The 132,126-nt window shown below is 38.3% G+C and overlaps 1 protein-coding gene across 1 annotated transcript; it reads left to right on the top strand.

Annotated features, from left to right (window-relative positions):
- Positions 1-18,309: 18,309 nt before the first annotated feature.
- ndfip2 (Nedd4 family interacting protein 2) lies at positions 18,310-99,817 on the top strand. The gene is made up of 8 exons (XM_028799576.2): positions 18,310-18,575; positions 63,305-63,461; positions 77,406-77,539; positions 80,616-80,709; positions 90,216-90,340; positions 94,054-94,120; positions 94,819-94,924; positions 98,902-99,817. Exons 1-7 carry the CDS (start codon positions 18,543-18,545, stop codon positions 94,920-94,922), a joined length of 714 nt encoding a protein of 237 aa, XP_028655409.1. The 5' UTR covers positions 18,310-18,542; the 3' UTR covers positions 94,923-94,924; positions 98,902-99,817.
- The last annotated feature ends 32,309 nt before the right edge of the window (positions 99,818-132,126 follow it).

Here is a 132,126-nt window from a genome sequence, read left to right as displayed (position 1 = left end):
AAACAGGTGTAAAGATATTGACAATAAGCTACGCAAACCCAGGAAGACATGGAATCGTTTAAATCAAGTATCATTACATCTTCCTTTCTTAAAGAGAAGTAAGGCAGTACTTATAAGCTTACATATTTATATATAGACATACATATATATATACATATATATCTGAAGCCGTGCAAGCACACTCTTGAGTATGCAACGTATAGTTGTACAGAAGAAAAGCAATCTTGCCTCAAATGAATGGCAACGTTTTGTAGGTCTATGAACTTAATTTAAACTTTAGGTTTACACGGTGCTTTCTTTCCGAAGTACCTGCACTCATGAATATGTCTGTATGTGTCAGTCGGTCAAATCCACGCGCTTCGCACCGGCGAAGTACCGCTTTTAAATTTTTATTAAGAAGAAAATAAAAAGTTTTTAAATTGAGGGAAAATATACTAATAACAGTTTGTTAAGGATCTGTTTTTTTGTGAAGCTGCCTTTACTCGAGTGATCACTTCGACCTGACTTGGTGGCCAAGTATAAGCGTTACCTCGTAGGTAACCACCCATACAATCAGATTGTGAATCAGACTACGAATGCCGTGAATGAAAATTACACACTCACTGCAGTTGCTTACGGTAATCGAACCTCGGACGTCAGCGCTAGAGGGGCTTAGCAGTGGTGAAGTATTGCTTTTAAATTTTAATTAAGAACAAAAGAAAACCTCAGAGCTTCGATTCCCGAAAGGGAGTGAAGTGAGTGTCCGGTTACCTACCAGGTAACGCTTATGGTTGGACAGCAAGTGACGTAACATCAGCCACGGTGCCTTCAGTTGTGAGAAGCAGATCATAGAATGATTGAAAATAGTTTTGCATTTACCTTTTTAGTAAAAGGCGAGCTTTTAAGCCTGAGAAATCACCCCGTAAATGCACACGTTTAATTGCACATGTGTTAATATGTATGGTTACACAGTATTAAAAGACAGTGAAGAACGTGATTTACCTTTGTTCCCGTGTTTGATAAAAGGCGAGCTTTTAAGCCTGAGAAATCACCCCGTAAATGCACACGTTTAATTGCACGTGTTAATATGTATGCTTACACAGTATTAAAAGACACTCAAAAATTAACGTCATTTACCATCAGCCACGGTGCCTTCAGTTGTGAGAAGCAGATCATAGAATGATTGAAAATAGTTTTGCATTTACCTTTTTAGTAAAAGGCAAGCTTGTAAGCCTGAGAAATCACCCCGTAAATGCACACGTTTAATTGCACATGTGTAAATATGTATGGTTACACAGTATTAAAAGACAGTGAACAACGTCAGTTACCTTTGTTCCCGCGTTTGATAAAAGGCGAGCTTTTAAGCCTGAGAAATCACCCCGTAAATGCACACATTTAATTGCACATGTGTTAATATGTATGCTTACACAGTATTAAAAGACGTCATTTACCTTCGTTCCCACGTTTGACTCGTGCTGTAAATGTCTTCTTTGTTTTTAGTTCACGTGATTACGTAGGAGGCGTGATGACGCGATGCGTGACTCCGCCTCCTCCATTAGAGTATATGGACAAAAAATATGTTCCAGTTATGACCATTACGCGTAGAATTTCGAAATGAAACCTGCCTAACTTTTGTAAGTAAGCTGTAAGGAATGAGCCTGCCAAATTTCAGCCTTCCACCTACACGGGAAGTTCGAGAATTAGTGATGAGTCAGTCAGTCAGTCAGTCAGTCAGTCAGTGAGTCAGTGAGGGCTTTGCCTTTTATTAATATGTATAGATATATACGCATATATTATATATATATATATATGTGTATATATATATATAAATGTAATGAATTATTATTTATTATTATTATATAATATGTGTATATATATATATATATATATATATATATATATATATATATATATATATATATATATATATAAAATACATATATATATACATATATATATATAATATATGTGTATATGTATGTATATATATATATGACAGCAACACTCATAACAATGACAACACAATTACATTGACAATCATGTTACGTTATTTTTAAAATGTTTCCTTTACTTTTTCATAACCTTTTTAACACACTACTTCTCCGCTGCGAAGCGCGGGTATTTTGCTAGTATATATATATATAGTAATGGATGGCCTGGGCCCATGCCTGGCCGGGACGCTCCTTCACCACATCTGCCAGGGGGACAAGGGTGGGATGCCCAGTATCTCCCCCTGGACGCTAGATGGCAGCCTCCCTGGGTTGCAGCGGTGCCTCAGACTCCCCCAGGGCTTCATGGGGGTTGGACTTCTGTGCAGCTCTGTGGGGTTCCGTAGGTGCCGCCAGGGGGTGCTGCAACAGGAGCTGCTGGCCCCTTTTGGGCACTGGTTTCGCCTTACCTGGAAGTGCAGCCGGATGTCGGCAATCAACCACCTGGAACACTTCCGGGTACCCAATAAAAGGGAGCCAGCGACCACCACTCAGCGGCCAGAATCGGGAGGTGGAGGACGAAGCTTACTGAGGAGGAGTGGTGGTGAGAGAAGAAGGTGCTTGGTGACTGTAATTTGTTTTGGGACTGTGTTGTGGCTGGAGGGATTACGGGGAAGATGTGCCCTCCAGCTGAAGAATAATAAACAGTTTATTTCATTTTACCCGTGCCTCCGTGTCAATCTGTGTCGGGTTGGGCGCAATATAGCGCCTTTCTTACAATATATATTAACATTTTGCCATCTGGTAATAAACAAAGTGTTCAAGGTGACCCCTCAAACGTTTCACATTGATTTTGTTTAATATTTTTCACAAGTCTTTAGTTGTTTAAATGCTGGACATCATCACATCTGAGGCATGCTGAATGTCGATGAAATTGTTCCAGAGCTGCTCTCTGCCGTGCAGAACACTGACATTGCATGAAACAATTTTGTATGTGCAAAATGCATGAAAATTTGTGTAAATGATCAGGGAAACACAAAAGCAGTACTGAACACAAAACATTGAAATCAATGGTCTAGATAACTGTAATTTCTTGTCCATAAAACAAGAATAAAATTGATTGGCATGCAAAATACCAAAAGCCATGAAGTCTCTAGCAGTTATCAAAATATGAAAAAAGACATCCACATCTGAAACATACAAAAACAGATCAAAAATCTCAAAACTCTCATATTTCAGGCAAATACGAAAAGCTTTTACAAAGGGTGTAAGATACAGTGCTACAACCCCTGCTAAAAGGATTACGCTTCTTTTATTTATAAGCTCCCCCATCATTCTGTAACTGCCATGTAACAGGGATTACTGAACAACAAAATAAGATGAGCCAGCTCACAGGAAAGTATCACTTCAGATGAGGTGCAAGATGTAGCCTTCAGAATATGTCTTCATATATATAACAGAATATGTTTTCTTTACCACATCCTTGTGGCTAATAATTTGGTTCCTATTTTATCATATTGGATAATGCCACTGTGTTCCCCAAACACCCATTTCACAAATTAAATTTTGCAAGTAAACCATTGCTTCTGGACACCTCATACTCTGTAAGTCATAGTATCTTCATAGAGGTGGACAGTAGAAGACTGCCTCTAAAGGGTATCAGCACTACACTAGACCTGAAGATATATGAAATTTGTCCTTTTTTATTATGTGTTGTCCCATATATTCTGCTTTCTTCAAAAACATTCTCCAACATAGAAATGTAAGGTTCTCATGCTCATCTACTGCTTTCAATTATACCTACCAATTACTTTAGCTATACTGTATGTAGCCTTTGAGGATAAAAGGGACACTTAACATCTACTTTATGGAAAAGACAAAAATTACAAGAGTAAATGCACTTAAATACAGGGAGTTTTGCTGTGAAATTATTTATATAAATTGTAGGGGCTGTCTGTCTTTCACAAAAACACCAGTGCACCCTGGCCTTTGGTCTCAATCGATACCTTTTGCTGTAACTCACCAAACCAAAATACTGCATGATCGGGGCATGACAGGACAGAAATTGGGTTTTTTGTCCCTCTCATGACTGGCTCAGATGTAGCAGCACACCTGTGCGTGCACAGCCTGTGTGACCTGTAGGTGGCATCAGCGAGCCCCCATGCCCTCCAATATACCAACACCAACACAAAACGTGAATGCAAAGGATGCTTTTATTATAACAACAATTAGAACACATGACGTAATAATCACAGGACATAATTCTTCCTTTTCTACCTTCCCTTTACTCTCTTTCCCCCTCTCTCTCTCCTCCTGACAATCGTTGTCCACTGCCTCCCAACTCTGACCCCCACTCCCCCACAGGAACTTTGCCTCTTTTATGCCGGACCCAGGAGTACCTTCTATTGCCATGAAACTACCAGGTCAGGCGGAAGTTTTCAGAAGCAAGGACAATATGTCCCTGCAGCTCCCCCTGGCAGCATGGATGTAACCACACAGGGCAGCGCTACCGGACTACAACTCCCAGCTTCCCTGTATGCCTCCACATAGCTACCATCATCCATGAGGACTGCCACCTATTGTGTCAGGGAGGAAAACAGTGTGTAATTCTCTCTCTGTTCTTCCAACAAACTGGCCTCCCAGCTGGGTAATGGTCCATGAACTATCTTTGGCCAGAATGCCAGCCCATGCTTGATGTCTTTTACACATGACAATATATGCATGGCAGAGCGCCTCACTGACACAAAACATACCGCTGTGCTACCTGCCACATAGCTGACATGTACAGACTCCCAATCACACCCATGGTCTGACACAAACGCAACCCATATATTAAAGATGAGACTAATGGCCACTGTGTTTTAATGCTTTGACTAAATATATGCCCCTCTGCACCACTGATACGTAAAGCCAACGGAGCACAACATGAAATGCTTTGAAAAGTCAACTACGACCAAGCAATCAAGCCGCTGATCTGACATGAAACCAACACTGGCAACAGAACGGTATTACATTCATCTTAGTGGAGTGATTGGAAGTGCTATGCTTCATAAGAGAATGCATTCACACCACATACCAGAGAGGAAATGTAGTAACATTTATTGATGTGCCAGAAATTCCATCAAAACTCAATTCACATGAAAATTTAGAATTTGGCTTTACAAAAAGAATCAGTAGACTATGAAAAGGAATTTAATATATGTAAACTCCCTCTTAGCTCTCCCCAGATATTCATCTCATTAGCAACTTCGTGGTAATGCTGACACAGGTATTACAATTCTCATCAAAAACTGTGCCAGGCGACCACAAAGTTTAAATAGCAGCATTGTCAAAAGCAGGATGTCATCAAAGGTAACTGCTTCTTTTCTTTTTTTTTTGTCTTCAATTACTTTGGATTAACAGCTAATTTTAAATTGGCTTATGCAGTGTTGCCAAATCTTTATGGAGCTGATCCTTTCTATCTAACAAGGGAGAGAAGGACGTTAAGAAACTCCCATATAATTTTCAATGAGTTTCACTATTGCAAAATTGCACACAAAATGTAATGTGTTCGAAAGGAAAAACAGTTGTTTTGCTTAGCACTATTATGATGTTCTATTTGGCATAATCCACAAAGCGCAATTTGGTCTGGCGTGATACATTTGAGTTTTATTGTGTACACCACATTTGACAACATAGTTGAAATAAACCGATTGTACTACATTTTATTGTTATCAATGCAAATACTTGCATTTTTGAAAAAGCCAACACATTCTGTTGTATACCTGCATATCACTACAATATCAATAAACAACGAACATTATGTGGTTTTTGAAGTACAATAAATATAAAGAAACTAAAATACACACACACACATTAGGCAAAGCACCTAAGCCACAATAACACAGAATAAATCACTATTTTTTCTATAGCTAATGGAGATGCAGTTTTTTAGAATGTGATAGAAAGAGAACAACATAGTTTTTTTCAGTGAGTAAAAGTATTTATTAGCTTTGACTGTTTTTTATTGGTAGACATGTATTCAAACCCACTATGTGATGAGGCAGTGCTAATTTTATACTTTAATGCTAATGCAGAGTCAATATTTTTAGAAGTTTTTAGCTTTCAATGAATCAATTTTAAAATGCTTTTAAAACATTACCAATACTGCTATTGGAGATGTCCTGTAATATACAGTTCTGCTACAATCTTTTTCACCCCCCTTCTGTAGATGCTTTCCACTGTCCATCCTCACATGAGTGTGACCCTAAACCATAACAAAATGACCACCTGTCACTCATGAAAAACATGACCATAACAGACCATATGATGACAAGACACTGCTGTGCATGCCAGACAAAGATGTATGCCTGAATATACTGTACTCTGAAAGTCTTTCAACATTTTCCATTCTTTTATATGAAGACCAGAGATTCAACAGCTCCTCATCCTTGACATCCATGACAGCCTCCATTCATAACCCTTGGCATATGGTGCCTACATGTTTACAATTCATAATCATTATGTTGGTGGACTTCATCTCTTTCAATTCTGTTTTATTTGGGACTGCAGGTCAGCATGTTCACTAGTAATCAATTACTAGAACAATGGTGACGACAACAGGCCATTCAGCCCCACAAAAACGTCAATCCTATTCATCTAGATTCTCCAAAATAGTATAAAGTTGAGAGCCCTACTGTCTACTGCACTGCTTGGTAATATATTCCATTTGTCTATTGTTCTTTATTTGAAGAAAAAACGTCTAATGTGTGTGAAATGTGCCCTTGGCAAGCTTCGAAACATGTACTTATGTTCTTGATTAACTCATTTTAAAGTAACAGCTAGGAACCACTGTACTATTTCCCATTATACTTTAAACACTTCAGATGTTCTTAATATTCTTTTATTTGAAGATTTGCTTAAATAGTTTATTGTAACAATTAAGGTATTCTGGAGCCTCATGTATAAACGGTGCGTGCGCACAGATATGTTGCGTACGAACGTTTCCACGCTCAAATCGCGATGTATAAAACCTAAACTTGGCATAAAACCACGTACATTTCCACGGTACCTCATACCCTGGCGTACGCAAGTTCTCCGTTCGGTTTTGCAGACTGGCGGCACCCAGCGTCAAAGCAGTGCTACTGTTCCTGTGTGGTTACCCTTTGTTTTTCAGATCCACATCCCTGACGCAGCTTTATAAATACACTGAAATTAACCGCATATTGTTTATTAGTGTAATGCATCTGATTGTAATTAACCAGTAACAATATAATGGTCCACCGAATGGTCAAACAATTCCAAATACCATAGCTGCTTTAGCATTGTTACTCTCACTGCACCTTCTTTTTCTTCTTTCCGCTGCTCCCGTTAGGGGTTGCCACAGCGGATCATCTCTTTCCATATTACTCTCACTGCACCACTCGGAGAAGCTGATCGGAAAGAGGATTATCGGTATACAGCATCAAGTACACTCTGCCTCAGCCATGCTTCCTATTTGAACTGCTTCTCGCACAGCAAATGCTTCAAAACCTTTCCTGTACAGACCTCACGGTTCAGAAAGAGTTTCACACCAAGAGTTCTAAACGCAATCAATCTGTCCATCAACTGCTCCTTGTAGAACTGTTTGTACTTATAAGTACAATCACCTCACTGTAAACTTGCACTACAGTTATAATAGTGCACAACCAGAGCCACTTTATAAGCGCATATTTACATATGATGACGATATCATTTTAAAGATGAAATGCAGCAAAATATGTTTATTATACAGATAAAACTTTAACTTCATTTAAATAATCTATATTGTTAATAATTAAAGGACACGGTGGCGCTACGCTAGCAAGGATCTGGCACTCCGTTCACGGATTGTTCCTGCCTCGCACTGTGTGCTTCACTGGGACTGGCATGAAGGATAGAATAATTAAACATGTAGTACGAAGATATTTCAGTGTTCCTTAAAAGTTTTAAAGAATCGGTGTTCTAAGCTTACAGATGGCTTAACGTCTATTACAGAGCTGATTGTGTGGCAATTGGGGTATTTGGAGAAAGAAAGGTAAGGACAGGAATTGGGGGTTAGTACGTTTGAGAGACAACAAATTCATCGAAGGTCGCGCACAATCACTGTGCCACTGTGTTCCCATGTTTAATAACATGCTTTAACTCCTATCATCATAAAAATTATATCAAGTATACATTTCAGTATTTTAATTATTCAGAGAGCTGTAATATTACGAATGTAATGGATTCTGTGTCCTGTCCGAGGAAGACGAAACCCGGAAGCATGTAGTGATTCACACACGTAGAGCACATAGAAGATCAAATACAAAACAAAGCATTTAATGTGCTACTTAAGTTACGATGGGATTTGAGAAACTAGTAAATTAAACGATTTTAAGATGAAGTTTATGATGTTCTACTTTAATGACAAAATAAACTACGTGATTAAAGTGGAAATTTCGAGATTGAAGTTGACATTTCGTGCTTTTTTCCCACTGTGTGCCTATTTTTTTTTCTCTGTACCCTAATGAGCTTTCATATGACACTCAGACGGTGGGCTACGACTCGCCTTTTCACGGCGACTTTGATATGTGACAACTTCTTTTTTATTTCGGGCACTGTGCGACTTTGTGAACTCGAGCTTTCGAGTTTCTCCGACACGCTGTCACTCGATTGACTTCCTTTTGTTGTTTATACCACTGTTTAAACCAACAAATAGTACGTTTTTCTTTGATTCCACTTGATATTCGCTGAAATTCTATTCAGTGAATACCAATTGCCTTTTCCCATTGCCTTTTCACAGAAGGCTGAGCTTAAGGGCTATTTATATTGATTTGCATATTCAAAGAGGCGTAATTCTGGGAGGAGTTGGGGCGGGACAGCAGGCGCGTGCACGAGCGTTACTTTTCACGCTGATCGGGATTTATGTAGCGGAAGAACGTGGAAGTTTGCGTACGCATAGATTCCTGCATCTGGATTTTTCTGTGTGTATGCACAGTCTCGCTTTTTTGCTTTTGCCATGTTATAGTGTGAGTTCTATGCACGGCATTATACATGAGGCCCCAGGTGATTAAAATGATCCTAGGAATGTAACTACACCAAACAGCAATTAATATTAAAGAGAAAGTTAACCTTTTTTGGTACAGTATATGAGCTTGTCATTATATTAAAAGGTATATGAATAGCCCAGACTGTTTTTATATGTTTTGCTTGTACAAAAAGGCATACATACGATATCCCCAACTCCTCACGGAATAAATCATGCATCATGTTATTATTTTTCCAAATTATATATTTGGCACAGCAAAATCAGTCATATTTTCTGTTGTTAACATTTTAAATTATAGGAAGTAAGTAAATAGTAAAAGCTTGAAAACTGTGATCCTGATGAGTTACACTCTGGAGAGATCGATCTACCTGTTTTCTTGAAGACAAAAAGCTAATTGTTAAAAAAAGATATGTTAGACATTTTCTGGCAAAAACTGGGTCTTTGTATTTACTCATTCACATTTATTTATTTTTAATGATTGGCACTAAATCCATAGTAAGTTTATTCACCTCAAATGAAGGATTTTACAACTCATTTTTTAATCAGAGCCTAAATTCTGATAATAATTGGACTCTAATATTACCCTGGCATCTTCTCTGTTTATTTAGAATAAACCAGAGGCATGAAACTTAGCAAAGCTTTATGTACTAATGACAAGCTGGTCCACATGGGTGTATTTACTGTATTAGTTCTTTATTGTTTGGCTGTTTCAGGTGCAATTGACAATGAACATGTTGTAGTTTAACTTCATATTCAATAAGACACACAACTTAGCTTCTAACAGGACTAAATTATATCAAGCACTCATAGTTTTTTTTTCTTCTTTTCTTCAGGAATCTGAAAGCAATGACATCAATTCAATATAGTTGGAAAAGGCAGACTGAAGGTAGAAGGGCAATAATACTTTTCATGTACATGGTCCCAGACATTTTTGGAATAGAATGATCATATAATTTTTAGGGTTACTATCTTGCAACTCAAGGGAGACCAGACATTGAATTTCTAAAGTTTTGACATTTTCCCCATGTCTATGTGAAATCTATCATATTAGTCATTATTCCTTGCACAAAACATGCATATTAGTTTGTCCTGGTGCAGACATAAAGATAAAATTCTCCGAGTCAGACAGGGTTTCGTCCAGAATTAAATTCTGCCTTGCACCTGATGCTGTGGGGATTGACTGTGATGAACTGATGGACATACAAATGGGCTATACTTGTGTTTCTTATTTAATACTAAAGAGGTGTGATGAAGTCTTTGATGTGGATTCACACTTTTTATGTCAGTTCTGTGCCACCTTTCTTTCTTGGAACCTTTGGGCAGATACCACAAAAAACATACAGGGATTTGACTGCTCATTATTGGGCAGCCAATATGGATGTAAGTACCTCCTCTCCTATATACTGTATATAATATATATTTTAATATTCAGAAAGGCCTTATTTGCACAGTTTTATATATGATACCCAAATGGACTGTTACATTGTTTGATTAAGCCTAGACTGCAGCTCTTTATTGAATTACTGTGCTCCAAGGATTTGTTTTTTTATTCCAAATAAAGTACTGAATCAGTTTAATAAATCTAAATAATCAATTCTGCTTTCTTTGAGATTGTTTGTACTGAACTAAGTGGTGTGACAACAGAGCAGATAGTGCTGCTGCCTCATAGTATCCTAGGTTTTAACCCTGTCTGTTGTTATTCTCTGCATGGAGTATACACATTCTCCAAATATTTGTGTGTCTTTTCTACTCCCACAACCCCAAAGATATCAAGATTCAGTAAACTGCTGACACATACAAAGCGATAACCCTTTGGGATACCATTCTACTGCAAGACATTCCCCTGCATGAACATTGTCACTTTCACCTATGCCAGTGTGTGACAGAATATGGGAAGAAAACACAAGTGCTACACTGCAGATATCCAGTGCCTGGAATCAAGCTAGGGTCCACACATTGTGAATCATCACTCTGCCACTTTGTTGCTCATGTCATTTTTCAGTCATATGCAATATTAAATAATCATAAGTGTGTTCTTTTATGAAGTACTAAACCCAGTTACTCCAGGTAAATGTCAAATGCCAGCAGTCACCTTGTATTATCGTAGGGAAGATAAAACCCAACCTTGGAATTGCTGCCAAGTATTTCATAGAGTTCACACACATGAGATAAATGTACAGTTGTAACTTTAACACACACCTCTTTGGGATGTGTATGTCCAAGTTAGATTATGAGACTAAATTGTCCCCATTCTAGTGAGTATGGTTGTGTATGAACATGAGCCCTGTGATGGACAGGCCTACCTGAGTTCCCTCTAATGTAAATTAAACAACGGGTTACAAAATGGGTGTAAGCATTGATGAATGTATAGATAGATGGAATTTGGTAAACTACACTGGAAAACTTCTACAGAAAAATGTCAGGGTATCAGTTTGTGTGCTGAAGACTGATAAAAAACATAATACAAACTTTACACATTGTAGTACCTTTATAGCAGAATGACTGATGGATATGAAACTTAACATTTTACAATGGACACATCAAAGTCTTGACTTTTAAACCAATGATTTGTTGTGGTAAGACATGAAGCAAGCACTTTGTGTAATACAGGGCTGAAGTAAATATGGGAATACTTCTTAGATAAACAGGATTGTTCAACAGGCCCAGCAAACATTTGGCTGAAGTCATTACTGCTTAAGGAGATTCCACAAGTTACCAAAGGTTCACACACTTTTTACATCAGTGAAAGTTTGATCACTGAGCTTAAAAGACATAAATGTGCAATGTTCTTGTTGTAATACTGAATTACTGTCTTTTTTTCTGTCATATGCCTTGATTGGTATTTTCCAAGAACTTTATCTTATACCTAAATGGAATGTTCATTGGTCCTCATGGTGTAGTATTTCTTTGGAACTGCTCGGACTACGAAAGCTTACAGATACAGGTGTACATATGATGAAAGCACATATTAAACATCAACTGTATACAGATAGATTCCAGTCAAGTAATCTGTGCAATTTGGAAAATCAGTTTGGCTATTTAAGAGATAATTTAAGTGTGCCAGAGCAAAGGTGTGACTACAAATACTTGTGCCATTAAATCGCTTTATTATTTTCAATTAATTTACAATGTCTGTTTTTTCACTTTGACATTACAGAGTACTGTGTGTTGATGTGGCAAAAATATCACTTAAATACATCATAGTTCCATGTAGGAACACAACAAAAAAGTAGAATAAGTCTAAGTGGGAGCATATTTTTTAAACCAGAGTAATTCAGATGGGCGTACAGACTTCTCTGTCAGTGCAAGTGAGAAAAAACGCTGAGTCAGTTTTCCAGCAACTATTAGTTTAGGAATAAATTAACACTATCATTTCTGCTGCACTGCGGTGGGTTGGCACCCTGCCCAGGATTGATTCCTGCCTTGTGCCCTGTGTTGGCTGGGATTGGCTCCAGCAGACCCCCGCGACCCTGTGTTCGGATTCAGCTGGTTGGAAAATGGATGGATGGATGGATGGATTTCTGCTGCAGACCACAGAACTAATTTGTTACACGAAACATACCAGTTGTTGTGTGGTTTTATGTGCCTTTTGCAGAGAAAGCATGAACAGAAATTCAGACCCATTTTTAACAACGATATCTAAAAGAGATTTCTGTGAGGATTGCTCTACATAAAAGTTGAACTGGAGTTTGCGCTATTCAGCCATCACAGTTTTTTTTTTATTATTATTAAATGCAAGATGCTTTTAAGGCAACAATTATAAAACTTCTGATGTTCATGTGACAGCTCCAATCATTCATTTCTTGAAATTGCATATTATAATACAGGGACTGAAGCCTTTCCTGGCATCCTCGGCAAACCGTTGATATAGCACTGGTGTGATACAAAGCAAATTTACTTACGCAGAAGTGGCCAAAAAATGTTGCCAGTGACACAAATGTGTTTTGAAAAATATGTGGCTTCAGTTTTTGTGGTGGCAATTCATATTGTTTTTATGTTATTGCACAGAATGATCAAAGGTTTATTAATTCATTGCAAAGAGCTTTATTAGCATAAAAAGTTAACTTTATCACACAAATAAAACATTTTAATTTATTTTGGCCCTGGCACAAAATGATTTGCTAAAAGTGTTGAGCAAGCACCAGGACCATCTCCTTCTGAGGAGTCAGCTACAGAATCATGTTGCTACCAGTGCAGAGCTTGATCAGTATTGGCAGCAGGTGGGTGAGAGTGCATCTGCAGAGGTGAAGATCTTTGGACAACGGCCTTGTATCAAGAAAGGCAGCAAAGAAGCCACATCTTTCCAAGAAAAATATTAAGGACAGAATGAAATTCAGCAGGAAGCACAAGGATTGGACAGCAGAAGACTGGTGCCAAGTTCACCTGACTGTTGGGGACATCTGGAAAATCGATTGTCCAGAGAAGGAAAAGGTGAATGCTACCATGAGTACTGTGTCATACCAACAGTGAAGCATCCTGAGACAATCCATGTGTGGTGTTGCTTCTCATCCAACGGAGTGGGCCCACTCACAATTCTGCCCAAGAACACTGCCATAAATAAATAATGGTATCAAAACATCCTCTATGAGCAACTTCTCCCAACAATCCACACAGAATTTGGTGATGATCTGTGTATCTTCCAGCAAAATGGAGCACCATGTCACAAGGCAAAAGTGATAACGAAGTGGCTCAGAGATCACGACATTGAAAGTTTGGACGTGTGGTCAGGAAACTCCCCAGATTGTAATCCCATTGAGAACCTGTGGTCAGTTCCCAAAAAGACAGTGGATGTGCAGAAGCCCACAACTTATGATCAATTCCAAGCACTAAAAAGGAAAGAATGGATCACCATAAGTCAGGATTTGGCCCAGAAGCTGATATCCAGCATGCCAGAGTGAAATGCAGACGTTATGAAAAAGGATGGTCAACACGGTAAATATTGACTCTTTGACATAGTAAATTCATCATTAGATATGGGGATTTCCCAGACTGTCGTAAGACTGTTGTTGTTAAACCTCTGCTCAAGAAAAATGATTTTGACTCCTCTGCTTTTGAAAATTTTAGACCTATTTCTAACCTGCCTTTCTTAAGTAAAATCTTAGAAAAGGCAGTCATTATGCAGCTAAATGATCACCTGAATAAACATTCTGTTCTTGACAAGTTTCAGTCAGGTTTTAGAACAAATCACAGAACAGAAACTGTGCTAGTTAAAGTAGTAAATAACTTGTGGGTAAATGCGGACAGAGGCCATTTATTTCTTCTCATCCTCTTAGATCTGAGTGCCACATTTGGTACCATTGATCACAATATTCTTAGAAATCGCCTTAGTCAATGGGTAGGACTCTCTGGCAGTGTCTTAAATTGGTTTGAGTCTTACTTGGCAGGTACAATATTCATTGTTAGTTGTGGTAATTATACTTCAAAGATACATGATATTCTATATGGTGTTCCACAAGAATCTATCCTGGGTCTGCTGCTCTTTTCGATCTACATGCTTCCATTAGGTCAGATTATCTCAAGGCATAATGTGAGCTACCACAGCTATGCTGATGACACACAATTGTGTTTATCAATAGCACCTGTTGACCCCGACTCTCTTGGTTCACTGACATAATGTCTTACTTGTGTTCCTGAATGGATGAGTAGTAATTTTCTCAAACTAAATAAGGAGAAAAGAGAAATCTTAGTGATTCACAAAAATGGATATAATGAGGGTATTAGAAATAAACTTGATCCATTAGGATTAAAAGTCAAGACAGAGGTAAAGAATTTATGGGTAATTATTGACTCTGACCTAAATTTTAAATCACATATTAATCAGATTACTAGGATAGCATTTTTTCACTTAAGAAATATAGCAAAAATTAGATCCCTTAAACTAAGATGCTGAAAAATTAGTTCATGCTTTTGTTTTCAGTTGGCTAGATTATTGTAAAGCACTCCTCTCAGGACTACCCAAAAAAGACATCAATCGATTGCAACTAGTGCAGAATGCAACTGCTAGAATCTTAACTAGGAAAAGAAAATCTGAGCACATCTCTCCAGTTTTGATATAACTATATTGGTTACCCATGCTATTTAGAACTGACTTTAAAATACTGCTTATGGTTTACAAAGCCTTAAATAATCTTGCTCCATCCTATATTTCAGAATGCCTCTCACCTTACACTCCAAATCATAACCTTAGATCTTCAAATGAGTGTCTGCTTATAATTCCAACAGCTGAACTTAAAAGAAGTGGTGAGGCAGCCTTCTTCTGTTATGCACCTAATATCTGGAATAGTTTATCGATAGGCTAATACGGTGGAGCACTTTAAAAAACTGCTAAAAACTCATTATTTCAATATGGCTTTCTTATAACTTAATTTTATCTTAACCCTGATATTCTGTATATGCATTTAATTATCATTGTTTTCATGGCTCCGAAATCTGTACTAACCCCTACTTTCTCTGCTGTTTTTTTTCCCAGTTTTCTGTGGTGGCAAATTGCGCCACCACCACCCGATCAAAGCACTGTGCTGTCCCTACTTTGATGGCTTGAAGGCCAGAGGTCCACATGACCATCATCATGTAATTCTTCCATGTGGAGCCTGAAAATCATGAGGACTGATTGAGATCATTTATGTGGCCTGGAACCCCTACTGATTTTGGTTTTTTTTTCTCCAGCCATCCAGAGTTTTTTTTTTTGTTGTTGTTTTTTCTGTCCTCTCTGGCCATCGGACCTTACTTTTATTCTATGTTAATTAGTACTGTTTAATTTTATTTTTATATGTTTTCTTTTTTTCTTTCTTCATTCTGTAAAGCACTTTGAGATACATAATGTGTATGAAAACGTGCTATATAAATAAATGTTGTTGTTGTTGTTTACATAAATTTAATGTATTTGCCAACAAAAGCCTTTGAAACTTATGAAACTTTATAATTGTTCTTCAGTATACCATAGAAATATGTAAAAAATGAACAATAATCTGAAAATGCTGAAGTAGCAAAGTTTGCAAAACACAGCTTTTGTGTCACTGCCAAAACTTTTGACCACTACTGTACAATATACAATTAGACCTCACTGTCGATCTACCCCTTGCATCATCTGGATGTGGTAGGAAGAATGCATGAGGAAAACTCATGGAGAAAATGTAAAAACAGCTCAGAATATAAACACTGAACTGTGAGGCAGCAGCATTAAACATTGTACCACCATATTGTCACACACACTTTTTGTCAGATTCTATGCAAAGACAGAAACATGTATGTTCTGAAAACAATGCCAAAAAAGGTTATGTCATTATTTCTTTCTTTTTTAATTCGTGAATTTCAAGTGACTGGCTATAGCTGCCAGTGGCTCTTACAGTGGATTGCTTCTTACCGTAACTACAATCCTAGCAAATGCCCAGTACACGATTTAATTGCATGCATTAAGGCATGTTTATGTTTGTCCATGCCAGCTGTTTGTCGCTGAGCTCACCTTAGAGCTTGATTCCCTTCCCTTCTCTGTTTGAATTGGAAGACAGTAAATTAGTGATGTGTCGTTCGCGAACCAGCCGGCTCTAAGAGCGGATGCTTTGAAGCGAACGAGAGGAGCCGATGCCCGTCGAGCAGAGCCGAAGCTTCAGTCGCTCCTGCTCAGCTCTGCTGAAAATCCATTCGGCAGGGGCGGGACTTTACTTATATGGGCACACAGAACATTGGCTCATAATGCCAGCTCGTTCACGAACAACACATCGGACTAGGATCGTACCATTATGTGAAAGAAGAAAGGGGGGCAGACGCTCCGAAGACAGCGAGTGTTGGTACAGGCCAGGTACACAGAGCGACTGCGACAGACAAGGAGCCAGATTTAAATGCAAGCGCATCGTGAAGAAAAAAAGAAGAGTGAAGAAATGAGTGAAAGCCGAAAAAGAAGCAGCATCTGGCTGCATTTCAGTGATATTGGAGACTGCAAAGCTAAGTGCAGAATTTGAAAATATCCGTTAGAGCAGGGTCAACAACAAACCTGGACAGACATATAAGAACCACCCACCCATCCGTGCAACTGGAGGACAACGTGCCCTCTCTCCTGCCATCCACTGAGCCTGGAAAAGAGCGAAGTACTTCTGCTGCAGCATCCACTGTCTTACCGAAAACTGCAGGTATAACACGATCTTCAGTTCAAACCAAAATAAGCACATTTATTCCAAAACAAATGACGCCAAACAAATAAGTGTCGATGAGGAGCTGGCCAAAATGATAGCTGGCGACTTTTAACCATTTTCCATTGTGGAGGACAGAGGATTTACAACTTTTGTACAGGCCTTAAACCCCATGTATGTTCTCCCTAGCAGAAAAACTTTGTCCCAAACAATTATTCCAAAACTATATATCTGAGGATGGAGTACAACACTGTGCTTTCAGAAACCACTGCTCTGGAAAAAGGTAGCATTTAATGACAACAGAGCTGTGGATGAGGCATGTCAAAGAATAAGTGCAGCAGCAGCAAGATGCAACCCCAGTAGCCTGTCTGCTCCTCCATCAGAGGGCCAAGAGGAAGAAATTGGAGCAGGGCCGTGTTCACAGGAACCACAAGCTTCTGCTGTGTGGAGGCTCTTTGACGAAAGAGCAATAGGAGACACTGCAATGAGAAATCCCACAGCTGATGCTATGCTGGAGTTGAGGTCCTATCTTGAGGAGCCCCTCATCCAAAGAGCTGAAGACCCACTGAGCTGGTGGGAGGCCAAGGCTGCAGTCTACCCACGCCTGGTTAAGGTAATGGTAGGAAGACTTTGCATTGTCGCTTCATCGGTCCCCTCAGAAAGAGTCTTCTCAAAAACAGGACAAATAATCACAGAGAGGAGAAATCGCATCAGCCCATCTAAGCTGAGGCATCTGGCATTTCTGAATGGCAACCTGGCCTAAAAACTTTTATTCAAAGAGTCCTAGTGTTGTGTTGTTGTTGAGTTTGACCTTTATTTAATTTGTTTGCTGTGTTTTTGTGTTAAGTTGTTCATTTAAAGATTTTATTAAAATTTTAAACAATAGTAACTGTGTATTTATTGTAATGAAAAAATGCATAAAAATATGTAATGTCTGAAAACAATGAATAAGAAATTGCTTAGGCTATACACAAACCATTCATAATTGCTTAATTAGGCTAAAATATAAGCATCCAAGTGATACTAAACGAAGAGCCATTCGGGAGCCGTAAGAGTCGGCTCTTTAAAGGGAGCCGATCCAAAAGAGCCGGAGTTCCCATCACTACAGTAAATCCAACAGCGTCCACTACTTGTGAACGTTTACGTTTACGTATGTCTGCCCCTGAACGCTTCACAAGCCGAAAGAGAATGGGGTGAAGCCTTCTTTCCGACACGCCCCCGCGCACATACGTCACAAAGCACCTCCGCCTTTTTTTTCCTTTTGGTCTACCGACTTCTATTTGTAAACGATTCGGCTTCCCTCTCTCTGAGGAATGGTAGCTAGAAGAGTTTTCCTAATGAAAGCTAGAATACGAGGGGTAGACAGAGTCCTGAATAAACGTGAATAATTTTTGAGAGGGCGTTAAAGAGCGGAGGTGGTGGAGAAACTGCATCGTCTTGTGTCGTTGCTGCTTTTTTGTTTGAGCGAGAGTCTCTGTCAAGATGGAACATCAGGCAGTCAGTAGATATCAGACGGTAAGAAATCTGGCGCTTTACTAGTGTTCTATTTTGCCTGGTTTAATTCGGTCATTTCTTGCTTCAGGGAAGTACGTGAAAACCAACTCGAGAGATGAACGTATGTATTTATGTAATTTTAAAAGCGTCTCGACTTGTTATGCTAAACACTAGGGGCACAACTATTATTTGGAGAAACATTTACGATTTTAGTTTGGACACATTTTAACGTGCAACGAATCTTATTTATTTGTCATTTCGTAAAGACGACTGGTAACATCCTGTCAAGGAAGTGGCCATAAGTCTTTTTCCTCATTTGTTGGCCTTCTTCGTTTGTCTTGTTTCTTTAACGTTCTTGATCGTTTTTGTGGGTGATATTTCGCCTTTGGCAGGACGCATTTCCTTTCGATTTGGGACTGTATGTTTAAAAAAAAGCTTTGCTTCCGTTACCACGAACTCCTAATGCTACATTGTTTCATTGTCACGTGGGCGCGCGGGGCTGGCTTTCTTTATGGACTGTCACCTCAGTGACAAGTTTTGCTGACGTTTATTACGTGACCCGAAATGATAAAGTTCACTCTTCGGCGTCTTTATTATTTGCTCTCCGTTAATGCCGATACCCATTTGTAATTTTCGAACTGATCAAGCTAGTGCAACAAACGAACTAACGGAAATATTTAAAGATTCATTCCAATGGGTATTTTTTCGCCTTAAGGTAACACAGAGGGCTAGTCCAGGCACACTAGCAGTGGGTGTTAGTCCCGGAAGGTTCTACCAGCTTCTCTTTTTTAATTATGTGGTTTGTTAGAACATTCTGCCTTGTATGTCAAATATGACATTGTAGTTTTGTTGTGTGTTTTTGAGGATGTCATCCAATTGTTTTATGAAAGAGAGCTGATTTTTACTTTTCTGCCTAAGTAAGTATATTTTCTGTCCACATATTTTGAAAACACACAAATGACTGTATGGAGTACCAGTATAGCTAACACCCTTTTGTCTTACTTCTTGTTTGCATCTAATTTTCAATTGGTAGTTGACTGACACTGGTGGTTTTCAAGTGAACATTTTAGTGGGACCACAGAGACCTGGGAGAGACTGTCAGAAGGGGTTGAACCATCCCAAGAAGCCCTGCAGAGGGTAAATGGTTGAGTAAGAGAGAGATGATCAAGCACCTAAAGAGCACAATCTTTCAGGATTTAGTGCTCAGGTCAAATCCATTGGCAAGGATATGTGGACACTGGCAAACCCCAGGTGGGATCCTGGCATGGATTGGAAAGTGAGTGTGGTTCGTGTTGCCTCAGACCCCAAATGAGCTGTGTAAGTTGGAGTCCGTGGCAAGAATGTATGAGTAGTAAAAAAAAGATCTTTGGAGCTGTGTCAAAAGAGCTGTGGAAGATTGGAACAGCAGTGGTGTTAAAATTGGCAAAGAAAGGAGATGGCCTCCAGTAGTCCTCCTGTGAGCAAGCAAAGTAGAGATGCAGTGTTTCAAAATGTGTTAAGGTGCCAGCAAGTGCTGGAAAAATGGCAATCAAAAAACTAAAAAAATATGAAGATCTATCAAACATATTGTCACAAGATTCAGTTATCAAAGGACAGTATTCAAAGGTTTCTCAATATACGATAACAACAAAAGCAGAGACGAAGATGTATAATTATACATTTCCTTGTTTTGTTCATTGGGCACAGTGTTACATTTTATTGTATATACTTGGAAACAGGACAGCAGCACCAGGAATAGAATGAAATTCATGTAATCCAAAATAAAAATTTTCTAGATAATAAATTGCATTGGGCATATTGTGGAAAATTTGAGAAACTTCAATTATGATACGAAGTTGACCTTGCTGCAAGCATTTTAACAATACTTTAAATTATTAAGATGAGTTTACTATTTATTTAATTTTTGCAAAACTTTTCCATCTGCAGGGAGATTGGAGAGCAATGCTTCACCTGACCTTAATGCAAAGATGCCATTGGTGGCTGATTAGGAAAATTGTTCAGTTAATAATTGTGGTTTTTAGCAGTTTAAGTGTTAAAGAGGAAAGGTAGAGTTCTTTATAATAATAAGTGGTTGGATTAAACATTAAGCCTATAAAAGTGTGTTCTGTAATGACTCCTTTTATAGAGTAATGGCTAATGTAGGGAGATGACTATCTTCTCCAATGAAGTCCACACAATGTAAAGTCTAAGAGGCCTTTTTGTCACTGGCAATCCAGCCATTTTCTAATCCATTTTCTAGTTGAGGGTTGTGGAAGACCTGTGGCTATCATGGCAGCAATAGTCAAAAGGCAGAATAATAACTCCACGCACACTGACAAACTCACACTTACTGGGCTAGTTTAGTGTTGCCATTTAATGTAACCTTTGAAAAGAGTGAGAAATTCCTACACAGATATAGGAAGAATTTGCAAGCTGCACACATGGGCTGGCTGAATTAGGATTCATACCAAGGAGTCTGTTGTTAGCCTCCTTCCTGTTGTCATCAATCCTAATACTGGTTCTGTCATGGTCTGCAGATTGAATCCGTTTGTGTTCTATAAATCACTGTTTGTTGCAGAGGTAAAAATTATTCATATTTTTAATAGGTAGATATACACTTCAGGTGTGGGCACCATTTTAATATAAATCCTGTTTTGGATGATAGTATCCTGGTCCTTTAAGCTGTGCACTGCAGGTTTGCCGATTATACTGTGCACATACATTATGGAAAATGGATTGAAAGAAAGTTATATAACATACTCAAAGTCGCTAAAGCTATTTCAGGGTCATGGAGGGGAACAGAGCCACTGGCAGCATCAAGCATGAGCCAGGAACTACTGATTGGTGCTGCAGGTATTTCAGTCTTCCTGCATTGTTTTGCAATACTAATGGAGTTCTTTAATGTTAAAACATAATCAGACTGTTCCATTAAATTTTTTCATTGCTTTGTTTTTCCTAAAGATTCCTGGATTAACTTGTGAAAAATTACAATTCACAGTTGCTGTTGCTCAGTCTTGGCATCTTTGGTTACTACTGGTGTGAGTACAATCACCAAGGTGTTGTTTAATATACAAGTGAAAATGAAAAAAATTGACTAATTACATTAATAATGTCACTTGGAGGCAATGCATGTACGTATGCTTATTTCTTCATTTCATCACAAGGAAGATATGGAGGAAATTGATCGATGATTTTGCTACTGTTAAAGTAATTTGTTTTATATCTAAAAATAATTGTATTTATGAATGTCATGTTGCATAACATTTGTCTAGTAACTTACAACATAAGCTGTGGATGGGTTTTAGGAACAAAGTATTCAAATAGTCATTTGTAAATAAGTACTCAGAAAGAAAAAAGTAGGCGGTGGTTTGCAGCGACTGAATACTGCAGTCATTCCATTTGTGTATCTCAGTGAGAGCTGTTCTGTGTGATAGGTGTTATGTAATATTTTAGGCTAAACACTTTTTTTTTATTTCATTTTTGCATTTCACAAGACACATTCAGAGCTTGTACTCTGGTGGTTTATTGCGTCATATAGTAAGTTCTGGTTGGCCTTAACCAGTTTTTATGTGCCCTGTGGGTTTTCACTTGATTTTGCCTTTCCTTTGGGAGAAGTGGACAAAGATACTATTAAAAGCATTTTGTCCCAAATTTGTATTTGAAAAGACTGTGCAGTCTACATGTTCATACAAATTATGGATCTGGTACATGTGAAACAGGATTGAAGTAGCATCCATCCACTTTGTGGGCCCATATTCTTTGCATAAATTCAGTTGTTCTTTAAAGATTGCCTAAGTTCTGGATGGGTTTGAATACATGCATAGTTTCATTTACAGCTTAAATTGTACTAAACGCATAATTGATTTGTGCAAGTACTAGTAGGATGTAAATATTTGTTTGTGTGTTTAAGTTGTAAATAGCTGTACAGTATTACAAAACAAAGAATATGGAGAGTTGCCTCTTTTTACCACATTAAGTCCAAATCTACTGGCTTATTAATAAGCCAGGGACTTGCTATCACTAAACTGCCTTAAGTTTTACTAAAATGTTAGCCAGCAAATATCAGTCAGAACCTCAAGCATTGATGTGTCAAAACTGCTAGCCACTTACAGTCATGGCCGAAATTATTGGCACCCCTGGAATTTTCCCAGAAAATGCACCATTTCTCCCAGAAAATTGTTGCAATTACAAATGTTTTGGTATACACGTTTATTTCCTTTATGTGCATTGGAACAACACAACAAAACAGAAAAAAAGCCAAATCTGACATCATTTCACACCAAACTCAAAAACCGGGCTGGATAAAATTATTGGCACCCTCAACTTAATATTTGGTTACATGCCCTTTGGAAAAAATAACTGAAATCAAGCGCTTCCTATAATCATCAACAAGCTTGGTACACCGCTCAACTGGAATTTCCGACCACTCTTCTTTTGCAAACTGCTCAAGGTCTCTCAGATTTGAAAGGCGCCTACTCCCAACAGCAATTTTGAGATCTCTCCATAAGTGTTCAATCGGATTTAGATCCGGACTCATTGCTGGCCACTTCAGAACTCTCCAGCGCTTTGTCTTCAACCATTTCTGGGTGCTTTTAGAGGTATGTTTGGGGTCATTGTCCTGCTAGAACACCCATGACCTCTGACGCAGACCCAGCTTTCTGACACTGGACCCTACATTGCGCCCCAATATCTTTTGGTAGTCTTCAGATTTCATGATGCCTTGCACACAGTCAAGGCATCCAGTGCCAGAGGCAGCTAAATATCCCCAAAACATCTTAGAACCTCCACTATGTTTGACTGTAGGTACTGTGTTCTTTTCTTCGTAGGCTTCATTCTGTTTTCTGTAAACAGTAGAATGATGAGCTTTACCAAAAAGCTCTACCTTGGTCTCATCTGTCCACAAGATGTTCACCCAGAAGGATTTTGGCTTCCTCAAGTACATTTTGGCATACTCCAGTCTGGCTTTTTATGTTTCTGTGTCAGCAGTGGGGTCCTCCTTGCTCTCCTGCCATAGTGTTTCATTTAGTTCAGATGTCGACGGATAGTTCGAGCTGAGACTGTTGCACCCTAAGTCTGCAGAACAGCTTGAATATGTTTTGAAGTTGATTGGGGTTGTTTATCCACCATTCGGACTATCCTTCGTTGCAGTCTTATCAATTTTTCTCTTCCGTCCACAGCCAGGGAGATTAGTTAAAATGCTATGTGTTGTGAACTTCTTGATTATGTTGCGCACAGTGGACAAAGGAACATGAAGATCTCTGGAGATGGACTTGTAGCCTTGAGATTGTTGATATTTTTCCACGATTTTTGTTCTCCGGTCCTCAGACAATTCTCTGCTCTTCTTTCTGTTCTCCATGCTTAGTGTGGCACACTCACACACAACAGAAAGGTTGAGTCAACTGTTCTCCATTTTAACTGGCTTCAGGTGTGATTGCTATATTGCCAGCACCTGTTTCTTGCCACAGGTGAGTTCAAACGAGCATCATATGCTTGAAATAAAACGATTTACCCACAATTTTGAAAAGGTGCCAATAATTTTGTCCGGCCCATTTTTGGAGTTCTGTGTGACATGATGTCAGATTTGGCTTTTTTTTTTTGTTTTTTCGTGTTGTTCCAATGCACATAAAGGAAATAAACGTGTATACCAAAACATTTGTAATTGCAACAATTTTCTGGGAGAAATGGTGCATTTTCTGGGAAAATTCCAGGGGTGCTGATAGTTAGCAGGGAACTGTGTGTCCACATACTGTAAGCATTTTTGTTTGAGATGTAGACTACCACCTCTTTCACCCAAGATTGAAAATGGTTAAATGTTCCACATGCTAATTTTTCTTCTTTGAAACTCTTGTGGGAATCCCAGAAATGACAAGTTGGGATATTCAGATACTACTTTGCACTTCAATTAAATAAATATGTTTTCTCCAAGTAGCATTTTAGTGTATAGTGTTTTGTTTGTGATCATCCACATTTTACAGCTAATTCTACATTCATGCTGTTGATGCTGAATTTAACCTCAGGATAGAGTTGTGCAAATAGATGACAATATTGCCTATAGCCATGTTAGAACATTAGAATACTTTTGGCCATTCAGCCCAACAAACTTGCCAATTGTATTTACCTAGTTTCTCCAAAATGACAATGAGTTAATATTTACAGGTGGTAATTTATTGCATGTGTCTATGGCTTCCTCTGTGCCCAAAACTTGACTGTAACAAATTTATAATCATGGAACCAGTGCAAGAAAGCACAGGATGAAAATAAATCATGTCCCCAACTGCCAGCTTCAATGTGTTTTTGAGGACAGCCAATGGTGGGGGAGAAGAATAAGGAAATTGTTAAAAACTGGTAGTCGAGTGACTTCTTTTTAGGCAGGTCAGTCTAGAGACCTGTAGTCATCGCCAGTCCGCAGCCTAGATGACCCAGGTAATTGCCCAGGGCCTTGAGGATCATTTTGGCTCACACTGGCTACATTTAAAGTTTTTTGGTTTTTTTTTTTTCCTTTCATATGTCACTGAATTATGTTTAGGCCATAAGGTGCAACAGTTGGGAGGAACTTTAAAAGTGGTTATATTTAGGTGGGAGTTGTTTGATTGGTTCACTCTTCTAGATCAATACTTTTGTAGGTATCTTATCTGTTCATTATGGGTTGGTGGGTGGGTGTCAACATCTATGATGCAGCTGATTGACAGCTAGTGGCACCTGTTTATGTTTCTGAGAGAAAACGCTATGATAAAATATTAAGTGCACAAACTTGGACGGCAGAGCCAGATTAATATCTATCGACGGTTTGCTAAATATTAACATATTTTATTATGTAATCCACACAAGGGATTTCTCAACTCCACAGAATACTCCATGAGAAAAGCAGCATCTCACTTTACACAGAAGGGAACTTACTTGAAAATTATTTACTAAATAATCAATTGGAAATCTCTACAAGGGGGACATCTTGTTGCATGTGAGAAACAAAACAAGGCTAGGAATGCTAATACTTGTATCTCATTAAAATACAGTCGTATGAAAAAGTTTGTGAACCCCTCTCAGCCTGTGTAATAATTTACTCTACTTTCAACAAAAAAGTTAACAGTGGTATGTCTTTCATTTCCTAGGAACATCTGAGTACTGGGGTGTTTTCTGAACAAAGATTTTTAGTGAAGCAGTATTTAGTTGTATGAAATTAAATCAAATGTGAAAAACTGGCTGTGCAAAAATTTGGGTCCCCTTGTAATTTTGCTGATTTGAATGCATGTAACTGCTCAATACTGATTACTTGCAGCACCAAATTGGTTGGATTAGCTCGTTAAGCCTTGAACTTCATAGACAGGTGTGTCCAATCATGAGAAAAGGTATTTAAGGTGGTCAATTGCATGTTGTGCTTCCCTTTGACTCTCCTCTGAAGAGTGACAGCATGGGATCCTCAAAGCAACTCTCAAAAGATCTGAAAACAAAGATTGTTCAGTGTTGTGGTTTAGGGGAAGGCTACATAAAGCTATCTCAGAGGTTTAAACTGTCAGTTTCAACTGTAAGGAATGTAATCAGGAAATGGAAGGACACAGGCACAGTTGCTGTTAAACCCAGGTCTGGCAGGCCAAGAAAAATACAGGAGCGGCATATGTGCAGGATTGTGAGAATGGTTACAGACAACCCACAGATCACCTCCAAAGACCTGCAAGAACATCTTGCTGCGGATGGTGTATCTGTACTTCGTTCTACAATTCAGCACAATTTGCACAAAGAACATCTGTATGGCAGGGTGATGAGAAAGAAGCCCTTTCTGTACTCACACCACAAACAGTCGCTTGTTGTATGCAAATGCTCATTTAGACAAGCCAGATTCATTTTGCAAACAGCACTTTGCATGGTGGAAGAAGAACACCGCATTCCAAGAAAAACACCTGCTACATACTGTCAAATTTGGTGGAGGTTCCATCATGCTGTGTGGCTAGTTCAGGGACTGGGACCCTTGTTAAAGTCGAGGGTCGGATGAATTCAACCCAATCTATATATATAATTCACAAAGTCGACGCCAGAAGGGGAAGACACCCATGAAAGCACGCACACCAAAACAAGACACCCATTAAAGCACGCAGGAAGAGGCGTGGATTCACTAAGCCGCCGACAAGTAGGAAAGAGCCTCGCCCACCAACTCTATGACCATTGGATACGACGACAACTCACAGAGCCACGGCCACTAACTGGGACGCGACACCTCGAAAAAAATGGCGTCATTTATTTTCATCTGTTGTACGCTACACATCGACCTCTGAGCCACCTTGAGTTGGGGGCAGCAAGTCTTTGATAGGCTGGAACAAAATGATGAAAGTACGGGCGCATTTTTTTACACAAGCTGTGTGTGTGTGTGTGTGGGTGGGTGTTAGTTAATTTGTTACTCGAAGGATTTCAAGATTTAATATGCACAGGCGGTAACACTGCAAATTCAGCCCAAACGAACCAAAAATCTTACACAGTCTCCTTACTGTAAAGCAGCAACACTACCAAAACAATGCACCAGGCTCGATTTTACTTTCACTTCTGTTTGGACAACTGTGTCGTTCAGAAAGTGTTCACCCATCAATACATAATTATGCGACATATGATACGCCGTGAGTTGGCAAGAGCCACGAGTGTTCAGCGGTGTTTCCCAAACTCGGTCCTGCTGAACCCCTGTGGCTGCAGTGTTTTGTTCCAACCAGATTCCTAATCATTAATGCTGGTGAAACTCATCTGGGATAAGTCGGTTTTTCAAACGCAGTCGTGTAGCAGATTAGCTGGATGTAATAATCGGAGATGAATGTGCACCTCTGCGCTGAGTGAAAACACAATGTATATTGCTGCAACAAAATGATGAAAGAACGGGCGCATTTTTTTTCACACAAGCTGAGTGGGTGGGTGTTAGTTAGTTAATTAGTTACTCAAAGGAATTCAAGATTTAATATGCACAAGCGGTAACACTGCAAAAACAGCCCAAACCAGGAAAGACAGCTGGCAAAAAGTCACCAACAAACTAAACGCGTGTGCATTGTACTTACTGAAAGCAGCGTTACGGATTTTGCAAATGTTCATTTTTTTTCCCTCTGCTTTAAAAACATTGAAAAAGTGGCGTATGCTACGCCGCGGGTTGGTTTGCGGCGTGTAAAACAGTTTGTTTGTCGCGGATTTGCTCTCCACACAGGGAAGAACCAGGAAGCGAACCCACAATCTTCCACTGTCTCCTTACTGCAAAGCAGCCTTACTACTACAGCGCCACAAGCCAGTTAAAGAAGTTATATTTATATTTTTTACACATCACACACTAGAAGCTGCTGACAAACCCTTCTCTTCGTTATCAGTCTGTAGCTGCGAAAAAATAAAAGCAATACGAGTTTTAACAGACGTCATTCAAGTGTATCATAACTTTCTGTAACGTTAATGAAAATGGCCAGGAGGTGTCACTAGAGAAGTGAGTGTTAAATGCTTCGAAGCTTCGATATGATTTCCGACACAATTGCTTCAAACGTGTTGATGCTTCGCGAGGCTTCACCAACCCCCCCCCACCCCCCTCATCACTACTCACAGGTTACTGAACGAGAAATCAGCAAACTAGCATGACGGATGGGGCGTAATGGGCGTCCTTCCCCTCTCCTCCGGATTTTTCAAATGTTAATTTTTTCCCTGTGCTTAAAAATCATTAAAAACCCAGCCTGATTATGCGGCGTATGGTATGCCGTGGGTTGGCTAGTATCAATAAATTCTTCAGGATAATGTTCAAGCATCAGTCACAAAGTTGAAGTTATGCAGGGGTTGGATATTCTAATGACCCAAAACACAGTTCAAAATCTACAAAGGCATTCATGCAGAAGGAGAAGTACAATTTTCTGGAATGGCCGTCACAGTCCCCTGACTTAAATATGTATGGGATGATTTGAAGCAGGCTGTCCATGCTTGGCAGCCATCAAATTTAACTGAACTGGAGAGATTATGTATGGAAGAATGGTTAAAAATACCTCCATCCAGAATCCAGACACTCATCAAAGGCTGTAGGAGGCGTCTAGAGGCTGTTATATTTGCAAAAGGAGGCTCAACTAAGTATTGATATGATATCTCTGTTGGGGTGCCCAAATTTATGCACCTGTCTAATTTTGTTATGATGCATATTGCATATTTTCTGTTAATCCAATAAACAACGTCACTGCTGAACTACTACTGTTTCCATAAGGCATGTCATATATTAAAAGGAAGTTGCTACTTTGAAAGCTCAGCCAATGATAAACAAAAATCCAAAGAATTAAGAGGGGTTCCCAAACTTTTTCATATGACTGTAATAATAATGATAATAAAAGATTGTTCCCCTATTGTCATATATGTGAAATCTGTTACATTTTCCCTAGCAGCAGGCTTTTTGTGTTCATTGAATCTAATCATAGTTTGGTTCAAGAAAAAGGCATTTACTTATGAAACAAAAAATAGAATACTTAGAGAGTGGCACCAGCACCCACACAAGCTACCTTGGCACAGAAATTCAAAATTAACTTATTAATTCTATAAGTGAGAAGGTAATTGAGCATATAGTGAGTGACATCAAGCAGTTCAAATTTGCTTCATTATTCTGGATTGCATACCTGATGCTAGTCACGAGGAGCAAACGGCACTAATAAGAACTGTCACACTAGGGGAAATACCCAGGATTAAAGAGCACTTCAAGGGATTCCTTCAAGCTACAGAGACAGCAGGAGAAATTTTGTCTTCTCTCCTGTAAACTTTACAATACATGTTTGCATTGTACTAGTCAGGAACCCCACAGCAAAACCTTGCCTATGGCCCCAAAATGATTAGGACTTGCCCTACTTGTAGTTATAATAAACGTAAGAAGCTGACTGTTGTACCTTGGTGTGGAAGAAAAAAAGAAAAGTAAGGCTTGTAGGACATATAGGGAAGAACAGTAAGGGCTGCAAAAAATGGAGAAAATTAAAAGAAAATGTATGAAGACTGCAGAATTCAAGGAAAGGTCCTTGTAAGTGATATGAAAGGCCATGCGCAGGCCTCGGGGAGGAAGAACAAGGGCTGCAAATGTAAAAATAAATTACAAAAAAAGTACAGAAAAGTCTGCACAGAAAGAAGTTTTCTTATTTTTCTTTTTTTTTCATTGACAATAAATATATACTGTATAGGTTAGAATTTCTAAGAAAGATGAAGTTGTGTTTTCAGTTTGTAAGAGGCAGACAACCTTCTCATGTATTTTTTTTTTTTTTTTTTGCTCCTCAAGGTTGAGAATAGAATGAAAGTGATTACTATGAAGAAATATTTAAATAAATCATAAATCGTCCTTAAGCTTAAAGTTTTATTTTTTTGCCATTTCACTCAGCCCTGGGATGGGGTCAAAAATCTGTTGCAGAGTTAAGTTAGGATTTTGATTCCATGATTTTCAAAACACTGAGGAAAAACTGATTTCATTATGGTGTGTGTGTGTGTGTGAAAAATCAACATTTATTTTCATGTCTTTAAATTACAGTTTTCGTTGGAAAAATGTGCACTTAATGTGTTGTTGTAGAGCTCTAGGATGACTACATCCTAGCAAAGATAGAACATTTCAGAGCAAGCGATTTTTGAGATATCCACCCTGAATTCAGGGAATAATATAAAAAGATAATTTCTGAAAATATTGACCTATCTTTTTCAAACAAGTTGCATTGTGTTTGTCTTGTTACAGGCTTCAGGTATATTGTTTTTTTTTTTTGTCCAGTACTTATGTCTAAATCCTTCAAAAACCTTTTGACCCCTTTCTAACGATAACTACCATAGAAATTGTTTAATGGAATGGGAATTTTTGCAGTTCACAGTTCTTCATGGGATAGGGCCTATTGAATTCTAAAGTTTTTTCATGAGAAGCTTTTGAGATGCATTATTTGTTTAACTTGTGACCAAAAAGGGGTGTTACAGAATCCCAAACCCAGGTTCAATAATGTTTTATTTAAAGAAAACGTCTTCCACAATTTTGTTTTCCTCAAAATCCATATAATTGTAATTTTTCCTCCACCCCTCCCAGGCAAGCATGTTCCACCTACTCCCAACTCTAACTCCATGGGCTGTGTGGACCTCTTCCTTTTCAGCCTAACTTTGGGGTACTTCTGGTGCCTATTCACCACCTTTCAGAAGTACTTCCATCAGGTTGAACCACCCTAAGATAGGGGCCTCCCCTCCCAATATCTCCCCCAGGTGGCACCTGTAGAACCCAACAGGGTAACCCTGTGCAACCACAACTCTCATGTTGCCCAGCAGATATCCTGAGATGGACTGGAGAGAAGGGATTTTGCCCCCCAAGGTACAAAGAAGTTGAAACTGGCACTGAAGAAAGACTCCCAAGGCCCTTCACTAATCCATGCCTTCCAGTTGGAAAATGGTATGTTAACCTTCCCTTTTGGGATGCCCCCACAGGATAAGAGATTTCCAACTATCCCTACTGGGATTCCAGTCCTGCAGGATCTTCTGTCACACTGACTGATACCATTCATTATGTCAGTCTCTTCTCCAGGTAAAGGAACATGGTCCACCTTTATCTGAAGCCCGTCCATCTATGACATTGCTCCTGTTCCAAACCAAGCCTAGTCCTGTTTGTGTTTCAGAGGTTGGTAAATATCAGTTATCCTATTCAGGAAGGAAACAGAGTTATTATAGACATTTGCTTCCCTTGTTTCTTCACATTGTGCAAACAGAAGGCTAGTAACAGGATGCAGTTCCCATAATTTTGCCTATAATCTCAGGGGACAGTGTCTTCACTGAAGTCCAATCTGCTGGGGCTGGAAACACATTTTACAATACAATACAGTTTATTTTTGTATAGCCCAAAATCACACAGGAAGTGCCACAATGGGCTTTAACAGGCCCTGCCTCTTGACAGCCCCCCAGCCTTGACTCTCTAAGAAGACAAGGAAAAACTCCCAAAAAAACCAAGTAGGGAAAAATGGAAGAAACCTTGGGAAAGGCAGTTCAAAGAGAGACCCCTTTCCAGGTAGGTTGGGCATGCAGTGGGTGTCAAAAGAAGGGGGTCAATACAATACAATACACAGAACAGAACAAATCCTCAATAAAAAATAAAATTTTTTTAGAAGTACGGAGCAGAATTTAACAGTAGATGATATCACATAATAAGATTTGGATAATTTTAGACTCCTGGAGACCTCATCCATCAAGCTGCCTCCCTCATTTGGCCATTCCATGGCTGAAACAGTGTTGGGCCAGCCAATCCGATGAAAGGACCCCTCTTTCTCAAGATTCCTGCGATCCTCCATCAGGGATGACTTTACCTTAGGCAGGCAAAACAACTTGGCAGGTGGGCCGTGGCACCAAGTGCCACATTTGAGTACCAAGAGGAGAAACAGAAGACGTGAGGGTTAGTATCCAATTCTAACTATCATGTTACTTATGTTTTAGTGCTAATGACTAACAACAGAGATGCAGTATGGACAGTTAATCAGCAGCTCTAGTCAGGATATGCTAAACTGAAATAGTGAGTCTTCAGCCGGGATTTAAAAGCTGAGACTGAAGGGGCATCTCTTATAGTAGCAGGTAGACCATTCCACAGTTTAGGGGCCCTGTAACTAAAAGCTCGACCTCCCATTGTTATTTTATTAATCCTTGGAACCATAAGCAGACCAGCATCTTGAGATGTTAATGTGCGCTCTGGTTTGTAAGTCATGATAAGTTCAGACAAGTAAGCCAGACCTCGGCCATTTAATGCTTTATATGTTAAAAGAAGGATTTTGAAATCTGCCCTAAACTTAACCGGGAGCCAGTGTAAGGATGTAAGAACTGGAGTTATGTGTTCGTATTTTCTTGTTCTTGTAATAATTCTTGCAGCCGCATTTTGTATAAACTGGAGGCTGTATAAAGAACAGTTTGAAATCTTTTCCTCCTTTCCTTTTAAAACACAGGAAATTTCAGTCCTGTCTCATTGGTTTGCATGTTTCCTTCTCATCCCTTCAATCCTCCATCCCCTTCTTGGTTCCCATTGGTTAATGAAGCCAAGGGTGGTGGAGTCCTCTGGATACATGACTCCCTTTGTTTGTGGGTATTTGTCACAACCAGCTTCTTTTAATATGAAGCTTTTTTAACCCATCTCCCCGTTACTTGGAATCATCAATGAATTAAAGTGGTTTCCTTTACTATCTGTACTGCCTTTACAAAATAGCAAAGGTAAGCCAAGCCAGTGGCTAAAAGACTTGGGAGATGATATTGCTTCACTTGTGGGAGCTAGTGCTATTTGGATCCCTGCTTCAGTGCAACAACCCTTTTCATTCTGCACTACAATTTCTGTCCACATTCTAACTTTTGTAATTTGAGTTGTCATTTCACCAGCTTTGGGTGCAGACATAGTTAACCTCTCGGTTTGTACCATTGTTGGAACTACTCAGGTACATCAGGAACCCCTTTGCACTGCACAGGATTTGCTTAATTGTATAGTTAAATCCCTTTTTGGAAGGATTTCTGTTCACATTCTTAGCTGGCAGACAGTTATCCCTTTCAACAGTACTTTGGTGGTTGCTTGCAGTATTTGCACAGCACTCTTCAGGGTATTCAACGTCTGTAGAAGTGAACAAAACCTTTTCACTCTCACTGCTATTGATTTTGTGGTAACGTCACTTAGGCTGGTTGACTTGCTGGTTTGGACAATTCCTTAGGATGGTAATCTGTCGGAATCCCTTTTACATACATCACAAATGGGTTCCTGACTTACTGCGGTTCCCCTCGGAATTGGCTCACATCTGTGCATGCTCAGTCGTGAAATAAAGGGCATCCTGAAAGTTTGAGTCTGGATGGCACTTTACATGACCAGTCTGGCTTGACGGCATCAATTTAGTTCCAAATTACTTGTCTTGTCTTGTATCTTGTCCTCTATCACTAGTTTGGAGTTCTATGAAGCAGTCACTCATGGAATGCCTTCAGAGATAGTTTTTTCCAGTGTATGACTCTGGGAGAATCTGATCTGGGTCATTGTCCTAAATATGTAACTCCCAGGTTTTACTATGGGTGGTCACGTGTCTGTACTCTGCCAATGGTATTTTAGACTTTTGGTTACCCATCTGGCTCCTCTATATATCATCTCCATCTTTCCAGGGGATATGGATATAGAGAAAACATTCAGTACTTTCTCTGGTAATAACAGGGCAACAAATGGCTCATTGTCCCGTTTGATGTACCTAGTGACAGCACATATCTCTGTGTCAGACCCGTCACTATACAATCACACAGTGTCCGTGGTCGTCCTTTTCTTTACCTACTAAACAGCACTCCACTTGCCTCTGTGGGCAATCTTTGTTCATCTCCGCAGTCTGTCTTCATCAGTAGAGTCCAGGCAAGTTTGGTGGGAAGCAATAAATACAGGCACCCTGCTCCTTAAGGGTTTTCCATCTTTTTAACAGGTTTTTCACATCACACAGATGTAACAGTCACACAAAAATTGTATCAAGTCAGGCTTGTGTCTGGGTCATAGTCACTACTATACTTTTGATGTATAGGTACCTGCTAAGCAGGTGACTAGGAAATACATCTGACTACACCAGTTGTGGCCACTAGGGGATGTCACAGAACCCCATATCTCATGCACAGTTACTCAGACTGTTTCCAGACAGATGGTTTTTATTTAAAGAAAATATCTCCTACAGTTTGTTTTCCTAAAATACAATACAGTCTGAAGATATACATGTGCAGTACACACGCAGGAAGGCACATGCAACAGCATCCATGCACATAGCTGACTGCTTATTTATTTAATGTACTTGATAGAATATTATTGTACAGTATATTGTATTGTAAAAGCTTCTGTTTAGTGATTTCCTACTCTATCACTAAAACATAATTTACATGGAAGTAATGCATGGACCTTTTTTTTTTTTTTTTTGTAATACGGACACCAAAACTTATACATTGTACTCCACGTGAGACCTCATTAATGCATTTTATAGCTTAAGAATAATGCCCCTTGATTTGCACTCCAGACTACATGCTATATAATCTGACATCCCTTCTGCAATAATGAGTCCACTATGATTCCTAGATACTTCTCAAATTTCAAACCTCACATTGTGTATTTAAATGAAAAATTTCATAAGCTGCAGTTTCTTTCAGACTTCTTTTATTTCCTTTGGTATTATTATAGTATCTTTCTATCTATCTGCCTGCCTCTCTGTCTGTCTAATATCTTACATTTGCTTACATTAAATTTCATCTATGAAAAATCAGCCCAATCTTGTATGCGGTCCTGGTCCATCTGTAAAAGTGTAACTGATTCTGCATTATGTGCACTTCCACCTAGTTTGGGATCATCTGCAGCCTTAACCAGCTTGTTGTTTTTGTTAAGTCTTTTTCTATTAATAACAGCCATGGCCCCAGCACTGATCCTTGAGGGATACCATTTTTAACATTACCTAATTCTGGAAAAGTTCCTGTCATCATAATCCTATGGTGTATTAATGAAATACGCCTTCTCTGTATGAACCCATGCTGAATATATGCTGCTACATCTGTTCTTAAAATGTGCTGGGTTTTTTTCCTTAATTGCTCCCATTTATTTACCTGTGGTGCACATTAAGTTTACTGTCCTGTAGTTACTGTACAGTTATCAGCTCAGTCACCGTTTTTATACAATAGGATAATATTTGCTAGCTTCCAGTCTTTAGGAATGTCCTTAGTGTGCAGCGATTTTCAAAAAATAAACATCAAGGTTTATATAAGAACTCAATATAAGCAGCACTTCTCCCTCTACGATCTCTAAATCCTCAAGTACCTCCAGAGTTGGTCATTCTTGGGTCCTGCTCAATTTGAATGTTTCACATGTATTTTCTCCATGAAAAATGAGATTAAATGTTTTTTACTATCACTACAAACCAAATGGGGTAAGTAACATTTAAAAAAAAGATCCATCCATCCATCCATTGTCTCCCGCTTATCCAAGGTCGGGTCGCGGGGGCAGCAGCTTGAGCAGAGATGCCCAGACTTCCCTCTCCCCGGCCACTTCTTCTAGCTCTTCCGGGATAATCCCAAGGCGTTCCCAGGCCAGTCGAGAGACATAGTCCCTCCAATGTGTCCTGGGTCTTCCCCGGGGCCTCCTCCCGGTTAGACGTGCCCGGAACACCTCACCAGGGAGGCGTCCAGGAGGCATCCTGATCAGATGCCCGAGCCACCTCATCTGACTCCTCTCGATGCGGAGGAGCAGCGGCTCTACTCTGAGCCCCTCTCGGATGACTGAGCTTCTCACCCTATCTTTAAGGGAAAGCCCAGACACCCTGCGGAGGAAACTCATTTCAGCCGCTTGTATTTGCGATCTCGTTCTTTCGGTCACTACCCATAGCTCATGACCATAGGTGAGGGTAGGAACATAGATCGACTGGTAAATTGAGAGCTTCGCCTTGCGGCTCAGCTCCTTTTTCACCACGACAGACTGATGCAGCGCCCGCATTACTGCGGATGCCGCACCGATCCGCCTGTCGATCTCACGCTCCATTCTTCCCTCACTCGTGAACAAGACCCCAAGATACTTGAACTCCTCCACTTGGGGCAGGATCTCGCTACCAACCCTGAGAGGGCACTCCACCCTTTTCCGGCTGAGGACCATGGTCTCGGATTTAGAGGTGCTGATTCTCATCCCAGCCGCTTCACACTCGGCTGCGAACCGATCCAGAGAGAGCTGAAGATCACGGCCTGATGAAGCAAACAGGATAACATCATCTGCAAAAAGCAGTGACCCAATACTGAGCCCACCAAACCGGACCCCCTCAACGCCCTGGCTGCGCCTAGAAATTCTGTCCATAAAAGTTATGAACAGAATCAGTGACAAAGGGCAGCCCTGGCGGAGTCCAACTCTCACTGGAAAAGATCCTTTTTATATTTAGTTTTCCTTTAAAAGGACATCTGTAGATGTGCTCAATTCAATCGGAGAACGAATGTGAAGCCTGCATTCTTTTTTAGGGGCTTTTTAGGATACTGTATTTGAAATCAATCTTCATTAAAAAATGATTCATCACACCATTAATTTAGTCCTCTGGAAGATGTCTCCTCTTACAACTTTTGTGACTCTACAAGTTGAACGATTATAAATCAAATTTGATTTGTCACATAACTGTACTGTCAGCGCATGCACAAATGTATTTTTGAACTAACTCTGTAATAGGATAAAAGTGTCAATAACAAGAGCTGGTGTCCATGTGTGTTTTTATTTTTTTATTTTTTTCAATAATAATAATAGGCATGATTCCAGACATGACTTGTACTGTTTTTTCACTTCCATTTGAAGACAGCATTCATCCTATTGACATGTGACACAATTGGAAATGTCCATGTAGCACCAAATTTTGAAGTCACATTTGAATGATATATTTATGCTTTGAAGATAATTAAGTTTCAGTTGCTTGTTCTAATGATTTCACTGTCCTTTTTGAGAATATACCTCAAAAAATTTTATTACAAGTTGGCACATCTGTTTGAGTAGGTATGGGGTTATTAAGTGTAGGTGTAATCTGAAATATTTACAAGTTGTTTTATGCAAAATAAAAATTAAAAAGCTTGTCATATATAGGAGACCATAACTAGAAAGAAAGTAGTATACTGTCTTCATATGGTAATTTATATAAAAGTTTATACTAGGAGACTTTGTAATCAACAAGACTGATGTCAAATGATATAAATCTGTAAAGGTATCCCTTATTTTTTGAATATATGAACATTGTTTGTTCTGAGAGTAGTGTTTCTTATTTTATGTTCAAAGTCCTGTAAAGATCTGGAATGTTAAGTTTGAGGCTTGGATTGCTAATTTCAAATGCAACAGCCATGCTTAGTTATTTGGTTAGATCAAGTCTTTTTATTATAAAATATGAGAATGTGATCGAGGACAAAATAATAGATTAATTTGAGAAACTTTGAGAGCTGTCTGTGAACAAATGTGAGCTCATTAAACAGAATTTAGGTCATCACTCCTCTTAATTGTGACCTATATTATTTACTCTGTGGCCTAGCTGAAGGACCAAAGCAGAAAAACACAGTAAACAAATCCGAAGTGTGTCAGAGCTTGCTTTGGTTGAGCAACAAATACTAACATCTGTTTGCATGTCTGCAGTTGCACTGTCTAAAAGTTATACATTAGTGAACCACAAATGATGTATACTGTTTTCGTCCTCAGCACAAACAGCTGAAGAGAAGTGTTAGCCAATGAGTCTGATTGTAGCCTTACAAGGCAAATAAAAACAGGACACTTTTTAGTTTAAATGGTCCAGTTTTGCAATAGTTTCAACCTATCAAAATTAAAAAGATGTGAATGTTGGATTTAGTGTACAAAAGAATATTTTATATTTTCATGTACATTATGTCTTGTAAATTGTATTTTTCATGTAATACTGGACAATATATCTATTGCCGGTCCGTACAGAACAAGGGAGAGGTGGGCAGGTTTGGAGGATGAATAGGGTGGTGACTATATTTCCTGTGTAAGTTTGATGTCAGTATGCAAAATTTTCTCCCATGTGTTTAAAAAAGAGGAATACAGAATTATCGGACAGTGACCATCTTCAATAATGTGACCTTTTTTGTAGTGGGTAATGTTGGGACACCTCCCCAAAAGACATGGGGCATAGGTGACAGATTACACTTCATGATTGTGCATAGGATATGTTTTATGTGTTTTTAGTTTTCATTGCGTAGCTATTCAGTTTGTACAAAGCTTTTTTGTTTTGCCACAGAGAGACTTGAAGTTGCATCATGAATAATGATATTAAGATGCTTTCCAAAGTCCAAGCTACAAGGATGGAGAAAGTGCTGCCTTCTGTATAGGGCTGCACGATAACAGAAAAAATGATTATCACGATTATTTTGCTCAAAATTTTTATCACGATTAATAATGCCGATTATTCCTTTGGTAAATGAAGTCTGTGACCAAAACAGTGTAGCCTCGGCTAGTTATTCACAGATGCTGCCCTAATCATATTAGCTGCGTTGTCCGTTGTGATGCACACAAGTCTTTCTTCCACCAAGCCCCAAGCGGACATCGCTTCTTTGAGGCCCACTGCAATAAACTCCGCTGTATGGTCTTGTGGGAAAAACGAAGTTTGCAAAAGCTTGCTTTTCATCTCAAACTCGCTGTCAATAAAATGAACTGTCAAGCTCAAATACGGTTCCGCAGTTCTGCTTGACCATAAGTCGATCGTGGCAGCAAAATATTCAAGGCTGAGCCTGAGAATTTCTCTTTCTATTTCTTTTCGGCATTTCGCATACAGCGAGGGCAGCGCAACATTGGAAAAATGGTTGCGTGAGGGAATGCTATATCTTTTATCAAGTGTTGCGATCATTTTGTTAAACCCCTCACTGCTCACGGTGGTTATTGGACACATATCCTTGGCTATATGGTACGTGATCGCCTCTGTTATTCCCCGGTGTCTTTGCGAGCTAGGCAGATATGGTATTGCGTTGAACAATGTCCCTGATATTGTTGTCTGTGTTGTGGATGGCTGGTAATTTTTTGTTGTTGCTGTTTGTGCCTTCAGTCGTTGAAATTCTTGATAGTGTACTTTGTGGTGGCTTTTAAGGTGGTTGATGAGGTTTGTTGTGTTACCTTGGGACGTTTGGACGGAACAGGAGAAAAGTTTGCACAAGACTCGTACCTGATTAACATCACATTCCACGAAATCGAAATAGTTCCAGACAACTGGGTATGACCCCTTTTTAGGAACTAACGATCGCACTTCTGCACGTTGCTCCGCCATCATATGTTTATTCTGACTGACTGTTATTGCTGCTATTGACTTCTACTGCTTCAGAAAGCGCTTGCAATCTAGACACAGTAACGTCATAGTGACGCAGTCCAATCCGTAAACTCAGCCCATAAAAAACAGTTTGGTCTTTATACTGTAAAATCGCGACGATATTTATTAACTGATCGTGGGTCATAAATATCGTTATCATGAGAAAAAAAAGATTAATCGTGCAGCCCTACTTCTGTAATATCACAGGACTAAACTGGATTTGTTAGAGGCAGACGCTTAGCTTCCAATTTTCAGTGCCTGTTTAATGTAATATATTCACCCACAAAGTCATACACCCCGGAGATATTATTATCATTGAATGCATAAAAAGCATTTGATATGGTTGAATGGAACTACCTTTTCACTACATTGGAGAAATTTGGGTTTGGCCCGAACATTTGTGCATGGATCAAACTACTGCATACCAATCGAGAAGCTTCAGTTTGTATTAACAACATTAATTCAGACTACTTTAAACTAGAGCGTGGTACCAGACAAGGATGCCCCTTCTTACCACTGCTTTTTGCAATCGCCATGGAGCCACTGGCAATTCATTGTCGAAATGCTATTGAGATAAAGGGGATTATCAGAGAAGGACAGGAACAGAAGGTTTCTCTATATGCAGATGATTTGGTACTGTATATATCAGATCCACAAAATACTGTTCCTGCAGTCCTAACAGCACTAACAGAATTTCAAAAGATATGTGGTCTCAGAATCAATTTGAATAAAAGTGTGCTCTTCCCAGTGAATTCTAAAGCATACAATATTAGACTGGACACCTTCCCTTTTATCATCGCAGATCAGTTTAAATACCTAGGGGTAAACATCACAAGTAAACATAATGCACTTTATCAACAAAATTTTGCCGTCTGTATGGAAAAAGTTAAGCAAGACTTGCATAGATGGTCAACCCTTCATCTCACTTTAGCTGAAAGAATTAACATTGCTAAGATGAATATCCTTCCTAAGCTTCTGTTGTTATTTCAAAACATTCCGATTTACATCAATAGACCATTTTTTAAGAAATTAGATTCAACCTTAACCTCGTTTATTTGGAATTCAAATCATCCACGTATCCAAAGGGCGACCCTACAAAGACCTAAGGCGGAAGGTGGCATGGCTCTACCTAACTTTCAGTTTTATTACTGGGCAGAAAACATACAAACTATAAAAACATGGACATGGACACAAATAGATGAACATACATAGGCTTGGTCCGCAATAGAAATAGAATCCTGCAGTACTTCTTTATATTCCCTGCTTTGCACCCCAATAAATACAAGTTATTGGCAATATACTAACAACCTAATTGTGCTTCACTCAATCATAATATGGTACCAATGTAGGAAGTATTTTAAGATAGAGAAGCTTTTAGCTGTGGCACCTCTGCATGAGAACCACCTTTTTCCACCCTCGCAAACATATGCAATTTTTAATGCCTGGAAAACATTCGGGATTAAATCACTTAGAGATCTGTACATAGACAACATCTTTTGCATCCTATGAGCAATTACACTCCAAATTTAACTTTCCAGCAACACAGTTCTTTCACTACCTTCAAATTCGAAACTTTGTTAAACAAAACCTGCCCAATTTTCCTCCCCTCCCACCTACCTCTATGCCGGAAAAAATACTGCTCAGTCTCAAGGACTCAAACAGCATTTCCGTAATATATAAAACTGTTTTACAGTCCCTCCCTTTCAAAGATCCAAGAGAACTGCAAAAAGGATCTCTCACTCAACATTTCAGAAAAGGAGTGGAAAGTAGCAATGCACAGAAATCACTCGAGCTCCATATCCGCAAAGCATAGAATTATTCAACTCAAATATATATCGAGCGCATCTCTCTCATTTAAAATTGTCCAAAATGTTTCCAGGGCAAGATTCAACCTGTGAACACTGCAATCAAGTTTCGGCCTCACTGGGCCACATGTTTTGGGTGTGCACCAAATTAACATCATTCTGGACGAAAATCTTGAAATGCTTTTCAGACAGCCTTAGTGTCACAATACCTCCTAATCCACTAACCGCTGTGTTTGGTGTACTCCCAGATGGACTTAAAATGGAGAAGGACAAAAGGACAAACAAACTGTGATTGCCTTTACTACACTACTGGCACGTAGACTTATCTTGCTCAACTGGAAGAATCCTAACTCCCCTATTCTTAGTCAGTGGGAAACTGATGTTATATACTATTTGAAACTGGAAAAAATCAAATTCGCACTTAGAGAATCTGTACAAAACTTTTTTAAAACCTGGCAGAATCTAATCAATAACATTTTAGAATAAGCATTTAAATTGGGGAAGCAGGTTTACTCCCCTCTTTTACTCCATTTATCTGTATTCATTTATTAATTTATCTATTAACTTATTTTTACTAATAAAAAAGTTTTAAACTGCTTGCCTAGCTCTCTTTCTCAGGGGTGGGGGTTGATTTGTTTCAAACCTTTTTTTTTTTGTAAAACTTGAGTTATGTGTATGGAATGTTATTTGATTTGAATAAAATCAATAAAATTTAAAAAATAATAAAGAAGTTTCATCATGTTGATAATGGGCTTCAGTTACAGTACTGTCGTTAATCAGGTGTATAAGAAGGACTAATATCATTGGCAGGCAGTGTGGTGCAGCATTTAAGGCTTTGGGCCTAGGACTTCAAAGCCTGACGTTGTGTGCTGCTGACACTGTGTGACCATGAGCAAGTCACTTCACCTGCCTGTGTTCCAACTGGAAAAACAAAATAAATGTAGCGAAATGTATCTTAAATGTTTTAAGTCCCCTTGTATAAAGGTGTCATTCAGAAAATAAGTAATAATGATATTATTAAGTCACTTGAGCTGCTTACTTTTGAACATGCTATATATAGTTGCCTAGGAGTAAAAACATTTCTGCATTAGATCAATTCCTATATTTCCTAGAGACATAGCTTTTGTTGATGGATATTGCAGAACACACTTTTACAGGAAACTTTATCCTTTTGAATTGAAATATGTAATCAGTAGAGAGAGAGAGAGAGAGAGAGAAAGAGAGAGAGGTTAGGAGCACGTGATGATACAGTGCATTGCTGCACCCACCACATGACAAACCAACTCGGGATCCCAGATTAGGACCCAAGTGCAGCCATACAATGAGTGACACATCAGCACCACACTAGTTCAGATGGAGTGGAACAGTGTGAGGTTTTTTTATGGTGGCTGGAGTTACAATTCTGCCACCAACCCGTAGGTTTTTCCCTGCAGGTTGAGTTGTGTATGGTATTAATTCATTTTCATTGTTTACTCACGTATTTCTTTTTGGTTTTTTTTATCAGTTATATTCAGTTCCCTTTTAAAGTCCGCTGATGCAAATGTATATGTAAAAAGGTTTTGAGCGCGGGAGGGTGGGGCTTCCCCATTCAATGTAAGCAGTCATGTAAATGATTTCAAAAGCTAAAGCTAGAGATGGGAGAATCCCCTTTCAAAGTCCTATGATGCAAAATGTATGTTATAATTGAGTAGCTCATGTGGGACCTGTTAAATTTAAATTGAAGATGTTCGTCCTAGCTTCCGTAGGATCCAAGGATACCACTTCTGCCTCTACTTCTTTCTCCCTCCCTTTTTGCTTCTACCAAACTAACACCTATGCTCATAGCCAGAGTGCCTAACACCATCACTGGAGCTTTATGGTGCGCTTGCTAACAACTGAGCTTTGCATCTTCCTTGGTTTTTCCTTCCATGTCATGGCTGACTGTGCATACCAAATGTTTGTCTCTTTTTTTTCCTTTCAAGAACACTGTCCCTTTTTCACTCGTCTATCCACCCTGGTTAGCAGTGCTGCTTGTGTGGTCTATCCGTTGCTCCTACTGCATCCTTCTTTTGTATAAAGCCCCCTCTCAGTCCCCCGCAAAGCATGTACATTCATATAATATAAAATAAATATCAATAAATTAAATACATTTTCAACAAATTAAAAGCCCAGGTCACGTAATTTTTTTTTTGTATAATGTCACCAAATTTCAATCAAATAAGTCAAAGAAGTTTTAAGTTTATGGATTATTTCGTTTTTTGATTATATGATGGGTGTTTACCCCTAAATACTGATATAGCGGATACCTGCTATTGCAGATGTGCAGTCCTGCCAAATTTCAGCATTTTAACTAAACAGAAATAGTATATTTGTTGATACGCCTGTCAGTCAGCTTTGCATTTTATATATATTTTATGTATATAGGTTAGAGGCATTTTGTGAAATTTACAGAATAACCTTTTACCATATCTGAATAGAGAATTGTTTATTTAAGTAAATACAAATAAGGCAATGAACACATTCCCTTTCCTTTTTTGTTTTATTAAAAAAATTTCAAAACCATAAGCTATCTATTAATTGAATTAAAAGAAGACAATGTTCCATGTACAGATGGATTATACAAGTGTACATTTCAACATGAGAGGGTTTGGTGTGTTCTCTTCAAGAATAAGAACATTTTTAAAAAGAAGAATCTATTATAACAGCATTATAGTGGGCATCTTAAGGACTACTGATTCTCCAGTCGGCTGCTGATCAAGACTGGACAATTTTCGCCCCAAATGACTCAATTAACAATCAGTAAATTAGGCAATCTTCAAAAAATATTTTTTCAGAAATTTCATTTCCAAGCTTTTACGGTAATTTAGTTGTCATGCTCCTTTGGGCACGATATTATGGAAAAGTTATTGTTAAGTTATTGCTTCCTTTAAACTGAAAGACGATACTCAAACTTTTGGAGAGAGTAAAGGCTGGAATATTGGCTTTTACATTAAAGAAAGTGAAGTAATAAATAGAGAAAAGGAAATCTGTGGAGTTGTGCTGTGCATGGACAGGAACATCAGAGTATAAGAAAAGAGAGGCACATCTTTAGCAGAGAATATGTTCAAACCTTTTCATCTTGCCCTGTAATTAAAACACTCCTAGTCTGAGTGTGGCCTGTGAGCAAGTTTGCATTTAGAAAAGCAGCTCACATTTTTAAATAGATAATGGAACAGATAAAAAAGAATTAAACCTTGCTACTTATTAAACAATAGGCTTTTTAGCTTATGTGCCTATTTTATGTGTAAACGTGTTATGCATGTTCGCCTTGTATCTTATTGATAAACATGAACATTGTATTAGAATTGTGGCTTGTAATAATGACAAGACTTTTTATTTTCTTTTATGGCATGTGTATTATGTTAAAGTTTTTTTGTGCATGTTAGTTTAAAAAGTATGTTTTAAGGGGATTTTACTTATTTTTATAGTAATTGAACAATAAGCATACAGAATTTCATTTTGTTAGTAAAAAAAATTAAACACCAATGACCAATTGACCAACAAATGTAAGGTTTCTACATGGCTGGTTATGCAGCAGCATGGTGAAAAAAGTAACATGAAATCTGTGATAAAAACCTAATCGGAGCTCCCTATTAAGGATGTGCTATTAAGATAAGTTCATCATCATCATCTTCATAGCCACCAGTGTTACTATAATGTTTTAGCTTACCTTAGCCAGTTTATTGTTAGCCAAATATATACATTCATTAACCATCATAAAAAAGATTAACATTTGCTCCTTATAACTTGCCATAACTTATTTGATTGGTACCAGAAAGCAGTATATTTTTTCTGTTGTTGCTGCTGTTTAAAAAATCACCAGTTGCAGTGCCGGTTAAGTTTATGCTCAGATGCTTATGTGAGGAAAAGCTTTGCAAACCTTATGGTATAGTTTGATGTATTCTGACAACCTGCAATTCTGCTTTAGGTCAAACGAATGTCCATTTTTCAGTTGTTGGTAGATTGGCCCATTTAATAATGATGATCTGCTGTGTTGGTGATAGTGTATTGTCTTTTATATTTGGAGGATGTTTCACAGTAGCTGTTTGTACAACAAGATGATTTCTTTTATAAGAAAGAATTTATTCTGGCAATTGGGTCAAGTCATGAGATGGAAATGATTTTTGGCCCCAATATGTGAGCATCAAGTATAAAGTTGTCCATGGAAAAAGCTCAGTGATTCCAGGATAAACTGAACTTCAGAGATAGATCCAGTAATCTGTTGATAGGCATGGCAGAACTAAGTCTGAGAGGGAACGTTAGGTACATAAAACTGAATGGAAGCTGTGATAAAATTACTGGATTTTTTTAGAATAAATGCATCTTCTCCTTTCAGTGTTCCATAGAATTTTGATGCTTCAGTCACATACAGATGAAGCTTCTTCATAACCAGTATGGTCCCATTGTATAATTTTGGAGGACCTGATCTTCAAAGCAGCATGACAGAATATCCAGTGTTCAGCATCACATTGTGAGGTGCAACACACTATGGATACAATGTTCAAGGATTCCACTGGGTATTGGACAGCATCAATACTGTCATCACCTTTATCAATACTTTTGAAATGTTTTTCTTATACATTTTTGGTGCTGGTGTTACTCTTTCACTAAGCCAATCTGATTTTGTATCATTCAGCGATGCCTCTTTAGATGAAACAGTGATGTCCCTGGGAAGAGTTTATAGGCTGTCTTTGTCAGAATCTAAGGGCTCTACTAACAGTTTTTAGCACATATTAAGCAAAAGCTGTAGCATCCCTATTCTTTAAAAGTTGGGTAACCATGTTTATGTATAAATGTAGTTTATATGTTTCCACAAATGTGAAGTTTTCACTAAGACACCAGCTGTACCTGCTACTTTGCTTCCCTTTGTTCCCTTGGTTGAATTTGTGAGTTTGGCTAGCTGCTTTTGCTTGTGAGGCAGAATTAAAGGACCTGCACATTGATTGGTTTATTGGGGTGTGTTGAAGGCTATGTTTATTGAAAAACTGTGTTTATTTTAAAATAGTTTAATACTCAGTATTTTTTAGTTTTCGTTTTTGGGATAAACACAAACTCCCAGTTATTGAACATGGGATATAAAGTTCACTTTGAGAAAAGCAAAGTTTCTGTTAATCCCAGCAACGTTAGGAGATTATCCTTCTGGTCAAGTCGGATCTGCCTCTGTTACAGAGTCTCAGCTGCTCAGGAAGCTGTCATTCTATTCATAGCAGATGTATTTCTGCCTTTACAGACTCTTCATTTTAGTGGCATATTGCAGTGTTTATTACATGATTGTTGTGACAGGGTGATGTTGGACTGATGTTTTTTTCACAAAATGTAGTCCTTCACCTCTTTCTGGATGAGGAGATTATTACTGAAAAGTTGCATTGTATTTGCTTGTATTATATCCAAATGTACATATAACAAATAGACAAAAAAGCAGAGATTGAACTTTACTGATGCAGAAATTACGTTTAAATTTGGGGGCATTTTACTCATGTGTATGTGTTTCAAGAGACAAAACTGTTTAATATACAGGCACTATTGTCCTTGGCTCTGATTATTTCCAGTGCTGATTTTGGCACAAATTGCACACCCACATTCTAATTTTGATTGAGTACTCAGTAATGCAATAATTAATATATCTGTTTATTTTTTCCTGCTAAGCTTCAGATTCTCAGAACAATGTGTATCAGTAAATTGCTTATCTCTACATTTTATTCCACCCACCCTATGTATTGTAAATTCACATTTGATATAGTAACAATGTACTGTATTAAGGCCCTCCTTCTTCTTTTTGGTGATAAAGAAGCAAAGCTGTAGTGATAAAAGTAAAATCAGTGTTAGTAAAAAGGCTAGAAATTTGCACCTTTTTCAGTGGAAATCCTAGATTAGTTTAAGTAGGGATGGATAAAAGTGGTTTTAATAAAAGATCTGTGTTGGACTTTAACAACATTAGTTTACATGCTGATTAAATTATTTTTTCATTTATTAAATAGTATAATACATCTTGTTCCCATTGTAATTTAGAAGAAAGATTAGGATTCTTCAATTTAAGCAACATGAGATTGAAAGCTAGTATTGTAGTGAAAGTTAGAACACTAAAGTGCTTTAAACGCTCTGGTGTTTTATCAGGCATTGAAAGTGGGCAGTTAGAGGGTGAGGACCTAAAGCGACCCCAAAGGTGTTTGATAAGTAGGCATATATAATAATCCAATAGTGTGTAAGCCAAAGGCATATTTAGAAACATTTATTTGTAGAGTTGAATTCTAGATAAGTTGTTTTCCGTCTAGAGTAAAGAAAGATGTCTTCAGTGAACAATTTTGATCTGAAGTAGCCTTTATCTGGTACAATAATTGGGTGTGATTAATATATAGTTGACTTTGTTCATTGTCTTGAAAACTGATTGTGTCCAAAGCTTCTTCAGGTTGTCTGTAGGAGTGATGGTGTTCACTTGTATAATCTTAACATATTTATTTTAAATAAACAGCTCTGTGAAGATTTTAATGACTTGTCATGTTTTGAATTCTAGATATTTTAATGATGATGTGCCAGGCATGGCATACTAAGAGAAGACAGAGGTGTAAGTCCATGACATACCGAAGTAGAATTTAAAATGCTGGAGTAGTCCATTTGTGCCTATGCAATTAAGTGCTCCTCTAATTCTGTTTGGTACCAGCAGTGTTTTAAACTTTATTACTTGAAACTTTTGTCATTCATTTTTTGATAGATTGAAATGAAAGATATTTGCTATTTGTGTAGCTTCAAAGAACAGTGATAGAGGGATATCAAAGAATCGTACCAACTCCAAGTGATTGTTTGTGATTGGCTAGTATGAAAAGGAGGCCATATTTGTTTGGATTGAATACTGTTAATTTTTACATATTTAGAAAGGTCAGCTAGCATACTGACCTGAAAAGAAATGCTCTGTTTTTCTTTTGCCAACAAATGAAATGCTCCTAAAACATAATCTATTCTAGTTTGTTGGTAATATCAATATGCATTTTAAAAGAATCGATAGAAAATTACCATCTTGTTCTTTTATTTGTAAAACAACCAGCAGTGTTTATTTGCCTCTTGACTGCAGCAGAGCCATTTTGTGCCACTCAAATGAAAATATTAAATTATCCTGTTAATGTCCACAAAGTTATGTCAAGTTTTTTATTTTATGGGATCTGCTAGGTTAGTTGACATTGGGACTTTTTCCTAAATGTTAATGGGTTATCTGCATAAGAATGAAAATGTGTTTGAAGTAAAGGCAATAGGCCCTTTGGTACTCAATGAAAGTCTGACTTTTTTGCAAACTTAAGTTTCCTCACCATTGGATATTGAATTGTTATTTATTCTTATAAATTTCACATCCATGACCATACTGAGCAAGTGGATCAAGCATTATGCCATCCTTTGATCCTCCCTTAACAAGCAAGAAATAAAGGTGGGACTGGAGTAGGCATGTGATTTTAAAAAAAAAACAAAAAAAAAACATTAAAAGTTTGGCCGATTCGAGGATAAAAGGTTACTACCTAAGCCCCATCCTGTCCAATACTTGTCCCCAAACACAATGTGCTTCACAGAGAACATAAAATGTCTGCATAGCCTCCTTGTCAAATTGCACAATTAAGTCAAATCTAGTGTAATAACAAAGCAACTTCTGATGGGCCCAGGTAAAATGGGTTTTAGATCCTTCCTTGCTGGTCCTCCTTATTTTGTTCTCTCTGAAGATGTGTATGAGCAAAACTCATTAATACAGCAAGTGCTCCCACACTGGCAGTTACACTTTGTATAACACAGACAAAGAAGCAGCAGTGAGATTATAATCCAGCAGTGAGCAAACAAAGTAGAGAAAAGCATAATTTAATGTTCAGGTTAAGAAAAAAAGTATCAGAACTTTCTCGAATTCAGGACATAATATGGCGAGAACAATACGCAGTGTTTATAATCATTTATAATAGTTGTCAGGGTCATTGAGTTCTTGCTTCTTTAACCATTATAAGCATTGATGGTGTTGCTCACAGATGGGCTGGCTATTCCGTTTACACATGTGTTGGTAGGCTTGTTGTGTGAAGAGTTATGTGTTATTCAGCATTTTAGTTTTCATAAAAGAAACTTATGCCAGTTTCTAAAATACTGCGTATAAAACGGATAGGTTTGAGCTGTTACATAAACCTGTTTCTACTGGAGCGGCAATATGACCATGACTTTCCTACTGTACTGTAAGCCTGAGTGCTTTTTGTGTTGTTTTGGAACTTCATTTTAAATATACACTTTCATATTCTAAAGACTTATTGTTACAGCAGTCACTGCTGTTTTAAATGTGTTGTAGTGACACTGACGAATGTATCTCCATTTCAGAGTATGTAGAATCCCTCGGCAATGGAATGACCGATATTTGGAAATATAGTTTCCTTACTTCTTTGCATTTGTTTTATGTTGTACTCTTCATTGCATAAGTAGGTCATGTCTTAGCTGGACAATTCAGCTGTCATTTTCACTTGTATGGTCATTAGGAAATTTGTCTTACAAATGAGTGGACAAGTGAATATAACACTGAGGTAATTACTTCCCTTTGGCATTCAGTGTTGTCAGCATATAGATACAATTAGGGGAGCAAACTCTATAGAAATGATTGAAATGAAAAGAAAATTATAACTGAAACTTAGTCATTTTAAAATTAATTGGCAAAAATACAGATATTTTAGAATTTCTTACAATAAGAAAATATAAAGAGCAACACATTAATCAATGAAGTCAATTTGCACGATTGTTGCAATGACTGGAATGGTATAGGAACAAAAAAACCTTAGCTATACTGTGGTATAGTGGGTCCGCAGGCTCAAAAAAATTGGTTATTTTAATAAATAAATATTGAAGTTACTCTCACTGGGGAGTGGAGCAGGTGTGAACGGTCTGCCATGAAGACGCCCCGTCTTCGAATTGGTGGATGGTGGTCAGCCATCCATGCAGTGCCTTGCTGGCATGTGCAGGCAGTCTGATTTCCTTATTATCAGCCAGGGGTGGTAATCAGGTGATCGTACCTGCAACAGCTCCCCAGCATATAAAAGGGGGGGGACACGGGTCGGATGAGATGGTTGTCTGCACCTGCTGGTTGTCGAGTCTCTGGGCTTCGAGGTCCGAATAGGATAAGCCAGAGAGGCGTCCATTTTAAAGGAAGGCACCAGTGCTTATGGATTTTAAATGAGTTTCCTGCACTGCATTGTTTTAATCTCGTTTTAATGGATTTTTCTATTTATTGATTTTAGCCTCCACAGAACACTTCATTTTATGGATTATTTATTTATTGACAGTTTGGAGCACTGCACTTTGAACTCTATTTGGATTTTTTTTTAATAAAAGCACTGAGCACTTTGCACTTTCCCCTTGCTTCAGGTGTGTCTTGTCCATCTTTCACACTCATCTCAGTTACAGTTCTGACAGTGTTGGGTTCAAGAGTTTCCCATTATAGAAGAGGGAGCAAGAAGCCGATCTGCACCATCACACATAGTGGACCACTAGGGTTGACCTTAGGAGTATTTTCACTTACTTATAATATATTGGTACACAACTACGAGTACCTGGAGGGTTCACATAAACAACAAACATGATTAGTTTGACAACATAGTGGTGCTGTATAAGATGGACCACCTCAGACTGCACTTCCAGTGGACACTCAGGTCTTTTGATCTTTGCAGCACACTGCTGGAAATGCTCTACCAGTGCACAGTAGCCAGTTTGTTGTTATACTCTGTAGTCTCCTGGAGAAGCAAATTGAGTTCAAATGACACAGAATGTCTGGACAAACTCATAAGGAAAGCCTGCTCCATCACAGGGCTTACCCTAGACATACTGTAAGCTGTTGTAGAAAAGCGGATAGCGACAAATGTAGATGCCATCATGAAAAATTTCCATCTCTATGTGGCACTGTCTTGGAGCACTTGTAGTCAAAGGTTCATTTCTCCATGATGTGCTAAGAAGCGCCTCTGGGGATCTTTTCTTCCTGCTGCTATCAAGCAATTCAGTGGTTCCTCCTGACAATCACAAACTAAATTCTTATACTGTTTAAGTTAATTTTGCAATTTCTGCACAATATATGTATGTATCTATTGACTGATTGCATTATTTGTCTTATGAATGTGCTTATTTGTTGTTCGTGTTTCTGGTGCAATAATCTAAATTTCCCTTTGCGATTAAGAAAGTTTATCTAATCTAATATTCTGTTAACACATATAGCCTAAATCATTTTTCTGTACAGTTTTTAGAGTTGAATTCAGTGTTGAGAGCATTTATACAAATCATAAGTGGTTAATGAAGTTGGAAGGCCATAACCTAAGAAAAAAAATGGATATACATGTTTTGATGATTTTTGAAACTTAGATCAACCACAGAATTTTCTTGAAACCGATAAGGAAAACCTATCTTTTAAAAGGAAGGAGACATTATGTTAAGAATGATATTTGAGTTTTACAGAACACTTCAGGGTTGAAGGTGATAAAAATGTCTTCTCTTGCAGGGACAACAGTTTTCTTTAAACAAACTCTAATATACAGGGTGACCCAAAATGAAGTACCACATTTCTCAAGGTCATTGAGTGTAGTAGAGGCAGCCGAGAGGGTTGGGGTGAAGGTCCTTTGATAGGCAATCCCTTGTAGTTTTCAGCTGGCAACATGCCTTGGTCCGATGTGCACCATGCTTTCGCTGTCAAAGCGCTCTTCAAAAACAACTAATCCATCATCGCTATGCAATGTGGCTTCCGAACGCACTTCAGCATTCCTCCTAATGGTGACATCCCAAATCAGAAAATAATTCTTCAGTGGGTGGCTAAATTTAGACAGATGGGTACAACATTGAACAGAATATCTCCAGGCTGCCCTTGGACTATACAAACACCTAAAAACATCCAAGCTGTAAGGACATCAATTTTGCAGTCTCGTAGACGTTAAGTGTGCAAACATGCTTCTGCCTTAGGTATTTCCTACACGTCTTTGAGGAGGATTTTGCACGAGGGCCGTAATTTCCATCCATACAAAATGATGTTAGTGCAGGAACTCACTGAGAGAAACTGGAAGAGCCATATAGAGTTGTGTGCAAACATTTTGCAAACCGTTCATTGAAATGCTATCATCTTGAGCGACGACAAGGCACATTTTCCATTTGAATGGTTGCGTAAATGAGCAAAAATTTTGCTATTGGGCTGAAACCAACCCTCGTGAACTTCATCAGAGACCCCTGTGAGCATGTCACAGTTTGGTGCACCATTGCAGAATTTTGCATTGTAGGCATTCTCACTAGGTTTGCATTAGGTTTCCTTCGGATTCTGTTGTTTTCCTATCACATACCTAAAGATGTGAAGGTTCAGCTAATTCTCAGTTCTGTATTAACCCCCATATAGGAGTTTGTGAGTGTGAACTTTGTCATGACCTGGTGCCCCATTTATGGTTGGTTCCTTCCTTCTACCTAGTGCTGCTGGAGTAAGCTGTAGCACCGCCCACCCCCACACTCTGAATTGGATCAAGAAAATCTGAGAATATTATGTTCTGTAAATTATTTAATCCTTTTTAATAAAATCCCTGTGTGCGTCCAGGTGTCCGTGTGTGTGTGTCTTCTGGTGAAGTGCGCATGCGCGTGGCACTGTGCGATGCGCGATATTACTGTCAGAGAAAATTACAGGCGTTTTACGGAAATACAAACCAGTATTACTGTGAGAGGAAATTAAAGGTACACAATACAGTGACGCATATTACAGCCACATACAAGCCAGTATTACTGTCAGAGAAAATTAAAGGCATATTACCGACGCGCACGCCTGTATTACCGCCAGAGAAAATTAAAGGTATATTATGGACGTACAAGCCAGCGGATGTACAAGACAGTATTACTGTCACAGAAAATTAAAGACACACAATACACAGCGGCAGCCCACAAAGAACGGTCAGCTCAGCAACTAAACATCAACAAAAGAAAGGATGAAAGACAAAGAAAAATACGACCAGAATGAGGTCAAGGTCCCTTGCCATTTAATATAGACTGTTCCTACACTACTGTTCTAGTGCCCGTTATTGTAATGAGCTTAATGACTAGTATACTATAAATAATGTGAGTCATGAAAGTGGATGACCAGCTCTGAATACCATTGGAAAATTTAGAGAAAAAGCTTGATTTGGGCTGCTTAAATGAAACATACTTTATGTGTACTGAGCCAAGCAGATGGCATGTTCACCAAAGTTATTCTGTAACATTAAGAAACATAGATACCAAAGTGACTCCTCCAGAATGTAATCAACTCTAAATGCATAGCATGCTAGAGTTATTTTTACCATGGTGTATGATATGATATGATAGGATTGAAAGAACTATAATTGGGAAGTTCATCTGCAGAATTTAAAATGAAAAACAGAACGACAAGTCAAAATGCTGTACAAATTTTTCTTTGGTTACATGTTAATCATTTACTTATTATGTTTACAAATCTCTTGCAAAGATTGCAAGTTACCCCACTGATAAGGTTCTTTTCAACTGTAAAATAAAACCATCATGCAAAAGCACAATTAGTTTTTTCCAGCTTTCTTGAGATATTCATTAGTTGGTCATTTTTCAAAGTGCTTTATTACACATTTATAGGCTTTAAATGCCCACAATGTGAAAGTGGCCTTGTGTTTTCTAACCTTAGTCTGCTGATTTGAAGCCAGTCTGGCAGGAATTCCATAATGCCATCTGACCCTTGGATCATATTTCTGCAGAACTAAGATTTTAAACTGCAAATGTCGAAAGCATTGCCAAATCAGTTAAAAGAACCATCCACCTACAGTATGAAAAAATACAGTTTTGCCCTTGGCTTCACATATATGCAACATACATTTTCTACAATAATAACTACAGCCCTGTTTTTTAATTTAACAATAAGTAAAGCAATATTTGATTGAGCTTTATGAGAATCTCACACTTGTGAAAAGTCCTTGTGACATTCTGAAAAATGAGCCGCAGTGTTTTGCTGAGTTAGGTTTTATATCAGTACCATGTGGCCTAATGAAGTAAACAGAAAAAAAAAAAACTGCAAGGTTTGTTTGGAAAGAGTGAGGTCTGTGCTGATATTGTTGAACAGTATTTTGATACCGTATATGGAAGAGTAATGGTTTTATTTGTTGCAAATGACAAATGGCATTACCTACATTGACTTCTACTTTTTCTAAAAACGTTAGACTTGTAACTTAAAAATTAACCTTTTAATGCACATGTGACATCAGTGTATGAAATATGTCTGTCAGTTATACTGTACTTTTTCACAGCATTAAACAGGGCTTGAATTTTGGCCTGGAATTATGGAAATCATGTCTATCATTTAAAAACCTGGCATGAAGAAAATTTAAGCCAAATAAAGATTTTGTTATTGCCAGTTTTATCACATATGGATTTAGTTCAGAAATAAATCTTGAGTTGAGCATACTTTAAGTATATGATAATGTGACCAATTAGCTGTGAGCTGCAATTGTTTTATTTTATAGCGTTACACATTTGAATGAGGGTGTTAAAAATGATTGTAAGGTTAATGGCTTTTTAAAACTGTACCATCCATAGCCTCAAGAAAGGAATGCAATAGACATGACTGTAGTTGTCCTTTCAACCATCCTTCCATTTTCTGTCTTGTCCAGCTCAGTGTCACAGGAAGCCGGTGCAGGCAGGAACCAACATTACATGAGGTGCCACACTTGCACACATCCTTTCTTATTGAATGGGGCTAATATAGAGTGAATGGATCTATCCTGCATGTCTCTGGGATTTGGGAAGAGAACCAGAACATCTGGAGGAATATCCACATAGGTAGTGCAAGCTACAGTTGTAACAAGTAAAAATTGAGGCAAGTTTCAAATCAAGTGGTACTCTCTGTATCAATGACCAGTCTTTAACAGTGACAAAATGAGCTGCTCCTTGTGTTCAGTCCACAATAAAATCTGTTTGTTGTAAAACTTCCTTATTGGACAGAAATTTGTGTGGCTTAACATATAATGCTTAGAAGCACAAGGCAAATCTCTAATTATGCAACATGCACTGCAATAACGAAAGTTCATAATCACTCACAACTAGTGGTGCTGCTGAAACAGAATACTTCATAGCAGCAGACAAACTGCTACACTAACCAAATTTGCATTGTAAGTTGTGTTTTTGAAGCCAAGGGTAATGTTCAATAATCCATCCATTATCCAACCCGCTATATCCTAACACAGGGTCACGGGGGTCTGCTGGAGCCAATCCCAGCCAATGCAGGGTGCAAGGCAGGAAACAAACCCCGGGCAGGGCACCAGCCCAACGCAGATATTCAATAATATAACAACTAAAATATGAGGAATGTAGTGAAAGCAGGAATTCTGAAATAACTGTCTAATATTCTTGACAAGCTGAATTTCACAAAGGCAGCCTTAATGTTGGAACACGTTTTTAAAAATAAAAAAAAAAAATTAAAAATTAAAGCATCAGAAGTTTGTGACATTTGACATTTAAATTAATTTCACTTGTCTATTACTTTTTGGCAAGTCTGTTAACCAGTTCACGTTTCCCCAAAATGCTTATACAAACAGAAGTCTTACAACACCCAATCTCACAAACCTGAAAAACGTCTATTTTGACAAACCTGACTTGAAAGGTATGTTGTTGAAAAGACAGTTTTAACAAGTTTGTGTAAATACAAATATCCAGATAATCTTGGTATTTAGTAATTTATATGTCGATGAAATAATGTTTACATTTATATTTTTTAGTATTAATTTTAAGCAGCATGTTTTGAATTCCTGAACAGAAAGTCAGTCAGTAAATAAATTTAGTTTGCGCTCATGAATAGATCAGATAGTTTATGATCATATCATTCTTTATAAACCATATGCAACCCTGCTATTTATCATCACAATATGTAGAGCCCCCCTCTGTCTCAAATTAAATCTATAGCCTGTTAAATATTAATTACACCCTTTTTTACAGGTACGTGTATTTTGTAGCAAGATATAACTAATAATGATTTAGTTTTTACCAAGCCCTTAAATTAAATAAATCTAACTTTAGCTTACAGACAACACAAGTGATTTTGTCATTTTTAGACATTTGTTTTTAATTTTTGTTTCTGTGTATATTTAAAAAAAAAAAAAAAAAAAGTACACCAGGCATATATAAAAGTATACCCTGTGTGATGGGAACTGGGGCATCAGCCTGCCCCAAACCCCAACACAAACAGACAGTGTCCTGGGTTCAAATAAAGGATGGTTTATTAACAAAATTCCTTCAAAAGTAACAAAAAGCACAGGTTTCTCTCTCTATCTCCACAATAATTGCTTCTCCTTCCACAATACTCTCTCTCATTACCACAGTGCCCTCTTCTAGTGTTGCTCTACTTCCTCCCAGCTCCGACTCAACTGGACAAGGGAGTGCGGTCCCTTTTATTAATGACCTGAGAGTACTTCTGGTGCCAGGGTCACTGCCCGATGGAAGTCCCATTTTAGGGAGCGCATTTCCCGACAGCGCCCCCTTGTGGCACCCATGGTCACTAGTAGGGTTGTATTGCTCAACTGTATCTCCCTGCATTCCCTACTGGTTCCCAAATGAGTGCCGATACAGAAGGCTGCTGCCATCTCCTGTTCTGAGGGAATAAAAATTCCCCAGCAATATCTTCCACTTCCGGTGAGCTGTCTTTCCATCTCCTCTGGCCATTACTTCCAGGTCTGGCTCTTTCCTTTCTCTTGTTCAGGATGCCCATCTGCCTGTTCAGACCCTCCTGTCCGGAGGAAGTATCCCCTTCTCTGGTCGGGATGCCCGTCCAACCCGTGTAAGATTTATAAAGATCTGGTAGCTTTATAAAGATTTGGTAGCTTGTAGAACCATCTTTAGAAGCTTTAACTTGAAGTAACTGTTTTCTGAGTGAGTTTATCAGTCTCCTCGGTGGTAGTAGAGGATTTTTGGCTCACTGTACCTTCCAAATTTACTTTAATTCTGTGACAATTGAGAGCATTTGTTTATGCACAACCCTGTTAGGTTTCATAACAATATTATTATTGTTATACACAGCAAGAATTGATTATTTTTCATCTGTTCACTTGTACTGTTGCATTATCCAGTTTTAGGTAAGCTTTATCAGTTAGGAGATGAACTCACTGTTTTTGTCTAGAATATTGTAGTGTTAAGTAGTGCTGGGCTGTATACCGGTTCATACCGAAAACCGTTTTTTTTTTTTTGTTATGATATGGATTTTTCTTATACCGCAACACCAGTTTAAATTGCCTAAGCAACATTCAGAACGTGGTGCAGCGGGAAACTGTTTAAGGGGGACCTTTTTCACTGCTACACCGCTAAACAGGCATACAACAGAGTATATGCGGTAATGGAGGTATTGCGCGGTGAAAATGGACAGAGAACATTCCAAAACTGAAGCTGTAGCAGATGATAAAGTTGAACATGATAACACAGAAGAACTTTTGCTGGAAAAAGGAGTCACGTCTGTTGTCAGGAGATACTTTGGATTTAACAGGTTGGATGTGGACCATTATCTTCAAATGTATGAATACTGTTTCTATACTACTGGATAATACTGCAAGCCAAGTTGTACTTGTTTTATTTTTTTCAATACTATGTAATGTACCTGGGTACTGTGTAATTGTGTGACGACGTGTTGACTTTATTCTCGACATTTCCACTTTAATCTCGGCGCTTATGACGAGAATGAAGTCAACATGTTGAATTTATTCTCGTAATTTGTCATTAAAGTAGAACATCGTAAACTAAACTTCATCTTAAAATGAATATTTAATTTACTAGATTTTCTCAAACCCCGTCGTAAGTTATGTTGCACATTAAATGCTTTGTGTTAAATGTTCCCCGAGCTATGTTAATCGTTACGTGCCTCTTAAATTGACTTCCTCTTGCACTATGAGGAGGCGCTGGCAGCACACAGAATACATTAATTTCATGACATTCCTGCTCCCTGAACATTTAGAATGCTAAGATAAGTACTTGATATAATTTTCGTGATGAAATGCATTAAAGCATGTATTACTTATGTGGGGGCACGGTGGCATGGAGGTTGCACTGTTGCCTCGCAGCAAAGGGTTCCTGGGTGTTCCCTGCTTTGAATTTGCATGTTTTTATGGTGGGTTTACTCGGCGTGCTTCAGTTTCCTTTCAAAGTCATGTAGAATGTGGGTTTTTATTCTGCTATATTAACCCTGCTAGTGTATGTATTGCTCGTATTCACCCTGCGATGTGCTGGAGCCTCGTTCAGGATTTGTTCCTGCCTCGCACACAATGCTTGCTGGGATGGGCACAATCCTGAATGGATGGCATATTTAAACATATATAACAAAGATTTTTTTAAAGTTCTGAACACTCCGTGGTCTAGTTTTAATTTCACAATGACGTTTATCGTGTGGTGATTGGTTATTTGGAGAAAGAAAAAGGATAGGAACTAGGGGTTTGGTACGTCAGACAGAGACGGCATGCATGCAATAAAGAAAGCCCGCTCAGAAGAACATCCATTGAATTCCATGTTCATGTCTCCGACAACCAGATCACAAACCCAACATTTACATAATATTTAAGTTAAACCTGTGCAATACTCATTAATACATCCAGTTTTTTGAAGCCTCATCACACCTGCCATAAAGTTCTCTACACTGAACGTACACCTGTGGACCCCTTACTGCAAGGGAGCAGCACTACCGCCACGCCACCGTGCATGTTTAATACATGCTTTAATGCATTTCATCATGAAATTTACATCAAGTATTTATCTTAGCATTCTAAATTTAAGAGAGCAAGAATACCATGAAGTGAGTGTATTCTGTGCGGTGATCTCTACCGGTGCCTCCTCTTAGTGCGGAGGAAGTCAGTTTAAAACGCGCTTAGTGATTAACAACTGGGTCGGGGAACACAACACAAAGCATTTAATGTGCTACTTTAACTTATGACGGGGTTTGAGAAAATCTAGTAAATTAAACATTGATTTTAGGGTGAAGTTTAGTTTACGACATTCTGCTTTAATGACAAAATAAACTATGAGAATAAAGTTTGTTTTTTTCTTTTTCACAGTAGCCCTAATACGATTCCTTATGGCTAAACCACAAATAGCATTATAAATGCAAGTTGCACTTTTATTATTTATGTATAGCTTAGCTTGAAGCAAGGTCCATATTAATGCAATTTGCCTTCATGATGGTTCGGTTGGTAAAGATGTCGTCACCAAGTTGCACTTGTTTTATTTTATTTTATTTTTATTTGGTGAATACTGTGTAATGCACCTGGGCTTGAAGTCTTGAAGGAATAATATTATTACTGGAAGTTGCACTATTATTTATCTTATTGTTATTATTTATTAGTTTAAATATTATGCAGTTTAATGATGGGAAAGTTGTTTTAAAAAGTCACTTTAACATGTCAGTAGACAGAGATTGTTAACATTAACAGAAAGTGTAGTTGGTTTACAAAACATATTTACTCTTTGTTCCTTTTTTAAAGAAAAGCCAAGCAAAATGACACCTTTTATTAAGACATGTTTTCCTTTTTTAAGACATGTTCAATGCAATGCAACTTTTGACAAGCACCTCTGACTATTTTACTAAGTCTAAATGCCTCTTTGGATGGTTGAAAGTATGTTGTCAAAATTTTATCTTAAGTTGTTTGCAAAATATGTTCAATAAAAAGGTTCTATATTTTGACTGCAACTGTCATGCAATGTGATTCCTTCTCTTCATTAGTGCCACCCCCTTGAAAACTATCACTTTATGGGGCCGTGCACATTAAAATGTTTTTTTGTACAATGTGCAATTCTCATGGCAGTGGATTAGGTTATTCTTAGCCAGTCTACTGCAGTAATTGCAGTGGAAAATGTGGTTAACATCCACTCATGCATGGGAAAAAAATACCGTTGAATACTGTGAAACCGGTATAATTTTGAAAAATACCGTGATATAGAATTTTGGTCATACCACCCAGCACTAGTGTAAAGAGGATTTTATGATAGAGTTATTGATTTAGAGATTGACACTGTTTTTGCCAAAATGCTTAGAGGCTGGTGTAATGTTCTTGTAGTGATATAAAACCAAACATAGCAGATTTTGATGGTATTGTGCATACTGAGTGAATTATTTCACTTTTGTCTTGTGTGTCCATAGGGTATTATTTTAAAGATCTTGTGGCTTGTTTAGATGAAGCTTTGTTTACCTAAGCTATGGTGTAATTATGTGATAGTATCACTTTTAGGTCATCAATTAAGCAAGTGCACTAGCAGCATTTGGCTTTAATTACCTTCTAAATTAATATGGAAGAAGTAAAGGTGCGGTTACTTACTCACACATGTCTTCTGGATAATTATTTTGTGTTGTGACAGAAGCCTGTTACTGTATGTTTTTGGATTTTTTTTTTTTTTTTTTTTGTCATCTCAGGATCAAATTATCTAATTTTAGGAATTGGTCAGGACTAAATGATTGTTAAGTCACGTCCTAACCTTTAAAAGCACACATCACATGGTGTGGTCATTTCAGTTCTGTTTTACTTGTTGTAGTCTTCTAGGCAGTAGACAATATGCTTCAAACTCTGTTTGGAAGATAAATGACATTTTCTTTTACTCAACCACTATATAGTCAGTAAAGTTTAAGTTTTAAAATAATTTTAAACCAATAGAGTACTGTGACATAAGTAACCACCTTTTGTATTTTATCAGCATTAACAAAGCACAAAGCATCTCTTTTTTTACATATGAAGTATTCTGAAACATTATGCTATATTGTTAGTTATTGAAGGTAGTCTATGCTGCCTAGCCTAGCATAGCAATTATTAAGGTTGAGTAGCTTATATCTGATGTGTTTTAGTAAGTCTGCTGACAAGGTTAAAGTAAATGAAGGCAGTGAAGATTAGAGATAGGCACTGCAGAAATGTTACAAAAAGTCTAGCAAGTGTGGAGAAGATTAGTAAGCTATGGAGATTTTTTTTCATATATTTTAAAGCAGGCTCCAAATTTGTACCATTGATTAAGAAAAAGCTTCCAAAGACAGCATTGGGGCAAACAGAGAGGCTGCTGAAGATGCGTTTGGAGTGAGATCTTTTTCTGCATCCAGATGTCTTTTACATAACTCCCTCTAACAGACAAGAAATCTAGATTTTATGTAGTACTATTCACAGAGCACATTAACTCAGTGTGGTTCATCCTGTAGTATAAGAAATAGAGAAATATGGTGTATCACAGTATTTTTTTTCTAAGGCTAATTCAAAATTACCATTGTATTCAAGTTTAGTATGCTAACTAGGCACTGTTTAAAGACAGATTTGATTTGACAAGATTTTTCAGATGGAGCTAAAGTTATCAAAGCAGCTTTACTTCCAGCCAGGGAGATAATAATACCCATTGACGTTTTTAGAGCAAACATTGATAAGGTTGCAATGTTTGAGAGCTGCCTTCTATTATTTTTTCAGTTTCTCACTCTTTCTTCTCCCTCCTAATGTACAATTCTAAAGTGTTTTACAAATGGGATTTAAGTAGTCTTTTACTAGCACTAACTATATATTATGAAATCTTAACTCGCCTTCATTGAATTATGTTAGTACTGTGTTGATATTCTGTTCAAAAGTTGAATGATAATTGTAAAGTTAATTTTTGTGACTTTTAACTATATAGTAGTCGTAGACCATGGAAAGCATCTCCATTGGGGGTGTGTTTGGTGTGGAGTTAGTGGTGTGCTACAGGCCTCCATATTACAGCACCAGTACCAGTATTCAGTAGTGTAATAAAAATTGAATTCATTCAACATTGATTTTAAAATTGCTATAAATAATGACTCAGTATTGTCATCAAAGCCTAAAGCTGAATAGCCTCATCATAAAACAGATTTTAATAAATCTCTATTAATAAGAAACATTAGGTGTTACTAATTACTGTTGCTCATTTACTCACACAAAAATGCCATTTCCAGTTGTTTTCTTTTTACTGTCTTCTTAACAAGAGCAACTTAGTGTAAAGGATTTAAAACAAAATCCACTCCAGCCATAATTTCAAACATAACCAGTGTAAGATCACCCAGCAATGCAATTTAGCAACAATTTTGCCGCCAATGCATTCTCTCATTATCTAAAAGCCTACTCCCAAGCACTCCGAAGTACAAAGGCATGCGCTATAGAGAAAAACAGTTCATTCTATTTCATTGTGACCTTGGGCAATAGTGTTGGCTTTTTCAAAAATACAAGGCTTTGCTTTGATAAAATGTGTAATCTGTTTCTTTGAAATTAATTTTCATGTTTGCACAGTACAAGAAAATTCCTATTTGTGCATTTGATCGACACATTATGCCATCATAGTCCTTATCCAGTGGAACGAATCTGTCACTATAGGTTATGTAAAATATAATGTAATAAAATGTAATTGATCATGATGAGCAAAGATTCCGAATGCTCCTTAGCAAACAGTTTTATACATAGTAAAACTTATTTTGCAGTTGTTAAACTCAAATAAAAACAGTTGTGTTTTTTGTTTTGTTTTGTAGGTTTGGCAGGAAAGGAACAATGATCTCTCACTGTTACACCTATTTTTGGATACATACATTTCTCACAAATGGGACTAGATGAAAATAAACAGGGAGAAATACAACATGGCTAAACAAAATCCACAACAACACAAAAAAGTACTCTTAGGCAAAAGCTGTAATCCAGTCAGACAATCAAGATTTTTATCCAAAATGGTTGCAAGAGGAACAAAAATGTTGTAGCTGAGGTCTTTTGAGATCCTACTTTTGACAGTACTGCTCATATTTAAGCTTTGTATATACTGTATGATTATGAAGGCTTCCTCCCATCATACCTAGCTCACTCCTCCACACTCCCTACAGCGGCCATGGGAGAAAGATTTTTAACTAAACAAAGACTTTTCTTCCCAGTGTGAATCTCACTGGACATGTGACAGTATAGTTTCCTGTTTTTTTCCCTCCAGACCCGCCAAACAAAGCAAAATTTTTTCACTGCACATTACATTTTACTTGAATCTCAGGCTCATCATTAATAATAGGGTAAAGTAGCCCAGGCCCAGGCCTGGATAAATCCACTCTCCCCAGTTCTGTTGTCAGTTATAGTATTACTGAATTCATTGGATTGCTTATTTACACTGAAAATCCAACCTGATGAATTATTTACAACTGATATTAAAAAAGCAATACTTATAGATTTCTATATTTCATATTTCATTTTTTTTTATTTAGCTCCATAATGAGGATGATGGTGACTCTCCTGAGCCTTCTGTGAGTGGAGAGTCCTCCAGTTCAATGCAGAACACAGCCACTTCAGAAACTGTTGTCCATCTTGACAGCAATGTTCCACCTCCTCCCTACAGCAGTCTTGCAGCAAGTGCATCTTCTGGTAAGTGAATACTGTTTAACAACATTTATTTATATAGCACATTTTCATACATAATTATAGCTCAAAGTGCTTTATAAGTAGTACAAGAAAAGCTGAAGTTATAGAGGTAAAAACAAACAATATATAGTTTGGAAGCCACTAATGCTTAAAATGGTAACTGTCAATACCTTATTTGATAACATGCACTATGGTCAGATAGTCAAAGTGGAGAGGATAATGAAAACTCCAAAAGCCCCTTATCTCCATCTGGTCATTCTACACTAAAGGTCCTAAAAGGTTTGATGCTGCTGGTATCATTATATTTGTAATACTGTTTACCATTCCAGCATCAAGAGAGCCTGAAGTGTTCAAGTGTAAGATTATTATCATGCATACATAATGTATATAGTACAATGAAATTCTTACTTGCATGCCTCCTCAGAACAGTGCCAATGTTAAAATATAAACAAAAGACAAAATTAAAGAATATACCAGTACAGTATATATTGTATACAGTATACAATGCAACATATATAGTTACATACCGAGAGAGAGAAAATAATATATATATGTGTGTATATACAGTGTATGTATGTGTATATGTATGTGTATATATATATATATATATATATATATATATACACCATTTTAACTTATGTACCACGCGCCCTCGTGTAAGACGCGCACCCTAATTTTTACAAAGAAAATCGTGAAAACTCGTTTTGCCCTGTGTACGACACGCATTGTGATTGTATAGGAAGCGGGTGAGGTTGGAGTAAGACACCGACGTGAATAAGTGTAATGGAGAATAATTATGTCTCATTTAATTCTTTCCGCACATGATATAGTATATTTGTATTGGAGTACTAACTATAAGCAGTACCCCTACTGCAGAATGTTCAATGTTTGTTGCACCATGCTGCGAAAGGTGGGAATGACAAATAGCCCTATGAAACGAGAAAAAAAGAACCGTATAGAGACAATCGGTAAAGGACTATAACGGCAAGTGGAAAATTATTGTGCTCACCAGACTATTCCAGTTTAATCATCATCTTCCGATTCGCTGCTGGATTCGGATTCACCACCGCTACTGACGTTGTCGTCGTCGTCGCTTTCCCATAAGGTGTCGTCTTCGCTTCGCCTTGTGTATGACACGCACCTGATTTTTCTAATGCTAATTTTCGGAAAAAAATGTGCACGTGATATACGCGTACATACGATATATATACAGTAATCCCTCGCTATATCGCGCTTCGACTTTCGTGGCTTCACTCTCGCGGATTTTATATGTAAGCATATCTAAATATATAATACGGATTTTTCGCTGCTTCGTGGGTTTCTGCGGACAATGGGTCTTTTTACTTCTGGTACATGCTTCCTCAGTTTGCCCAGTTGATTTCATACAAGGGACGCTATTGGCGGATGGCTGAGAAGCTACCCAATCAGAGCACGCAGTAAAGTTCCTGTGTGCTGATTGGTTCAGCGACGGTGCGCCAAATTCGATTCCGCTGCTTTAACCAGGAAGTTTCGTCTTGCTCATTCAGCATCAACGTGTTTCGCTGTGTAAAGAGTTAACTTTAGTGTTCTTTTGTGTTTATCTTTGTGCATAGTCAAGCCCTTCATTATGGCTCCAAAACGATCTGCTCCTGCTACTGCTTCAGGGGCTGTGCCCAAGCGTCAACGGAAGATGCTAACGATTGTCGAAAAGGTGAAAGGTTTGGATATGTTGAAGGAAGGGAACAGCTACACTGCTGTAGGATGTCATTACGGCATCAATGAGTCCATGATTCTTTTTATTTAAAAAGGAGGAAAAGAATATAAGATCTATGGCTGCAGTGTCTTTTAACCAGGGCGCAAAACGAGTTGTAAGTGAACGTAATAAGGTGGTAAGGTTTATAAGAGTGTGGGAAGGGTTTATAAAGCCTTAAAATATATATAAATAATAAAATAAATATAAGGTTGCTACTTTGCGGATTTTCACCTATCGCGGGGGGCTCTGGAACATTACCCCCGCAATAGGTGAGGGATGACTGTGTATGTATATATGTATGTATATATGTATGTATATGTGTGTATTATATATATATATATATATATATATGGTTGAAATAGTTTACTGTCAAATAAATGCAAAGAGTAAACGACACGTGTTTCGCCCTCATTCTGGGCTCATCAAGTGTACACACTCCACTGCACTCCCTCTCGGGAATCAAACCTCGGACGTCAGCGCCAGAGGCGATGCCCCTAACGTTGCGCCACGGCGTGTGGTTCGTTTATTTGACAGCATGTAGATCGGGGTAATTACATTCACGGCATTCGTAGTCTGTGTCACAATCTGATTGTTTGGGTGGTTACCTACCAGGTAACGCTTGTGGTTGGCCAGCAATCCGCTAACATCCGCCACAGTGCCCTCAGTTTGTGAGGAGCAGATCATAGAATGGTTGAAATAGTTTACTGTTAAATAAATGCAAAGAGTACATGACACGTGTTTCGCCCTCATTCTGGGCTCATCAGGTGTACACACTCCACTTTATTTGACAGTAAACTATTTCAACCATTCTATGATCTGCTCCTCACAAACTGAGGGCACCGTGGCGGATGTTAGCGGATTGCTGGCCAACCACAAGCGTTACCTGGTAGGTAACCACCCAAACAAATTTGTGACACAGACTACGAATGAAAAATGAATTTAATCCATTTTGGAATAAGGCTGTAACATAACAAAATGTGGAAAAAATGATGCGCTGTGAACACTTTCTGGATGCACTGTATGTGTGTGTATGTATGTATATATATATATATATATATATATATATATATATATATATATATATATATATATACAGTATATACAGTTCTACTACATCAGCAAGGTCTCTCCCAGACAAAGATTTCAAAGCAGACTGGGGTTTCAAGATGTGCTGTTCAAGCTCTTTTGAAGAAGCACAAAGAAACGGGCAACGTTGTGGATCGCAGATGCAGTGGTCGGCCAAGGAAATTTAGTGCAGCAGATGAAAGACACATCAAGCTTATTACCCTTCAAAATCGGAAGATGTCCAGCAGTGCCATCAGCTCAGAACTGGCAGAAACCAGTGGGACCCAGGTACACCCATCTACTGTCCGGAGAAGTCACGCCAGAAGTGGTCTTCATGGAAGAGCTGCAGCCAAAAAGCCATACCTCAGATGTGGAAACAAGGAAAAGCGACTCAAGTATGCACGAAAACATAGGAACTGGGGTGCAGAAAAATGGCAGCAGGTGCTCTGGAGTGATGAGTCAAAATTTGAAATATTTGGCTGTAGCAGAAGGCAGTTTGTTCGTCGAAGGACTGGAGAGCAGTACAATAATGAGTGTCTGCAGGCAACAGTGAAGCATGGTGGAAGTTCTTTGAACGTTTGGGGCTGCATTTCTGCAAATGGAGTTGGAGATTTGGTCAGGATTAATGGTGTTCTCAATGCTGAGAAATACAGGCAGATACTTATCCATCATGCAATACCATCAGGGAGGCGTATGATTGGTCCCAAATTTATTCTGCGTACACACTCTACTGCACTCCCTCTCGGGAATCGAACCTCGGACGTCAGCGCTAGAGGCGAAGCCCCTAACGTTGCACCATGGCGTGTGGTTCGTTTATTTGACAGCATGTAGATCGGGGTAATTATATTCACGGCATTCGTATTCTGAATCACAATCTAATTGTATGGGTGGTTACCTACCAGGTAACGCTTGTGGTTGGTCAGCAAGTCGGCTAACATCCGCCACGATGCCCTCAGTTGTGAGAAGCAGATCATAGAATGGTTGAAATAGTTTACTGTCAAATAATGCAAAGAGTACGCGACATGTGTTTCGCCCTAATTCCACACGCCGTGGCGCAACGTTAGGGGCTTCGCCTCTAGCACTGACGTCCGAGGTTCGATTCCCGAGAGGGAGTGCAGTAGAATAGAGACTATTTCAACCATATATATATATATAATATAATGATATACAAAGGTAAGTGGTAAACTGCCAGAGGTGTTTTTACATTACATTATTCTGTTTCAGTAATTTTCAGAGGACTTTTTTAGAGAACAAGTAGTGGGTTAACATCTTACAGCTTTTCTGCTGCAGTGGAAGTTAAACCTTGAAAGTTGATGTAAACAATACCTACAGGTGGTCCAACTTTTGTGATAGCTTATAAACCCTAAGTCTTTAAAAGCAGTTTTGGAACAAACTGTGTTGCTACGCCCTCTGAAGCATTATTTGGACAGTAGTGCATTTTATATCACACTAGACATTAAGCCCGTTACAATAACGGGCACTAGAACAGTAGTGCATTCTCTTTGAGAATTTTCTTTAATGTCATTTTCCTGTTCCTCTATAGATCTATTTGCTCTTCTGAGTCTTTCTCTTTTAGCGTTTTTCTGACGCTCATTATCTTTCTCTTCTTTTTTGGGTGGCATGTTGTTAGTAGATAGTCACAGTAATATAGGCTTGTACATCCGTAATATTTTCTGTTACAGTAATACTGGCTTGTATGTGGCTGTAATATGCGTCACTGTATTGTGTGCCTTTAATTTTCTATCGCAGTAATACTGGTTTGTATTTCCGTAAAATGCCTGTAATTTTCTCTGACAGTAATACTGGCTTTGATGTCCGTAATATGCGTTAATTTTCTATCACAGCAGTGGGCAATCAGCAGATTCTGCCTAGCAACTGATATAATGTGTGGCTTGTAGTTGATAATCGTGCTTGTGGCGTCTCTCCAACAAGTACTGTGCAGTTCCCCAGCAAGTATTTTAATCTGTGCTGGCGTGCAGCTGATCATTGTATGTGTGGCATCTCCCCAGCAATGGATTTTATGTGCACGAAAATAAATCTACTTTTAAAAGTCATCCGATTGTAATATCATGAACATTCGTATATTTAGGAAAACCCCTTCAATGACTGACACTTTACCTGGCCAGGCTTCTTAATCACAAATCTGACATCCTCAGAGTGAACACCTGCACAACCACAAACACTAATCCCACCTCTTTGGGGAAGATGGTCTTCGCGTCTGAGTACCCGGTTAGATTTTTCGTGCCTTTTGTTTTAAGTCTTACCTCATTTCCAGAAATCCGATTGGATCGGCTGCACGATATTTTATAGGTCCCGCCCTCTCTGTCTTGTGTGATGTGTCAGGCGGCCTTTGAAGCTTCTGCTTTGAAGCATTGCATGTGCACTTCACCAGAGGACACACACACGGACACTGGAAGCACACAGGGGCTTTATTAAAGAGGATAAGCTGTTGATTCTCAGAACATGTCTTCTGATTCTGTTGCGGCTTTGGGTCTGCCAAACATGTTCATATGATATTTGTTTCTGCATTTAGCTTTAAGTATCACAAAACCGTTTCAATGCCATGGTTAGTACTAACACCTGACTGTACATTTAAGAATAAATTTTTTATTCAAGCAATCACTTACCTGTTCAAACATCACTTTTTCTAGATTTTTTGCTTATAAAAATGTTTTTTAAAGAATGATAAAACATTGCAGTAGACAGTTACTGTAACTATGTTTGGTATACTGTCAAAAAAGCAGTCCGAGCCTATTTGAAAATTTCTGTAAGAATTTGATCAGAGATGCAGATGGACAGTTTAAATTAAATAATTATTCTATGACAGTTCAAATACATTTAGTTTGCTCATGGTGTAACACACAATAGGATTTTTTCTGCTTTGTTTCTCAATGGTTAAATTACTGCCCCATTTTTTTATTGCTGCATAATCACTATTAGCTGTGTTACTATCACAAAATATTGTCATCTGTAGTGGAAATATGGTTATATAAATTATCATATTTTTCAAATCAATTTTTATATGCATATTATCTTTGCACCACCCTTGCTTAGTACATTTGTGACAAAGTATTTTGTCAAATTAATTTATTGTAGAAAATCAATCCACCAATTAATGAACACAAAATATCAAATTAACAGAGTGAGAGACCCCCTGTCTGCTGCACTAGGCTAAGTTAAACAGGTTTCTATCTCCTTCCTAGCAATTAGGGTGGTTTGTCCACTGGCCAAGATATATAAATAACTGTGCAATAAGCTCCAAACCTCTCCCAGTTCACCTCAGAAACGCTTTCCATGTGTATATTTCTGCAATATTGTATCCTCACTACTTCCTTCCCAATTTGAGTCCTTGCATAACTTGCCTCCCAGATTTAAGGACCAGCTTTTAAAACCCACCCTGGGTTATTTCCAGGGCAATCCATGGAACCACAACCACATAAATATATTTTTGAAATGCTGTACAAAATGTGCAATTATTTTTCTTAGTTTCAACCTTAGAATCAATAAACATATATTTCCTGAAGTTACAGAAATGCAGTATTCTAAGTTATGTATGCACAGAAAAACTGAATACAATCTAAATAAAGGAAGTACTTTCTACCTTCATATTTGTAATACACCAAAAATGTACAATTATCTTTATTATGCCACAAAATGCAGTGCATTTTAAAACTTGGAACCTGACCACTGTCAAATTTGTTTCATTGCTATCTAGCAATTTGCCATCTACCCTATACAAAAAGTCATAATTTTTAAAAACAACACTCAATCTTTTAAAACTTATTGAATTTGTTATATAATGCTTTGTAATCATTTTCTTTGATTGTTGTTTTAAAATAGACATAAAAGTGCTATGTTAACAAAAAAAAAATAACTACATGGCTGAAAATTAGAATTAACTAGCAAACTATAAGCAACCTTAACCAGGTCTTGCACATCATTTGATTACAAAAAATAAATGCATGTTAAAACTAATTCATATTAAAACAAATGTCATAAACAAAGCAATTTTAGAGCATATTTTTCAGCTTCAGTGCAGTATATGAAAACCCATTGGAACCCAGTTCAGTTTTGTTCTTACCATGTACTCAGTGTTGCCAGGAAAGGCTCCATCTCCTGTGAGTCAACTTCAGTGGATAGAAAAGTAGATTTAAAAAATACCAGTTTTCATAATGCTCAAAACATTACTGAAAAATATGCCCTTTTGTATTGAAATATAGTAAGCAGTGATAAATCATTGAAGTTAACCATGCACACTAAACTACCAGTATCACTCTCATACTGTTTTTATACTGCATGAGCCAATTGTTGCCTAATATCTTAGCTATAAAATAATAAACATATTCTCTCTTGGCAGATGTAAAGGGCTGATTTTCCTCAGTGTATGTATTTTTATTGGTTAAGGAAGCATATTATTTCTTGATGGCTTTTTCCAAAGAATTACTTCCACTGTTACAGTAGAACAGTAATAGTTTTAAAGAAAGTAGGGAACATATGATTTGATCAACCCATACAGCTAAAGTGTGGCAAATAGAGTAGAATGAAAATAATGGATGAATTAGAAAGCCTCATATTTGAATGTGTACTGTAAAATCAGAGGGTTTAGACAAGGTGAATTCTTAACCAATTTCAGGGAAAGTTGTCTGCCTTGTTTCCCAGAAATTCAACTGTGGTAAATGCAAATTCATAGCGCATCAGGGCCACAGAAGCCTTAGTAATAAACCAAACTTTAAAGCCAAGCCTTAAATTTACTTCGTAAACCAGGTTGTATTAATCAACTGAAATCCTGCAAATATCTGCTTCTTCACTTATTTTGTATTATTTTTGACCTTTTGGTTTGCTTCAAACTTATTATTATAAATGGAGATTTTACTCTGCTTGCACATTTAGCATAAATTTGTCAGTGATTTTGTCATGATTACAATTTCTGAGGGTTACACTTTTATCAGCTGTAAAATTACCCTAAAACAACCTGACTTGCACATTTTTAGCAGCTGTTACTGTTTCCTGTGAATGCTCTTATTAGATGCGCTGTGATTCCCAAGTTCATCTTGAATCCTATAGACTCGTGTTCTGAATTTCCTGTGGTTAGGTTTAGGTTCATGGCCATAAAAAAAAACTGAAATTGTGCAGCATGTCATGATTCTTTTCTCCAGACTCTGCCAAACAGTTATAAAATTCTTCTGAAAATGTTCTCCTTGTACTGTAACAGAGGTGCTTAACTACAATATTGCTCAGATGTTAATTTTTGTTTCAGTAAGATTATTGTTTTTGTAAGGTACTTATTTATCCTTGTTGCAATTTTTTATTTTGTTGTTACCTCCATACAACATTAAGGAGAGTAATCAAGGATGATATACTGTTTATTATATCAACTAAAGCCCAAACTCTCAGTATTTACTGAAAAAAAATTGATTACATCTTGCCTGAAGAAGGGGCCTGAGTTGCCTCGAAAGCTTGCATATTGTAATCTTTCTAGTTAGCCAATAAAAGGTGTCATTTTGCTTGGCTTTTCTCTGAAAAAAAATGTAATTTCTGCTGAAAAAATGAAATCCCTCACTATTACTTCCTGAATTTCATGTGAAAATATAGGACTAAAAATTGTATAGCTCAGCATTACATTTTCAATAAGTAATAAAAATTTAATACACTATATGGGCTGGAGCAGTCGGTATACTAGAGCTGTAGTTAATTTTTTTTCTCTCATTCTAATTAAAAAATATATATAGCACAACAAGCCAGATCGCTCAGTTTTAGTATTTCAGTCAGTATAAATTAAAGCTGCAAAACCTAAATCTTATACAGTATAAAATTGAAAAAGAGCTAAGAAATACAGGTGTGTTTGAACACAAGGTTTGTTTACTTTTTTGCCCATCAGGTGACACTTATTAGCCAGTATGCTGGCAGTCAGTACTTCTGTTTTCTGCGAATAAGATTCTTCCATTAATATCCCACATAAAATATATTTTTGGCCAGTGAGGTTGTCAGATTTTTTGCATTGCATTACAAGGTAGGATAATAGTATTTAAACCTAGTTTTATGCCCCTATCTTCACTCTATATGGGTTATATGAGGTCTGAGCAGGTCAGAATTAAGGAGAAGAAATCAAGGGGACAGACACAGATAAAGACAGAAGTGTAGAATCTGGTTGGGGAAGCCCCGCAAAAGAGCACAGCCAGAGGTAGAGGCGTTACAGGGGTGGATCAGGGGTGGACCCCTGCTTATTTTGTGGATTGAAGGAAGGTTACAGGATGAAGGAGTCAGACTCCAGGTGTCTCAGCAGGTTACCAATAGAGATGGCTGGAACAGGAGTCAGGTTTATGGAACACATGCACCAGTGTCTCAGTCCTGTTGAGCTTGCCTGTTGGTTGAGCAGGGTTAGAACAGAGAGAGAGAGAGAGAACACACTGAGGAATATAATGGAAGGAAACAATTCTGACTGATTTTATCCTTGATTTTAAATATTTATTGGATTTATTTATTGATTGATATTTAACTTCCTCACCTTGCTGTTGATTTTATGGATTATTTATTGAACATTTGTTGCACTGCACTTTTGACACCGAACTTGCTGTGTGTGTGTATGCGTGTGTGTGTGTGTGTCTCCCCTCATTCACCTGAAATGGAAGAGGCCCTTGGCTGCTGTCATCTGGAGCATCACAAGGATCAATTTAGTACTTTTGAAGTAGGAAGGTATTTATGTACACTAGTGATGTATTGAACAGTATACTGCCAGTCTGAGGGAGTTATTATACAGGCTAATGGGATAGCAATTAAAATTTGTACTTCTATTCTATATTCTCGTTAACCAAGGTCAGTTTCTATGTGCTTTAATAACGTTTGGTTTAGGGGGATCTACTGAATCCAAAGCCTCATTATAATTAGATTTTACCTGCTTTATATCATTATCCTTAATTATGTTAAGATTTTCAAAATATCTTCAAATTTTAATACAGAGATACAATCCAGATATGTCAAAGTCCTTTTTTTATTTGTAATGTAATTAATGATCAGAAATAATTTAATGTAATGATATTTAGATTTTGAATCTCAACTCTGTAAGTCAGACCCCCGTGACCCTGTAGTTAGGAATATAGCGGGTTGGAAAATGGATGGATGGATGGAACTCTGTAAGTCATAATTAGATATAATGTGTGGTTATGACTATGAGTCAGGCTGTTATCAATCTGGTAAAACCCTACTATATTTAACAGATAAGTAAACATTTGTTAAAAGCATCAGTTTCCATATCAAGTTGTATATTAAAAACCCCCATTAACAGTACATGATCATAATTAATAGTTAAGTAAAATAAAAGGTTGCCACATTCAGTCATTAGCAAAGAATAAAGCCTTGGTGGTATTGTGTTGGATTCTGTTTTAATATCTTTGAGTACCTCAAAGGATGTCCATCCATCCATCCATTATCCAACCCGCTATATCCTAACTACAGGGTCACAGGGGTCTGCTGGAGCCAATCCTCAAAGGATGTAAATTCACCTAAATTTTTAGATGTGATTTGCAGTTCATCGCACAGAATTATACTAAGGCCACCTCATGAACCAATATGTCTTGATTTATAATGAAATATATAACCATTTGGTGCTGCCTCAGTTAAAGGAATAGTATAAGATTTAATATGGCAGATTTCAGAAAGAAAACATAGATCAGATTTTGTACTTAATATAATTTACCAAAGCAACTTTATTTTCCAGAAAGTGAATATTTAGCAAACAGCACTTTAAACTAAGGATGTTTTCCAACTCATATTATACTTTTTGTTTTAATTTGTATTAAGTTTTAAATACAGGTACCCCAGTAGAGGTTCTGATTTTAACTCTTAGTCTAGGCATATTCTTTATCCTCTTGGTTATTAATTTACTTAGTTTTTGCTAAAGGTCTAAATTTGTAAGATCCCCAAAACAGGGATTCTAAGTAGAAACTACATACTTTTTGGTGGATAAACAACAGCCTACAATTTAAGATTGCAAGGCTGTGACCTGAATGGTGCTCTGATCAGTCAACCAAGCAGTTTTGCTGCCACATTTTAGGATAAAATAAAAGAATAAAAGTTAGGCTGAAGAATATCTATTTTGTCAAGTCTAGGCCTTTTCCAAAAATCATTCCAATTATTAGTAAAGGCTGTGTTTTTATTTTTACACCGTGTTTCTAACCAGCAGTAAATGGATAGCAGTCTTGTATAAACCACACACTTAAGTTCCAACATATTCTTTCAGCATTAGTGTATAAGGATATGAAGTTCCTCTTTATTACCTGAGATTGCTGTAAAGCAATGTCATTAGTGCAGACATGTACCAATAAATTAGACACTTCATTGTCAGACAGGATGTCCAATTTAGCCTCCCCTAGGAAGCATTTATATTTAAATTCTGGATTATCATAGTTTGAAATCCTAGCATGCCTTGCATTATTTACACTTTGTTGTTCTCATTCTCTACAGATGTGCTGTTGAGCCTTGTATCTATTCTGGGTCTAAATTGGTGACCTGGGTACAGAGAGACTAAATTTTAACCCACTCACCATGTGGCTGAATTGGTGCTGCTGATTTTGGCGGTGTACTAGCTATAGTGAGGCCTGGAAAGACTGAAGCCAAATCACAAGTGACTGACTTTTCTGTACACACCAACTTAGTGCAGTTTTTGGTTTGCCTAATCATAATAAGGTTCCTAATGCAGTCCTCATAAGTGCATCGTTTTTCCCGCCAACTCTGAACTTCACAATTGTTTGGCAGGTGAAACTGCCACAATATATAAACACTAGCCTACTACGCCGCATAATTATTTATTGATGGGTGAACACTTCCTGAAAGACACAGTTGTCCAAATGGGTTGGGTTTGAGGATACGATTGTGAGTGAATGAAAAGATGGAACTCTGGAGAGAGCAACATACAATTGTCCGTGACTTAAAACTGGTTTTGGCAGATACAGGCTCCAGCACATACAGTGGCCCAGTGTCTTATTAATTGTCATTGCAAAGACTAATCTAACAGGAAATTGTCTGTGTGTAAAAGTAAACGGCAAATTTGAATCTGATGGGGTCAGGGAAATCTGGGGAATAAGGACAGTTTGTGAGGTAGCAGCTGTGATAGTTTTACACTCCAGTACATTGCTGTGAATGCTAGTAACAGTCAGTCTAGTGTCATTACAGAGACTTCATGCTGGCATGAGGTTTCTGAGAAGCATGACGACTGAACCAATTTTAATTTTGAGTTTATGCGGAGACATGCCAGTGGGAGTAAGACTGCTAAGAAATTCTTCGGGGAATGAAGGACGTTCTCGGAAGTGAATGGTGATAGTAGCTGGAAGTATTTCGGACATCGCCACAATTTCTGCCTCGCCACCATAAACTCTGGAAGTATTCATGTAGTCAGCGTATTGTTGAGCAGACTGTATGACTATGCTTCTGTGACTAAGAACAGCGGACAGCACGTCGCCGAAGTTATCGCAGTGTTGGCAAACAAAGGTTACAGCCATGTTGCGAAGTTCGAGAGCAACAGTTTCGTCGATGACATTTTTCCAGAAATATCCGACTGATAGAAAGAAACAGTTACCTGATGCAGGAATTTGTATAACCTTGAAAGAAGAGTTATTTCCATGAAATACATGTGAAGCGGTGGCCATGTTAGGAAAATGAACAGTCAACGTGGCTTAGAGGTGCATGTGGACTGTAGCACAGAGCAAAGCGACTCAGGATGTGTTTCGTGAGGAGTTGGGGGCGGGCACATGAGCAGGCAGTGTGCATGCCTCAAGAGCGATGGTGGATGCGGGAGGAGGGTTACAGTTAGCAGGCGGGGTTCTGTCGTGCGTATCCCATGACGCGGGAGGAGGGTTAGAGTTGGTGGGCGGGGCTCTGTCGTGCGTACCCCATGCGCACAGCCTGCTCATGCTTTGAGAGCGAGGGTGGACGCAGGAGGAGGGTTAGAGTTGGCGGGCGGATGTGTTTGGTGAGGAGTTAGGGGCGGGCACATGAGCAGGCAGTGCGCATGCCTCGAGAGTGAGGGTGGACGCGGGAGGAGGGTTAAAGTTGGTGGGCGGGGCTCTGTCGTGCATATCCCATGACGCGGGAGGAGGGTTAGAGTTGGCGGGCGGGGCTCTGTCGTGCATACCCCCTGGTCTTAGAGTTGGCAGGCGGGGCTCTGTCGTACATACACCATGCGCACTGCCTGCTCATGCCTCGAGAGCGAGGCTGGACGCAGGAGGAGGGTTAGAGTTGGCGGGCGGGGCTCTGTCGTGCGTATCCCATGATGCGGGAGGAGGGTTAGAGTTGGCGGACGGGGCTCTGTCATGGGTGCGTGCGTACCCCATGGTCGGGTGACTTGGTCTTTTATATATATATATAAACATGCCCTTGACAGACAGAGAACATATTGAACTTACTGGTTAGGTGTAGCACTGAGTTCATCTTTATCTTTGTGTTTTCAGTAACTCAGTTCAGCTGGTTGCCTGTGAGACACTTTCATTCAGGCTTTCACTGCAGAGCTGGGTGACTGACTTTTACTCCAAATTAATTTTCTTTTTGTTTTTCAGTTTCAATAGTTTTCCACTTGTAGTAAGTTATCAGATATGCTTCTCTGATACTGTAAAACACACTGTTCTTGTGTGTCTATCTACAATTCAACCTTCCATACATGACAGATTACATCTGTCTCTTCTGATTTATGCATATCTAACAATGAATAACCTCTGTAAATAGAACACTTCCTCAGAATATTTAAGTCTGAGAACCTTGAATAATAGGTTGAGAAGACAGAAAATGAGACAAAGATGATATTGGCATGTATTGAAAAAGAAAGAATATAGCTCATTGGAGATCTTTACTTTTAGATTTTTTCCCTCTTCATTATCAAGTGAGGTAGTAATTTTGATAGAAATGGCACTAGTCATGCATTAGTAAAAATCTAAGATACTTTGTTGATACTAATCAAAATTGCGTAGATTTCGCTGTACTGTATCTCAAACTATTTCATGTAAATGGATGAATGTAAAACTAAAAGTTTAAACATTTAATCTTTTTCTGTAAAAATTTGTATCAGTATTGTATTAAATTAGAAATATGATATTGATGAAGTATGTCTAAGTTATTGATTAAAATGCTTAATCAGTAATAAGATGCATATTTTCTTTCTGCAGATAGTGAATTTCAGAATAATACCTACCCAGTGCCACCTCCATACAGTGTTGCTACCTCATTGCCTACTTATGATGAAGCTGAAAAGGCCAAAGCAGCAGCATTGGCAGCTGCAGGAGCTGAGGCTACCCCAAGGGTAAGTCACTTCCTGTTAAATTTCCACATAAAAACTACAAGTTTGTTAGATATAAGACAGGAGCTGACTTGCTAAATAACAACACTTAAACTTCATCAGCATAGTTGTTGACATTAATGGCACTAGAAAAAGTCTATATAGTAGTATGCAAACTATGATCTTCTAATCCAAGTGCATAAAAATGTTTGACTTTTAGACCGACTGTGTAAATGAAATCAAGATATACATAATGCAAAAACATACTATTCTTTGCAAAAGTAAAGCAAACCGTTATAAAATAGAAATGACATAGTCTTGTTTCTCTGTGGCAGTACATGCTTTTTTAACAAACAGTGGTTCACTATCATCCTATATATACTTTCAGTATGCACACCTACCGTTTTAGCAGTTCAGCTATACGTAAATCCTACCTTTGCTCATACTGCCAAATTTTAAAACTCCTGAGGAGTTCATCCAGAATGGAGCCAACTCACTTCATGATGATGTTTAACCTTGGGAGGAGATGCAAAGAACAGTGTGTTGTTGTATACAACATACTAAGGCTCCACGTAGTACTTGATATTGTAATTTATTTTCAGGCTTCCAAAAAGTCCAGTATCGTACAAGACTGACATTGCATTGTCCTCATTGTTATACTTGTGAAATGGTTTAATACATTTTAAGTATATACACCAGTCAGCCACAACATTAAAACTACCGCAAAAACAGCTCAGATCCATTGAGACATGGATTCCACGAGACCTCTGAAGGTGTCCTGTAGATGTTAGTAGCAGATCCTTTAAGTCCTGCAACTTGCAAGTTGGGGCCTTCTTGGATTATGACTTGTTTTTTCAACACGTTCCTCAAATGCATGATCACATTGAAATCTGGGGAATTTGGAGGCCAAGTCAACATCTTGAACTTATTGTCATGTTCCTCAAACCATTCCTGAGCAATTTTGCAATATAACAGGGCACATTATCCTGCTGAAAGAATCCACTGCCACCAGGAAATACTGTTGCCTTGAAGGGGTTATGTGGTCTGCAGCAATCTTTAGGTAGGTGGTGTATATCAAAGTAACATCAAAACGAATGCCAAGACCCAAGGTTTACCAGTGGAACATTGCCCAAATTATTGAACTGCCTCCACCATCTTGTCTTCTATCCATAGCTTATCCTGCTGCCATTTTATCCCCAAGTAAACGACACACACTTGGCTCTCCACATGATCTAAAAGAAAACGTTCACCAGACCAGGCCACCTTTTTTCATTGTTCCATGGTCCAGTTATGATGCGTACATGCTCATTGTTGGCGCTTTCAGTGGTGGACAGGGGTCAACATGGGTACTCTGAATGGTATGCGGCTAAGAAGACCCCATTCATAGCAAACTGTGTTGCACATGTTCAGACATTTACCTGACATGGAAAGAATTAAGTTTTTCAGCGATTTATGCTACAATAGTTCTTCTGTTGTGTATTCAATTAAGTAGAAATGGCTGTTTTACACCTGCTAAGAAAATAAATGGTTGTATCATCTGTTAATAATGCTATCAAATGTCTTGCCTTTTACCCTGCTGTGACTTGCATATTTTTACAGGTTACTGTTTGACTCTAGTTATAGCCAAGTAATATTTCAATTGCTTTTAGACCATCATCCGCTTTCTTACTTTTTCTATTTTCCTTCATTTTTCTGCCTGCTTCTCTATATGACTGTGTCTTTTAATGCTGGCCTGCCATTTTGCTTCCTAGCTCGTTTTTTTTTTTTTTTTACTTTCTTTCACAAATGCCATTACCTACACTGTATTTGATTAGCTTCTCTTTATTTATTAGAATGTGCACTTTACCTTTGCTGGCTTGAGTGTTGATTTCTGTGGTATTATTTTTCATTTCTTGTCCATTGTTATAAATTAAACACAAGCCCCTTCATTGAGTTCTGCATTTCTTCACATGCTTAATGATGCTTCATTGCAGTTGAGAAAAAAAAAGCAAAAAATCCTTCTAAGGAATTAATTGCAACCAAGTTTTAGGAGCAAACACTGCACATAGAATTTAATTTTGCGCACAGATGAAAACAAGTGCAAGTACAAACTTTTCGTAATCACCAAAAAAAACATGATCTTGGCACACAGCACACACTCTGTATGTCAGCAATCTATAAAAAGTAAAGGTGCTCTGTCTAGCACACTATCAAAAGGTGCTATTGCACGCAACAAAGTACTGTATTTGAGCCAGAGACTCTCCTTTTACCCTCCCAGGTTTTAAGAGTACCTTTTGTGAGTTTGGGCAACTTTTCTATGTGTGCTGATGGGCATAGATGGGGCCAGGGTATCAGATTTTTTCCAGGGTAGTCTTAGCTGCTGCCTTTTCCTTTGTTTCTCCTTATTCTCATCCCTATAAGGGCAGCAGAATAGTCACATACTTAAGACAATCTTTTAACAATGCACAGCATTGATGAATATTAATCTAATATTAATGTTTGTAAATAATACAGACTTATGGTAGGAAGCATTAATCTGATACTCCACATTTTTACATTATAAATACAGGGTCAGTATTGTTATGTGTATATACAGTGAAATTCTTATTTGTATAAGCTGTTCAACATGCAACATTTGAAAAATCTAAGAACATATTTATCATCAGTGCTATGGCAATCTGGAAATGTAAACAAAATGTATATTAAAATTGTTTCATTTAAGTTTGTTTTCTTAGGCTCTGTTAAAGCTTATTATCACTTCTTAGTTAAGAAGAACCCTAAACCTAGAAGTAATCCAAACTACTGTTAAATATATGGTGAAATTGTGTGTTTATTCATTGCCTTCAGCTTACAGAAGAATTTCTGCACAAAGGGTTTATTTTGATTCACATTGTGAAATTTGCACACGGAGTTAAAACACTGTCTTCTCTTTTATGTGAAATCAAATTTTTTATTATTTCTTTATATTGCAAAGCATTTACTTTTTTCTGTCTTCAAACCAACAGTTTCTCATAATCACTCTTGAAATTTGATGTTAGTAAATAAATTAACCAGTTAAATATTTTGGTATGAATTTTCATTGTTTTGATTCTTTTTGATTGTTGTTCTTTCCTCTATATAGGTACAGGAAGAGGAGTTTACACCAAGAGATGATTTCAGTGATGCAGATCAGCTGAGAGTTGGCAATGATGGAGTATTTCTTTTGGCTTTTTTTAGTAGGTTTGCAAAGGTTTATATGTTTTTGTACAGAATTGTCTTTTACTGTCAGGAAAAAAAAACTTTTGTTTGCTTATAGTCATTTTTTATATCAAACTTTCATTTGTAAATTAAATATTTAAAAAGAATGGTTTAACACATGCAAATATAGAAACTTACAACTTTATTTTAAGTAAAATAATCATTTTCAAATTTGAACTTTTTTTTGTTATTAATATGTAATTATTCCAAAACCAATCTTTTCCTGTCCACCTACTTTATTGGATCTGCAGACATTTAATGAATTCTCCCATTTAGAGTTTTAATTTATTACTTGATTTCATAAAATTAAAAAAAAAAAAAGTTTTACAGCAAAGAAATATTCCGTAAAGACCCAGTTTTCTTTAAATTTTTGATGTAAACCTTTGCAGAGAAAAGGCAATTGTACTAGCTTGCTATAAAATGTTATGCTTTCCACCATTTCAGTTCAGACCTGGTGTATTACAAAAAGACATCTGTTCTTTTTATTTAGTTAATCAGTGAGAGTACCACTATAATGTCTATATTACAATTTGTGAATGTCAGAGCTTTCAGATAAACTTTGTTTGGGCAAAGTACAATCTATAGAGTACAAACTTTTTAGCTCAAGTCAAATTTGAGTAAATATAGAGTTTGCTTTTAAATGGTGTCTCTTCTTTATCTTCAGTAAAATTATGTATCATTATGTGACATACATAAGAACACTGATAAATTTGATTAAGCAAAATTTAATCTAATTTGAAGATATTCGGAGCAGGATTTCTTTAAATGGCAATGGTACTGCAGCTAAAAACACATGGTCATTAGAATTCTGCAGCTATACCATACTCTGACTGTGTGCCAGTAACATATATAATTTAATATGTCTCTTTGTGTTAAATGCTTTGTATGTGTGCACCTTTATCTCAAACTTGCTATACTTACAGCCAACATTCTGTGTTTTAGACAATCCAGTGTTTATAAGTGCACCTTTATCCCTAAAATATTTTGCTCACAATAAAAATTCACTGATTTTTAGAGGCATCATTCTTTTAGTTAATTGCACCTATGAAGAATTTTGTGATTATCATTAAAATATTCCATACAGTAATCCCTCGCTATATCGTGCTTCACCTTTCGCGGCTTCACTCCATCGCGGATTTTATATGTAAGCATATTTAAATATATATCGCAGATTTTTTGCTGGTTCGCGGATTTCTGCGGACAATGGGTCTTTTAATTTCTGGTACATGCTTCCTCAGTTGGTTTGCCCAGTTGATTTCATACAAGGGACGCTATTGGCAGATGGCTGAGAAGCTACCCAACTTACTTTTTTCTCTCTCTCTCTCTCTCTCTCGCGCTGACTTTCTCTGATCCTGACGTAGGGGGATTGAGCAGGGGGCTGTTCGCACACCTAGACGATACGGACGCTCGTCTGAAAATGCTGAAAGATTATCTTCACGTTGCTACCTTCTGTGCAGCTGCTTCCTGAAGCGACATGCTGCACGGTGCTTCGCATACTTAAAAGCTCGAAGGGCACGTATTGATTTTTGATTGAAAAACAAACTCTGTCTCTCTCTATCTCTCTCTCTCTCTCTTTCTCTGCTCCTGACGGAGTGGGTGTGAGCTGCCGCCTTCAACAGCTTTGTGCCGCGGTGCTTCGCATACTTAAAAGCCAAACAGCCCTATTGATTTGTTTGCTTTTCTCTATCTCTCTGACATTGTCTGCTCCTGACGCGCACTCCTTTGAAGAGGAAGATATGTTTGCATTCTTTTAATTGTGAGACGGAACTGTCATCTCTATCTTGTCATGGAGCACAGTTTAAACTTTTGAAAAAGAGACAAATGTTTGTTTGCAGTGTTTGAATAACGTTCCCGTCTCTCTACAACCTCCTGTGTTTCTGTGCAAATCTGTGACCCAAGCATGACAATATAAAAATAACCATATAAACATATGGTTTCTACTTCGCGGATTTTCTTATTTCGCGGGTGGCTCTGGAATGCAACCCCCGCGATGGAGGAGGGATTACTGTATATAATTTCTGGCACACTTATCAAAAGAAACACCTTTAGACACCTGCATGTAATGCATAATTTGATGAAAATTATTTTAACTCAATAATTGACCAAAGTGCTTTCAGATTTCAATGACTGAGAAAATACAATTGAGTTAACCTTGCTCTGTCTATAGTATGTAGTAAATCATTGACTTTAAAACGCTAATAAAACTATTGTGACTGCATGTACCACCACAGGACATTGAGAAGAAAAAATTAATGGGAAGGTAATGGTCCAGTTATAATGACTACCATAGTTATTAAAATGCTGTCTAAATAACCTCACCACCAGCACTAACAAAGTTATTGTAAAATATTGAATCTTCAGCGTTGATCTCAATGCTGAAACAGATAGTTTATCACTAATATTAGCAGCTATATCTGCAATTATCTGCTGAATACCCCATAGTAAAGAAAGGTTTGCTGACTTGTGTTAAGAGAATGTTACTTCTTACAGTTAACAAAAGCAGTTTCATTCTCGCGAAGTGTCCTTATTGCAATATGAGTGCAGTAAAAGGCTATGATTACGTTTTAAAAGCAGATGTTGTTTCAAGTTGTCTTCTTGTGTTGGGTTTTGGTTATGTTTTATAGATTACAACAGTAACTTGCAAAAACTTAATGTAGTGTTCCATCTGTTGGTTAATGGATTTCACCACAACAGGCAAGATGGAGTGATTGTTTAGTTAAGATATTCCTGACCTATCGGCCAGCTCCCTGAGAAGTGACAACAGATAGCTTATATAAAACCAGGAAAAACCCAAAAAGTGCTGTAGAGCAAATATACAATATCAGCCTTCTATCAAGGGAACTATAATAGAGCCTGTACATCATATTTTTTACTTTTGAGATTTAATGTTTTTCACATCAGTGCACATTATTATAACAGCTCGGTGATAAGAATTATTGTAAGTCGCCATTTAGCTGGTTTGGCTGTGTTTCCCCATTTAATGACGCATATCCACAAGATATCTCATATCTCATTATGTATATGAAAATATTCCAAAATCAGAAAATATCCGAACTACTTCTTGTCCCAGGGATTTTGGATTAGGGATACTCAACCTGTAATTTAATATTTTTGTTTAACATGTAAAAATGACATCATGAATGTTAATATCATGTGTGGTAGTTATAGGCAACAGATGACCATGAAAGGGACTTTCTCAATTTGCTAAAACCTTCCTGAATCAATTGGGATTAGAAAACTTGACAATTGTCTGTTTTCACATCTATTTGAATATGATATTTACTAAACAAGATTATAATATTTAAAAGCTTTTAAGTATAAAAGGTTACTAAACGGTTTTTTCATCCATCCATTTTCAGTACTTAACTGACTTAATTCCATTTTAGTATAATGAGAGGTGGAGCCTTTCTAGCACACCTGGACAGGGTGACGATCATCAAGGGGCACACTTATGCACACCGCATCTTTTTAGAATTGCCAGTTTACTACATCTTTTGATACTGAGGAATACTGAAATACCTGCTAACAAATGTATACAGATATACGGAGAAGATGTGTAATCTTTGCTAAGAATGAAGAATGTTATCCAGGGGATCTGTAATAATAATGATAATGCAATGATAATAAAACTAATATTAAAATAAATATTACAATTATTTGATTTGCTTTTAATGTCTAGTATCATCAAAGGATGTAATATAACACAGAAATTTTAGAGTTATTTAAAGTTTATCGTTAAACATTGCTCCAGTGCCATAGTAGTGTGTGACATCTATTAAAAAGTACTAGGGGGCTCCGCCGCCTGCTCGCTTCGCTCGCCAACCCCTGGATTTGGTTAACTGGATATACAATTTAAAGAGATTATTTTCATGGGATTTGTTTCATATGCATTATTTTCACTTTTACTTTAAAACTTCAGTTAAAACATTATTTGGAATTAACGCATTGAATTTTGATTCCGTGTTTGGATATACATTGTGACAATGCAACGTATAACTGCCCCTGAGTGAATATTGTTTCATTCTCTCTAATAAATAAACCGACTTTTTCAAATGTTTGTCCCTGTGATTTGTTGTCATAGCAAAAGCTGTTCTCACGGGAAACTGTAAACATTTTAATACGAATGGAATATCAAGATCTCCTTTTGTGTCTAATGTTATTCACGGAATATGTACTACATTACCTTTCTTGTCGCCTGTTAAAATTTCACGTTAGAATTGTTCATCCAATTTTTAATACAACTAATCTTGTTCCATTTGCGTAGTCCATCACTCATACATAAATTACACAATAACATTACAATACATTCTTCTTTCAACAGTAATTTGGCCAATGGAAGACCGGATGGTGTTAACGCTTGTAGATTTCTATGGGATATTGTAAATTGATGTTTTCATCTTCCACATGATCACCACCAACTGCTTCAACATAGTCTATTGATACGCATTTAATCAATTTGCCATGTAACCGATCAACAATTTTCGCGTTAATTCGTTTGACTTCACCGTTTCTCACTGCCATATTTAGATGAATGGGCGATTTCTAAACTGGATCTTCGGAAATGTATGTGTGTGTGTGTGTGTGTGTGTGTGTGTGTGTGTGTGTGTGTGTGTGTGTGTGTGTGTTCATAAGTAAGCACTTTAATGGATTGGTGTCTGTCCAGGTTAAGTATGGAATGCACCTGATGACCATGGTTTGAAAATTGTTGTAAGTAGGGCGTGACTTGAAAGAATCTCATGGCAAAAGTCTCCGTCTTGTGTGACTTGCTTCCAAGAAGTCTCTTCAAAAAGTCACGTCACAGGGTTACTCTTGTCTCGTCCCAAGATTTTTTTATTATAATAGAGAGAAAACAAGTAAACTTTCAATTAATAGTAATTGAAACTTAAACCCTCATAAACTGTATAAATAGAAATTTGGAGTTCCCACCCTTAACAACAATATTTTTGATCTTGGCAAAGAGAGAAATTTTCCATTGTTCCTCTTTTAGTCATATGTAGTAACCTTTCTGTTGTTCACAATGATGTTGGGAAATTTTGTAATTTAGACACTGTGCTGATGTTATTAAAAAGATAAAACAATGTTTTTTTAAATACAGTGATCCCTCGCTATATCGCGCTTCGTCTTTCGCGGCTTCACTCCATCGTGGATTTTAAATGTAAGCATATGTGAATATATATCGCAGATTTTTCACTGCTTCGCGGATGTCTGCGGTCTACAGTACGTGTGCTTCCTCAGTTGATTTGCCCATTTGAATTCAAACAAGGGACGCATTTGAATTGAAACAAGGGACGCTATTGGTAGATGGCTGAGAAGCTACCCAATCAGAGCATGCGGTTAAGTTCCTGTGTGCTGCTGATTGGCTCAGCGACGGAGTGCTGAATTAACCAGGAAGTACTAATCTCACTCATTCAGCATTAACGTGCACAAGCGCCAACAGAAGATGCAAATGATTGCAGAAAAGGTAAAAGTTTTGGATATGTTGAAGGAAGGAAACAGCTACACCGCTGCAGGACACCATTACAGCATAAATGAGTCCACGATTCTTTTTATTTAAAAAGGAGGAAAATCATATAAGATCTACGGCCGCAGTGTCTTTTAACCAGGGCGCAAAATGAGTTGCAAGTGGACGTTGTAAGGCAGTAGTCTGGATGGAATCTGCTTTAGGGATTTGGATTGAAGAGTGATGGAAGAAGAACAATGGTGGTGCTAAACAGTCGCCTGAAGAGGCTCCTTTAGAAGAGCTGTAACGCTATCCTTTGTTGTGCAGTAAAATTAAACTCATCGTTATCGGACAAGTCGTCGTGTCATTGTTGGTGAGTAACCATAATTAATTATTTACGTACAGTACTTATTACATGTACATAGTTTAGTGTCACTGTACACACATTTTATTGTATACAATTTTTCTTGCATTGTACTTATTTATTGATGGTGGCCTGTCTGTCGTATTGGCTGTAACATATGTGATATCGGAGGCGCTCGATATCTTTAAAATAATATTTAGGTTTTACTGTATGTAAACTGTGTTTACATACATAATTTCAACGAATCTTACCTAATATCTAAGAGAATACAAAGGGTTTATGTTGTATAATTGTGCGTGAAATGTTTATAATAGTGTGGGAGAGTTTATAAGGGCTTAAAATATATAAAAATAACCACATGAACATATGGTTTCTACTTCGTGGATTTTCTTATTTCGCGGGTGGCTCTGGAACGCAACCCCCGCGATGGAGGAGGGATTACTGTAATGCAATATACAGTATATGTAAACTCTTACCTTGGAACAGCCAACTAGTATGTTTAAGCTGTTTACAAAGTATGCAAGTGTTAACTTGAATAACGTGTCAGAAACATGGAAAGAGAGATGTGACTTTTTTGGATTATTTAAAAATAAGATGGAAAATGGAGCAGTTTTCATGTGTATTTGGAAACTTTATCTGATTTGAAAGTTGGAGCATTTTAAAATTTTAGTTACTTAATTTAAGAGTCAGTTATCACATTTTGTTGATGAATGAATCATATACAAAATTAATAGTGATAATAGAATACAATTACATGTATTAGTAGACTACATTAAATACATGTTTTTAACGGTACTTAATGATGTCATGTAGTTAAAAATGTAGCCTAGATAGGCTTACGGTGGCTCAATAGTTTTCACAAACAGCAGATCCCAACCAAGTGATGTACAAATGGCATTGATTGATGTCCAATTGTTGTTGGTCATGGAGGGTTTATGACTAATTGTAGTTCATATTTCTTAAACATAATATTTTTGAAAGACATACCCAATGGGAAGTTAAAATTTCTGCTAGTGTCTGAAGGTAAAATTGTTGGCTGCATCGGACAATGATGGAGAGCAAGTCTGATGCTTTGCTGATAAATCTTAGTGTCAGAGAAATACTGAATCCTTATAATGTACAGGTAATGTTGTCATGAGGTTTTTAGTGTAATGTAAATATTAAGTACATACTTGTTCATTCTGTGCCTACGATTTTTATTTATAGTTTAATAATATGAAATACATTATATGAAAATGTTGGTGCAACCACATTTGTGGTTAAACCAATAAAACAAATTGGATATTTTACTTTTTTCCAGACGCGGTTTTACTAGTGCAGTATATAGTCTGTGCATAATATCTCTTGTTTTATATTAATCAGTTTTTATTGTACAACCTAACATTTTATTTGCCTTTATAACAACTCCTGTACATTGCTTAGATGATGAAAATATTATGTCAACATAAACACCTAAATCCTTTTCCAGGCTGTGGGGCAGCTGATGCTTTTCTCAGCAATCATAGGGAGCAAGGCAGAAACAACATTTGTAGAATAATAATATTGTAATAATAATAATAATAACAATCATCATCATAATATTTGTCCTGAATATCTTCCTTCCATTAATCTATTCATATATTTTCCACTATAGGCACAATAATAATGATAAAAAAAAATTCCATCAATCTTCTTAACTGTCTTATCCAGGGCAGGGTCACGGGACAGGTGGCATCTATCCCAACAAGCATCAAACTCAAGGAAAAAACAACACCCAGAAAGGGTGCCAGTCCATCGCAGTCTGAACACACACACACACAAATGTCCCAATTAAGCAATGCCAATTCACCCAAGTTTAATGTGGTTGATGTATATGAAGTTTAGTACAGGTATTTTAGCATAGGCAGAGTGGTAGCAGAGAGCTGCTAGGTTTGCCTCACAGCACCAAGTTCTATATAGAGTCTGCACGTCTCCCTTTGTATTGACGGTTTGATTGGTATTAGTGAATGTGAGTTTTCATTCAAAAAATTGTGTTTAGTTCTTTTATTACCATATGATCAGCAAAAGTGACCCATCATGCTTTAAACTAGTTTCTAGTTCAAGCTACTCTCACACTAGGCCTTTCTCATTTTTTTTGAGTTTTTTATTGTGCCATTAATTTCATGTACAAAATTCACTGCAAGCAGAGAAGCAAGCAAGACTCATTGTTACTTTGAGAAAATAGTACCAAAAATCTGTGATAAAATATATTATATCCAGTTTAATTTTGTTGCCCCAAGCATGCCTCAAAAATGTAGAGGGTACATTTTATTAATTTGAAACTTTTGCTACTTCAAAGTGGACATATTCAATAAGATTTACCGTAGATACTCACGTATTAGTCGATCTCGCAGATAAGTTGAGTGTATTGTTTAAGCCGAAAATTATGAAATTTGTTATGACCCGCGTATAATTCAAGGGTAAAACTTGACAGCTATCAGGGATAGAGGGCGACAATCAGCTGTTAATGGTGACAAAACTCACTGTCACGTCACAGGCATTCCCTCTGTGCTTGGAGAAATGCTAGACTCGTTGACTTGGCAACTAATCCTTGCGTGCGCGTGAGTTGCAAAATGTAAACAAAGGCAAGATGGCGTCTATGTCACAAGGGAGCGAAGCGAGTGCAGAAAAGAAAACACTCGGCAGACGATGTTTTGTACATTATCACTGAGTCGGACTCTGATTTTTCAGAATCGGATTTTATTGACAGTGATCAGGAATCGAGCAAGAGAGTGAGAAGCCGGCATCAGCTGATCGGACACCAGCCGATGTCGCGCCAGCTGATCGGCTGCTAGCTGAACGCATTCGCACAGCCGATGCAGCTACGGCAAGGTTCGCGTAGGAGGAATACCCAGACATTGATCCGTGGGAGCCGAACTGGCTACCGGACTTCACAAGACAGCATGGCTTGCTGTTGGACACGACAGATCACCCGCTGCTGGACTACTTCAGGCTGCTCTCTCCTGATGCTGCTTTTCAGCTACTGTCAGACGAGACAAACAGGTAGGCAGAGAAATTTTTTGAATCGCGGGCTGCTCTTGCATCGCATTGATAGCGTGCGTTGCCTTGGTTCTTTTGATTCCAAATCTGGTTGCACGTGGCAGCTAATGGTATGTTTGTTATCCAAAACCTGCAAAAGCTAATGCTCAAATTCAAGTATTTCACAGTTTAAAGAATTATTTAATAAAAACTAGCTAATTAGCAATAGTATTGCTGGCTTATAATTATTTCAAAGACCATGGGAAACAGCAGATGACTGGTGACTTAACACCGTGAAGCGTTGAGTGTACAACGTCGTTGCCCAAATTCTATGGACAATTGTGTTGCCCCACGGATAAGTCGACCCTGTTTTTTTGAATGAATTTTAAGGCATAAATTTTTCGACTTATACGCGAGTATCTACGGTAAGTCTTTTCTTCACAGAGGGACTTCGGTACCTATTAGTTCCATTATAAAATGCAAGAGCAGGATAGGTACTCTTTAAAATATATAAAATTTGCTTCACTTTTGAATGCAGATTCATGTGATAAACTAATATATAAAATGACTGCAAAGAAATATCTTTGACATGAAAAATATAAATTTATCCTTTGATATATTTTATTTATTTATTGTCATTCATGAAATGTTGAATAGTAAAGACTTTCTTTTCTTCTTCACAGTGGCATTTTTGTTCAACTGGATTGGCTTTTGTCTCTCTTTTTGCCTAACCAACACTATTGCTGGACGTTATGGTGCAATTTGTGGATTTGGACTTTCATTGATTAAATGGATTCTCATTGTTAGGGTATGTAGAACAAATGTACAGGTTATTGCCTTTGAATGTGTAGAATGTATAAAAGGTAAGTGGTTTGAATTTTTCTTTTCATTGTCATGTTTCTGGAGAGAACATATAATGTATAAAATAACAATCCGTCAACAGAAGTTGGGACACCTGTACAAATAGTTTGATTTGTTAGTTTGAAAGGCTTAATTTTCTTTAATTGCCACAGAACATCTGTAGGCTGTAACCTATTAGTTGTTTTCTGATAAAGCCCATTTGTAATATTCTGAAATTTCCATGAACCATGAAGACTTGTCAAAACTGTAACAATAAATTTCATGGTCATGTTGTAGTATTTTGGAGGAAATTGTCATGCCCTCATTCAGTGATAGAGTATGTAATTAAGCTGAAAATATGCCTAATAGAATGACATTTACACTAAACATTACAGTTATTTTACCAAAAATTACATAAGGGGAAGACAATGCAAGTTTTGGAATGGCAAGTATAAACATTCAGTGGCAAGACATAAAGCTGACTATTCTGACAAGGTGGCAGACAAGCTGGTAACTTAAAATAGGCGTGTGGCAGTGCGGGTTAGCTTCACGCTTCCAGTTGATCTCAGGTGCCTCTTGAACCCGATACTGTTGATGATCATGACTGGGATGAGCTTGGTAGATGAGGACAAAACACACACACATAGCAAGGGTAAAGGTGTAAAATGTGCTGCAGTACTTTTATTAAAAAATAATTCAAACTGTTCAAAAGTGCAGTGCAACAAAAAGTCCAATAAACAAATCCTCCAATAAAAAGAGAAGTGTCCGTGTGGAAATTAAAAGTCAAGCAATTAAATAATCCATTAAAACATGGCAGGAAACTGTCCCCAAAAAAGGTGTCCTGGAGCAGTCCTTTGAAACGGATGTCCCCTTAGCTTATCCCTATACAGGCTCTTGTAGCCAAGGAGGTGCCGATTCAACAATTCAGCCCACTGCTCCTAGGCTCGGGCCCCTGTTGCCATCTGTGGCCCCAGCAAGGCACTAAGTCAAAGCCTCTGACTCCCACCGTCAGGCTTGAACCCCTTGTGTTCCTACCTTTCTGCTCTCCCTGTTTTAACCCCTCTCTCTTTCTCTTTTTCCGTTGTTTTCCTTTTAATATGGCGGGCTGTGGTGATCAGCAGCACCCAATGCCAATTTGGGTCACTGGTGATCCTGCACCTGTGTACTAAGTGCAGGGCCGTTCACTCCTGCCATGTTACCATGCCCATCCATAGACACAAGTGAGGCAATTAGATTTTATTTAAAACGCCAACCAGCCACGTACTTCAGTTTACCACAAGGCAAAGTAAAGCAGGTATGAGAAGCTGATCTGCATTTACTGAAAGTTACTTGTAGCTACCCTAGCTGACAAGGAATGTGTCATTTCCTAGTGAAATAAAAGATGCATGTAGTTTTATGTACTGGCTAATTTACCAATTTGTCCCTGTTTACATGTTTGAAATTCTCTAAACCATGCATAAAATTAGTGGCTAACTGACTACTAACTGGCTGTATTTAGTTTAGTAGAAACATATAAAGCTCTTAAAATGGACTCAGTACTAAGTCAGTTAAACTGCTAAACTTTAAAATCACACATCAGCTTTATTAGAGTCAGATACATTTATTTAGAATGAACAAAAAGTCTGAAAACCATCTTAATTATGTAATTTTTCTTTTTTCTTCTTCTTGTGATGGGATAGTTAAGTTCTACATATATGAATGTAATACTATCGATTATAACAAAAAGTTCAGTTTATTGTCATTATTATTTTCATGCTAATAGCCAGCTTTTTTTGTTTTATGAAAGTAACAACATATTGCATTGCATGAGCCTTTAATTTGTCCTAAATTGTAGATTGTTCCTGGCTGTTTAACATTTTTATATGTAGAATTTGTCCTCTGCTTAGTGTCCCCATATTCATAAGTTGAAGCTGATGTTGCCCCCCACCCCAGCCTTCTGGTTGAAATTGAAATAAGTGGATAGGAGCATGTATATATGTCAGGATTTCTCTAATTCTACATAATAACTAAAGAGCTTTGACACTACTTTGCAGTTTTGGATGAAAATATTCTTACATGTCACCGCCACTTTTTATTTTGTTTCTTAACACTAGAATTTCTAAAGCCTATGAAAAAAGTCTGGTTTTTTCATGAGATGTAATATCAGATTAGGACGAACAGTCTAAGAGATTGATAATGTCTGAATATGTACTGTATATTAGATGCAGTAACTAACTCCTGTGCTGGTCAGCTACATCAGATTACTATCCGTTAGAACAGGTATCTTCCTGCTTATTTTACAATCCTCTGTGGCTTTTCAGCAGTGGATCAGAATTGGCCAGTTTTTGCTTGTTGTGTGTAATCGTATAAACTTGCCAATCACCAGTCACTTTTATATTTAAAATTTTAACTGCACACACATACTGCACTTGCTGGCTTTCCTTTAAGCAGGTAAAAGCAAGTTAAAACGGAGTGTAATGACTGGCTAATGTGCAATGGCGTGTGAGCCAGTTGTGTACATAACCGGAATGCTGAAAGTTTCCTTAAGCTGTGTGGTAACGTCCCTTTCTTGTAATTGGAGCAACCTGAGTATGTAGTTACATGGGAGATGAAATCTGAAAGACTAAAAATTTTTAAATTTCTATTTTAAAAACCTAATAAAATAACAAGTAAAAGAAATGTTCATGAATATTTTAGAAAAAAGACATAAAACAGAAGGTGAGTGGGCAAAGATGACATACACAAGTTCTTTAAAGGTAAATGCCTATAAGCCCTCTGTTTGCAGTTTATTCAGAGTTTCATGCTCAGAGTTCTGTAGCATTGCAATTGTAAACCCACCAGTCAGAAACTGTTGCCTAGAGGTGAACAATTCACTTTTTACTGATAGACTAATAATGGAGTATATTTTTTGCCCCATGCAAGACTGTAGAGAGCAAAAAGATTTTTTAGTATCACTTTTCATGTACTCAATGAGAAAAGAAAGAATGTCAGCTGTTAAACCTGAATTGCAGGCAAAACAAACCAGTCAGTAATGCAAGTTTAACTGACATCATTAAATTTCATCCTTTTGTTAGATATATTTTAAATTAAAATATGCAGATTTATATGCATTTTAATTAATCCAAATACAGGCTATTAGACATAGCAATCAAAAGCTGAAGCCTTGTTGCCAAGCCTAGCAAACATTTTTAAAAATGGATGTTTCAAGTCTTTGTGTACTGTGTTTAACAAACAATGTTTCATTTTAAGGCATCATCTTTTTGACACTCTCAAGCTGATACTGTCCTGCTCCATATGTCTGAACATTCAAGTCCAATTAATAATAATAAAATAAAATAATAAAATTCATTATATTTATATAGCGCTTTTCTCAGTACTCAAAGCGCTATCCACACAGGGAGGAACCGGGAAGCGAATCCACAATCTTCCACAGTCTCCTTACTGCAAAGTAGCAGCACTACCACTGCGCAATTCACAAAATACCTTTTGTAGGGCCTTCAAAAAACTAACATTCTTGACTCAATATATGCCATCTCTTTTTGTGTTATTTTTTTTTCTTTTTTGAAGCACTGTATAATTGGCTACTGCCCTTATTTATTTATTTGTGTTTTTGTTTCTTGGATTGCTTGTGCAAATACTTCACTGATAAAATGTGCAAAATGGCGTGAATTAACATACTTTAATGTTAATTTTATTTTGCAGTTTTCTGACTACTTTACGGGATATTTCAATGGACAGTACTGGCTATGGTGGATTTTCCTTGTTCTTGGTGAGTTTTATGATGCGTTTTTATTCCTCTAAAGGTAACTTGTTACAATGTTCACTCTTGAGTCCTTCAAAACCTTTATTTGTGGACAGATATTTAAACCATATTGCATTTTTATTAACATTTTAAGATAACATCAAATGTCTAAATTGGTTTCTTGCATTGCAAAGAGAAACTAAGATTATGAAACCATCATTCTTATTCAGTATTTTTGTAACTCCCATATATTCATGTTTAGAGGGTTTCAGTGAGTTCATGTTTTGGGTTAAGGTGTATGTTACTTCTCTTGTGATTATCCTGTACTGCCCTCTAGTGCTGAATTGAATTACAATTGTAATGAAATCTCAAATACAGACAATTTAGGTAATTAGGATACTGTATGTAAAACTTCACAAATGCAATGTTAGTTTTATTTCATGTTTAGAAATACCATAGTCATGTGAAAGAACTTCAGAATTTTAAAATAAATGTTGAGATGTTAAATACTGCATTATAATCTTGCCCTTTAAACTGATCTCATTTCTGTTATGAATGTTTATTATCAGTGAGAGAGAAAACGTGTTTCCTCTTTTGTTCTTCTTGTATCATCACATTATTAAATATATTTTCTAAATTATTGGATGACCTTTTATTTTCTAATTATATGAAACATTATAAAAAATGAATTATATGAAACCATATGAACTTTGCTTCTCTTCAAGGTCTTCTTCTGTTCTTCAGAGGATTTGTGAACTATCTTAAAGTTCGCAATATGTCCGAAAGTATGGCAGCATCTCACAGAACAAGATTTTTATTTTTGTACTAAAGGTAATCAAAATATTTGAGAACATTAAGACAAGTTTTGATTTGGCATGCATAAGAAGTTGCATGTATAATTAGTACTGCATAAACTTAAAAAGAAACAACATATGAAATGAAGTTGTTAACTGTAATGGAATAATATGTAATGTTAACGTCTATACAGTATATGATATTTAAAACGTATGTGGTAAAAGTCATGCAAATATAAATACTAATTTGGGTGAATTCTATCAACTGAGATAAACCCTAGTTAAAGTTACAGTTGAAACATACTGTGATATCTGGTTAACATGTACAAAATGTTTTTTGACCCCCTAACAGGTTGCTACTACTTTAGACTATATTATGATGATTTTTTAGACGTAATGCTAATTAAGTGTTGCATATGACGGTAATACTTGAGAGTAAATAAGTTTGTTTTTCATATGAATTAAATATAAATAAGAGTAGTATTTTGCTTACCATGTATGTTTGCTTATGGCAAAAAATCTAAGCAAATTGAGAAGTCTGCGTCCATTTAAAAAAAATGCAAAACACATGAGATTGGAGCTTAAAATCATATGCCTGTTTCCTTTGAATTCCCTGTGTTGATGTGGGGAAGTTGGATGCATACTAAAAGCATTAAGTCCTACTCTTTTGCTGTTGATTGTTAATTATAAGTAATATATTTAAGTTTGAAATTTACATGACTAACCTTAGTTAAGAGATGGTCATGCTTGCCTTATTTACGATTGAAAGAAAAAATATGTAAACCTTTTGCATTTTTATTATTACATTTTTTTTTGTTTTTTTTCCCCCTTCATTGTGAAGTGCAAAATATGCCTATGGATTGTTAATTGTCTCTCTGTGTATTGTTTGTCACCTCCTTAAGCATTCTACAGTGTGCTTATGCAATCGTTAATTCTGGATGTCCACTTCTAGGGGGAGTAGCAACTGTAGTGAATTTGGTTAGTTTGCGACTAACTGTATCCTGATGAAGGCCCAGAACTTTGTGTTGATTGGCCCATGCTGCCTTTCAACAGATTTCTGTTGTGAAGAGCAGAAACTCATATTTGTACATATTGTTATTTATTATTATTACAGGGTAGAACAATTCAAATCCACACATGAATATCATTTGATTAACTAAACACCTAAATACCTGAGCAGAGTTATTTCTTTCCTAAAGGATATGTTTTTTCAGTCCTTGACCTTGACTTTTGAAATATGTCCAGTGAAGATATGACAATATATATTTTGCCTCTCTTATTTGTTCAATCAGATTTTCTGTATTTTTTATTACTAGATCTTGCCTTGTGCTCATTGTTCTGTGACACCCATCTAGATACAGTATATCAGTTAGAAAAATGAAAGGATGGGTGAAAATCAGATCATATTTTAGGAGTCATTCATACCAGAATCCAGAAAATTCTGAAACATTTACAAATATTTGTTCACAATCATATGTAAAAATGGTATCATTGCCCAGAATACTGCGACACATTGCAAAATTCTGATCTTGTTTAGATTCTATCTATCTATCTATACAAGAGCATGCACACTCATTGTTTCTCTGCACACCATGAACGGTGTTATGGGAGCCACAAATACAATAAAAAGTATGTATTTTCTGTTAGGTAGTTTGGCTGTCCTGTTTACAAAGTCCCATCGCTCATTCCAAATATACACTCTGCTGTACCTGTAGAATGAGGTGACTTTTCAGCTCTTTTCAACTCTTCCTTGGGAACCTATTTGGCTACAGAGACAAATGGCTAGAATGCACTTTCTTGTGTCTTTTTCACATCCAGCATGCCAATAAAATAAGAGAGCATGTAGCTATTAAAGTCTGTTATAAGCATTGCTAACTATGCTGAATTTTACCATATTAGCTTGCTTTGCCATCATTTCTTTGATGTTTGGTTAGATTCTGGGCACCTAGACATCTTTTTTTTTGCCTCAATTCAAAACTTACAAGCTTATTTTCTTCTTTTCAAACAGCAAGCAGTTGTGGCCAGAATGGACCACTTCTATTGGCATGTAAAATGTACCTGCTTCTATTGTACCTTTAAATTGATTGAAAAAAGACTAGGACATTTCTGAATCATAGGTTACCTAGTTAATGTACTAACAGACCAAAGCAACAAACTGTTTAAAACAAATTTAAATAAAGATTTACCTGCAGTAGAAGAAACCTTCATGTAAACTATCTAGTTCATTTATGTGTCCATATTGTTATACAGGAGCTATGCTTCCACCATACTAAAAATGTAGAAGTAGAATGGTAGTCATTTTCACCGTGAGTTTCACTTGATGTCCTGATTAAGTGTACAAAAATGTGCGCAAGTTGCTAATATCCTGTTTCACATTCGGTGTTAGCAAATACATGGCTGTCCAAGTGCATGTGATTGAATCTCATTGTGGCTTTCTTCATATAAGCTTCAATGTGAAAGGAAGATTGTTTTATACCAGAAACATAATTAAAACAAACAGCTAGTGGAATGAAGTTTGAAAGTACTTTCCAAAAAAGATACACAATTTAGGTACTGAGAAAGTAAATAGCACCTGCTTCCTAGAATGTTCAGCCTTCTTAAAAGTACAAACGTGTAAATGCCAACAGGGAACTTGTCTTATAGTCAGTATCTCATAAAATTGCCAATGATGGTCTAGTTATTTGTTGATTGGCAAATTAGGTGTTTACAGTGAAATTCAGCTGATTTCAGTCACAGCCCAGTGTATTGGTTCATGAGTACTTTTTCTGACCTGAAAGGAAGCGGTTCAGCTGAAAATGGCTTTGCTACAAAAAGTTAAAGCATATATGCACAGAAATAAAAGGTGACATTCTGTTTCTCCATCATACATAATTACAGTGGAACCTCGGGTCATGAACGTCTCGGACCACGTACAAATCGGGTTATGACCAAAAAGTTCACCAAACTTTTGCATCTGTTCACAGCCACACACTCGGGTGACGAACAAGCCAGTTTTCCTTCCGTTTCATACGCGCCAATGATTTCCACACATGTTCAGTCTCTCCCTGTGCATTCCCTGTGCAGCGAGAGAGTGCAAGAACATGAGTGAGAGAAAGAGAGAGCGAGCGAGAGAGTCCAAGCAGAAGAAGTAAACATTACAGAAGAAGTAAGTAAACATTTAGTTTACTATTACACTATGCAATCTATGGTATAATTAACTATTTTTGTGCTTAAAAATCTTTAAAAAATATATATATATTTATTTACATACAGCTCATACGGATCAGAACGGATTAATTGTATTTACATACAATCCTATGGGGGAAATTACTTTGGGTCATGACCAAATCGGGTTGCGACCAGCGTTTTGGAACGAATTACGGTTGTGACCCGAGGTTCCACTGTATAACTTGTATTATTGCCACGGCAGTTATCATTTTGCTATCTAAATATTTACACATTAGAGGCATTGGGAAACAAATCGGTCTTTTAATTAAATGTTGCTGTTGTGCATGTCTGTGTGCAGGATGGAATTCAAATAACCTGTGAGATTTAAAGAAGGTGGTTCATGATGTTTAAATTAGCTTTCTGAGTTTAATTTGAATTCTATAATGTGTGTTTAAAAATGTTAGATGAGGAAAGCATATTAAGAACAGAATATTATTATTATTTACAATACATAAATTTAAGAGCGCAAATCATATAGAGACAAATATTCATACATGAATTCATAATAAGCCTTTATCTGGACTTGTCATAAGTTAGAAATCCAAAATAATTGTCTCTGGACTTTTGAAATCATTTACCAGTCTGTCTTGATTCTCTGTTGTTAATTTGTCCTTCTTTGGCATATCCTTTTGTAAAGCACCATGTGTGGATAGAAATACTTATGTGCAGTTACATTTTTTCATGTCTCTAGTAAATAAAAGTGGTTTATCCAGACATTTCTATAATTAAAATCATACATTCTTACATTCACTGTTAAAATATTGCTAAAACATTATTAGTGTGTATTTATTCTTTATTTCTTAACAGACTGCCCTGACCAAACATTCCTACCTAATGTGAAATACCTGGACAGTTGACAGTCTGCTTGGTTAACTGGATACAAAAAAACTTTGGACATCAGCAGAGAAGAAACATGATCAAAATCTTAGTTTTTATTCTATTAACAACATAGCCAAATGCTTGCATTTTTGACTTACAGTTTGCAAACTTGCTTCTCAGAATAATTGTGTTGTATTTGATGAACTGATGAGTACAAGTACAAAAAACAATGCCTATGCAAACTGGAATATCAAAAAAAAAAACTTTTGATTAAGCTCTACAGTATCTTCGCAAAATATCATAAGGCTCATTGATGTGTTTTTTTTTATTCAAACAACATTAATAATGTTTATTATACTCAGTATGTTATGTTTATTTTGTCATCAAATATAATCAAAATATATACACCAGTGAAAGGAATGTCAGTTTTTTCTAAATTGTATTATATTATATAATATAAATTAATCTGAATTGGGTCTGACTGAATTTATCATTTTAAAACTGGAATTTGTATATAACCCTTAATAACAAAAATGCTTTTTTGCACCCGTCTCAAATGTGTCACTTTGTTACCATTTTTATGTTTCTTTCCTTAACTTTCTTCATTAATTGTTTTTTTCTTTATGAAAGGTTAATATTACAAAAACAAATATTTTTCATTAAAAAATCAATAAGCTGCATGATTAAATTATTTGTGATATTTGCAATACTTGCAGATTTATCACTTTCACAGGATTAGTGAAAGCAAATAAAAAGACAGCTTTCTCATAATTTTGAGAAATAATTTGTTATAACAATTTGAATATTTTGTGAAAAATACTTTTAAATAGCTATGTAAAAATCCTGTATGTTTACCATTTGGATGTCTTAAATAATTGCTAATAAAAGCTTACAATATCTCTTTCATAGACTGGTCTTTCAAATATTAAAAAAAAAAAAAACTGGAATATGTATATTGTAAGATAATTATTGTAATATGATGGAATAGAGCAATTGTTTTTGTCTTTATATAGTTGGTTCAGATGATATCATCAGAATTAAAAAGAAGTGTGATGTACAGTGGTTTGGCCATACTATGCCAGCTTTGGGGCATGAATGTGTTGTTAGGAACTGCGTGATACGATCAAGTCAGAGTGGACCAAAATCCCTGTCTGCAGAATCTTGTTGAGTCAGCCCACTGAATCTGTAGTGACACACAATCTGGATGGGACCTGTTTTAAAGTATGTGTTACACAAACAAATTAGCAAAAGAGCAGCAACTAGGGAGGAAGTATTATTTTGTGAAAAATAATGGACATCTAGACAGTTGTGAGTATTAAATCTGACACTAGTAAGTGTTACCTGCATATCAGAAAGGTCCTTAAACAAACTAAAATAAAAAAGCTTCAGTACAGACTGAATAAGGTGGTGTCTTTTCCACTCCTGTTCCAGTCCATATCTGATATGTCTTTAGACTTGCAGCAGGTGCCCAGAAACAGGCAAATATTATTCCTATAGCAAAAACTGCACACTACAAAGCATTAAGTGACTTCAGACTGGTGGTCTTAACTTCTCACATCATGGAATCCTTTGAGAAATTAATCAAGAAAAAAACACTTAGCAAGGCCCAGACTTTATCTGGACCCTTACCAATCTACATACAGAGCAAAGTGTGGGGTGGAAGACACTACAGCAACACTTCTAAATGTACCATGAGCAATTAGAAGGACCAAAAATCCATCCAAGAAGAAAGAAGCACCTTGTATATAGATCATTTGTCATTATTATTATTTCATGGGGTCTGAATCTTACATGAGGAAAGTGAGGAGATGGCTCCTTTAAGGTTTGTTTTGACTAGGGTGTTGATGGCACATGGCTAATTATGCTTGCAAATTAGCCATGCAGTGCTGAACTGTCAGCTTACAGGGATCAGTGTTGTATCTGTTGGCAGTACTAATATTCTTATTGTGGTCAGCTAATGTACCTCTTAAATTAAAACACTGCAAGTTTTGCTCTGTTTTTTTTTTATTTCATTTTAAACACATGCGTTGTGGGAAACCAACTAGAGTACTGATCAAGTCCTGACATTGCATAAGCACAAAGCAGATTGATGACAATCTTACAGTATGCATGCAAGTTCAGTACACAGCTGCTACAGCTGTATGATGTCACATTGGCTTCACAAAGCATCTTGGAGCACTGGGAAAAAATGTTTGTCTAAGCTAGACCCACAACAAATTTCCAGGAGAATAAGGTTACTGGTGAACACCACATATTCGCTGCAAAGCACGCTGTGGTGTCCATCGTGTTATTGCAAGCTCGCACAGTACAAGGCTCAGTGACTTTCTGACATCACCATTTAGAGTTGCCACATTGTCAGTGGTGCTTAGGGGATTACATCTTGCTTGTTTTTCCACTTGATCACAGTCCTTCTGCTTTTTTCTCATGTAACTACTTGCACCACGCTGAACCAGGCATATCGCAGTGGTTTGAGGTCCAGTATAAAAGGAACCCATTGCCTTACCTTGAGGAGTCTGAGACGGGAGGTAGCGGGCGACACTCCTCTGCTCTGATGGTGGAAGGAGAAGAATGGTTTTGACAGTGTTTCGTTGTGTTTAGTGCTTGGTGGATTAAACAAATCCATTGTTTGAACCTGTGAATGTGTTGGACATTATTGGGTCTGGGGTTTGTGACTCGGTGGTGCCCCGTATTGGCTACACAGTTTTGCAAACATTTATTTGAATTAAAAGTTCAGTTTCACTTGTCACTACTTGTCATGGTGTGATTTTAAAGAAATGGTTCCCCCAAAAATGTTATTTCTTTAAACTGGCACTTACTGCATGTTGTTTAAAGTAATGGCACAGACGTTTTCATCTGAGTCATGTATTTAAAACCTCAGTCTTACTTGAACACACTCCAATTTCGCTCTGGAGGATTTTCCAGAAATAGTTTGTTTAGGAATATTTTAACCAAAATACAAATATTTGTAATTTTATGATGAAAGACCTGATAACTGAAGTGTAGATTAGATAACATGAGTAATTTGTGTCTGACATTTTACATTGTTGTTCAAGCTGGGTCTCCATTGAAGCGCGTGGTATCAGGAATTTCCTTATCTCTGTTCTCCATGAAAAGATGAGAACTTGGCGATCACCACAAACAATGTGAGGTAAGTAATGGATGAAAAAAAAACAAAAAAAAAAAAACACTTCGGGGTGGGGTATTCCTTTTGGCTTAACATATTTTAAATTAACAAAATGCAGTGGAAGTGGTTTGATTACAGAATATGACATCAAAGTGATTGGGAGCTTTACGGTTCAGCCTGTACACCAAACTTATTTTACTTCAGTTTGTCAGCTTTTACTTGTGCCTATGAAATTATAAAATGTGGAGCCTGAGAAAGTGGTGATATGGCCTTCTTCAGCAAAACACCTATGGACCCCCCACAAGGTTTATTTGCTTTCTCTCCTCCATTGTCACCTCAATTTTTGGCTAACAGGAATTTATATTAGCATGATTTTGTTAGGTTTATCTGTTGTTTCACTGTTGATTAACTTGATATCCTGTATACATTTAATAGAGTTTTTCATTTTACTGCTATCACAGTAAAGTTGTAAGTATCTGATAATGTTGTTAGTGAATTTTACTATATAAGAGTAAAGGAATTTGTATTTAGTGTGCAGCTTTGCACAGTCTTGGTGCCAAAGTATGAAAGTAGTGGTATTTGTAAAGTAAACCCCCACCAGTCCTATGACCACATTTCACACTTACTGTACATTCCCATCATCTCACCTTGTTTTAGTATATACATTATATATTGTGGAATATCAGGGGCATACAGCTCCCCAAACCCGGGCACAAACAGGCACAGAGACACAAGTCCAAAAGCAACACTAAGTTTATATCTTTGTGGGGCAGCACTATTCCCCGCTCCCCACTACATTACACAGTCGCTCACAGTAATAATTCTCAGTCCCTTCTCTCTCTCTCTCTCTCTCTCTTCTTCTCCTTTCTCTCTTTTTCTCTGCTGCCTCCACTCCTCTCCCAGCAAGCTTTGTCTTTCACCTTCCCAACTGTTGGTCCTCAAACAGAGAGAGGGGGCCTCTTTTATAGGGCACCAGGAAGTGCTCCAGGTGCTCCCAGATCCTCTTCCAGGGGTGGCAGAAGTGGTGCAGTCCAGGGTTCTGAAACTGTCCTTGTGTTCTGGGGGAGGTATTGCCCTGAATATATCCTCTCCCCTTGTCCTTCCATCATGAGGTGTCCTGGCCGGGCAAGAGCCCTGGCCATCTGCCACAATTAAATATATATAATTTTTATATATGTATAATATTTTTTTTCTAACTGATCCAGTTGTCAGTGCCAGAGGAATGAAAAAAGCTTTCAGTTCTGTGGCATGGCACAGGTCATTGACCCTCAGTGGCCGGGGTCAGTGAGCAATTCCTGCTTTCATTGGTTGGTACTGGAGAGGCAAGAGATGTGGGTGGAGCTAGCAACCAAGAGCTTTTAAAATCTGCTTTAGGGGGTAAAGGATTCAGGCGGCATCAGGGTGGCACACATCAGCAGACTTCAGGAGGAGCTGGGTGTCAGGAATGCCAAGAGACAGTGTGAGTGTCGCTTCCCATACAAGGAAGTATTTGCAAGTTGTTTCTGTCTGTGCTACAGGGACACTCCATCTTCAGTCTTATTACTGTGCATACCGTTAATCTAAGGAGAGCCTTCTCTCTACACCTAGGCTATAATTTCTTATTGGAGATGTTTGGGTTGCCCCAAGCATCTATGAGAGCCTGAGAAGAAGCTGACCAGAGCGATGCTTTCCTTATTATCATTTTTTTTTTGTCAATTTGAAGTACTTAGGAGTATTGTCATGTTTGCGGAGTAAAGTGAACTTTTTACTTGCCTGTTCAACCAACATGCATCACGTCACTACTCTCTGATGCCATGATAAATAGGAATGCATTAAAATAGAGAACTTCAGTTTAATTATTACTTGACTTATTGTGCTTTTATAAAATGTTTTTTGTACATACAGTATAGTTCAATGGAAACGGTTCTTTAATGTATTGTCAAGAGTCATGGGTATTATATCTGTCCTAATAAAGTCACAGTAGATTGACAACTAACTAGATCTCTCTTTATTGCTCAGTGGATTGTGGCAGAGGTAGACATAGTCGTGGGCAGTAAGATTAATCTTACATTTACCTTAATTTATGCAGTTCAAGTCCATAATCAGACCTTGAATTTAAGAGGAAAGAAACAGAACATTGGGACAATCTAGACAAGAACAGGCCATTTAGCACAACAAAGCTCGTCAGTCCTATCCACTTGATTCTTCTAAAAACATCAAGTCCTAGTTTTGAAAGTCCTACTGTCTTCCACACTACTTGGTAGTTTATTCCAAGTGTGTATGGTTCTCAGTGTAAAGAAAAACATCCAAATGTTTGTGCAAAATTTACCCTTAACAAGTTTTCAGCTGTGTCCCCATGTTCTTGATGAACTCATTTTAAAATAACAGTCACAATCCACTGTACTAATTCCCTTCAGAATATTAATGGATGTAAAATGAATAGTGAACGCAAACAAGATGACGGCCATCCTGTTAATTGTGGCAGGCAGTTCAGACAAGACAGAAATAAAGCTTTCCTGCCTCTACATAAATGATCTTGGTAGAGACGAGCGAGCTGCTGCCTTAATTGAAGGATCAGCTAACTGTACAGTGTCACAAAAGCCACAAAGAGCCATAGCAAGGTTTGGGGCAGCCACCCGTATATTTGTTTTCCTGGCTGCAAATTGTCATTTAAATGATAGCACTGCTGTGCACAAAACCGAGTCCAACACAGAACTGAGGGAATAGGGAAAAGGTGGAGGCTTTTAAAGGGGAAGACAGGAAGTGAAGTCAAAGGGGTCGGGCTCATGAAGGTCTTCAGCCATAGGTTTGAGCCCAGATGTGACATCACAGGGGCCGGAGCCGTCAAGGTCTTCTTCCATAGGTTCAGTCCCGGAAGTGACGTCAAGAGGACCAGGTGGAATCTCCCGTGAATGGTCTGCAGGAAAGGGAGAAAAAGAGTCCGTGCACTCTGCCACATCCCGGTATGACTCGGAACTGCCCTTACTCAAGCCCTTTAGCTGCCTTCCATGCGCACGTGTGTGACAACAGACACACGGAAACAAGGCAGCCTCCATTTATGTTGATGGCTGGCAGCTACGTGGCCAAAGCAGAAGCAATGCCATCTTGGGAGGTAGCCAGCTAGATTAATGAATGAGCAAAATGAACAGAAACAAAACTGTCAGGTAAATGGAAATCTGCTTCTGGCTGATAAGCTTAATGGCAATATGGCTGAGCTGCCTCTCAGTGTGAGGTGGATGGTATCTTCAAACAGTACATCATCCTTGCCACTCCAACAATGGTAGTGATGTGGTGACTTATCTCCCATACATTTGTACTCTAAGAGGTGTATTATTTTGGCTACATTGGGTATGTGGCATTGGCTTTACAACGTCTTAATCTAGAGTTTCCATAATGATGAGCTCTCTTGTTCATCCCTTGACTGCAAGTTTCCTTGTGCTTCTTGGGTCGGTTAGAAGCTGAAGGTTTGGAGTTAACTTTTCAAACAGCCCAGGTTACACGGCTATAAAAAAAAACAAAGGAAACACAGAGACACTTAGAACTTGTACGGCATAAGGCTTGTGCCCACGCCTGCCCACTTGTAATCACTATGTGCCCAGAATTGCTTACCAAAGAGCCCGGACTCGGCTTCATTTGAATGAGATGAGATTTGTTTTTGAGAAAAGTTCCTCATGGCCGACTAAACAAAGGCTCACTTTAAGTCAGGATCCAGCTGTGTAAGGATGCTCATAGAGCTCTGCCTGTCTGCACATATTGCTCGACGAAGGCATGTGTTAAATGTGCCCTGGCATGGTGCCTTCATCTGTGTGGGGCACCCATAACATGAGATGCAAAGGCTTACATTCCAAACATTTTTCTCCAGTATAATTATTACATTGTGGAATTGCACTGGGAGTTAAAAAAAAATAGAAGTAAACGGAATGACTTAGAAAAAAAAATCTGGGAGCTGTGAGTAGAATTCTCCTTTTTGTTCTTTGTGTTTTAAAAACAGAGATGTTTTGTTTATAGTTTGAAATGCAGCTAGCGCTCCAGCCTCCTTTCCAAATAAATGTCTCAAGGCTCCAGGGCACCATGACTGTTTGTGGACTGTGGATGAGCATAGTCGTGGCTACGTCTGCACACTGATCAATAAACATGGAATTTTACCAATAAGAAGTCAATCGGAATAAAGTTGTTTTAGGACATTCATGCTTTGGTAATTGAGAGAAGATGGAGACAGAAAACGTGTTTGATGGTTTGGTCATAGAGACAACATGGGGATGGCCAAGTGACTGATGTTGTTTTGTCATATAATCTCAGCATTGGACCAAATGAAAGACCTTATAGCCAATCAAATTATAAAATTGTCAAACGTTAAAAGAACAGTACAAGTCTGACATGCAAGAGGACGCCATTTAGTCCATCAAGCTCATTCAGTTAGGGAATAGCAAATCTTTCACCCAATATCTTATCCAGAAACTTGTAAAAGTTAAAATTCCTGTCACGTTAACAGGATTCACAAAATTATTACTTGCATGTGTAAGCAACATATAACACTCCACCACTCTCTGGTGCCATGTTCAGCAAGTTAATAACTAATCAAATGTAGATTTTAGAGGGACTAGGGAGGAAGCATCTTTTTGTGAAAAATAATGGATATCTAGACAGTTGTGGGTATCAAATCTGACACTAGGCGTTGAAGCCTCACAAGTCTCACAAACTGTACAAGTGCTTCATGTGATTTAAGGATAATCTCCATTAACTTGGACTCCACACGCTGTACGGTGTTACACAACATCCTGATTTCTTTTGTACACCACCGGATTATTGTCAGTGTGAAAAAACTTTAGTTAGCTTGTCACAATCTGTTTTCTAGTCTTTCATTTGCTTGCCAGATATGGTTTTGTTAATTTTTAATTGTTATTTTTAATCGTGATGTTTGGTATTGTCATTACAACGCTAATTTGTTTTCCAGATGCTGCCATGCTGTTGTTCTGAATTTCAAGTGAAGAAAACTCTAAAGCAGTCCTGAAAACTCAAAGTAGGCCTAACCCTGAACTCCAAAAGTGGGTATAATCCTGCAACCACAAAAAGTCCAAGGCCAATAAATCCCAAACAGGAGTGGGGAATGTTTAAACAAAATATTTTTTTCTTATAATAACAATAAAGTTTATTCAAAACCAAACTAGCGATTTCAAAAAAATGGTCAAGGAGTTTGCAAACTTTTGCCTCCATGAGGCAATCCAAAAGTAAAACAAAAGACAAAATGATAAGCCAAAGACAGAGCAAAATATATAAAAAGCCAAAATACGTAAAACAAAAACTTACAAGCAAAGGTAATCCACGACAGGAGAACCAAACAACACAAGCAGTACCTAATGCCTCAGCACAGGCTTGAGGCCTCCCTTGCATTTAAATAGGCTGCCTGCGGCCATAGCCATATCATCATCAATAAAAACTGGCAGTGTAAGAACAGAACAAGGAGAAGAGTTGAAGTCAATTCCATCAATAATTTTATAGAATCAAAGTGGCACTCCGCCATATGGAAACCAAAGTCCTTTGTCGAATAAACAAAGCAAAGCTGCTGATTACCAGAAGTTCAAATTAATTGGAAAGCCAGAGATATATTTAAATAAGTTTTCCATAAACTTGGACAAGGAAGGAGACAATGACGTTTGTTTAAATGGAATTGCGCCATCATATAATGCTACTTCTGGAGCAAGAAACACCAGCTAGAGAATGAATATAAATAACAATATCATAATTCATGAATTTAATATCATAAAACAAAACAGTCAGTCATTGTCCAACCCACTATATCTTAACACAGGGTCACGGGGGTCTGCTGGAGCCAATCCCAGCCAGCACAGGGAGCAAGGCAGGAACAAACCCTGGGCAGGGCGCCAACGCACCACAGTAAAAAAAAAACATAATTATATGAAAAAAATAAAATAGCAGGATTAAAAAAAACAAAAACAGTAACATACAAAAACATAACCTGAAACAATCAACAGAAAATGACAAACTTACAAAAGAAAAAACAGAAACCAAGGACAGAGCCATGGTAAAACCATAAGAGTTGTGCTTGTTTTTCATGTCTACGGCCATGTTGTTTTTATTGTTACTATGCCTGTTTCACATCACAAAACATGGAAGTCAAGTGACAGATTGTATCATCATGTCAATGTCAATATCAATTTATTTATTGAGTACATTTTTAAACAACATTAGTAATGCTGTAGTCAAAGTGCTTTACAGTAAAATATACAATAAACATAAATACAATTAAACACAATACAAACTAAGAAGAGGGATAACATCAGTATCACTGAAGGCCATGGAAAGCTACAGAATAGAAATGGGTCTTCAGAATTAAACACCATTTCCGCATTATATAAAATCTTTAATTAGAGTCCCTACCTTTCAAAGACCCAAGAGGACATTGGGAAGAAGATCTCTCAATCAATATATCAGAAAAGGAATGGAAGGTAGCAAAGCAGAGAATTCACTCAAGCTCCATATGCGCAAAGCATAGAATTTTTCAACTAAAAATAATATATATGTTGAGCTCATCTGTCTCGTTTAAAACTGTCCAAAATGTTTCCAGGGCAAGATCCAACCTGCGAACGCTGCAACCAAGCTCCTGCCTCACTGGGTCACATGTTTTGGGCCTGCACCAAACTAACATCATTTCGGACCAAAATTTTTAAGTGCCTCTCAGACAGCCTTGGTGTCACAATCCCTTCTAACCCATTAACAGCTGTGTTCGGTGTTCTTCCAGACAGACATGAAGTGGAGAAGGACAAGCAAACGGTGATTGCATTCACTACACTTTTGGCACGCAGACTTATTTTATTAAGTTGAAAGAATCCTAACTCTCCTCTGATAAGTCCGTGGGAAACCAATATTTTATATTATTTGAAATTGGAAAAAATCAAATTCTCAGTTAGAGGATCTGTACAGAACTTTTTTAAAACCTGGCAGGATCTAATCGATATTATTGTAGAATAAGAGAAATAACTATTACCGCATTTATTTTCCTTCTCCATTTTTTATATACTGTGACAGATAGAGGTCTCCGCGACCCCTTGAACCCTCAGACTAGACGTCAGACACCAGGTAAAAGTCCAAATAATGATTTATTAATAATAATAATTGTGCACAAAGCACCCTCCTCTCCACAATACTCAATAATAATAATAATAACAACAACAACAACCCTCCACACTCCCAGACACTTTGCCACTCTTCCTCCCAGCTCAGCTCAGTGTACTGGGCTTCCCAGAGTCCTTTTATACACCCTGACCCGGAGGTGTTCCCGTTCAACAGTCCACAGTTCCTTTTCCCTTCCGGGTCAGGGTAAACAGTCCTTTTCTTCAACCCGGGAGCACGTCGTTTCTTCCTGTCACTTGACCATGACGTACTCCCGGGTTATAGGGCACATGCGAGCCTACGAGCCCCCTTACAGCGACGCCTGGTGGCCCCCAAGGTATCCAGCAGGGCTGTGTATAAAAACTACATAGTCCATGAGGCCCTGCTGGAACTCGGGGCATGTCCATGCTGCTGGGAGAGCTCCTCCTAGTGGCCTGGGGGTGAGGGCTGGAGAAAGAAGCCGGCAATCCACCACAATTGCCCCCCCTTAGCGAAGCCAACTGGGGCGAAGCGACCAGCCCCGCGAGGGACGTCCTCCTCCAGGAGAACGCATCATCCGGACCTTGGCTACGTTGTCTAGATCCCCCGGCGAACCTTGGGGGAACGGTGTATCTTCTTTCCCACCGCTCCCCTGTCCTCCGGGGACAACTTCGCCACACGTAGCCCGGTTGCCGACAGTTGTAGCACCGCCGACGTCCTCCTGGTGGCCTCTCTTCCCGAGACCTGAAACATCTCGGGAATTCGTTCAGCTCCACCTTCTCCTCTGCCAAGGATGGGTTAACGGCCGCTTTACTGCTCTCCGCCCTTTTCTTTACCTTGTCAGGAGAGCCTCTTTTTATTTCGGGGATCTCCTGCTTTCTCTGGGGCTTATGCACAGCGTGAGGCTCTCTATGAAGAAGAGAGAGCCTCTTTGCTGTTTGCACACCCGTTGTCCTATGTATTATAGGAGGCGGCGTTATTAGCACCACATCGTTCCGGGTAACAGCACTTTCCAGCTGCCCTGGTTTGATTGGCACTTCCTCCGCCCCTCCAGTAACTAATGACAACTCTCTCATCACCTTATCAGGAGACTCCCGTTTCTCTAATAGGATCTCCTTTTTAATCTGGGGCTTTTCCACAGTTTGTGTCTCTCTATTAGTAAATTAGCCCTTTTTCTGTCTGAACGCCCTTTGATTTTAAATTAACCCGAGGCGGCGTCTTCAGCCCCACATTGTTCCAAGAGACAGCACTTTTCAGCTGCCCTGGTTCAAGCGGCGCTTCCACCGCCCCTTCAGTCATCACACCACAATCCCTTGTAGGGCACGCAATGCTTTGGCACCCAGTACTTATTAAACACGGGCCCGTTTCACACTGCGTCCCTATATCATTATATACGGTACCAGTATTTCCTACTTGTACCGCCAAATCATATAACACGGGACGCTCTTGACCAAACCGCCGCAGGTACTCGTCTACCTTTCTTAACGGCGCTTCAGCTGCAGCTCCCAGCTCTCCAACGATCTTCTGTATTGTTGCCACAATCTGTAAGAAACTGTGCACGGGCTGAAGCAACTTTTCCAGCTCGCGCACATCAAAAAAGTTATTTAATTCAGCTGGAGGCAGGCATAAGCCATCACTAGCCATACCCTCCAGCTGGGAGCCAATGAGCACGCCCGCTCCTGTCACGTGCTCTGACGGGTTCCGCAAGGGAGCCTGGGATTTGGAGTTTTCGGAGGTCCGCAGTGCCGCTTTTGGCTGACTGCGGTCCGTCTGTCTCAATTTATCGACAGATCGCTCAGTCATTTCCCGAACCTCCTTACCTTTTTGTAGGGAGAGCGGTGCTTCGCTCGCCTCCCCTTTCCTTTTCAGAAAAACCAAGTCCATCTTTTCCGGGGTGAAGACGAAAACATCAGGACGCGTACCGTCTGTTTCCCCCACTCTTTCCGGGATGGTCACGTGCCCTTCACCAGCACCCGACATGCGGAAGTCTTTCGTTTTATTTTCAGGCCGTGATGAGCGTACACCGTCATCTTCAGGAGGTTTTCCTGCCCTCCGCAGAGTCTCCGGATGGACACCTGGGAGGTATGTGCACGGGACAAAATGGGTTATTTTAAAAAGGTTTTCAAATGCTTCCCCGGCACATACCTCTTTGAAGTCGTCCTCCTCCGGATGTCTCTCCCGAGACGCGTAACCGCTCCATGGCTCGTCTTGAGCATAGGCCATATTAAACATAGGACCTCCACTTGGGCTGCCGCTCTGCTTAAGTTTTTTCTTCCCCATAACGGACCTGGTAAAGGTAGGTTCAGGCGATGTTGCTGCGTGTCAAATACAGGTCCTATGCCAAAATCGACGGCCAGAGAATCCTGCCGACTACGCCAACTGTGACAGATATAGGTCTCCGCGACCCCTTGAACCCTCAGACTAGACGTCAGACACCAGTCCAAATAATGATTTATTAATAATAATAATTGTGCACAAAGCACCCTCCTCTCCACAATACTCAATAATAATAATAATAACAACAACAACAACCCTCCACACTCCCAGACACTTTGCCACCCTTCCTCCCAGCTCAGCTCAGTGTACTGGGCTTCCCAGAGTCCTTTTATACACCCTGACCCGGAGGTGTTCCCGTTCAACAGTCCACAGTTCCTTTTCCCTTCCGGGTCAGGGTAAACAGTCCTTTTCTTCAACCCGGGAGCACATCGTTTCTTCCTGTCACGTGACCGTGACGTACTCCCGGGTTATAGGGCACATGCGAGCCTACGAGCCCCCTTACAGCGACGCCTGGTGGCCCCCAAGGTATCCAGCAGGGCTGTGTATAAAAACTACATAGTCCATGAGGCCCTGCTGGAACTCGGGGCATGTCCATGCTGCTGGGAGAGCTCCTCCTAGCGGCCTGGGGGTGAGGGCCGGAGAAATAAGCCGGCAATCCACCACAATACCTATATATATTTCTACCGTCTTTTTGTTTATTGTTGCCTTATTAAAAAGCCCTAAGCAATTCTCCTTTGGCTAAGCTCTCCTTCTCAGGGGTGGGGTTTGATTTGTTTTCAGTTATCCTTTTTTTTTGTTTTGTTATATATTGATCTATTTGTATGGAATGATTACAATAAAATTAATAAAAATTAAAAAAAAAAAAAAGAAATGGGTCTTCAGTCTCGTTTTAAACAGTTCAGTTGAAGGTGACACCTTAATGTAATGAGGTAAAGAATTCCACAGACGAGGTGCAGCAGCTGCAAAAGCCCCGTCCCCCTTAGTTTTGCACTTAGTATGACAACTGACCGGTAAATCTAAGCTCTCTGGATGGCCAGTGTAAAACACACAATTCAGATAAATAAATGAACCATACCCAAGTATTGATTTAAAAACCAGCAGCAAAATTTTAAAATCAATTCTATAACTAACAGCCAGTGTAAAGACTCTAAAATTGGAGAGACAGAATCAAACGTTCTTGCCCCAACCACAACATGAGTGGCAGCATTCTGAACCAACTGCAATCTGCTTTTCAAGGTTTTGCTGATCCCAGAATACAACCAGTTGCAGCAATAAAGCTGAGAAAAAATAAAAGCATGAGTAACTTTCTCAGGATCCTTAGGAGATAAAAAAGGCTTAACCTTGGCTTAAAGATAAAGACGGAAAAATCATGGCACGCTCATACAAGATGGTAGAGCTGGTGCTTTAAATAACGGCACCTGAGTCAAGACACACCCTTATCCTTACTAGGCATGAGACAACAGACATAATCCTAATATAATACATATTCTAACAATGGACAAAATAATAAATAATAAAAAATAATAAATAATTGATATTATTTTGGGCAAAATGTTACAAAAATGAAAGAAAAATTAGCTTTAAAATGAACACATAAAATAGGCACTGAAAACAATGAAATGTATAAATTCTTCACTGCTTTTGTTTGATCACCAGCTTTCCCCAATTATTTTTATTAGGTTTTGTGATTTCAAAATTAATGTGAAATTAAACGTGTCTGTTTTGCTCATTCTGGGTGTTTCTCTAAATAACTTGGCTAAAAGGCCCCTGCACTCTTTAACTGAACGTGTGGTGCAAACTTAAGAGACTCTAAACAGACATTCAACGTGTGACTGCCACCTGAATAACATTCCAGAAATCAACAAAATGACAAATGTATATATACATTATATGACAAGTGACACCATGACATCAAGAACGGCAAAATCACACACTGACCTGTAGTTTTTGTCTTGATTGTTCTTGGTGTTTCAAGGTGTTATGTAGTACTAGGGTGTTGTACCGTGTTAGCCATTATGAATGTAGAGAAGAGCCAAGCAAAATGACACCTTTTATTGGCTAACTAAAAAGATTACAATATGCAAGCTTTAGAGGCAACTCAGGCCCCTTCTTCAGGCAAGATGTAAGGTGTTATGTGAAATTTAAAAATTCTAAAAAATTAAAAATGAACCTTTTTTTCTCACAATTTTTTTGAGGTAGTATTTAATTATGACACTTAAACGTTATGTAATTCCTAAGGCTCATATATAACATCATTTTTTTCATCGTTTTATCATTTTGTGATATTAAACAAATACTGTTGCATGAAAATGCCACCCTTACCAAAATGCTGCCTCACCTCACATGCTAGCCGTGCATTATGGGAAAGTGCATGTCTTAGAATCATTGCCTTTGAACAAATTGTTTTGTTAGTGACTTTCCTAAGTGATAGAGAGTAGTTAAAAGGTTTTTCCAAGGAAGAATTTAACATTAGGATTTTGTTTTTTATTTTGTTTTTTTTTACTTTGCTCTTTGCATGATAAGTTTTTTAATCGGTTGTTTAGTCTGCTTGTCTGTAACTTCCAATCTGCCTTCTGACTTCTGATTCTGCCATTATTTTATCTTCCAGTTCATTTCTACAATTCTATGGGGCACTCCTTCACAAATCATGTCCTTAATGTATTTCCAAATGCATTAAACGTTATTATTTATTTAAGTCTTAATGTTTCACTCACAATTTGAAATGATTTTTCTGATTCTACACTAGCAATTAAAATTAGAGAACAAATTACATTTTTGTAATTTACAAAGTTACTACTTATCCAAATCAAATGTTATCTGAACATAGATAGAAGAGACATATTGTAAGCGTCTTTCACCAGTGAAAACTATCCCACATCACAAAGAAAAAGATTTTAAAAAGATAACTGGAGAAGGTCAGACATCAAAATCAGAGATTGAGTTGTACTAGTTAACGACTGGTTCTAATCTGGCCACGTTCTGAAATACCAGGCAACACCAACCAATTAGTCAACATTGGTAGGCATTTTGCAACACGGAGGGCCGTTCTAGGGTAACTGAAACGCTGTGATGTCAGGTTGTTCAGATGAAGGCTGATTGGATGACCCTGTCAGCCATTGGAAGAGAAGCTGGTTACTCCAAGAGCGTAATTTCTCAAATACTGAAGCTGTGTAAAGAAAGAAAGTCGTTCAAGTCCCGAAAAAAGAGCGATCTCCTCTCCTCTCTCACGAAAAAGGCCAGAGAAGGGTGACTACACTTATAAATATTATACATTTTTTAAAAAATAGTAGTTTTAGTAACAATTAAAGCAATTGTACCAATAGCAAGAGGGCCAATGCTAGCTTTAGCACTTATTAGGGGCTTTTCTTATCCTCTTTTAATTTCACTTGCAGGGTTGGGGGGGTCCCCCCATGAAGTTTCGTATAGTCAAAGAGAAGGGGAAGAGGTGTCCCCTGTGAATTGAATAGCCTCGACACACACACAAAAGTTTGGGGCAGCCACACATATATTGTCCCTGGCTGCAAAAGGGTTTTGAAATAGCACTCATGTGCATTGAACTGAGTCCCGAACTGAACTGTCGTTAAGCAGGAAAGATGGCGGTTTTAAACGGTCCTGACTGGAAGTGATGTCATCTTGGTGCCGGAACCAGAAGTGACGTCACCAATGTGGAATCAGACTGGATTTCCCATGTTTGGTCTGCAGAGATAATATAACTAAATTTAGTGTACCCCACCACCCCCTGGCCTGGCGTGGAATTACCTGCACATGGTCGTTTCAGCTTCCTCCTAGTTAGTGACACATCCTGGAGTTTCGCATGAAAGCAAACATTAATTACATAAACATTACTTAAGGTTAATTGATGGCTAATTAATTCAAGGTGAGGTTAATTAAAACATGAATTCATTACAGCAAACAGGATGCACCTGACCACAATCTGAAGTGCCACAGTAAATGATCTGAATATTTACATGAAGGAGAGATTTCTGTTTTTGACCTTTAATAAACATGTTTTCACTTTGTCATTATGGGTTGTTGAGTGTAGACTGATGGTCCAAAATGACAAATTTTAAAATTAAATATACAACGTGTGCCAAAATGTGAACGGAACTGAATACTTTCTAAGTCCACTGTAGGTTCAAGAAAATTAAAACAATTACTGAAATGTGGTAGGTAGCTACATTTCAGTAAGCTAGTCAAGCTTTTCAACGCCGAACAAGCTACTGCATACGCACGATGACAAAGAAAATAATCTAATGATCAAGGTGGGCTTGATTCAGATCTTGTTTTAATGTTCGTTTACACATTCAGCCCTCTGTTACAGTTACCTATCTCTCATTTATAAATAAAAGCAATACAAGTCGTCACACTGCCAGGTATTCTTTGCAGACCTCCACATTGCCCTACGCCCAATACTGGATCAAAGGCAATACATTAAGGGCTTGTCTTCTGGCTTCAACCATCACATAACAGAATATGCCTTTGGAAGATTGGCATGGATAAGGAGTGAAGAAAAACAGACTTCTAATTCCTGAATTATTTCTCTTCAATGTAAGTATCTCTGGAGCATATTGTAAAAATCTGAAGAAATAACATAAAAAGCAATTCGAATTCTAGTTTTGGTGTTATATTCCCTATGTTTATTCTGTGATGTGGTAGGAGAATACAATTTGCTGGTCTTTTTTTTTTCCAACACAGAGCTAAAATAAAAAAACTGGAATGTTTCCTGTGAGGCTTTGGGTGTTCGGTGTTATGAGGGCAAACACAGCCTACTGCTCGAGAGCATTGCCCACCCAGAAGGCTTTAATAAAATGCTCTCCTCCTGCCCATGCCTGTGCTCATATTCTGTCTTCCTGAAGTCTGCTGTGTAAACTTTTAACAGCTAGTGACCTGTTTGCGTAACTCTTTTCCGGCTGGCAGATGCTTGTTGTTATTACGCTTTTAACAACTCATCGCTTGCAATCTTGTTTCAACCTTTCCAATCCCTCCCCATCCCTTGAGTCAAAAATCCAGCCAGAGCTGAGGCCACAGATATAAACTCAATGGTACTGGAAAAGAACGGCGCTGACATTAGCTGTCGGCAGATTTTCTAAGGCTCTGATTTGGAGAAGAAAGAAAATGAAGTAGGCTGTTAGACATGTCAGACTTCAGGCTACTCATCCCATGGTGGAAGATCTGTGCTGGATAGAAAAATACCTTTGTGAAGTAGAGGAATAGAGGAATAGCCTTTTTCCTACCAACCCTTCCCTGAGTAGCACAGAAGAATTGAGAAGATTGTCATATTTCATGGCAGACAGTGCCAATGGGTCTTTTATATTAGAGCAGGCCCTCCTGCCCTTCTGTGTTGAAGGTGCTTAATTTCCTAGGAAGAACAGACATAAGTTGTGGGAAGGGATGGAAATGGGGAAGACTCAATTCAATGGATGTCCTTATTTAAATAAGGTAGATGTACCCATTTGCTACAGTTGCCTAACGTGCACATTTTCTGTCTTAGACACCTGGCCGATGACAAATACCTAAAACATTACACTTCTGATTATTACAATACTGAGTCATAACTGTAGCTCTTAGTTTCTTCTCAAGCTTTAAATAGTTCCCTCATGTTTTGGACCTTTGGTTGACACTGATTAATTTTTTGTAACTTACGTTTTTAATCACTTACCAAAGTTGCTCTCCATGGCTTCACCAAACATCATGCAGACACTTTGGCCACGGCTGTAAGTTTTTGGCCCTCTAGTACCTCTCCATCAGATCTTGAGATCCTCCAGCTAACACTGCATGGAGCTCTATTTCGTTAACTGGACAGTTTCCCTTACTTCTGGTGTCCACTTACAAGTCCTAATGTTGCTACCATGACATTAATCACTGCTGCTACTACTGGCTTCATGAACAGAATCCATTTCTACTCTTTGTTCTTGGCCTCTTCTAGTGGAGAAGCTTTTCTGAAAATCAGATTCAAACTCAGCCCACAGATACATGTTTGCTACTTTCTTTCAGCATACACCATTAGTCCTGTGTTCCCCATCTCTCTGATCCAACTCAACACCATCAGTTGACAACTCATAACTTTTCTTACCTGAGCATCCAGAACTTATGGTCTCTGATGGGATGATATGATTGATCACTGGCCTTTGGTTCAAGGTAGTCTTGTGCCAAGTACCCTTATTCGCAAACATTATGTTTGTCATGTCTAGTCTATGGCTTACTAGAAATCTAGTAAGAATACACCATTCAGATTAACATAATGGAGACCTTTCCTCTCCCACACATTATTAAAGGTATCTCTTTGATTGCTAGCATGAAAGACTCCCAGAATGACTACTGATTCAGTACATACTCTTCTGAGCATGAAATGCAATATCTCAAAAGAAGATGATTACTCTGAGTAGCTGATGGGTGCATGCATCCAAACAAAAGGTTTCTCCTCTACAATTTGAAGTCTCTTTGAGACATCCTTCTGATCCAGCAGAGCAAACTCCAGTTGCAAGGCACCTAATGGGGTTTGCGAGTGATCACGCCCTCACTAGGGGCCTCCCCCACAGGGCAGCTGTAGAATAGGAGAAGGTTTATTCTTGACTCAGGAAGTCTGCTGAATGATACAACCTCCAGTTCCATCCCTACCAGGGAGTTTACGCTTTACTTCCCAAAAGGCTAGTTTCCATTGTCACGGTCTAGTATGCCTGGATCAATAAGAAGACAAGATGGTGTTTTGTTGTAGCAGAAACACGTTGCTCAAAGAAGGCACACAGAGTCTCAGGAAGGCAGCAGAATCAAGCTTTATTGCGTGATGCACACACAGACCCAAATCAAGTGAAATGAGCACCCAAAAATGGGCAAACCATATTTTTATTACAATTATTACAGTATCATAAAACTCATTACTCATACTCATCTGACTCCCAATCATCTTGTAGCATTAGACCTGCCTCTAATTAATTCCACCAATACCTTTAGCTTAATGAGAATACAGTAATCCCTCACTATATCGCGCTTCGACTTTCGCGGCTTCACTCTATCGCGGATTTTATATGTAAGCATATTTAAATATATATCGCAGATTTTTTGCTGGTTCGCGGATTTCTGCGGACAATGGGTCTTTTAATTTTTGGTACATGCTTCCTCAGTTGGTTTGCCCAGTTGATTTCATACAAGGGACGCTATTGGCAGATGGCTGAGAAGCTACCCAACTTACTTTTCTCTCTCTCTCTCTTGCCCTGACATTCTCTGCTCCTGACGGAGGGGGTGTGAGCAGGGGGGCTGTTCGCACACCTAGACGATAAGGACGCTCGTCTAAAAATGCTGAAAGATTACCTTCACGTTGCTCCCTTCTGTGCAGCTGCTTCGTGAAGCGACATGCTGCACGGTGCTTCGCATACTTAAAAGCTCGAAGGGCACGTATTGATTTTTGATTGTTTGTTTTTATCTGTCTCTCTCTATCTCTCTCTCTCTCTCTCTGACATTCTCTGCTCCTGACGGAGGGGGTGTGAGCTGCCGCCTTCATTGCAACTGCTTTGTGCCGCAGTGCTTCGCATACTTAAAAGCCAAACAGCCCTATTGATTTGTTTGCTTTTCTCTCTATCTCTCTGACATGATCTGCTCCTGACGCGCACTCCTTTGAAGAGGAAGATATGCTTGCATTCTTTTAATTGTGAGACGGAACTGTCATCTCTGTCTTGTCATGGAGCACAGTTTAAACTTTTGAAAAAGAGACAAATGTTTGTTTCAGTGTTTGAATAAAGTTCCTGACTCTCTACAACTTCCTGTGTTTCTGTGCAAATCTGTGACCCAAACATGACAATATAAAAATAACCATATAAACATATGGTTTCTACTTCGTGGATTTTCACCTTTCGCGGGGGTTCTGGAATGCAACCCCCGCGATCGAGGAGGGATTACTGTAGTGCTTTGTCCTGTTCATCACACCCACTTGGCTGGTCTTTACCATTACCGTATATCCATCAGCTTACCCTATGTTCGTCATTTGATCGAAACTTTCCAACACTACTCCTTATCCTGTGCAAGTGTCCAAAACCTATTTATCAATCGATTCCCATCAGTAAGTCGGAATCAGGCGAACCCACACATAAGATACTGGGCTAGAGGTTTGGGCAGCTGTGCCCCTAAAACAATAACACTGTTTCTTCTAAACTACATTTTCCTTGACTTGTCATCACCTGTCCAGGCAGGCAGACAGGGAGGCAAAGGCCCAGCCGCTGCAAGTGGAAGCAAACAGCCTATCTGGTTTTTTTTCTCTCATGCATTTCTTAAAACAATGGCCTGTTTAGCCTTCCCAAAATGCACAGTGTCCTTGACTAAAGTTTTTAAGCTTAGCAGTGAGATATTGGTGGTATACAGCTGCAAAGAGGAAAATAATAAAATATACAGGCGAGAGCTTTTTATACTTTATATGTGCATTAGGATATAATACTTATTTTCATATATGCTTATGACTCTCTTTGAATATATGAAGATCATCAACACAAGTTTATGTTATAAAAAGTTCATACTCTTAAGCCTCCTTTTTAAGGGCAATTAATTGGAGAGTCTGTCTGATAGGTGAATCTAGATAGATAGATAGATAGATAGATAGATAGATAGATAGATAGATAGATAGATAGATAGATAGATAGATAGATAGATAGATAGATAGATAGATAGATAGATAGATAGATAGATAGATAGATAGATAGATAGATAGATAGATAGATAGATAGATACTTTATTAATCCCAAGGGGAAATTCACAAGATCTAAGATGCAGGAGGAGCAATGTAGACTCAGTTCCCTCCCTGGAACAGTGAGATATGCTTTGTCCTTGTGCAGATACTTGAGGGGTCATAAACATGTGCTAATTCGGTCAATATGTGCTTAACAGGCTTAAAACAAATAGTATGATTGTGTACTCTATGGATGATGCTACATGATGCTAAATTCCAGGGCCATTCTACTGTATGCCATTCTTTTACTTTATTTGCAGAATGAGAGCTGTGCTTACACAGTTGAGATTACTGCAAGTTGAGTTCTTTCAATGTGGATGTTCACCTTGTCTCCTCTTCTCTCCTCTTCTCTCTTATTCAGGAACTCCATCAAAGGTGTATCTTGTCTCCTCTCCTGTTCCTGATTTTCATGGACAGAATATCAAGGCACAGTCAAGACACATGATATAGTATTTTTCAGTGGAAATACATAGGCGGATGCTGTTATGTTTTTGTCAAAATTTGTTCCCTGGCTTATGTTTCTTTTTTTGGTGTTTTTTGTTGTCACTGAAATATTGTTGCAATGTGTTTATGTTAATACTAGGGGGCTCCGCCCCCTGCTCGCTTCGCTCGCCAACCCCTGGTGTTGTGAAATTACAAAGAGCATGATGTATGAATGAGATATAGCATAGTGTGAAGGTGTAGATGACGCATATAGGAAGCAAATAAAGTTGTGCATGTCCAAAAATGGGCTCAGAGAGGTAGATGCTAACTTTGTGTATTGTTTGTCCTTGTGAGTTGTTGATGGTCATGGCCAAGGTAGGTGTAATGGGGAACTGTCGCCGTTTAAGTGTAAAAGGTAATTCCAGGTCAGAACTTGTAAGGTTAATTCTAAGAATTAGAACAGTATTGTTAGCATGTGATGTTGTAAGAAGTTTTGCTTCAATAACATTGTGTGGCATGGTGTTGACGACTAAACGTGTAGCATTGCATAAACACTGTTTAGTGTTAAGGTTTCTTAATAGCATGATTATTGTTCCGTTTTTAAGGCTAAGATTGTGTTGTGTTAATCCGGCTGGGTTAATAGTGTTCAAATATTCTAAGGGGAAATTAAGATGGTCATTGTCGTCATCAGAGTCAACTTTGTCAGAGCTTAGAAAGAGCTGTGCGTCTCTAGGAAGTAATGAAATGACCTGGTTATTAATGTGATCAACATTAATATTTTTTGGACATAATATAGTTTGTTGTGTTAAAAGGGGTATTTGGTGTAATGAGATTGCTGTTCCAAATATCTCCGTAACTCTTTTGAAAGCAATGCCAATTGTCTGCGTATTTTAAGGTGGACTGCAGAATAGCCGAGCGCATGGAATGTGGAACAATAGCTAAGCACTGTGTAAAATCTCCCCCTAATAAAAGTACCTTTGCTCCAAAGGGAATATTATTATTTATCAACGTTTGTAGAAGTTTATCAATGGTGTTGAGTAAGTGAGTGGATGGCATTAGATGCAAAAGCAAATGAACTATTGTAGGATCTAATGCAGTTCATAAAGTTTTCACTTTCAGGTACTTCGTCAGTTAGAAGCTTCTGTAGATATGCAGGATATGAATGTAAAGGAGGCAGTGTAATTTGACCCTTTTGACAATAACGTGTAAATTCATTACTTGTATTGCTAGTTGTTTCTTCAGGGAAGTTAAGTGAATGATAATGATTGCAAATGACATTCAGTAATCCCAATGAATTTTCATGAATTGCGTTTATTTATTTTGTCCCTTCGCTGCCGTTTTTGTATCTCTGAGACTCGAGGTGTTTCGTTTTGAACCCTTGCCTGTTTCGATGCAGCACTTTGAGACGCGTGCTGTATGCGTGTACGTTCATTGTGTCTGTCCATCTGCGCTCGTTTCTGTTAATGTGTTAGTTGAGCTTTTCGTTTTTGGAGCCGAGACATTTTTTCTTCCAGGGTTTCAGAAGCGCGTTGTATGCGCTGACGTGTATTGTTTTTTTTTCATGCGGGTTCGTGTGTTTGGTCCCGTCACTTGAGTCGTATCGTTTTGTACCTGTGATCGTGAATTCATTACTTGTTTGTTCTTCAGCGTTAGATATATGGATAAGTAATAAGGAGGATCACACTCACTGTTAATATGGAGCCTTTTCTGTGGTTAAACAGTTAATAGTGGATCAGTATAATGAGATCGACCTATGCTGCCTAATTTGAATGTGTTCAGATGACGTATGTTTAATACGGACGGTTCATTTAGTAATGGGCAGGGTTGCCACCCGTCCTGTAAAATACGGAATCGTCCCGTATTTGAGAATGAAATTGCGAGTCCCGTTTTGAATCAACACGGGACGGGTTTTGTCCCGTATTTTTTTTATCATTTTGTTTAAAGCAGCGTCTCATGCAAATCATCTCACATGCATTTTATGAAGATGCCTCCTTTCCTACTTTTGATTGGGTAATACTTGATGTCATTGTTAGTTTGATTGGTCATTTTAACTGTCCAGTGAGGAGGGCGGGTCTTTAAAGTAGAGTCTGCAAAGTGTTGGCACTGGGATGTGGCCCCCGCTGCAGTATGCGTCCCTTATTTTTTTGTATTAAAAGTGGTAACCCTAGTGGGGCTTTGTGTCTCATTTCTTATTTATGTTAGTGTGGTCGTGGGTCCGAATCCTCCTTTTTGTGTATGTTTCGTGTGCTATGTCCGTAGTCTGTCCCGTTTTGTGTCCAATGGGTTTGTGTGGCAGTCGCGTCTGACTTATTTTTTTTTTTGTGTGCTAGGGGCGCGTTACCTCACTTTTTTATCTCTGTTAGTGGAGGGGGTGTTTGTTTGTAGTGGGTCTGAATCCTCTTCTTTGTGTGCGTAGCGTTTCGTGTGCTATGTGGCGCTTGCGTCTGACTCCTTTCTTTTTGGAGTCCTAGGGGCGCGTCGCCTCATTTCTTATTTCAGTTACTGCATGGGGGCTTTGTGTGTCGTGGGTCTCAATTCTCTTCTTTGTGTGTGTTCCGTTTCGTGTGCCATGGGCTTCGTGCACACAGCGCCGGCGTCTGATTCCTTTTTTCTGTGTGCTATGGGCGCCTCATTTCTAATTTTACGTTGCTTTCCATCCGGTTTCCGTTGCTTGGAAGGGGGGTTTTGTGGGGGTGCCTGCGCAGTACGTCTTTTGCATCCACGGCCCATGGCCGGATGTCCCTGCGTCCATCCGGTTTACCATTCTCGGTTAGTAATATGGATTTTTGTTTGTTTATAGTGTTTATGTGGTTTATGTATGTTCCCTGTGCTCAATGGATGGAACCTCAAGGTGCAGAGTCGCCATCACATCATTGCTGATGGACCGCTCTCCGCCATTGTATTTCATATTCTGGGGCAGGTCTCTCAGATTTTCATTGAGAGTTTTTGGAATGATCGTTACTGTGAGTATTGTATTTGATTTTCTGATTTATTGTGGAGTTTTGCTTGGATTTTGATTCTGATTGCTGGATTATGAACTGGACTTGTTTGCCTTGAGATGCATTATTTCTTGCAATTCTTTGACATTTTGTGCTTCTTTGTTTATTACAAATACATTTTTTTATAAAGACTCAGCATTTGCATTGCTGCCTTCTTAAGCCAGGGGTTTTACACTTATCCCTCACTTGAAGGGAGCTTCTATGTAGTTTTGAGGATTTTGAGTATTCTTTCGAGTTTGGGGTCAGGCTGTCTGAGGTGAGCTCTGTTTCTGAGGCTAATCAGTGAGGTCTGGTTCAGGTTTTTTGTATATTTAGAGGCCTGTTCCCCCCCTTTCTTGTAATACTAATTGCAAGAGATACCAGTTATGACAAATGTGGTCTTAGATTTTCAGTAAAGGAAGAGAGAAGTTTCAAGGTAAGGTTATTTTACTCACTAATCATAGCAACATAATGCACACTGATTAGCAAATGTAAGTAAGAATGTCCCTGTACTCTGTACACAAGACACTGATGACCCTATCAACCTATTTAAAGGGCATCCAGTTAGGAGAAGCTAAGAGTTACAACTCTGCTGTTTGTGGAAGATGTTGTCCTCTCTACCTGATCAGACTATTAGAAGTCTGATGAGGCTAAAAGAATAACACTGGAATGGTTTGCACCAAAGTGTGGTTTTGTTGGAATAAGAATTTGAATCTCCAAATCTGAGGTCATGGTCCACTCCTAGAAAAGAGAGAATTGTTCTCTGCAGGTAAGTCAGGAACATCGGCTCTTAATGAAGTGGAACAAACACTTTCAATCAGCTTTTTTTGCTCTACCTTCCCTTGCCAATTAGGACAACTGTTAGCTCTCAGCCTGCCCTGTGTGTGCATGAGTCCAATGACCTGTATCCCATTTGTGCCTGATTGCAGGTGGTGGGTGTGACAGAGCAAGATGTAGAGGACAGGAAGATATAGAACAAGATGATGTGCTGTGGTGACGCCTAACAGGAGCAGCCGAAAGAACAAGAAGAAGGAGAAGCTCATCGACAGGCTCCAGCTGCTTGAAACTCAGAAATTAATATTCAGAAAATAGATGAAGATCTAGTTTGGCCAAATACTTTAATTTCAATTGACGACTGGACTGGATGAATGCCCAGAGCCATTGGTGTAGGCCTCTGCTGTCTGTTTTCTGTTATATTTCTTCTCTAGTTGCTTCCAGAGTTTCTTTCGCTGATGCTTTGCATATTGTAAGACCTCATTTAAAGTTTCAATAATTTCCTTTCTTGAACTAGCAAACTTAACTAGCATCAATTCTGTAGAGAACCATCTTTTGGCCTGATGTGGCCAAAATATTTTGGGTGCACTTAGCTCAAGATGTTTCCAGTGGTCAGCTGGGTTTGGTCTGTTTTAGTAATAAGTTGTCCTTTGTGTGGTCTCAGTAGTATAAGATGCATTAATCATCTCAAGGCACACAGTTCAAACACAACCATTTTTCTTTGCTCTGATTTCTTGAAGATCACTGTCTGTAACTTCAATGGCTCACAGAAAATTAATAATAAGAAAGTCTCCATGTGAAATCAGCTCTTTCCTAGAAATCTTTTGTAGTCAATAACTAATGATGTCATGAACAGACAATTCTGATGTATACTATGTGGCGGACTGCCGGAAGCTCATCCCGGCCGGGACGCCCCTGTGATGGAAGGATGGGGGAAGGCAGCTTTTTCAGGACACTGCCTCCCCCAAAACGCTAAATGGCAGCTCCCCTGGAGTGTAGTGGTGCCTCGGATTCCCGCAGGGCATCCTGGGACTTGGAGTCCAGTTTCTCAGCCCTGTTGGGTGCTGTGAAAGGACCTGGGGAGTCATGCTTCCCTTGTAGCCCGAAAGTGCTTGGAAGTCATGAGGATGGAAGCCCCACAGTACTTCCGGGCTAATTAAAGAGTTGGGATTCTCCATCTGACCTGGAAGTGCTGGCAAGTCACAGGGACGGAAGAACGGAAGCACTTCCGGGTCAAAGACTATATAAAGAACTGTTGAAGATGCAACAAGCGAGCCGGAGTTGGGAGGGAGTGTGACAGACTTTGCGGGGAGGTGGAGGAGAATATTGTGTTTAGTTATTGTGAGTTTATTTGTGTTTAATGTGGCTGGGGTGCTTTGGAGGCACTTTATCAGAGAAAGGAAGAAAATTACTTCTTAGTGCTTTTAACTTGTGTCCAGTGTGTTTCTCTGTTGGGGAAAAGATGAACAATAGTGCTACCAAGTGTCCACTCATTTACTATAACTATAAACTTCAAACAGCCTGTTTAATCACATGCAACTAACCTGATCTTCAAATTGTGCAGTTTTAAACAAAGCACTTTAAACCTTAACATTACATATAACGGGACATCTACTAGAGCTGTGCAGCTGTTGCTAAATGACATCCACAGTTCACAAGGTTATAGCCCCTATTGTTCACTACAATGCAGATGTCCAGCTGCCACATGCATCGTGTTGTTCACATTAAACCGTTGTGGAAATATGTGTAAGGTGGAAAATTAAGGTTAAAGAGCATTAGTATTTGTTGCATAACATGCCTGTGACCCCAATAAAAATGCTTCTGTATTTACTTCATGACCCTGATTATTCACAGTATAATGGACTGAGATGAGAATATAACAGTTGGCAAGTGGAGGCAGCATGCATTCTGCATTTAAATCACACAGCCTTTCGAAATTAGTTTTTTTAACTAACCATAAATAGATATACAGGGTGTCCACAAACTCTCTTTATAATTTCAAAAAATTACTAAAAAGGCAATTGATATGTTAATCAAATTTGTCCTATGTACTCAGTCATTATCAAAGTTTGCTTTAGTGATGCGGCAACCTTCCATGTTTCAGGGAAACTGAACACACATAATGTGAACCCCCATGTGACTAGGGAACCTCACTGAGATAGTCCAAAGGTGAGTGTGTGGTGTGGGATCATGTGCAATCGAATCATTGGTCCATGTTTCTTTAATGAGAGATCAATTTCTGCAAATGTTTACCTTGACCTTTTGACTGAATATGTGACACCACAACTGGATGACCTTCAACCAATCATCATTTTCCAGCGGAGTGGTGGCTCTGAGGCTAGGGATCTGCACTGGCAATCGGAAGGTTGCCGGTTTGAATCCCGCAAATGCCAAAAGGGACTCTGCTCTGTTGGGCCCTTGAGCAAGGCCCTTAACCTGCAATTGCTGAGTGCTTTGAGTAGTGACAAAAGCACTATATAAATGCAAAGAATTATTATTATTAAGACGGTGGACCACCACATTGGGGACTGCATGTTCGTGGGTTCCTCAATCAAACATTTCCAGATTGGTGGATTGAAAGGGGTTGCCCAATTCCCTGGCCACCTCGTTCACCAGATATCACTCCCCTGGACTTCTTTCTGTGGGGTTATGTTGAAGATGTCGTGTATCGAACAAAGATACGGGACATTAATGACCTGAAGCAAAAGATGACTGATGCCATTGCCACCATTGATGACGCTATGCTACAGAGAACATGGCAAGAAATCGAGCACCATCTTGATGTGGTTCATACAACTAATGGTGCCCATATAGAGGTGTATTAAAAAAAACTTCAATATCTACTCCTCGTTTTGTAATAATTTCCACAGATTTGTCTTTTCATTTTTTTAATAAAATTTTGAAATTGTAAAGAGACTTTGTGGACACCCTGTACAGTATATATAGTGAAACAAGACTTAGTTAAATCTGGCAACCTGTCCCTGGCACAGTCCTGTCAAGGACTCCATGGCTGCAGGGGAGATCTTGGGGAATGGAGAATGTTTGGCAGGGACACAGCCTGACCCAGAAGAGTGTTCTGGATGTGCTAGGGGTGTGCTGAAAGTAATCCCAGGTTGAGCTTTAAAAGTACTCAGCCACGAGTGTTTGGAGTTAGGAGTGGAGCTGTGATATCTAGGCTGAGGGTGTATGCAGTCCAGGATGAAACAGGTTTCAAGACTCAAGGTGGAATTAACAAGGAGTAGTAGGTGATGCACTTGAATGAAGTTAGTTCTCTTAAGTATTGTGCTTTCCTCCTTCTGTTTATTCTATGTTAGTTGTTACCCTCCCTAACCTCAATATGTCAACATTTCATATATACTTTGATGGTGCTTATGTGTTCATTTGTTTCGGGGGCTTGTGTAAGATTACCTCCTGAAGTTCACATTAGTAAAATATCTTCAAAGTAGAGTGAAAAGGCAGTGTGCTGCTTAGCTCTGCTTGGTTTCTCCTGATATCTCAGCAAAGGGAACAAAGTCCAAGTCTTTTGAGTCCTGGTGCTTCCTGTTTTGCTATATGGTTGTGAGACATGGATGCTATCCAGTGACCTGAGACGAACACTGGACTCCTTCAGTACTGTGTCTCTTCAGAAAATCTTTGGGTACTGCTGGTTTGACTTTGTGTCAAACAAGTGGATGCTCGTGGAGTTCCGAAAGAGGGACATTACCTGGATTGTAAGAGAGCGTCAGTTTTGGCACTCCAGCCATGTGCCGTGATTCCCTGAGGGTGATCTGGCTTGCAAGATCCTCATTGTTGAGAACCCGAGTGGCTGGACCAGGCCATGGGGACGCCCACATAACAACTGGCTATGGCAGATAGAGGGTCCTTTCTGGGGGTGGGGCCTGGACAGCATGTCTGCCTAGGGAGGTTGCAAACTAGAATACTGAGCTGTTTCGTGGTGTAGTGGGTGTGGCAACGCACTGTAGCAGTGCATGTTCCCCAACCTGACCTGACCTTCTCTCTCTTTTACCTCACACCTCATTTAATTCTAGGGTTGCATCTATCTCCATGACACCCATGGAAGTCGTCACCACCAGCCTTATAGCACAAAGGTCCTTGCTGTTGTAGTCTGACCAAAATGTCTGTTTTATTCCTTCCAATTAGGGTTAGGGTTGAGTCTGGTGATTTTTCCACTAGAGATCTTTAGTTAAATACAGTAATCCCTTACTTATCGCGGGAGGTAGGTTCCAAAGCCGACCGCGATAATTGAATTTCCACGAAGTAGGGACAAAATATTTATTTAATTATTTAATGTGTATTTGGACGTTTTTAAACCCTCCCTGTATTGTTTACAACCCACCCTTTACTCTATTAATAACAGGGAGAACTGCTAAGCAATATGAAATCGGTAGATAAGTTTACACTTACTGTATAGCGAAGTACACGTAGCTATATATGACGTGATGATGGTGATGAATATGCTGCGCAGTAAAAATGATGACGATGAGGGTGATGATGACTTTTACTGCGCAGCCAATGACTGTATTTAACGTCTCTTCAGACAGCGGTGCCATTTCCTGGGGCACCTCCTCAACGGTTTCCGAAGGTGTATCCGTAGTAGTAGGAACTGGCTCTTTTTTGTGAGGCTGCAAAAACATTTTGATCGGCAGTTGCTGCCGCTGCTTCTTTTTCCGGTCAAAGAGCAGCTTGTAGGCGGTCATGACGTTGTCGACCTTGTTGCAAAGATTCCTAAAGCAGATTCCATCCAGATTACTGCCTTATCACGTCCACTTGCAACTCGTTTTGCTCCCTGGTTAAAGGACACTGCGGCCGTAGATCTTATATGCTTTTCCTCCTTTTTAAATAAAAAGAATCGCGGACTCATTGATGCTGTAATGGTGTCCTGCAGCGGTGTAGCTGTTCCCTTCCTTCAACATATCCAAAACTTTTACCTTTTCTGCAATCATTTGCATCTTCTGTTGGCGTTTGGACACGGCCCCGGAAGCAGTAGCAGGAGCACGTTAATGCTGAATGAGTGAGATGAGACTTCCTGGTTAATGCAGCACTCCGTCTCTGAGCCAATCAGCAACACACAGGAACTTAACTGCGTGCTCTGATTGGGTAGTTTCTCAGCCATCCGCCAATAGCATCTCTTGTATGAAATCAACTGGGCAAACCAACTGAGGAAGCAAGTACCAGAAGTAAAAAGACCCATTGTCCGCAGAAACCCGCGAAGCAGCGAAAAATCCGCGTTATATATTTAGATATGCTTACATATAAAATCCGCGAAAAGTGAACCGCGAAGTAGCGAGGGATTACTGTACTATATGACAGGTGGACACATGTGAAAATGCTTCCAGACAGGAACTAAACACCTTCTTTCTTATGTGAATGGCACAAATGTTGCTGAAGCAAAAGTCTATTTTTTTGGCAAAGTGAAACACTACGTTTTGATGTAAGTTAAATTTTGTGCATTTTTTTTTCATCATCGAGATTGCAAGGACATTTGAGATAAACATACATTTGGCATACATTAGGAAATGAGAGCGAAATAGTGTTAGTGTTTATCAAGGAGTTAGGACAGTGCCGGATTAACCAATAGGCACATGTAGCATATGCTACAGGCCCCGCAATTTCGGGGGCCCCCAAATGGTGGACCCAATATTTAATGAAAAAGTGTAGCATTGAAAAACTGGTCTTTAAAAATATTATCTTTACGTTTTTAAACTGTAAATTTCTTACACAACAAAACTTTAGGGGCCCAACACATAAAATTCACATAAATATTATAAGATTCTTATTATAATCGAGAGTAAAATAATTATTTAGTCCGGATTGAACTGTTCAGAATCTAAACTTCAGATGATGCAGACCAAAAGGGCCCCCAAATTTGAAATGTGCTACGGGCCCCCACAGCTCTTAATCCAGCCCTGAGTTAGGATCTTTCTCAGTATTGAAGAAAATGGAAGCTGCATTACACCACCTACTTACAAATGGACATCTGCCAAAATTAAGTATTAGGCAAGTTGACTTTTGAAGAGAAATGGAAAAGCCTTCAAACTGCAGAGACATAAAGATGCGTTAGTAAGCATTATTAAGAGCTTTACATAATGGAAATGAAAGGTCATGAGAAAAAAGCCATAACTTGGAAAGAAGAAAATGCTTGGAGCACCGTACCAAAAATTATTGGAATGGAGCCTGTTTCTGTCTATTAAAAAAAAAGTGAAGCTTGGGAAGAAAACTTTCAGTAGTGTGCCAAAAACAGAGCCAAAACAACAATGAGCTCCTGAAGATTTAAAAGGCGAAGGTTCATGAGGAACCAACCTTTTTCTCAACCTTATGGGGAAGCTTATAACATGTTTTATAAACTGGTTTATTTATCTTCAATTACTTCACCAACCACCTACTGATGCGTGAGCATGCACACCAATGGAGATCGAGCAGGCCAATTAATTATTTATTTATGAGCGACATTCAAAAAGTCTTAGCACTGTTATTGACTCTGTTTATTAAGAATTTCAAAAACAAATTACATCACTCTTCTACATAGTCACCTTCATTTGTGATGCAATTTTCCCAGCGTCATACAAACTTTTTAATGCCCAATTACTACTCCTCCTGGCTTCACCGTTTCCAACAAAATTATAAAAATGTGGAAACGTTTTCAAAGTCCCTTGTATTAAAATGGGCTCCTGATTGCTGAGCCACAGACCTGCTATACCACACTGACCTCTCTTTCGATTCTCCCTTGTGTTTTGTTTGCTGGTTACCTCCATCCTTCTGACCTTTGCCAGTCCCTCATTACAAGTTGGCCTGACATGACATCTTTTGGTCTCCTTGTATCTTACAATAATTTGTATAGATGCCATCTCAACATTTACTTTCTTTGAGGATCTTGTGGCCTTTCTGTCAGATTCGAATGCTACGAGTGCACAGTAATACCAGAAATCCATATCACAGTATTATTACTAATTCTGAAATTCTGTTATGAAGACTTTCTGGTTTTCCAAATGAAAACATCAAATTGAGGCCTATGCCTCAAAGATGGATCCTCAGGTTTTCCCGCTATAATACTGTAATAGCCAGATGAGGCATTGCCTCGTTAATCTAGACCCTTGGAGAAAAATGGAGCCTAGTATCAAAATGTTTTTTTCTACAAACAAAAATACACTAATCAAAAAAAATCCTTAGAAAGTATTACAAAATAAAAATAGAATGAGGGAGAGGAAACCATTAAAAATCCCTGGTCCAAAATAAACAATCAGTAGCTTTTTGAGTGTTATGGTTGCTGTTGTTCACACCTTTTTTACACTTTATCCTTAATGGGTTCTGCCTAATTATGGGTTTCCTCTGGTATTTTGATATGCATGCATTCTAATTCTGAAGTCAGATTTCAGGTTTAATGCAGTTTTGAGAAATTTTTAATTTATTAGTATTTTGCCATGACACTGTTTTGTTTTTCATTGGGTGCTACCATTTGGTGGATTCTATTGTCATGATGTGATTGCTCTAGTGTCCTTAAAGGTCACATCTTTGGGGGATCAATTGTTGAAAGGTTAACAGGTTGTAGTCAATGGCCATTTTGTATCTGAGATTGTGGATAACAAACCTTCAGATCTTCTTTTGCAACTTTCAAGGCTTTTATTTTAAATGTTCCTGTTCTCTAACCTTTTGCTCTTGTCTCTGAGCTTTGATTGTTGTTCTCAGTTTGGCTTTGTTGATAGGTCTGGTGAATTCTCAGTTTTAAACTTGGTGAGTTTTTTTGACTTCGGGTATCTCCTAGTCCTTGACATTGAAAAAGGTGCTGTACTTTACAGACTGAATCATATTTCTGTATCAAATTACATATGAATCAATGA

The sequence above is a fragment of the Erpetoichthys calabaricus genome, chromosome 4 (genome assembly GCF_900747795.2).
Source record: "Erpetoichthys calabaricus chromosome 4, fErpCal1.3, whole genome shotgun sequence".
In the NCBI taxonomy this organism is placed as follows: domain Eukaryota; kingdom Metazoa; phylum Chordata; class Cladistia; order Polypteriformes; family Polypteridae; genus Erpetoichthys; species Erpetoichthys calabaricus.
Note: the sequence above shows the minus strand (reverse complement) of the source record. Positions and strands in the feature narration are given on the sequence as shown.

Coding starts and splice junctions, on each gene's coding strand:
- ndfip2 (XM_028799576.2), top strand. CDS start 18,543: ATGGAACATCAGGCAGTCAGTAGATATCAGACG. Junction 18,576..63,304: donor CAGTCAGTAGATATCAGACG/GTAAGAAATCTG, acceptor TTTTTTATTTAG/CTCCATAATGAGGATGATGG. Junction 94,121..94,818: donor GTGGATTTTCCTTGTTCTTG/GTGAGTTTTATG, acceptor CTTCTCTTCAAG/GTCTTCTTCTGTTCTTCAGA.